This window comes from Brachyistius frenatus, unplaced genomic scaffold, assembly GCF_029030835.1.
Source record: "Brachyistius frenatus isolate BFR_SWC_R1_liver_20210118 unplaced genomic scaffold, ASM2903083v1 Contig_77, whole genome shotgun sequence".
Lineage (NCBI taxonomy): Eukaryota > Metazoa > Chordata > Actinopteri > Embiotocidae > Brachyistius > Brachyistius frenatus.
Window position 1 is genome coordinate 246,276 of NW_027210676.1, and position 101,475 is coordinate 347,750.

A 101,475-nucleotide genomic window follows, 5' to 3' on the forward strand; every position below is an offset into this window, starting at 1 on the left:
TGAACCTAAAATATCCCCTGCTCAATTATTAGAAGAGCAGGTTATACAAATGATTAAACAGCCGCAGCTATCTATAACTGCTTTTCTCTGAGAAGGTCATCAGTTTGGCATCAACACTCAGGGTTGTGGTTTGCAGACACACCAGGGAAGTCCAGCCAGTCTTTGTCTTAGCTTTGGCTCTCTGCAGAAACATGGCATTTTATTTTTTGTTGTTTGTTTTCTGCAAAACAACTAACATATTTGTATAGTTATATATAGGATATTGATATGGATTATTTAGCTGCTGTTTTCTCCTGAAATTGCAGTGGGAATACTCTTGTCTCCAGAGCCTAATGATCACTGATAGAGACAGAAAGGGCCTTTGCAATTCAATAAAGTGTGATTGATTTTGCCATCTCCAACAGGTTATGCTCAGCTCTTTTAGGAGAAGGAACAATGTTCAAAGAGCACCATTCTGCGTGGGTTTTTCCAGCAGCATTGATACTGGATTTCTATTTAGATACCAGCTTTTGGTTATTTGAAATGACAAAAGCCAAATGGTGAACTGCACCTGCACAGGAAGCTGACATGAATAGTGTGTGAAAAAGGCGAACATGATGTAAAGGCTAGATCACACATAAGTAGTTGTCAAGGAGGCTGTTATGTGGCTGATAAATGCTTCACGGTGCGAGCTCATAGCAGAAATGATTAGGTTCATACAGGAGAACATGAAGCATTTAATCTGATCATGAATGATCACTGTTTAACAATATGATGAAACAGATTTTTAAAATATATGATTAAATTCAGCAACTTAAATATTTCGTCATAGAGCTTCATGATTCATTTGTCTTCAGTTTTTTGAGATGTGGACCTTCAGTGCCACAGAGATTCATTATGTGAGCAAGGCATCATCAGGCCGTGACACCACCAGCATCCACATATTGCCAGCTAATTACCTGCACTTACTCTTGTTGCAGAGGAGCACAACTGATTCTCGTGGGCTTTTGGTCTAGTCGGAAGATGCAAACTACCCTTTAAAAGAACAAATGAGACATGTTTTAGTCCAGTGCATCTGGGAATTTGTGACTCTTGGGAACTCCTTTGGGGGTATGTGTATTCTGTGTGGACCTTAATTTCTTCAAAAACATGTCCCGACACATGTCACAGAAGGGAAAGTGGACATTATAGCATTATATGGTGGGAATGGATGTATAATGGATCACAACACCTTTAACAACCACTTCACACAATTGTTTTTTGACAAGAAGCTTGAATTGGCCTGTAAAAAATGGTATTTGGGCTAATCATTTTGGAAATGTATGAAAATGGAACACGCTGTACACCATGTTCACAATATAATAATAATACTACTCCTTTCAAAACATCGTCCCGAGGCAAGAAACTTACATAAGTCAGCTTTTTTAGATTGTCAGTCTTCTAGCTGCAAAACACAGCCTTGATGAAAAGGTCAGTCAGTCAGATGACAGGATTTGCGTTAAAGGGAACAAATCATTCTCTGTATCTTAATGAGTAACACTTGTCACCTCCCTTGGGTCTAATTGTGCAGGTACCGGCGATACAGATCGCTAAGGATGAAGCACAGAGGAGAATGAGATCACCAACACAGACATGCCACTCACCGACATATCAAGAGCACGGAGCCTAAATATGGCCCCCCCCTCTCATTAAGTCTCATTTCCAAGAATAGGGGGCAGACTGTGCTCTTGTAGGTATGAATAATGGAAGCAGCCTCGAGGAGCTCATTTCCAGAGAGTGATCATCACACTAAAGTATGGCCTAATGATCACACAGATAAAGTGAGAGGCTGACATTCATGATTAATACCCTCAGGTCTGTCTCCAGAGCTATGCAGCCTCTGCCGTCAGATCTTCTAAGCGCTCTGTTCACTGAACACACAGCATCAGGAGCACCTCTTACAAAGCCAGCTGTAACATCAAATGTATTATACTGATAACTACACAAAAATAAACAGGGATTTGTAATATATTCATGTGACATATAGTTGTTTGCTATAAATATATGACAAACCCATTTAAAACATTATAGGAGCAATTGGTGGTGTTGTTTTATACCAAAAATTGCAGAATTAATCTGTAGATATTCATACTTTCAACTAATATTTTGCTTTCTATATGGGTAAAAAAAAAAAAAAGACATACAGACACACCTTTATATAGACATAAAATAAGACATACCTATATTTATACCATAAATGCTTTTCTAAGTATACAATTTATCACTTGATATGACTTCCCGTTTGCTTGTTTCTTTGTCTTCACGCTTTGTTGATGAGATATTTACAATAAAAACTAGTTCATTGTCTACCCTTGATCTATGAACATGAAATGATCATATAAATATATATATATATATTTTTTTTTTCTTTTTTTTTCTTTACTTGAGCTAATTTTCAAGTCTGTCTGTCTGCAATTTTTTTTCTTGTGAGGAATCATTTCTTTTCGGTTACTTCTACTATTGATGTTACTTTAGATGTTCTTATTTTTCCCACTAGGTGGCGTCATTGTAAAAGAAAAAAAAACCAATATATCACTAAAATGATACTTGATCTGACTAAACTTAAATTTTTCCACATAAAGCCTGCATGTAATGATCTCAAAAGTCTCAAAGGAGTGGGAATATTATTCTAATTAATTTTCAGCAGAGGTTCAGCTGCCATAAAAGCAGAAATATTTAAGTCTGGAAAAAAATTATCATATGAATTATGAGTGTATCAGACTGCATTTTAGAGTTAAATTATGATTTTATGCATCACCATGGCACCTCACTTCACAGATTCACTTGCAGGTCACTTGAATATGCTTGTCTTGTGCTGACCCCATCACACATCACAATCTGGCCTCCTGACACATCTCTGAGTCAAGCAGCGCCTCAAGAGACATCTCGAGGGATGTGGTTTTGAGTTACATGCAAGGATAATTTTCTGACAGCAGCCCTTATTTGTCTGTGTGAACGGAGCATCCGTGCGATCATCCCAACATAAGTCTGCTGGTATCTCATGATCCCACTGAATTGATCCTACCATACCAGCTGTGACTCCGTTACATGAGATGCTTCAGACTCAACAGTAACGGCTGACTGGAAGGCATGTCATTTCACTCTACCAATGACAAAGCCACAGAAGGACTCACCTCATATTTCAGTGAGACATGGCTGAAATATTTGCAGTCACCAGCCTGGTCCATCAGGCTGGATACAGACGAGTGACCCAAGCATGCACTAAATGTTTTCTCTTATCTCATCTTATGCCAGTAACTCACAGGCTGTCATGAAACAGTGCTGGGAGCTGCTAACACAGAAACATGCTACAACAGTGCAGTCATCGGAGACAAGATTCACTGCAGTGTAATATTTACCCTGACAGTGGCAAGGTTACGTTTTTTTCATTCCTGTAATACAGGCTGAAACCAATTTTTTTTTTTTTTAATTAAAAACCCTTACCAAAGTTGAGAGGATAATATTTATTAGAATTAGACACGGGCACATGCCAAACTTTAACTGATCATGAAGTTGCAAGTTCCTGTCAAGAATAAGTATTTGCTATGCATGACATGTAAGTTGCTGCCTGTGTGCATTTGCTTAAAATTAAACGCTGTACTCTATGTTGATCTGTGTTGTCTGATGCCCTCAGAGGTAAAAAACCTTTCACATTGTTTTTCATACCCACTTTGAGATGTCATACAATACATAAAATTGCGTTTGTTCCCATGCTAAACATTAAGTAATTCTGTAATGGGATACTGAAGCACAAACAAGCTTACAGATTTCAGTGACCCACTTGTTGATTATGACTCCTTTCTCACCATCCGTGTGGAACTGGCCTAGATTGTGCCACTGCCAAAATGTATTTAGTTCAGGTCGAATTATTCCTCCAATCTCTTTCAGCCCTACTGAGTCCAAACAGCCTTACTGTTGTAACAATAAATGAATGAACGGTAGCAGGAAGAAAAAGCAGAAGCCAACGCAGAATATGCATTATTACAATTAGTGCTCGTTGATGCTTAGAGAATTCCTTCTTCGTATACGTGTAACTCTTCTAGTCTTTGAGTTTAACAGGGACTTCTGATTGTAAAAAGCACCAGGATGTGATCAAACCTTGACAGGCAAATCACATGACTGCCCTGAAAGAAAACAGATTGTGATGACTTTTACCCAATAGTCATCATCAATATTAAAAATCATCACACTGTGATGCAATCACTGAATTTTGACTTTATAAAAACCGACAACAAAAAAGAATCATGTTCATTAATTTATTAAACAGATTCTCCATTTACAGTTCATACAAGTATACAGAAAAAACATTTGTGTGTTGAAAACAGTGAATGCTCCATTAAATGAGCTAAGATACATGTAAAAGTGAACTTAAGACGTTTGACTGAATTACGCCTATTTACACCATAAATACATCAAAATACAGCGATACCTAACAAATGCATTACAAGTTAAATTGCAAAATTAGCTTCACATATGTATATTAAGTATTTATATACTGTTTTTATGTACATGCAAGATGAAATGCAGTTATTGTATGAGGGTAGTTTACAGCAAATTATAATATCCTATGTCACATGCAGTAAACAGGTTGCTCTGTATAGTGTACAGGCTTCAGGTAAATATTCTTGAGGCGGCAAATTAACAGGTTAACAGTAAACAGTGCGTTCGCACAGACGCCACTGTGTGGTAAGCAGAACAACATGTAAACATTTGGTTACCACCATGTCACCTTGCAGTGCTAAACCCCTTTATCTGTCAATACTTTGGACAATAACACCTCAGTAAATCCACATATGTAAAATAAAAGGGAAGGAATCTATTTATGTGTCAATACTCAGCTGTAGTTATTTTCAAGACTGCAGTTATACTATAACTATACTATATACTATAAGAGGAAGTTGTCTACATTCCTGTTGCTGTCAAAGACAATCTAGTTATGACTTCTTGTGCCAGAAAACAGTAGCTCGAATTTAGAAATGGCAGAACGCTATCTAACATGCAGCAGATCATGTGCTGGCTTTGTGGATGAAAAAGACAAAGTTGCTTTGACCTTTAAAGATGCTGCTTTTACAGACATCACTCAAATCCTTATGACAAGTAACAGCTGCGAAGCGTGTTTTAAAAAGGTGCAGTCACGGTTTAGCAACTGTAACGTTGGCGTTGTTCTCAGGAAGTATTGCTTCTCTTTCTTGTCCTCGGCCTCCTTTTCATAACCTCCTCTTCTTGGTCACTTTCACAATCCCTCTGAAAAAAAATGACACGTTAGAGATAAGAAACAGCTGTACTGTTCATATTGTGCTGAGAGGATGACAACAGCTGGAGAAGGCTCACAAAATTGAAGGATTATGGTATTTTATGAAAGGCAGTGGCACCAGAGTATGCCACATAATGTGCTGATTCCAATGCAACATGCATAGTAACTAAAGCTGGAACTCCTGAAGAAATAGTTTGTGATCTACAAATGCTGTACATTTATTTACTTTTTTGCCAAGAGGTAGATGAGAAGACAATAAATATATGGCTGCAGCCAGCGGCCACCCTTTGTTGCCCAGCATAAAGACTGGAAACAGAGGGAAACAGAACCTGCACCTCCAACTTGCTGGATGATTTCCTGGAGTAGTAACTTTTTAGATTCATGTTGTTACTGTGAAATTGCTGAGCAACCACCTGAGACTTCAGGAAGTCACTGCTCCCGGCCAATGAAAAAGTCCAGCACCCGCCCCCTTTTAAAACTAGGCGCCTTAACACCTCGTTCATTGTATGGGTAATTAGACAATTATGCAATTATTGGACGGATTAGATGTTAATTAGTGAGCTTTAGAGGTGTTGGTAGACAGATCTGGTTTCCTTCGAACAGAGCCGGGGCTTGTTGTTTCTAGTCTTTATGCTAAGCTAAGCTAAGTGGCTGTTGTACACTTGGCGTATAGACATAAGAGCAGCATCAATCTTTAGCTTAACTTCAGGCAAGAATGCTGAACTGTCACCCTATGTCTGATTTGACTCACTGCTGTTAACTTTACGACAGTGCTTTCCTACCCCGTTCTCCTCAGGCAGCTTCTGGCCCTTCTTCATGATCCGCGTTAAGTGGTTGCACAAGGCCACAATTCTAAATGACAGCTGTTGAAGAAATAAAAGCAAAGAGAATGAATAGAAACCTAATTTGCTGTAAGAAAATAATGTAACTGGAACCACATACTGCACTTTACCTTCCACCTGCGTCGGGCATACTGTCTCCTAAAGTTCTCCAAGTTGACCACTGACAACCTCTTCACCATAGCCTGTCTGGGATTCAGAGGCTGTGGAGACACAACGAGGGATGAAATGGCAGAAGAAACATCTTTCATGTCAATGTCAAATGTTCCAACAGTTTCTAATACAGTATGCCAACAAACACTCTCTAATTTATACATAAGAAACCTACTGAAGTTTCTGATCACAGGAATTTGGAAACTGCATACATAATAAATGATTGACATTTATTTCAGGGTTGACAACAGTCAAAATGTCACATGAAAGGCTAAACAGTGTGTAGTGTGTTGAGATGCAAAAAAAACAACAACGCACTGATAAAGAAGTGAAACATTTTTAAACACAAGATTTGATCAAAGATGTTTTTCCTGTAAGCTAACAGAACATCTCCAAGAAAGAAATAAGATTTTTTTTAAATAAATAAATGTATCTTTCAGTAAAAGTGCACATTTGAATCCATAAAAAAAAAAACTCTTCTCTTCTTTAAATATTCATGACTACACATGTCGCTTCATAAAAATGATAACCATTGTTTAAAAATAAAACATGAATACACAGACTAAAACAGAAAAGGAATGACAAAAATCAATCAATCAATCAGAAAATGTGAACCGATACATTCCATTGAAAAGAACTGCCGTTTGATTGTGTGTCTTCTTCTGGTCGTGATGCAGTAAAAACCTTTAAAGATTAATATTGGCTTGTATTTTCATTGGGGTACTTGTTGAAATAAAAATTCTACAAAACAATACATGGATAAATATTTAGCTTTAGTTTTATCATCTGTCGCTTTGAAGTGAGAATAATTCCCAATATTGTGCCACAATCAACCCACTGAAAGGAATAGTTTGATAGCTTGGGAACTACACTTTTTGGCTCTTTGGCTCTCAACTCTCTTTTACCGAGAGTTGAGAGCAATACAACCCTACAGTTCGCCCATGAAAAGGGAAGCTTAGCTTAGACTACGACTACAAAATGGTGGAAACAGCGAATCAGCTCTGTCCAAAGACAACCAAAGGCATATATTATGTCTGATATTACATTTTTTGAAGAAAAAAAAAGTGCACTACAATTCAAACGATGTGCTAATAGCTAAGATAAGCAAACTGGTTCCTGCCTGTGGCTTCATATGAACCATACAGACGTGAAAATTGAGAAAAAATGGTTTTCCTCTAACTATAACTTGGCAAGAAAACAAATAAGCATATTGTCTAAAGTTCCTCTGTGTACAACGACTATTTCTTCACCTAAAAAGTTTTGTTTTACAGAACGCAAGAATTATTTGTTTTCACAGGGGAAAAAAAAAAAAAAGAAATAAAGAAAATGTAAAGACGACACAGCTACACATTCAAAAATGTGTGCTGTTGGAAAAAAATCTATGTGTTGAATTCAAACGAAAGTTTAATTTTCAAAAACATATTAAGATTTTTTTAAGGTCAATAAAGTTGTGTCCTCCTTTGGTGTGTGTTAGCCGGACTCTGTGAGTGGTTGTTCGGCCTCGGGGCACAGTTCCCCTGCACAGGACGGCTGCAGCAGCTCCTGCAGTGCCCGGTTTAGACTGCCGCTATGGATGCTGCCGTTGGCTCCTTCAGAATGCAGAGAGCTCATCACCTCCTGCAGCCACTGCAGCTCAGAGTTCAGCTCCTGCCTCAGAGCGTCCAGCTGGCTCTGCCTGTGGGTGTACTTCCCGCTGATACTCTCCAGACTGGCATCTAAGGCCTTAACGTCCTCCTGCAGCAGCCTCCTGGTGGCCTCCACTTTACGAAACTCGTAGCAAGCCTGGGAGTGCCTTTTCCTCACGGCCTCACTCTCCTCCTTGTACCAGGCCTCCTTGTCGTTGTAGATGGCGAGCAGAGCTTCTATGTCACCCTGCAAGGTGTGGTGGGCTCCTGCCACCTCTGACAGCCCCGTCTTCATCGCGCTGATGTCTTCCACCACATGGGCAAAGCGCTCAAAGTTGGCATACGTGTTGTTCTGGGCCATGCTGGAGTGCGACTGGATCGTGTACTCCTTTAAACGTTTTGTCTTCAGCTGCTCCATTCTCTTCTCGGCCTCACGGGCAGTGCTGTCCTCTTCGGTGGGGCCACGGGACTTCAGACAGAAGGGTGGAGGAGGACATTAGTGAGAGGCTGTCTCATTGTTGCATCTTGAAAACACACACAGTGGCGAAAATCCCAGCAGACTGGAGGCACTATAGGATTAGTGGGTGACCCTACAGCAAAAGCCATGGCTGGGGCTGGTAAGGGTGCCAAAAAAAAAACAAAAAAAACAGCAAACCTTCTTGATGAGTGTGTAAAGTCTCCTGGCTTCATGTTTGTATCCAAACAAGACGAAGACTCCACAGCAAAACACCATTCACATGCAGTTCAGCAGCCAGTGTGGGAGTAGACGTCTTCAACATTGCAGTGTTAAATTTCCATGCCATTAAAAACACAATTAGTTTCATCACTTGAACTTCCAGACAAAAATGACTCTTTCAGAGATCATGAGGCTTCATGAGATGAGTGCAGCGAAGTATGATGATAGATGAGGGGTGAAATACATTTTCCCAGAGAGAGGTGTGTTGTTCAGAGATGAATACAATATACAGTAACTTTGGTTCAGTATGTTTCCAACAAGCACATCAGTGGGTGTGAACTCTGGGATTTACAGACTGCAGTCACATTTCTTAGCACACAAAAAGATAGATTTGCCTCTCCTGTTTGCTACCTTTGACGTAAACGGTCACATATTTTTCTCTTGAATTAAAATGTGAAGCGCTGGCAACACTAGTAGAAAAGAAAAAACATGCAGCGATACAGCATGAACCAAGAAGAGCATACCTTAATCCAGGGATGATTCAGGGCGTCTTGTATCGTCAACCTTTTTCTGTCACAAAAACAAAATGCAGATGAGTAAACACACCCGAACAAGTCCGTCAGGCCCGGAGCATGTTGATCAGTCATGCATTAGGAAGTGAAGCTCTGAGGAATACAGTCAGACTGAACTTTCACAACAATATTTTGTTTCCTGGATGTGCGTTCAAATGAAAACACATGTTAGGAAATAAGAAGAAGACCTCACAGTACAAAGAAAGTATTACACAATACCTTGTCTGTAAAAATGTATTTACAGAATAAATAATGTTTGTTTAGCTCATTTTGAGTCTAAATCCTTGCTCGAGATTTATGTTTACTGAGTAGTGTTTTATTCTCATTTGGATCAGGACTGTAAGTAAGGATTTCTAACAGTGAAACTTCTAACACTGAGCTCTGTATTGAGTTGTCAGACTTGACCTTTGACCATCAGCTGTTTGTTAGCGGCCCACTCTGTTTACCTCGTGTTTTTTTCCAGGAGCTCTCTGATGAAGTTCTTGGCCAGCTCGCTGGTATTGTTGAAAAGCTCTTCATCAAACTCGTAGTTCATCGCCGAGATGTTTCCCAGCGTTTCCTGCTTGCTGTCGCCGAGGAAAGGAGATGCGCCGCTCAAACTGAAACAACATTCACACATTGACTAGGACCTCCCCCGATAATCTCCCCAGATACATTAAGATTCCCAGTCATAATCACAAATCACCCCCCAACTTACAGTATGTAAGTGATGACTCCGATGCTCCTGTGAAAAACAGCACAATGTTAATCCAAAGTTATGCGCTGCAGTTTGTTGTATGGCAGTCAGCAGAGTCAGAGGTAATTAAAAGCTCTTACCACATGTCTGCCTCCAATCCCAGAGGCTCATAGTTGACTATCTCTGGAGCTGAAAATAGACAGCACACACTCAACATCACCAACAGCATCAGGCAAAATACCAAGCCTCCTCTAAAACAGTGCAACAGTGCCAAAAGATAAACAACAACAAAAAACAACCTCACCAACAAATTCAGGCGTGCCAAAAATGTTTTTGAAATCGGCCCCGGCTTCTATTTTGTGTGCCAGTCCAAAGTCTATGATTTTGATGCTGGGTAGAGGAACATTCCTGTCCAGCAGCATTATATTTTCAGGCTGCAGAGGTGTAAAGTACAAAGAACAAAGCAGAGAGGCACATTACTTTGTCACCAGATTTATACTCATACCAAGACTGGGTAATACATAAACAAAATAAAATATAAAACAAGTTACCTGGATAAAGCCGCCTTTAGTGTAAGCATTAAAGAAAAACAGTTACGGTCATAGTTGTTAGAGAACAATATGAGATGGACAGTTAAGACATCTGAGCATTTTTGCTTATTCACTTCCTTTCTTGCCTGCAGATCATATAAACGTGGTGTTTCTGCTGACAACCGGCTAACTTAGTGTAGTTTAGCACAAAGACAAGAAAACAGCTAGCCAGGCCATAAGTATCAAAATCCAGCTTTAGCTGTCCATCTAATAATTTAAAGTTCACTAAGTAACACTGTGCCTATTTCATTTAAATCCTAAAAAGCCATAGAGTAACAATAGGGGTTATGTACAGGACTATCTGTTGGTCTGGACCAGCTGCCAGATATTCAACAGAGACAACAGGAAGTTATTGGACCCTAACAACAAATTGTTGGGAAAATGTTCAGCACTGATGGTGCTTTCATGAACAACTGGGAAATGGGAAAGTTCTGACCTCCGAGTGGGAAAATACACCTGAACACCTGTGAAAGACGGAATACCCCCCTCGTACACTGCAGACCTTTGAAAGCTTTGCGAAGTAGGTTTGAGTTTACTTGACACGGCCGCATTTTGGGTGAAATTTAAGAAATGTACTTGCTCTAAATATGGCCAGCCTTGGTTAGCCTAGCCTACCTAGTTTGCTTGCTGTGTAGAAATATAGTGCACAACTAGTATTGTCCTCCTGAGCCTCATTTCGTCCTTGTGTTGGTTTACATAAATGATGATGAGGTCGTTTGTCACTTTTTTGTATTCTGGCAGCAGAAATGGAGCACATTTTCTTCTGTACAGGGTAGTTTCCACTCTTTGAGAGTAGAATCAATCAGACCTAACTCTTTGCATAAATGCAATTAAGTAAATTCCTACTCTACTCTAGTCATGCTACTCTGTTCAAGTGGTTAAGCAAAGTTTTTGCAGGCAAGATTTTGACTTTTCAGTGTTGTTCTGGATTCCTATAAAACATTGCAAAGGTCACAAACATAACATCCATACTGAGTGGACAGAGAGAGTCTGATTTCACAGACTATATCAAGCACTAATTAGTGCACAGATCTGTCATTGTGAACGGAAGATCAAGGCTTTGGGTGGGTCTGAATCGAGCCCTTCACTGCGTGTTCTTTAACCCTTAATTGCCAAATGTATCAAGCGCGAAGAGGAGCTGCAGAAAAACATGACTCGGCCTTCAGTGAGCGCTGTGGTCAACGCTGCTCTCTGAAAGCGAAGAGATAACCTTATGGTGTTGGCATCTGAGAGTCTGGATGTCGGCCACAAAAAACAGGAAGGATGTGTGAATCAGAATAGCAAGACTCTACTGACACGCACATTAGACACCTGCTCTATATATATTTCACATGAAGTCCTTTTTGACATTGCATGTACATTACAGTGCAGTTGTTGTGGAGGTGAAGGATCTTCAACACAAGACAAATATAGATATAAAAATATACATGTGAAGCACAGATGGAGCATGCTGTACCTTGAGATCAAAATGTACAATCCTCTTGGAGTGGAGGTACTGGACTCCATCTAGGACCTGCTTGATAAACTGAGTGGCCTCTTCCTCACTGAGAGACTCCTTCTGAGCCAAGAAGTCAAACAGCTCTCCTCCAGAGACCCTGCAAAACACGCACACACACGCACACACACACACTCAGTGACTGTGGGCTCAGATAATCTGAGATTTGGTCTCTCCAGAACTTTATCTGAAGTGTGTTGTCAGGAATTCGATGCGCAAGTCCTGAATGCCTTAGATATGTTTGTTTATGGTGACAACTCAGGTCTGTTTGGAGTCAGTTTGTCCTACTTAGGAATCCCTGAAGTTCTCCAAAATGTAATAAAATAAAGCCTTTTGACCAGCTGGCAGCCAATAATCACGATGTTCTTTTTACAGTCAGACAAAGTAAACATATTACACTGAATGAAGGACAGTGTGTCATCCTGCAGCAAAACAGCCAACCAGTCAATTCAACATGAATTGGATTAGACTGAGTTTTCAATTAGTCTTAATTAGGCCCCTCCAAGTATCCAGGCGCTCACTTGGCCTTCTGAGGCCTCGTTTTCTTTTTTTATTGGCTTTGTGAGAGACATTCGGTTCTGGCACGCATGATGTTGGCAAAAAGTTTCCAGCAAACACAGCTTCAACAAACAATTCAGATTCACAAATATAAACTCACAGATCAGAGCATGAACACCAGCACAGGTGCTCATGGGAGGTGAAATATTTTACAGGGTCTAATCTCAAACATTCAAAAGACTGCGCTGACAAAACATTTTTATATTTAAACAATAAAACATGCTTTATGGTTTTTAGGTTCTGATCATTTTACAAAAAAATATACATCATACACAGACGTTTGGACACTGGTGTGACTTGGCAAGCATGATCAAACTTTATTCTCGTATCTGAGCAGATATTGTGACGTGTTGCTGGGTTGTGCAGTGACTCACAGTTCGAGGACAAGCACCACATCTGTGCGGTTCTCGTACACATCGTGCAGTGCCACAACATTGGAGTGCTGGAGCTGCTGCAGGATGTCCACCTCCCTCTCGATCTCCTCCCTCCTTACACCGCGTCTGCTGGCCCGACTCTGACGCTTCTTGATGAACTTGGCAGCGTATTCAGTGCCCGTGCTCTTCTCTATGCAGCGCTTGACGATTGCAAACTGCCCACTTCAGACACAAGGGGAAAAAAATAACTCTGACATCACTTAATGGTAATATTACAGTGATTTGACAAATGATTCAAATCTTTCATTCACATTTATTTGTGTAAAGTGTACTACAGGTACCATTTTCTTCTTTAAAGATGGACAAGAGTTTACGATGACATTTTTCACACATGAACAGGATATGACTCGATGGATAGACATCTGAGAGGAAGCTGCAAAGTGTCAAAAATGGCTGAAATATTGCAGTATAGTCCATCACTTCCTCTTTCCCGGTGAGACAGAGAACAATCAAGCATGCCGGTTGTGTAGACAGAGCCTCTGTCCTCCCACTCCATCTCACTTCCTGCCAAATTTCTAGCCATCCTCAAGAGTTCAGTCCTCTGAAAACATCCCAAAAACTCAACTAAATATTTCACAACAGAGGTGTGGCTTGGACACTATCTCTTACTGGATGTTTGTGTTCTTGTTCTGCATGTTCGAGCTGATGGATTTGTGCTCATGACAAATAATTATTGAGTGAAACATTTTCCTTTGTTGTCACCCTTCCCTAACATAACTCATTTCACTCATAACTGTCCCACTGACAGGCTGAATGAGAAGTGTAAAAACATTTTCCAACACAGTCGCCCTGTTAAATATATGAGGGGAGTCTCTATGGTTTCATAATCAGAACGGCACTTGAGATATCAAGCACTTCCTGCTGCTGTGGGCTGACCTGCCCTCTCTCTACATTCAGACTGTGAAACAAGCCTCTCGGTCACTCATCCCTCACCATCAGGCCACAGAAGCATCAGTGTGGTAACAGAGCTGGAAAACACTTTCAGAATGGCTGGGTAAAACATTACAACTTGTGAACACAGGAATTTATAGCAACTTCTCCAACATAGCACAGACATGTTGTGGCACTGCTAAAGAACTCACAAAGAGGAGGAAGAGATTAATAACTTGGAGGCATCTCATACATTTTGGACATAACTGTCCACACAGAGACTCCCGGGTGACTGTGTGAGGCTGGCTAAGAATAGCAACGCCCACAGGCTCTTCCTCCACCTGCCACCTCTCTGCTCCTGCTGCTGGGGAGAAGGAGAGGGCATGCTGAGACGGAAGACACATGGCTCATACTTTCAAATGGTGCTTACACAGAGATAGCAGCAGCGCATCACAAAACCAATAAGCAGGTTAAATACAAAGTCTTTGTGATTTTACAGCAACTTCTGACTCCGTCACCTCTCCTCAGTGTGGGAGGGTCGATCCAGTTTGCTCTGCTTTGAGGCACACCCTGTCCTGTGCTGCCTCAGTTCTACAGTCACATCTGGCAGCAGCTCCACTGAAGACACTAAGCCACCTTTTAAATATACCTTCCTCAAAAAACAACATAAAAATGACAATAAGGTGCACTTTTACCATCCAAGCACAGATTTTCAGTGACTACCACAGTGGAGTGAGGACATTTAAAACTTCAAATACGATGCAACACTGCAAACTATAAACTTAAAAAGCTGCACAAAATGAGATTAGTTGTAGGGCAAGGTTGTTTTTACCAGTGTGTCTAATAAAAAAATAAATATTTTTGAATAATACATTTTACGCCTCAGTTTAGCTTCCTGGTTCTGGAAAGGGAAAGGTCTCTATTCAATCATAAAGATCAAGGTAGTTATCATTAAGATCATTTAATTTGTGCGCAAACATGTTCCAACAAAGGAGTGAGGAGAGAAGGAGAGAGACGGTGGGGAAATACTAATTATAGCAGTGCTCCACAAAGAGTCACATTTACATGCTGCAAAGGAAAACGAAAAACTGAGCTTTTGGGGTTATAAAGCACAGCAGCAGTGTAAAATCTCTGACTGTTCTATTCACAGGATGTATCCACCCTTGAGTCCTCCCTGAAAGGCTGACCCTGTTAGAGATGACTATGATAATGTGTGAGCTGAAGAGGAGGGTAAGTCCCTCAGTGAATTACTCTTGCAAAAACAGGCATCAAGGACCCCAAAGGGAGGAACCGTCACATGGCAGGAGCAGCAGGAGTGCCCTTGGTGTACTTGTTAAACAATACTGAGCAGAATACCCCCCCCCCCCTGCGATGATGGTCGTAGCCCAAATGCAAGAAAGTGCACAACACAAATGTCAGTGCCGGGGCTTTGCTTCAGCGTTGTTAGGAAGTGTAGAGTAACAGCAGAAAGAGCGGTGATGCTAGGAGTGGTATTCCACAACGGGCCAGGCGTGCCGTCTGTCTTAGCTCTAAGCCGGCCGGTGGGGCTGAAAGTACCATCTCTCTGCAGAGTTTCCACTTCCAACAGCTGAAGGTCATTATCCACAGCCAAGGTTGGAGGAATGCTCGGACAAGTGGCGCCAACCCAATATTTAAACACATTTCTCAGCTGAACAACCTCTGGGGCAGCATGACAAAGAGAGCCAGATTCATAATTGACCAAGCCCTATCCTAATGTGCAAATCGAATGGGGGGCTTGGGGAGCAGCTAAAACTTCTAAAATATGACTCATCGTTACAGAAAATATCACTTCTGCAGGATTATGTCTTCTGTTGTGCTGAAAACACAAAGACAGAAACATTTGATCTGCTATTTATTTAAAATCTGTGAACATTTTCAACCCAGTGTTCAGGATTCTCTAGATTCCCATTGGTTTTTAAGTGCCCCCCCCTGTCAACGGAGCATCTGTGGAGCAGCAGGGCCATTTACCGACAGTAACAGGAAGACCTCTGAGAAACGGGAACGGAGTTGAATAAACACTTTTTTTTTACTTGTTCAATAGCATGCATGTCTGTCTCTACAAATGTTCTTGTCCTGCTCCTTATGCATACATGCCTACTGCCTTTGCTATAGATACACTGTGTACAGTAAATCCCTTGGAGAAATTCTAGGACTTTACTACTGTGTTGATCAGCAACAGCTGTCTGCCTCGCGACTGTCAACTCTTTTCACTTCAACACATCGAGTGTGTGAATACTGCAGCCGATTGTTGCCCTCCCAGCATCCTCTCAAAAGACAACACACTTCTGCAAACTGAAAAAAATTTACCGAGCTAATTTAATTTGAGAAAATTATCATTGTAGTGCCCAAATACGAATTGGGGATACAGTACACTTATAATACCAGGTACGATGAGATGTGACGTTTTCAGTGTTCCTCGATTGTGCTAGAATGAAAGATTTGAGTTACAACAAGAATCCACAGTCACACTAACAGCGCTGAGAGATTGTATTTAATAACAATTATATTTATAGCTAAATACTAACTTTAGCATGTTAAAATGATCAGAATAACAAATCTAACATGTAGCTGTTTAGCAGGTTTTATGTTACTGTATTGGGTTAGAGTTAAAGTAGAGCTGTGGCTGATGGAAATAGGTTGTAAATCTGGAATTAAAATTCTGACTGGATAAAGGCGCTAGAATAAATCTTAGGGAAAACCAAAGTGATTATAATTCATCCTGAGGTGAGAATAAATGTTCATATATACCCTATGTTATAGGAACAGAAAAACACAGACTTCATGGTGGTGCTACAGGAAAAGTCCTGGAGTCACCAGTAGCAATCTTTCAGAGATCATTAATGCCTCAAATCTTTTGGTAATCCTTCCAATAGCTGTCAAAATATTGAATTCTGGACCAAAGTGGTGGATCTACAACCTGAAGGACTTACTGTCAACCGCATAGCAATACCGCTTACATGCTTAGAAACACCACAGAACCATAACTGTGTGTTGAAACCAAAGTGAGACATGTCAAGAAGTCATTATAGAGCAGCTGTTATTTCCACTGAGTCAGTATTTACTGATTTCAAAACTTTTAGTTTTGTTCAGGCATGCAAAGACAATGGCACTGTAAAGTTTTGGGGCTTCTTCAACTACTTACAAAAGGGGTGTTATTTCATTCTGTTGTTTTACGGCTACAACATATATAATAAATATAAAAGTTCTCAGGTGTTATAACCAAACAAGGACAGGTATGAATTTGTTGTGCAGAGCTCCACCATCTCTCTCAGTCTTGCCATGATGATAACTTGCGTAACAGCTCACTACAGTTTTACCGGTATTTACAGGGACAGTGGCAGCTGTGGGCTCACACTGTGACACTTCCTACTATATGTCATCATCTGTGTCATCATTCAGATGGAAAGACAGGTACAGTTGTCAGTAAATGCCTCACATATCGAACAGAGGGTTGTTTTCCAGATAGGTTTACTCAAAAGTCTACGTCACTTGTGGAAAGAGACCCCGAGTGCAACCATTTGGGGCCCCGTGACATTAAATTCTGTCAACGGGAGGGCAGAGTGATGAATTAACTTTCCTCCAGCAAATGGCTGAACAGTTCCACAGAGCACAGAACATCTTAAATACACCAGACAGATCCATTTTAGCCCCCTTCATCAAATTCCCCCACCCTCTTGAGAGGACAATTGAGTAACAGTTCCTATGTGGCATGTAGTGGAGAGGGCTGAACGGTGTGGGCGGGTGACACGCATCCTCCGAAGCTATCTACAAACCTGTCACGGCAAGACAAAACAACTGCGAGCGAAATAAGTACAGCTGCAGAATTTGTAAAGAAACTATGACATGTCTGACTGAAAAAGTTGTTTTCAGTCTTAGAAATCTGCAGCTTTGAATCAGGATAGATTAAAGTTTCTGATTTTCATGATAGGAAGACTGAACATGCACAAAGCTCAGCTCACAGCTGAGTTGTTTTCAGTTCAAATACATTTCAGTGATATTATCAGTCTTTAATACATTTCCATGTCCGTTATTTGTTTGAGGGGTTTATAAAGAGTTTTTCAACCTTTTATAAACCTTCTAGAAACAAATAAATATTTTAAGGATTTTCAGAACTCTTAAATTTCAACTAATGGATTTATTTATTCTAATAAGTCAATTAATAAAAGATAATAGACCATAAATAAATTTTGAGTTGCCAAGTTGTGAACAGTATGAAACTTGTCTTTTTAGTTCTCAGCTCATCTCTGGGACACTCTCTTGTGTAATTATAAATGTTAGTAAATCATCAGTAATAAAGGCTTCTCAATCAATCTGCTTTATTAACAATCATTTTAGTTTGTAAATTTGATGAAGTTTCATTACTTGTATTTTGGTCCAGATGCTCTGCAGCCATTTACAACCGCAGGGACATACTTGGATTCACAGTGAAAGGTTAGAGGTCAGACACTTTCCTTTTACACCCTCTCTGTCTGTTGGTGCACATGCCCAAGCTGTCCTTCCGTGCGAAATGGATGCGTAGCTTCCTCAATCCATACTGCACTCTGCCAACTTCCTTTTATTTATTTCCCCAGGGGACAGTTCCTTGATGTCTGTTCTGTACATAGGTGATCAACTTCAACACACTAGTCCCCCCCCCCCCACAATCAGCCCTCACAAAAGCAGTAAATCAGATTTTATTTACATTCCTGGACTGGCAAAACTCCTCCCAAACATCGCTTGTTTTCTTAGAGTGTTTACCTCTGAAACGTTATCTCTTGCCGTAAACTTCAGCCTACTTTAACGCAGTGACACTCCCCAGTTCAAGCTTAAAAAGCCAGCTGTTCGCATACCCACATACACAGGAGGACCACTGTGGGTCAAGCTACTTGCAGGGGAGCTGAATCAGCCTCTGACTCACACAAAGCGTAGACACTCATGTTCTAAAACGTGGGACTAAATATCCTCCACTGAACATGCTTCATTAAACAACTTCGAAGAATCCTCACCTTCCCAGTTCTTCTCCAATTTCATAGAAATCTCCCACATTCTGTTGCTTGAATACCGCCATGCCAGGTGTCCTCATTGATGTAGTTATCGCTTCGATATGCACCACTGAAGCCAGTTGATCTCTCTCTCCAGGAGCACTCTTACTTTTCTCCACAACTCCAACCCTGCTGATACAAAGGAGAGTTCCTGTTGGTTTCTGAATGGAGTAATGAAAATGGTTATGACATGTTCTAGCTTGCTGTAAAACATTCAGTCACTGAATTGCACCCACTTTCACCTTGCTGTTGAGAAAGACTGAACACCAAAGGAGAAGAAAAGAAAAAAAGTCCTCTTAGTCAGTCTTTCACTGGTCTAAAATGCTGATTAGTGGCTTTAAAATTTAAAACACACCTTTTATAACTTTGTCAAGCCGGGTAGCATTAGTGCTAAGTTCTCGTGATTAAAACAGGATTACAAATGAAAAGAAAACAGCCTTTCTGGGTAATTAGGGCAGGGCATCTATTGTGAAACATGATGTCTGGCTAAGAGGTGGACATTGGCCACAAACATAGGTTTTGCAAGTATCAAAAAATGACCATTAAAACTACTTTGAAGAAGGATTCAAACATAAGTCACTGTGCAGTATGGGAGAGAACATGTATGCATAGTAAAAGAAAAAAGCTGTTCACACAATGAAATACCACAAACTTCCTATCTGGTAAGTTTCACAGAAGTGGCCCCACAGAGAGCCTTCAGCTGAACATGATGTCTTACCTTCTGTCAGATGCAGAGCTGATAATAAACTTGCATTGGTTCCCACGTCTACTACAGCTGCTCTGGTCTTCTCATGGCAGCAGTCCTTCAGACACTCTGTTGTTTTCTGTCACTCATGGGAGCACCATCAGGCTTTTGTGTCTGCAGAAGTCCCTCCCCCTGATGGCTCTATTATGAAACTGCAGCATGAGAGAGGCAGGCTATCAATAACGATGACTGATGGAGCATTTGAGGACTCAATAAAGGTGCTTTCTTTTTCCTGCTTCTTACAACAACTGCAAACGAGACCTATGAATCAGCCATTGTTTATTGAATTTGTATTTTAAGTGGTATTACAAGAACATACAGTGGCATATACTTAATTGTGTAACATAAAAGCATTTTTCATCATTAAATGATAAAAAAAAAAAAAAAACAAGATACATACATTATATACTAAAGTCACTTGTGCAATACATTGTTGGGGGAAAAAAAGAAGCAGAAAAGATTAGCTTATTCAATATGAACATCAAAGTGACAGAAAATGTGAAAGATGTATGCAAACTAGCCTCGAAGAGAAGTTGTGCAGTGAGTAAACTTTGAAACCTGTTGTATGAGCCTTAACGGTGGCCCTCTGAATTTTTTTTAACCTTAAACTAATTAAGTTTGCAAATTCTTAAACTCCCAGAGAGTCCTGCTCTCATGAGGAAAGAAAAACAAATTCAATTTCTACCTCTACACATCTTTTTCATTTATAACTTCATCTTAAAATCTAAAATTTCTGCCATTTGTTCCTAGGTTTGCATGGTCAAACAAAACTGTAGCAAAGAAATGGTGTTCAATTTTATAATTAACATTAACCTGAAAGTTAATTAAAAATAAGAACATGGGCTCAATCTGTAAACAATACATTAGCACATAAGGCCTGCAGCAAGTGAGACAAGCTTACTCATCTCTCTCTATACCTGAATGTGGAAGAGATAGACTTTGTCACAAATGTCGAGCATTCCTCATGAAAATATTTCCCCTGCAGATTACAAATCAGATTTCCATTTTCACACAACATTCATGTTGGCAAGCTGATTTCAAAGCCATTTCAAATAAACTGTACAGTTACTCTGTGAGGAGGGTACCTGTGAACGAGTGTAAACACCAGACAGATGTTATACTGCCACTCTGAGGATAATCAATGCAAATACATCAGCGTTTTCAGTTGGGCTCTGAAAAACAAATGCAGCATCATACAAGTCAAAGTAGCAGAGGGGGACAACCGGATCCTATAAACAGCTATGAATCAAAGAAAAGACAAGAACATGCTAAAACAAAAGAATTGAAAACAGTGCTCTCAGGACAGGGCATTTAAAGGTCAATTAAAATACACCGATAACAGAGCAGTTACAATACAATAGTTGGATTATCAGGTCATTTAGAGGGATCCACTGATTCAGGTTTTTTTTAAGTCATTACCAATATCAGATATTCTACTAATCAAATATAGGGAGTGTTACGTAGTCCAGGACAAGTCTAAGTGCAAATGTAGAAGCAAAAGTTTAATATTTTTGGATAAGTCTTTGAAAACTAATGAAATGATTCTTAAAATAATTTGACTAAATAAATGATAAGGAAACAATAGAGGCCAAACACAGGCAGATAAAACTGGACTGACTAATATCACTTGTAAAGTCAATACTGGCTCACAGCATGAGGATGTTGGGTTAGTTGGTGTGTCTCTAATTGCATGAGTTGAAAAAAAAAAAAAAATCTTTCTTTTCATGGTAATTCTTTCAACCACATACAATGAATGAATGAATGATATGTTCATTTTAAAGGGTTTAAGACTTGAAGTTTCAGCAAAGTTTCACTTTCAGCATAAGTGATTCAAGTGCATCAATAGACACTGGGATCAAATACAAAAATGTATTGTTAAGTGGCAATTTGGTAAATATTTTTTTTTTTTTTTAAAGTTAAGGTAAACAATATTATGAGATTAATGAAAAGAACCAGCACAAAAACTGAATTCAATTGAAAACAAGTAAAAAAAATAAAACAATTCCTTCAACAGGCACAAAATATCAGCAACTATTCGAGCTGAAGCATACTGATTTGGTCATCACATAAACACAGGAGCTTACGGCAAATAAGGCGTTCACAAAATCTAAAATGGCAGGAATACTGATAAAAAGCCCGCTCCGCCTGTAATATTTTGGTCCTTTGATTTCACTCAAAATGTATGTAAAGTCAGTTGTTCCAGCTCTGATGCAGAGACCAACTGTCCAATGACTGAATGCCAAATAACTCCCTCAACAACTGTAGCACATCACTGGTCTGTGCAGATGATCTCTTTGTCTTCGTACTTCCGCCACACAGCCTGCGACGAGCTGGAGGTCAGTTATCCTCCTCATCGTCGCTGACAAAGCTCCGCCCATCCTGCCTAGTCTCTCTCTCCCTGAGGAAGGTCTGCCTGATCGCCTCCAGCTCTGTCAGCTCCAGGCGGACTTTCTCCAGGTGAAAAGAGCGGCGGTTCTGGATTTGCCTCATGGGGAACGGGTTCATGTCCACAAAAGCGATGTTCATCAGCTTCCTGGAAATTTTTTATAAAAACAACATAGTCCCGTCAGTCTGGAATGTTTGATTTTATTCATGCTTGTTTCTGTGCAGATGTATTGAACTGTATTTGTCATCCAGTTTTAATTTTTTAAACTTTCACTTGTCTGTATCACTTAAATAATGTGTGTTGGTGTGTCGGTTCTCAACCCGAGTCTGGACTGAATTATCTCAAATACCGGTGGGGTGCCATGAAATGTGGCAAAGACTAGTCAGGTGAAGGTCCTCCCTTATCCAGTCAAATATCTCAACATCTGTAGCATTGAGGGTCTTTTCCTCAAGTGAAACCATAAGGTTTCAATAATCTTTAAAAAGATTTTTTATAAATGTTTTAATTCTTGTTGAAGGTGAAAGGAGGACTAGCATAGTAAGAATCTCACTGTACAATGTAACCGCCTGTGTTTTTACTGTAAATATGGCAATTATTAATCTTAACAACTGAATGTACTGCCATGAAATTACACACACACACACACGGTTCTCTCTGGAGGAACTGCAATAAATTTGGAGATCATTTGACTTTTCATCATTCACTACCATTAGGTCAAAATTTTGATCCTGACCTTCTCTTCTCTATACAAGACTGATCATAAAATTGAATTGCAATGTTGATATGTGCAAAACTCCCAACAGTGTCGGTGACGTGTTTCTTCGTATCCCTCAGCTACACAGAAGGGAGATCAGATAAATGCTCAGAGATGTCATGCTTATAAATGACTGAAACTACCATAACAAATTACAATTGCTGTACCTTGAATCCAGGATTGTGCGTGTGAAGTATCTGAGATATTTGAAGATGGCTGTGGAGTCCTGCAATTTCAAAAACTCTTCTTCTTTGTACTTGAAGAGAGCAAGGGCAAAGCGAAATATGATCTGTGGAGAAACATAATCGAAGCCGTGAAATCCACGTTATGACATCCCCTCAGTGAGTGTATACCATAACAGTATTGAACATGTTTATAGGAATGCATGGACACATTTGCTCTGTACACAGAGCACAGTACAGCCCTTACCATGTTAATATGAGGCAAAAACTATCTATTCTATTTATTTCTTACTTGCATGTAAAATCGCTCACAGTGATAAACCCAGATACAAAATATAATCCAACTTTTCATTATCCCTCTCCGGAGTTTTAAAGTGTTTTTTTTTTAGTCACGTTTTGGTTTTCTGGCCCACAGCTTGACTGCTTTGGTTCACTGTCACCACTTCAGGTGATTATACACTAATAAAATAATTATTTCAAATATTAAATACCATTTCTGGTGATAGATCCCTCTCAAATCCTTCACACTGAAGTTTTAAAAGATGAGGATATGTCCGTGTTGTTTTCACAGTGTTTACCGTTTCTACCACCAATTGAACACAAATCTGTTATCACATGTTTAAAAAAGAATTTTGGGCAGCTTGGGGGTAGAGCTCCCTTATAAGCCTGACATATCACTGAAAGGATTTGGCTACAGCTGTTTGGTCCCTGGCAGTAGCAAAGGATTAGCCATTTACACACCCAGCAGACCACAGTAGTATGCATTTAAATCCACCTTGCAAAATATAACTCAAATGCTAACAGTCATTTTGGTAGTATAAAGGTCTAACGAGAAAAAACATCCGAGTCTTTAGCTTGTTAGATGTTCAACTTTCTTCAATGGTTAGCTGCCAACTGTAAAACAGTTGCGTGATACTGCTGGAAATTAGGGTTATGAGATGAGAATCTGTACATCATACAAGCCATTCAACAAGCTAAAACAGGCAAACGATCTGTGCAAAGTTGGATGATAATTTTAAGCAGGTTCATTACCATGAGTAACTATTTTACACACAGGCTTTTAATCCATTGTTAATAAAAGAAAATAAACAGTGCAGCTTTGACTTCGCCATGACTCCATCACTTTGTTTACACCTGAGTCGAAAACTAATTGGACATTCCAGCATGGGCAGCAGGCAAATTCCAACTCAGCCAACTGAGTGGCTACATCAACACTTTCCAAAAATCACCTAATCTCATTTTTTGGGTTTTCATTTCAATTATATCAGAGATAATGATAAACGGATTTAAACTTAATATCCACTCGAAAGAGCTCAAGATTCCTATCTTTTCAGACAGAAATGTGAAAACAGAGGATGACGGCTGTATTTTCCCTTCTGCCTCTTACCTTTGGTCCTTCGAACAGGAAGGCGTCCCAGACCTTAAAGAGGATGTCGCTCACCACACTGTCCACAAACACCACCAGGAACCAGTTGAAGGTGATGAGCGAGAAATCGACCTTGTGCTGCTCAAAGTGGGCATGCAGACGTGGCTGCTTCTCACTCATCAGGTCCTTGAACACTCGCTGGTCAACCTGCACAAACCCAACAAGGGAAATTTATATTTTTATGGCTGATGGAGGCCTTTCTTTTCACAGCGGGTACGGGTTCAAAACCAGCAGAAAGAAAAGAAAGTGCTGATCACTGTTTTGCGTTCCTGCTCTGCGAAGTCATCAGCTGCAGTCTCAGTCACATGAATATGACATCATTGACACCAGAGAAACTTGTGTGAAATCTGGTAGGCAGTAACTTGTCACCGTGTTTTCCATGTTACTTATTTACCTGTGAGCCAAGCAGAGTTTTGGTGTAATAGTCTCTTGGCATGAAGACCTCCACTATGGCAATGAGGCTCCAAAAGGCATCTTCTTGGTCTAAATAGAGCAGGGCGATTGCTACCAGCCTGGGGAGATGACATGCAATACCAATTAATGACTTCATGGCATAAAAGGAGTGAAGGAGAAAAAACTAGATGCCCTCCGGTACCTGTTCAGTCCCTGACAGTAGCCAATGTCTGGATTCCTCCAGGAGAAAGCCATCAGGACGTTCCTGAGTTTCTGGATGCCGCCTGCACTTGGCGAGGAGTAGTGCTTGTTGTTTGGCAAAGTACGCAGCAAGTCCAGCTCGATCTGCTTCGAAGCCGGGTTGGGCATCTCCCGCGCCACATTTAACAAGGTCTCGTAATAGTCTGGTGCCAGGTGGTCTCGAAACTTCTTGACATGGAAGGAGACACACCAGCGCCACACCTGGGAGCGGTGCTCATGGGGCACACCACAGCGAATCAGGGCCTTGAGCTCAGGGGAGCGCACCAGATCTCTGTTCATGGTGCCGGCCAGATAGTTCTCCCACTTGACCCCGACGGACACCTCCTGATCCGTCATGGACAGAGACTTCAGCTCTAAGGCTCTCACCTTTGCGACCAGCTTCTCCTCCTCTTCTTCCTCCTCAGGAACCGTCTTGAAGCCGTACACGTCGTACTCACTGACATTAAATCATGGCAAAGAGAAAATGAGATGAAATTATCAATCAGTGATACTCAACTAATGTTGTTGATAGCTACTGATACCTGCCTTCAGCTTTACATTACTCAGGGGTTTCCTGATTTTCTATTTTGATAACGCACAAAGGGCATGTCTGAGCTTGCACAGCAGTCATAGCAAACAGCGACAGAAATACCAGTTAGCAGAGTTAGTTTTTCCAGTTAAGAAAAACTGTGTGCAGCTGCTGATCAAAGTAGAACAGTGGGGTCTTTTAAGGCTGCTGAGGCAACACCAGTGTCTCCTCTCATGAAGTGACTTTTTCATTGAGTTGTTGGAGAAAGCTTCGTCTGCACAGTAGTACACACATTTGGCTGCTAAATGGAGGGAACACTTTTGCCTTTCATGTTACAAACAGTGAAAAGTTTTACAGTGAGGCAGTGCTTGAAATTTCTCATTGTAATTAAATGTTAGATCATCATTTAGCCATTTATTTTTGCAAAACTGCAATAAACTCTTGATAAGAATATACAGTACATGCACTCTTGCAACTTTACAATATTACAAATAAAATGTATTTAAATTTAAGGGTAAATCTAAGAAGTGAAATGTAATCTTTTGTGCTTGGACGCATTTTCTTGTTTTTTTGTGAACTAAATAATTTGCGAACAAAGTAGCATCTGTTCACGAGGCTTTCTGCACATACCTTACGGTATTCGGTTTGAAGATTGGGTGTTCATGCTGGTCTGGGCTCTCTGCCTGCAATGCATCCTCTAACAATCTGGAAATGACCTCGCGGGCAGGACTCTGCTCCGAAGATGAACACACTGGGGTCTTCACCTCTTGAAGCAGCACCAAATACTTACTCTCCACCTGACACAGCTTGGCCTCCAGGGCCGTACACTGCAGCGAAGATAAGAGTAGAGGACAAAAACAAAGTTTCAGATGATTTTTTTTTTTTTTTTATCTACTTGGTATTTTTTGGTTTGAGGAGCACCAGTTACAGTCAATAGTGGACTTCCCCTAAAGCTACTCAGACTTCCCATTTCTATTAACAGAACAATGTAGCTTTAACCACCAAAACCACAAAACATAAGATAGTACCATTGCTTCTAAAGCCTTTTCTCTGCTCTCTGCATTTCGGCGCAGCACTGTCAGCTCAAGGATCTCTTTGTTCAGGAACTTGTTTTGGGATTTGTAGCCTTGAACACTGTCCTAAAAGAGAGAAAAAAAAACAGTGTTTTAAATTAATCAGTTCTACAATCACGCCCGAGTCACTCTTCAGAATAAGTGTTTCAAGTTATGATAATCTGCAGCTTTGTAATGTCTTTTAACAATAAATATAGTTGAAGTTTTTCTTTCTGTACCTTGAGGATGTCCAGCTCCTGCTGCTCTTTGTGGGGCAGTGGTGAACCGGCTTCATTCAAGTTTCCGCTCTCCTCCGAGCTCTGCTGCGACAGCTTCATGATGACTTCATCTTTAGCCTGGATGGTCTCCATTAACATTCCCAGCTCGTCATTAATCTCCCCCACTTTGATCTTCAGGCCCTTCAGCTCCTGTTGCAGGCTCTCCTTCTCCAAGGCGAGACGCTCCATGTGCCCACACAAGGACTGAATTTGTCCATCTCTTTCCCGAAGCAGGCCCTTCAACTGGGTGATTTCTTCCTGGGTTACTTCTGGAGTTTGGGGCTGGTCTGAGGCTGCAGATGAATCTGGAGCCGGAGCTGGACGGCGCACTGTTGGCCAGTCACACTGGGAGGTTCTTAGAGTCTGCTGCAGAAGTCTCACCAGCTCCTGAATGAGACAGAGCACTTTGTGGTCAACACATTGTCTTGCAGGGTCAGGCTTAAGATGTGGTAGCCTGGATTTGTTAAATGAAATGACTTTTTACAAGCTGGGTGCTTTAAAAATTTGTTTTTACATACATTTACTATGGACTGCAGTTACAAATGACATATTGAAATTCCCCAATATGTGGGAAAAGTAGTGTCATCTTTGCCACAATTTTGTAGCCTGTCTCAGCTTCAACTACAAATTTATTGTCAAAAAATTTTATTAATTTAAAAATGTAAAAAGAATTTGGGTATCTCAGGAAATTTTATTAATCTATGAAAAACAGGAAAAAGAGTAGAGGCACTATTTTACACAATTATATAATAAAGGGTTGTTCAAGTTCTTACTTACTAATTAAATTGCATTCGTCTGATCTGCATTTGTGTACTTTCTCCCTGGAAATTATTCAGCTGAGGTGGTAAACCCTGCTGGTGCACACCAACAGAGGCCACAAACATGCTGACCGAAGCAAAATGTCACACAACCGCCACTATTCCCTTATTTAATTAGAGAGCAAGAAATTCAATAAGAAAAGTGAACCACGAGAAAATGTGGCCAATGTGCAATGCTTCACACATGCATGTGTGACATGTGCACCCACAAAACACACCCATACACATTTAGTCACACAGATGCAGATGAAGTAACTAACATAAAATTAAATGAACAGTTTTCATGGGTAACTGTTTTCTAACACGGGTAGAAAATGCTGGAAATTGCCAAGGGGAGGTGTGAAGATTTAAACTGAATCACTGATACATTAATTCTTTGAAAAAAAAGATTGCTGTTCTGCAAATGAGCAACACAAACTTTGATATAAGGACAGCATGTGAGAAAATATCTGTCTGCACTTTGGATGAAATTACCCTTTAATATTAGTGCAATGTGACTCAAGGCCCAACATGATCTGGAGGTCTGAAACCAATAACAATACAATGTCAGCTTCGGCCCACTTGACCTGAACACTGTAAAGGGTGACCAAATATTTTCATATGTCCATCAATGGTTACATCTGCTGACTTGGTTACGCCGAGTTACTCAGTTATCTCCCGTTATGTTTCACCTTGAAGTAAACCACGGCTCACACACATAGAGTACTTATATATCTGCCCAGCTGTAGCCGCTGTGACCAATTAGCTGGTCTAAAAACATAAAAAAAGAGAACAGAGAGTGATGGGAAGTAGCGCCACAGCTGCAATTGTAGACAGATGGACTGCCGTTTCCTTGTTTCTTGCGAAGCATGACTAATCATTTACTGTCTTCCTGTACAAGTAAGAAAATCTGAATTACAACAAGCGCCTCAGTCAGACACCACAACCTCAGGCTTGGTCTACACTAACTGAAATGATAGTAAAATCACTCCAGTATGTTTTGAATTTCTCCTAACAGGGATAATTCACACATTATGTAATCAATGTTGGTGCATTACAGTTAAAAATGCTCCATGTCCCGGTGGTTCAGTGCATTATAAATAGAATCTTTTCTCCAAACTCGGACAACACTCCATCAGAATATTATATTTCCATGTGACCAATAAACAAGTGTTACATTCTTTTTTTTTTTTTTAAATATTAAAAAGAAGAGAAATAACTGTACCTTCTGAGTGGCAAGCTCTTCTCTGAGTTTGACCTGCTCCTGCTGCAGCCGACTCACTTCTTCCTGCTGGCTTTGAAGGCGAAGCTGCAACTCCGAAGGTTTGCTGCCGTTACACTCCACCGCTGAGTTCTCAGCACTGCGTGTCTCAGCGTTGCGTCCAAACCTCCCAGGGCCCATCATGTCTCGAAGCAAAGGCCTCTTAGGTCGTGAGGAGTTGCGAACAAAATCGAAGGTGAACGGTGATCCCAAGGAATCTGAGAAGATAGGAGAGGTTCATCAGTTGTGATCCTCAGGAGGTATGGAAGTATGAATATTAAACCCTGGTCAGAGGTAGCGAGTGAGGCAGCAGGGAGTGGACGTACGTCTGTGAGTGTCCAGATGAGGTTTCTGCTCAGGGAAGTCCTTGGGTGGAGCATCCACCATCTCCCATTCATCCGTGTTGCTGTTGCTGGTATAAAACACACTGCGCCTGTTGTCACCTGCTCTGCTCGGCCGCAGATAAGACATGGAGTTCCTGACAGAACAAGGTATAAGCTGTTTTAATGCACAGAGATCCAGGAAAAACTACAGGTACCCGCTACTTTGTAAATGTCAATATGAATGCTAACACACAGCCTTTCCTTGACGTCTTTACACTGAACTCAACAGGTCTGGGATGAAATGTAGCTGCAGAGCAAAAAAAAAAAAAAAACAAATACAGCTCCAGAACCTGAGTAATCTATGGTAATCAAATACTTATAAATATATGAAATAAATGTGAAGGATTAAATCCTAATTATGAAGGCACATTCTTGACGATAAACAGCTTAATTGTGAGACACAGTGTGACAAGCTGTGTGCAACAGAACTAAGCTCCTGCCTCACACCGTGTCTATATCAGATGGGTTTCACCCACGGTTTTGAGCCGTCCACCTCGCGTCCATCTGACAGAACACGTATTACATTTTAATCTGCACAGCCCATCACAGCAGCCCCATGACGGATCACAATTCACTTGCGCTTTAGGAGCATATCTGTGACCCGCAGCATCTTTGAACTTCAAAGTTTTTGATGTTCTTGAGGTTCAGCTGTTTCTGTTCTGATCATGAGTTCGTAGCTTCAGAAACTGATGCAACCAGCTTCTGAAAATTTACAGCTTTAGACACAAACCAGGTATCTACAATTAGCTGCTCTACTGAGTTCTGTGTCAGAACGAATTATTTTGCAATTGTGTCGAGACAAAAATACTGTATGACCACACAAATAGTTGCTCTGTGTAAAAGTTAGGACAGTGTGGTTTGGAGACTTGGCCATTAGGAGGAGGCGACATTGCAGCTCTTGTGCACCTTAACAAGTGAACTCTCTTTCCATCGAGGACACAAAGCAAATTCCAATCCACATGTCACATTTTCAGCATTTCAGCATGTTGCATCTTTTGAATAGACATGTTGTACGTCCCAGAAGGGGAACTGTTGATGGGTGTATCAACTGGTGAACTGTGGCTGTAACAATTTCCTCTCCTGCTGTCCACCTCAGGAAGAACTGAAGAGGTATTTTCTTTCCTCAATTGAGCTCTATTGGGGCACATGGCAGACAAACTAGTTGCGCCTGTTTGGCTGGAACTCAAAACAAAGACTTGAATATATGCTCCCTTTTTAAAAGCCACTCTGGGCATAATCTGTGCTCGCAGCCTCACCTGAGTTCTGTTCCAAAGTTTTTAAGGGAGAAGTTGAGGGGGTTCGTGGACCCACCCGAGGGCCCCCTGGCTGACTGGATCCCCACCATTCCCCCACCATCAGTCTCTGTCTCCATGGCAAAGTCACTGCGGACCTTCTCCATGCTTTCACTGGGCTTCTCAAAGATGAAGGTGTCTGAAAAACAACAGAGTCCATTGGAACAACAACAACAATAATAATAATATTGCACCACTCTGACCACAGCTACTGTTTTGCAAGGCCTTGTTTGTGTGTATTGTTCGCAGAGGAAATCAAATCATAATGACACTTAATGAATTACTGATTAAAGTGACGCAACAGCGGGAATTACCCAGAATGGTATTTACAGCACGGGGGATGTCTGTGGATTCCTGGCCAGCTTTCTAACTGTCAGCTACACACTTTGTAGCATAACAGGAATTACCGGCGAAAGTGAAACAATTCATTAAAAGGACCACGTAGCACCATATTCATGCCGTCAGACCCAAGAGGGTAAACCACCAAGTTGTTCCACTGCAACAGAAGTATAACAATGATCCGACTCCTTTTGATCTGATAAAACTTTCAAACTATATAAATTGGCATCTTCTGCCAAGAAAAACGAAATACTTCTTTCATCTCTTATTACGAGCCAGCATTTATTAATGGAGCAAACTTATTGATGGCAGAATAAGGGTTTCACATGTGGCAGCATGGTTTCTATTTTGGGCCTTTACTGTCACGAATCCAGCACCTTGGCTGAAGAACAGCGGAGACCTGTTAATCTTTGACTCAAAAAAGAAACATAAAACACAGCCGGGGGGAGGGGGAAATCAAGTGAAGGAGACATTAGCTACTGACAGCCTGGCTGATTTCACAGGTTTCTCACATTTTATCACAGCTCACTGACAAAAAGTCAAGGTCTTCTGAGACTGAAAAAAATTCAATGATAACAAACAAAAACTGTACAAGTAAACATGTCCATGCATGTATTCATGCACAGGCAGAAAGGTGAACACCCTAAAAGGTTGAATTCAACAGATTACCACTGAAGTTTTTATTGGAAGCAATTATGAAACTAGTACGTCATAACAAATGGTAATGATTAACTAACTACAAATCACTAAGCAATGAAATGTTCCATTGTTAGACAGGCGGCAGTCTTGTGTAAAAGCTGAGGTAAGACGATAAACAGGGAAACTGGAGTCAGAAAAGTTTAGACCAGCTAGTGAACGATATGTTTCATGTCGATAAGAAAAACGTGTTATCAAAATTAACGTCTCACAGAGACCACAATGCAATAATAAATCTAGTAAAACTAATCAATAACATTCTAATAAATCAAGCCTCACAAAACAACTGGGGAAAAAAAAAATCTATCAACAAATAAGGCTCTAAAAAGGGACATTTGGGTAATAGGTAGATGAAAGATGAATGTCAATATTTACTTTTGGTCAGCAACTGTTGCTGCTAACGACAGTTATCAACTAGCTGGTGGTAGAGGAATTTCTTTATTTAGGATTAGGACTTTGTAGGTTTGTCTCGTCATGAAGCTCGTCACTGATGTTGAGATCAGGGACAACATGTTGGACTGAATACCACTGTGTTCATAGGCCGTGACAACAGGGAAATGTATGCCTTTTGAAGATAAAACATGATTAGTCATGTATTCATGACGGGAAAAAAAAAAAAAAAGGAAGCAGATTCACGGTTCATTTCACTCAACTGGAACAGCCAAAACAAGTAGAAGAATTAGTGTCACTTCACTGCAAGCAGCTTTAAAGACCAAGAAAATGAAACTAACTAACAAACAAACAAATATTCATTTGTATAAATCTTAGTTATTAGCTACAAATATGGATGTTTTTCACATTCTTCAAATGAAAAAATGTGGAGAGTCATCTTTTAAATGAGAACGATTTCTGGCTCCTTCAGTCTTCAATGATAATAAAAAAAAAAATACATTTTAGGCTGCAAATTTGGCTTTTGGAAACAGTTGTTGAAATTTTTCAGCATTTTCTGAAAATTTTAAAAACATACAGCAAATCAATTAATCGAGAAAAAATAACCAACAAATGAATTAATAAAGTATATAAGTGTTATTTGCAGCCCGAGATATAAATAATACCCGTGAGGTCTGGGTGGAAACTGTCTCAGAACAGCCTCCATCCAAGCTAAAATCGTGCCACAATAAACAGACTTAAAATAACTTTTACTCTTAGGGGTCAACACGGAGCATTAGACAGCTATTCAGTGAACACTTTACAGACTCTTTACAGCAGGAGAACAGGGCATAACATGAGCTTGATGTGCACTCATTGGTTGAATCGTGATAACACAATAGAGGTTATAACCAGGTATGATAGCAACTCATTTGTTAATTATCTGTGGTAAATGACATTTTACTGTTGAACTATATTAACTTTGGCAAGTGCTTGTGGGAACACTTGGACCTTGAAAGCATCAAGCGATGCGCACACTAAGATTTTTGTTTCTGAGTGCATCAAAACAAAAACACACACCAGATAAAGTCAATGTGAACTCTGCTTTTGCACCGTTTTGATTTTTCGTATTAGCAGTTTGACAAAAAAAAACAACCACTCCCACAAACTCTTTCTGTACGAACTTGGAAATGGGGCAACAAAATAACTCTGCGTTTGCAGCCTTGTGTAAATATTAATCCAACAGCTACAGGTGTTTACTTTCAGCTGGTGCCTGGACATGAGGAGACTCAGTAAATTGTACGTAGCCCCTCTATCTGTGTATCTGTGTGTGTATCTGTGTGTGCGTGCCCACCATTATCTTTGCCTACAAGTCCAGTGGGAGGATAGATCATCGTCGGGGAGCTCCAGCTGTCTCTCTGACCAGTGCCTCGTGTGATACTGTACTCCCAACGTTTCTGCTGCAACTGCTGGAGCCAGTAATTCATCACCTGCCGACTGGGGGCCTAGAAACACACAAATGCACAAGAAACGCATGCATGGTTATTCACCATTCATGCTCAACGGACAACAAGACAGGGTAAAATCCTACCAAATGAGTGGACCTTCTAAAAAATGCTCGTAGGATTTTATTTTGATACGAGGGTTTTCATTTTATTAGACTGGGACAAGTGTAAGCAGTAATGTGGCCACCGTACCGGACTGTAGTTGTAAAAAGGGAGTTGGCGGTAAGGCGAAGCTCTCTATTTACTGGTCGGTCTACATCCTTACCCTCACCTATGATCATGAACCGTGGATATTGACCAAAGGAATAAGATTGTGAGGTGGTGAAAATAATTTTCTTTGCAGTGTGGCGGACCTCACTGTTCATGACAGGGCGAGAAGCTAAGCCATCTGGGAGGAACTCAGAGTGAAGGAGCTACTCCTCCACACTGAAAGGAGTCAGTTGAGGTGGTCCAGACATTTGATTAGGATGCCCCCTGGCAAAACCGAGACACCGAGGCCAGTCCAGGACCCACAGGAGAGATTGTGTCTCCCAGTTGGCCTGGTACGGCTCGGGATCCCTGGGATGACCAGGAGCAAGTTACAGGGAGAAGGGGGCTTTGCTGCTTTTGCTACTGCTACCGCAACCCTAATCGGACTCGGTGGTTCAGAAGATGAGATGAGCTTTTCATTTGAAAATGATACAGGAAGTCACAGCATTGTGCCGACTAATGCAGGGATCAGACTACATGAGTTCAGCCTAATTTTGACATGAGCTAATCACTGCTGACAAATTTCTAGTGTCAGGCCCAAATATGATTGTCTGGAACGACCGGTGGATCTTGTGGTGTGACATAAATTAAGAACAGTGTTGCGGCATTTGGGACAACGCAGGACACCCGACGAAAAGTCAGGCATATCAGAACATTTTTGGTCTTTTACCCGTCTAGTTTGACATCTCTACATCAACCTATATGATAACAGGGGGCTTCACATAGTGCCTGTGTAGCCATGATTTTCAACTTCTTGACTGACAACAGAGGAACTCGCACACGAACGCGAGCGGTGATTGGTCCGGGTCATACCTGTAGTGTTGGCAATCTCCTGACAAAGACCCAGCAAGAAGTAAAGGCACTTAGATTGTCTAATTTGAAATATTTACCATCGTGAAAGGCAAATATATTGTGTAGTCTGATCCCGGCATAATGGTGAAACACTTTGATCACTCAGTCAATGATAGACATGTATGTTTACAGGACCAAAAATAAGACCTTAATATTTCAAAAGTTTCTGTGAGCTACTTCAAACATTGTGAATTCACATTGCTGTTAAGTGACTCATGTTTTAGAGGTCAAAGGTTAAACACAGCTCAATCCCCAATATGAATACAACGCCACCTTGAACAGGACTATAATGAAAGCGGTAAAGTAACATGAAACAGCCCAACAACTCTTACAAATAGCAGGTTATTATTAAGATGTGTGTCATGTGAATGGATGCAGACGCTGGTTTCAGTCTCAGTTCCAGCCTCTGGCCATACAAGCTGTTCGGTATTAACCATTCACGCCATCTGCTGAAGCAGACTTCAGTGGGAGCCAGGCTGAGTGAAACCAGAGGCACCTGTACTAGCACTCAACCCGTCACAGTCATATGACAGCAAGGAGGACCGAGACACCATCACATGGGGTGCCGTGACCCATTTTGGGCGGATGAGCTCACGTGAAGCCTAAAATTATCTCCAAACATAAATAGTGGACTGACAGCGAGTTGGCTGGAACAATCAGCCGGGCGATTTGCTGATTAAGCTCTTATCTTACAAACACGACCTACATGCGAAAGTGATTTATAAACCAGCATTTCCTCGAAAGTGACTGTCAAATCACATCAGGCAAATATTTGCACGGGCTATCCCGAGAGCAAATCTGATACGAATTCTGTTAGGTTAGAAATGGGTGTGTCTGCCTTTAACACAGAGAGAAAGGAAGTGATAGATGACAACAACAGAAAGTCTGCAGGGCTGTCACACACATGTCGAAAAGTTTATACCTTCAGGAGAAACTCTTTGTCGGCTGTGCGGATCTCAAACTGACCCTCTTCCCCCTCCACGTCGTAGATGAAGCACGCATCGCCTATTTCGATGTGTCCGAGGGGCAAGGCATCTTGAGGAGTCTTGAAGTAATACAAGTAACATTTTCTTGGGTCATACACGAACCACCGCGGCTTGTAACCCCTCAGCGGCCCCTTGCCGGAGAGTTTGTTCAAGTAGCCGCACAGCTTGGAGGCCTGCTCCTTCGCTCCCTCGATGTCGGCCACATCCACCGACTTGTAGGCCAGAACCCGCGAAGTTCTGCAGGAGTTCGCTTCGCTGCCATCCTCCTCTTCGTGCATCTTTACTCGGAGTTTCTTCTTCGTGCAGCGCAGCGGATGCCCACTCCTGTTTCAATCCGCATGACTGCCTGCCTTTCGGACCGAGGCGCATGGGAGATGTAGTTTACGCCAACGGTGACGTGTGCGCGGGTTTGCGGCGCTATAGAAAGCCAAGAGGGTCACAATTCGTCTCGATCCCGCCGGGTTTTAAACACCGCAGGCTGTTAATTTAACGCCTTGCAATTCGCCACCAGCAATTTAACATCTTTATGTACAGTCAATGCTTTCGATACATTGCACGTGTGTGAAGCTGGAGTGCCACTCGGTGGTGCTGTTGGACAAAATGAGCGACATGAAACCGTCCAGCATGAGGAAGTAGCAAACAAATAGTGAGAATGAACTTTCAAATCCTTTTTTTGATGAGTGACAAACGAATCATTACAAGTTCAAAGAAACAAGTACCTAAAATGGTTTGGTGAACGAGGCTGGATTTATCCATTATGGGCGAAACACGTCATGTTGAACCCCAATTGTCACCCCCATCTAGCACAGTGACTATTCATCTTTCCATTAAGCGCAGTCCCCCGCAGCAGACCTCACACGGCAAACTTTAGTAGCCTATAAAAATGCAAATCTTAGATTTGTAATTTTTAAAATACACATGTAGGCTATTATCAACAATTATTGAGTAGGCTACCAAAGGTAAAAGTACTTGTTAAGCAGAATGTAACCCGTCAGTGGTCTATCATTTATAGACCACTGACTAACCAATGTTAATTTCAGCTGCTTAATGTGAGGCAAATTTTAACTGCTTTGTATACTTTTGAGTGTAGTTTTATATTGTAACGCATGCTGTGAAACTAAGACGAGAAAGCAAAGATTACAGACCAAGGCCTGTTGGAACTTTTCCTACTGGAGGTGAAGGTGAACACGTTGGCTGATTGATGGTTGCAGACCCGACCATTCTAGGACATAATTTCTGTAAACAATAGGTGACTGGTCTTATGCTGGGAAATACACCTGCCGTTTTTTTCGATTGAAACTCTTCTTAAATACGGAAGTGGAGGCTAAAAAAAAAACCAACTACATCCCACAAACCACCTGGAAAACTGAGTGTTGTAACAAGTTACATTATAGGAAGATTCCCTTTGACCTACTTATGGTTATTTGGTTGTTTGTGAGGATGCTTGATTTACCCTGAGGTCTAAAAGGCGGCGTTAGCTAAATGTGATGTGGTTCTGTTATATTGACATTTTACAGGCGTCAACTGACTTGTGACCTTTTAAAGACTCGCATCCTCCTCATAGGTGTGTCGCCACAAGGTTGAAAATACATCAGCATAAAGAGCCTTTAGTCTGGTCTCTATCTGCTAACTTACATCTGTTATGTTGGCTACATTTACCTAAAAGCTGTTGCTGTTGTAGATGTATATATATATATATTGATAGATAGATAGATAGATAGATAGATAGATAGATAGATAGATAGATAGATAGATAGATAGATAGATAGATAGATAGATAGATAGATAGATAGATAGATAGATAGATAGATAGATAGATAGATAGATAGATAGATAGATAGATAGATAGATAGAAAGTACACCTTGTGAAGTCGATTTTTTTTTCTGCTCTTCCCATATTGTTTACTGTTCATTATATGCACAGTCAGATAATTTGCACACATTAAACCGACTCTTTACAAAAACGGAGCCAGTGATAACATTTGACCCCGAATGTCACCACTCCCCCAGAGGAGCACATTATGACTCACAAAGATATATGAAAAGGACAGAGCACTGTTAAGACTGTTGAAATTCTGGGTCATGGTACTGTAGCAATATTTAGTCATAGATGGAACATAACAGTGGACTTATTGGCTAGATACATATCTATCAACATTAAGAATATCTATTACATGAACACTGGAATAAGGTACAGTCAGTGTTTGGCCAGTTGCATATTAACAAGAATGAACAGTTAACATTAGGTCGTGCTAAAATCCAGTCTCATCCCGTTCAGTATGACACAGACTCTTTCTGGTTATTGATTCTCCCCCATAGGGAGTTCCTACTACTCCCCACATAGCTAAAACTGATTGAGGTGATTCATCACAGATGTGTCAGCCAGGGGGGGGAATGAGTTATCCATTATTTGTGAAAACCTCAATAACAAACCCGGGAAATATCTCATCTTACTTGTTTAGGCCCCCCAAAAACTTTGCGAACATACTGAATCTTCCAAAATATTTCCATTCTTTCACTCATATGCTCCTGTCTTACCCACTATGATCTGAATTCATTGCACACCCAGGTCAGAAAACACAAAAGATCTACTGCTGACGCAACTCCCATTACTATGGTAATCAGATGCTCCATGGGTAAAATCTCTCTTCTGAAAAACCACGACTGTGCTCATAAACCACAGAGTCTGTACTGCTTACTTTCCGTTTCTATTCAGGAAGCTCTTGCTGTCTTTCTTATGCAAATTTGCTGTGTGAACTCTACTGTGCCGTTGCCGTCTGACACTGCTTTCCAGACCAGTGGAAAAATATGCGTAATTGTAAATGTCATGTGTCTATATCTCCCATGTAGGTTCATACTCCCTCAAAACACTTTCAGTTGGAGATTACAGACAGTTCTGAAGCTAAGAGAAGCATTTTAATGTTTGCTGAAATGACACCAGGTTCAAACCACACACAGCTAATCTCAAGGACAGGTACGTACTCTCTACTTAAAAATGCAATATATGGAAAGATAATGAGCTTTACAATAAACTGATAATTTACTGTTTACTCTTTTTTAAGGGATTGAAAGGAACTGCTGCATACTGTACAGGCAACAAAAAGCCAGATCTGAAAAGATCTGCCACTTTTCACAGTCAAGACCAAAAGTTCAAAAACATAAAAAGTCACTCTGCATTAGAAGCTGTCTGAAGTTTTGCTTTAAGGTAAGAACTGCTTCCAAATCTCACTGTAACAGGTTAGCGTTAGGGTAAAAAATAAATAAATGTCATACGCTAAATTACAAGCATGGAAAACAGGTACGGGAGTAAACAGGATTTTCTGCAGCACCTGCTTTACGCTACAATGATGCCCCTGATACACTGAGCCGCTTTCAGGCTGTGGTTGATACCTCCTGGAAAATAAGCAAATTAGACTGTTGAAGTATTGCATCACTGCGTACATTTGGAATCAAATGACTGGATGCCTGCCTGTGTGGTCTTGATCAGGATCGAGCAAGGATGGAGCAATGGGAACCAACAGGGGATTCTTGTGCTGAAGGGACTGAAAGGAGACTCAGGGAACTGGCATCAAAGTGGTTCATCGAGACTCAAGTGCCACTCATCGTCAACAACGGCCTCTTCCCTACTTGGTTCCTGGGTTTCATCACCAGAAAGTAAGTATTTTTTTATAAGGAAACAATTGGAAATAACAAACTTTTACTCTTAATATTAGTGTACTTTAGTTTGTAAAATCACATCCCCTAAAATGCCACGATGCTCTATTTTTATGGAGAATCTCGCTTTGTTTTTTTAAGTAGTTTCGCTTTTTCATTATAATGCTACATAAAGAGCACAAGGGACAGTCATATAAGACCTGAGTACCGGTAATGGCAGGTTTATGGAAAGGGCTCATAATGAAACGGGTTTTCCTAGGGGATTTACGTGACTTGCCTCTCGTCAAAATCTGCCTCGCTGTTCCTGTAAACGTTTGACAAATGGGCTTCAAACACGCAGGTGACAGTTTTGAAATAAAGGATTTTAAACCTGTGTTTGGTCTGTCTACAGGGATGCTGAAGAAATACTCAGAGAGAAGGAGCTGGGCTGCTTCTTGATCCGTCTCAGCGATAAGGCGATTGGATACATACTGTCCTATAAGTGAGTCTTGATTTAGTGTAAAGAAGCTGTTGTTCTATAGTCTGCATTGTATTAAAGATGTATGATATTCATGTGCAGCTGCATATAGTGTAATCCTCAGAAATCAATACTGCTTCTATGAGTTTTGATGTGATCATTACTGTGAAGATCCTATGAAGTGTGTCAAATTTTTTAGGACTCCTTCGAAGCTATTTTTTTTTGTAGCTTTCCTTATCAGAGGACATTCAGGCTCCAAAATTCACAAATGGGATGTTTCCGTGTTACATTTACTCTCACACAGACCGAAGCACTATACTGTCTTCAGTCAGTCACCGCAAATCTTGTTTGCAAAGCAAATTCCTTTCATTTGTATTATTCTTTATGTATTTAAAATTGCAAATTAATTATCAGTTCGCTCTGACTGTAACACGGAGCCAACAATAATGTGTTGTCAGCACTTTAACAAACACTTTTTTTTGTCCGTTGCAGAGGCAGGGATCGGTGCCGACATTTTGTGATAAACCAAAGTGAAACGGGACAGTTTGTAGTCTGCGGAGACACTGAGGGACACGACACAGTGCCTGAGTTAATAGAATACTACAAGTCAAGCCCCGTTGAGCCATTTGGAGAGTATCTGACATCTTCGTGTTTTGCGGTGAGACAAAACTCTTTTTTTTTTGGTGTCCTTTCTTCAAATAACACCGATCCAGGATGGGGTTCTGTAACTGGTGTTTTGTTCCGGCAGGAACTGAATGAAGACCTGTATGATATCATCCAGCTCAGTCCCAAAGAAAAACCTGTTGCTGCTGTCAGAGCTGTGAAGAACACACGAAAACATCAGACTAACCCAACCCAGGAGCAGCAACCTAAACAGCCAACAAAGAGCAACAGGACACTAGAGGTGACTACAGTCCTTAAAATAAGGAGACATCATCCTCACTGACATGTTACACTGAAATTATGACTGTATCGATATCTCCAAGTTGACTTTAAGAAACTGGCTTGTTTTTTAAAACAGGAAGTACCCCCTTTGCCTCGGAGGAGCAGGCACCTTGATTGTGGCCCCCTCAATGACCATGATAGAGTTTTGTATGCTCAACTCATGAAGCAATCACCCAGAGCCCAACAAATGTGTCAGGACAGTTCACCCAGGGCTAACCCAGGGAGAGCTGAGAGGTTGACCACCAAGGATCAGCACATTGGCAGGTGTAGTCCTCTGTCAGAATCAGAATACTCAGAGCTCGACCTGCTGGACGGCAGGAGCAGGTCTCTGCCGCTCTTGGATATCAGCTCTGATGGGGAGCAATCCTACAGACTGAGCGCGCCTCCCGACACCCCACCGAGACTCTCCCCCAAGCCAATCAGAATACCGACAGGGTGTGTCCCGCCGTCAGAGAGAACGGATCAGTGCAGCAAGCCAGGCAGCAGCCACAGTCTGGACTACATGAATAACAATGCGGTTTATCACCTGGCTGGCAGGTCTGGTAGCCCACACACTATATCCTTTGACACTAGAGCCTTAAAACAGAAGCAGCACAGTGATTCTGTGTATGCTGAGGTCCTTGTTGAAGCTCCCACGGGCTGCCTCCCTCATGACAGTACATATGAGCTGATTCCCATCCACAAGGAAACAATCAAACCCAACAGAAACGCGTATGAGACTCTGGAGGACAACAGACGCAAACATAACACCTCATCCTGGGGATTAAAGGTCAGTCAATTTATTCAAAATGCTCTAATTTATATACTTCATTCTCTACATTAAACTTAATATTCATCCCATTTTATTTTTTTTTTCTAATAATCGTCTTTATCTCCAACAGAATGACAAGTGGAAATGGCTCTTCCCGGAGGCCAAGAGGAAATGGTGAAGAGGTTACCTGACCAGCTACTGAAGAAAATGTTTACTAATTTGACACTACTGTGGCCAATATACACTCTGTGACAACTTGTTTTATATATTCAACATAAAAATGACATCATCTGTATTTTGTTTTTTTAATGTATTAATTTAAAAGTGACCATATGGTTGGAATTTTCTTTGAAGATATAAACCAATGTGCTATTAATAAAACAAACTGTTATGTCATTATTAAACACAAGAGCCTCTAAAATGATTGTTTTCTGGGTGATGACTGCAATGAAAGAGTTTACCAGTCCCTAAATGCACGACTGCAGAGGGGAAAAACATGCTGTTCAAGCTACAGTGTGTGATTCACAGTGAATAGTAGTTTATGTTGAGTGAAATTGTTTGAATCCTCTCACCAGCAGAGACAAACCTGAGTGTATTCAATATGCTTCATTTGTACTAAACTTTTAATGCTAGATCACAAAATGTTTACTTCTTGGCAGGTGCAGTTGACGGTTTTTGTGTAAAAAGAGGGAGGTTACAGTTGACAAAATGATAGATAAGACAATAGCAGAAATAAGTTTAATCATGAGTAAATGGAGATAAAAACAGTGGAGTGTCAAGATGTAAATAATATATCACCATACAAGGGAGAGTTACCTTTTGTGTTTGCTTTCAAAACTGTGCACAGCATGCTATCCCCAGGGGATGCACTTTTATTGTGGTTTTCCTTCGTGGACCTGAAGAGCATTCCTGTTAAAAGATAATTTCTCATATTAATTCCGAGAATTACCGTGTACTCAGTGGAAATTCCTCCAAACTCACATGTACACTGTTTAACGATCTGAGCTCTAATGTTTGGACTGCCTGTTGCTGCCATCAGTGGAGCGCTTCCTTCACAGGAAACTTTATTTGCATACAGATTTCAAACGTCTGTACATGACAATGGTGAGGAAGTGGGTCATTCGTGCTGAAATGTCATCTATTTTCTTTCATCACGTTGCTCTTTTGCTTTTATAATTATAGTTTTAGTGAGGCTAGTAAAACTCCAGTAAAGCTAATACCTCCATCTGTTTACTTGAGCACTTTCACCGTTACTTTGTTGAGCAGTTGACAACAAGTACTTCCACTGAATGACAGAAAATTAGACAGATATTAGGAAATATGCTGTTTCTTCTGAATGTCATGTAATAAAAACCAGGATATGCTAAACCACTAAAATATCAACAACTTTGACATTTCTGTCATGTTCTCTTTTCACAACTGAGATCCACATGATAAAGTGTCACTGGAAAACAAAAGGTAATGTTTTTAAATACTTACAACAGATAAATAAGATGTCACAACTGCCTGATTGTATGAGTGGGTTTCTGAACTTCTGAGTTACACAATAACAAAGCAAACCAGGTTTATGTGAAATACACAGAAAAAATACTTTGGCATCATGACAACACAACTAATAAGGTATACATTTCCTTTCCCTTATTTATTATTTATTTTTTTATAAATCATTTGTAAGCAGTTCATCAACATATTCCACATTTATAGCAGTTATGTGGCAGATATATGGAAATGTTTAACATTTGGATGCTACTGTATTGTCAACATCAATAAATGTTGTTAATACAGTTATGTTGTTAATAAATGACCAAGTGTAAATCAAATCTTACTGTGTTAAAACATATTTGAATGAACAAATCATTGACGGTACTCATAAAGACAAGTTGGAGCTTGAAGGTTTTTTGTGATCTGGGAAACAGTAGTTTGACAAAAAAAACGTAAAGAAAATTTAAAACTGAAAAGGCAGCTCAAGGCCTACTTATTTCTTTTGGAGCTTTCACCCACATCTCATGGTCATAATGTATTATTTGTTTATTTTGTTAAACAGGAATGGGTTCAGATGAACTATCATAAAGTTTCATTTTTATGAAAAACTAACCAGCACTAGCTTTCACAATCAACCTGTCGAATTGCCTTAATGCAGTTTGTTGAACCACTACTGTTGTTATGCTGTGAGAGCTAAAGGCAGCATCTTAAATCACATTAAATTAAAGCAGACAAGGTCTCATGGAGTGAAACCAGTAGTTTCACACTGTCTGTCCTCTCTCGACCTCAGAAACGGCTGAAATAACAGCTGCTTTACAGCCGCAGTATCACTTTACACCAGAAGCTTCTCTGCTGGAATCATAATTAACGAATGTTCCCAGTGAGACCATGTAATTAATGAAGCCACGCAATCAGCAATGCACTGCCCTGAAAATGTGATACTGCGCTCATAAAGGGAACTTGAGATAATGGAAGGAAGAATGAATTAGCTGCTCTGATGACTGCGCACTGCTTAACAGACGTAACAGACAAGTAGGTTCCTCAGTATCAACCTCTCTTCATTATTAGGTACTGTATACAGGATATCTTAAAGAAATCAATTGCTCAACATGGCTCATTTTATATTTTGGTATTAATCAATTAGTTTGCTCAGGTGCTCCTGTATGTTTTCTGTCTGCAGTTCCCCACAAGGTGCAGGTTAGATCACAACACTTTCAGTTATAGTTGGAGTTCTTCACGGCTTATTTCTTTTTGCATTGCTTGCCAATAGCTAACAGGAGAGTAACCAAAGCTCTTTCCACATAGCACACATGGCATGACATGGTGTGGGCCCTCGGGGTTGCATGTTGTGTTCTGTTGTTTTAGCCTGCAGCTAGTGTCCCAATTCTTACAATGTACTGTGTACATCAGACTCAGCACTAGCAACCAGGTCACATCCATTTTGTAGACGTTGCACTTAGCAGCAAAAAAAAAAGATGTGACTTTTAGCAGATGCGCTGCCTAAGCATCTTTGTCTTCATCTGCATGTATGGTTACCCAACATCAAATTGAGCAGTATGACTTATCGGCATAACCTGACTAAACACGAACTGTACAAACAAACCAATACACTGTACTCCATATGTACCTGATGCAAATCTGCACCCTACAGCCCAAAGAGCATGACCCATTAATCATCAAATAGCATGGCTATCATCAAATAGCATAGCTATTTCCTCCAGATTTTCGTTAAGATTAACTGTGTGTGTAGGATGTAATCATGCTTGTGAGTGCTGACGCAGCTCACTTCTAATGATCACATCCTCCTTAACAAGCTCATATGATGGGCTATGCGGAGGCACAGTCATTTCCTGATCTTTACTGTGCCCACTCCTTGATCATCATGGGTGGATTGGTGCAGGTGGGCAGGTCATATGAAGAACTTGTTATAGCTACAGGTCAGAAATGACTCCCTTTTGATGACAAACAGCGAGAGCTCTTTCATGCTATTTTTTTCTAACAACGATAAACCTGGAGTCACACAAAGTAATTTGATCAGTACACACAGGAAAAAACAAATTTATTCAGAGAAAGACACATCTGAATTCACATAAAATACTATAAAATATATATCCAAAAGATGGCTGTAACTTACATGTCATGACGATGGCTGAGGCAGAAGATGAAAGCTACCAAAATTAGCTCAGATGACAAAGCCCTTCGTCCAACTGGAGAACATTAAAATATGATTGTCGTCATGTTCCAGCTCCACAAGCAGAAATCGAAACCTAAACACTGCGAGTACAAATATTGCATAGCCCATATAGAATATCTGTATGCCCTTAATGCCAGTGCTGTATCCATTCACTTCAAGCTTTGTCTATATTACAAATACTGAATATTTAGTCTGTCACTGTTGGAAGACTTCACTGGGATTTATCTCCTGTGTAATAGATAAATAGGCTTTTTTTTTTTTTTTTTTTTTTTTAAATGCATTTTTGAATGTGCACAACAGGCACTAATCCAGAGTCTAGCTTATTTCAGACTTGTTTGATTTACCATTTTCAACCATAAATGTGGAAAGCATAGCCTTTTTTTCCAATTTAGGTCAAGCCCTTTCATAGGTAGTGAGAGGAAAATACACTTTGATCAACAGTAATAAAATCCAGGGTCCTTTCAGCTTCTTGGAGTATTTTGTTCTCAAACTTAGCAGACTTCATTGAGGTAAGGACAGCTGGAGAGGAGGCCCACAGAGGACTGATGTATGTAAGAGACAGGCACTGTGTTGTGGCCAGGACATGGTTCAGGTAGAGTCCTGACGTTCAGCATGCTGCCCACTGTAGGAACCATCCATCCAGTCCTCTTAAATTCGTATATGGAACGTACTGGAATAACAAAAGACACATTACAGTAGTAGTCATTGTATATAAAACATGCTGTCTTACTGTAAATGTGAATATAAACACAGGAATCAGTAACAGATGTGTTCATCATTTCAGCGGGAATAGACCAGCTCAGTATCACATTTAAGCATGTAATACGCCGGTCAGTCCACCAGAAGGTACCGTGTCAGTGTCACATTTTGCCTCACCTGTGTGTGAAAAGTACACGGATGTATGACCAATGCGATTGAGGTCATGTGACGGAGAACAAAAATAAAACAAACACCGGACATACACCTGACCGGCAAAAGTTGACCTGGATTTCTTTCAAGTAATGCAAGTAAGAAATGCATTCATCTTACGTAGTGTGTGTTGAATAACTTTGGCATACAAACATTATTTACATAAAATGACTTATTTAAACCATGAACTTTTCCTAAAGCTAGACATGTGGGTTTTGGTGTAGAAACCTAAGGCAGCTTATTTTTCTTACCTAGGCAAGGCAAAACATGTCACTGACTTGGTATTGTCAAGTGAACTGTCTAGGTTGGCTAAAGAGAGTTGAGGTTATTTGCATTTTAAATGGATTGGCATGGTAGAGCAAGATTAAGGTGATGCTGTTAGACTGAGATGTTTGTATCGAATGAAGTTTACACAATGTATTGAAAAAAACATTAGTTAATTACCTTAAAAAATCCGGAGCCCTGGTTATCATATTTTCAAAGTCAGCATAGGAGAGTTTGTTGTCTCCGTCCAAATCGGCCTCCTCGATGGTTTTCTCACACACCAACACGACCTCTTCAGGAGTCAACTCCTCCTTTGTCAGTCTATTTAGAGTCTTTTCAAGGTCCTCTTTGCACAGGTAATTATCCACATTGAAATCTATGGGCAACAAAGGTTATGGTAAATACATATTTTATTTTATTTAATTCAGCTCCGGGACATTTGGAAAAATTGTGAATGATGTTTTAGAAATTCATCAATACCATATATTTTAAAGGCATATATGGCCTTTAGTTCTCGAGGAGCCATTTCACTGAGGACTGAGAACATGTCCACAAATTCATTGAAGCTGAGATTCCCCGCCCCATCCTCTGAAAATGACTCCACAATCCTGCTGCAGAAAGGATTTTCCTTTGAAAGAAACAGGATTATATTTTAAATATATTGAATAATTTCAAATGCTCATACACATTAATATAAATGTAATAATCTCTGTAAACAGAAGCACCTTGTAATTTTAAAAAAAAATGGACGAAGTTTGCATAAGAAAAGAAATCCATAACCATCTTCAGAAAGCTTTGACAGTTTCAGGAACATGTGCTCTCCATGCTGTTCTTTCACACGAGCTGCAGAGGTATGAACCATTCGGTGTAATCTGCTGAGCACAGGGTTCAGATGAAAAAAGCTGACTCTCTCTCTTTGCCGGTAGCCAATATTTTCTCCTCTGTTGGTCAACCATACGTTGCTACTACAGGTTTTATAACCCAGATAATTCACTGGTTTGGGAAAACTTATAATTACTTTAAGAGGATGTCATATATTTCAGTAATTCTACTTTTGTATTAAGACATGTTGTCCTGACCAGAGTTTGAGGTGACAAGATCAGCAAAAGAAGACTAAATGAAGCCAGGCTATGCCATTTTAACTTGATATCCCAAAATACATGCGAGTGGAGTCTGAATCACTCTGCTCTACTCCACACAGCTCATTAGTCATCATTGAGGAATTTGGGTGACTGTGTATTGTGCCATCCCCATATATCCTGTCTCCATTTTTCTCCTGCCATCCTTACAACCCAGAAATCATGTGACAGTTTTACAGGCAAGGGCCAATTATGCCAAGAAGAAGGACACATTATGAGTCTTTGCGCTAAGCCCTTGCTGGATAAGGAGTCCATATTACACAATACGATTGGGCGTGCAGGAGAAAAATGGAGGTAAATGTGGCTGTGACGTTATGCAGCCTGCCAAGATGCTTAAAAATAGGAAGGGAATGAAACTGTCAGGATGGAGCGGCAGAGCATTTCACGGCACATTAACTTTCACAAGCTTACAGAATGTGGTGTCGTACAATCAGATCAGTGACGACGACGGTTAAAAATCAATTCTGCCTCAGGACCAGAGTGTGTATTGATTAGACGACGGTCGACATGAGCAGCCGGTGCCACAATTGTGTCCTTGTAGCACAATCCAAAATAAGACAAACACAACATGGTCGACACTGCTGGTGAAACGCAAAGAACAGATAGAAGAGGCTGATCCACATTGGAGTCACTGTTAAAGTTTGTTCTTTACCTTCAATTCTGGCATGTTGACTATCAAAGCTAACGGCAGTTTACAATCAGGATCATTGGTATAGTCCATTGGTACAAGATGTGGAGCCAGCTCATGGTATCTGCCATGCAACCTAGAACAGAAAATAAAAAACACTTTTTGAACAATTTTATTTGCTGCTATCATTCAGAAAAGAAACATTTATCTATAAACACATGATAATTTGCATCACAACTGATGTAATAATCTAAATTTAAAAAAATTAAAAACTCGAAACCTTGCAAATAGCTCGACTGCTTTTAACAGTGAAACAATGTAAATCCTTATACGTTTCCTATATAAAATACAGTTAAGCATGGGGCTGTAGAAAGACTAGAGTGAATAACTCTGAGTATGCCAACATGCTGAACCAGAGCATCTTTCTCTCTTCCATCATTCTCTTTTATTGCTTTAATTTAATATTATTTATTATCTAGAATAATGTCTATAAACTGTCAGGAGGCTGCATGAATGATAAACACACAAAGTCTTATCTGCAGCCTCCATTTCATCCTGTCCTTAGACTAATCCTGTCATTGCATGCCTTCATTGGCAGAGCAGAGCCATTAATCAGCAGGGATGCTGGTCTTAGAGGATAAACTCACTACAATTAAATTAGATAAATCTGTCAGAGTGATGGGGTTTCATTGGTGATCTTTGCCCAAATCATGAGGACACATTTTATTGCAAAAAAATGTGATGATCTCCAGGAGGCATAGTAACACTAGGTTTTATTTCCAAAACTACAGCACATTTAAAAAAAAAAATCCTGACTTGTTCTGATCTGGTGTTAATGCTGGATATGACGTAATGCTGAAGGGTTTAAAATATGACCATCAATGATAATCTCCTTCTTTGATGTTACATAACTGCTGTAAGAGTTGCAGCTGTGGACAGAGACAAGAGTGTTTTATAATGGTCGTAAAGTGTAGGACCCTATTACACCCTCTGCCGATAGATAATTTTGCCTCCAATCCACAGCTAGCCTTGGAATCAAAGTCAATTCAATATCACTGAGGAGGAACTACATGTGTACGTTTTATTATTAAGGGAAATGGGAGATAAACAGAACACTGGCTTTATTTTGCTGGATAGAAAAAAAGCCGAACAATAAAAATGGATTAAAAAAAACCCTCTTTAACTATGTTGGGTCCAATGCAAGGAGAAATTAAAATCAGAACTCTGATTAAACTCTTGCTGGAAAAACTGAGGTGAGGTTGCAGTTTTAATATAGCACACACAGTTACACTCTAACACAGATTTGATCTCCTCTCAGGTCATTTCAGAAGACAGTAAGAGAACACAAATTCCTGTACGTGTTCTTAGAGAATTCGTTTTTTACTGCACATTTGTGGGAACAAACCAGACACTAAATTGCGGCATGCCTTGGACCACACAACGTTCCTCGTTATCTAATGTTACACTGCAACATTCTTGAGTGTCTGCATTTAATTTCTTTAAGTAGCTATTTATCTTCCAGCATCTAGAACGACTGACAAAAGATACAGAAATGTGAGAGTCACTGGTCGATCCTATTAAAAAGAAAAGCCAGTCATTTACGTCTGTCATCAAGTGGGTGAGTGACAGGAGGAGAGAGACGATGCTACCCAGCGGGTCATGATACCAGTCTAATCACTAGATCGATTTATATCAATTTCTTCTCTCAATGTTGAAATTACACGTCGAAAGATGTAGAAACATGACACTTCATTTGGGTCGGACTGAAAACAACACCTCAGTCAAAAGGTCAACACGACTTTCAACGTTTTAGGTAACATAAGAGCTTCTGCTACAGGAAATAATATACTACGCCTTCACTGACAGCCGCGAGCAATTTTTTATTTGTGACACATAACAGCAAACCCCATAAATAATTACCACATATACTGTGCCAATCATAGTTTGTTCGTGTCTTTGTTGGGTTTGAGCAGCATCCTGTTAATATTTGCCAGGGTGATCTGTTGATTAGGTTGGATAGCAGACTCCTTTCTGTACGAGAGAAATTAGAAGCCACTAAACTGTAAATTGCAGCACTACACAACTTACATTTTTAAAATGCACTCTTTAATTTTGCTTTACATTGTTGATTCATATTCATTATATGACACTAAAAACATTGCATTTAGACTTACTGCCTGACATTTTGATGATATTGACACGTTTACACATGTTACAGTTATAACCTACACCTTTATTAATTGCATGTGCCCTTATGCCTAAAGGCTACTTGTTTTATTTCCACCTGTGACTGAGTTCCTACTACTATTTTCTTAAAACTGTATGTCAGATGATATTATCAGAGTTACAGTATATAACTTATAATAACGAACAGTGGTAAAATGTGTGGTTTACACCTGATCAGCAGCACATCAGTGATCAGTCACAATCAAAAGGGAATAAAATTCTTACCGCAGAATTTCCTTGCGAGTAAAAAACGTGCAGTCCTGCAATGGGAGAAAAACAGCATGTCAACAGACTAAACATATAAATGCATAAGTCTGATAAAAGGACTGTACAATGACACATCAGTGAGTCATTGGAAATAAAATTATACAGTAGTTCCTCTGAAGTCACGTGAACAACCATTACTGTAAAACGCTGGTTGAGGTGTCTGGTTTCTATTAAATGGTGATGTGTGTGAGGACACAAGGGAACATGATCTGCTGCTGTCTGACATGCATGTGTTGGCACACGCATTATCCAACAGCCCTACCAGCGGCACCTCAATTTACGTTTGTCTTTTGTGTCTATTCTGTCTGAGCTGTGCTCCTGGGTGTAAGAAGCAGAGTGCAGTCAGCTGAGCTCTACAGACAGTGGGATTTAAAAAGATAAAACTTTCATGGGCCACCTAAGATGTCTGGGTTACGATAATCGTGTGAGTTTATTTAAAGCAATATATCTAACCAGTCATCACAACCTACTCATTTCCATCATACAAGATACGAGCAATAGAAAAGGTAGTACAATGGTGTTTGTGGAGTTTTTGTTGAAACTACTATGTGGAAAGCTATACTTTGGATTCCACTGCTCAAGCTGAGTCAGCTGGTGTTGGCTCCAGTGTCATATCTTACACCTTTAAATATTTGATCCAAAAAAAAAAATAAGACATGTAATGTATTGAGACTAAATAGGGAAAATAACTATGTGACAAACAGAAAGCAGCAGTATTCTAAGAGCAGCTGGAGTAACCAGAGAGGCTCTTGAGAACTAAACTGTGTCCTGAGAGTAGAGTTTCACAGCATATCACGCTGGCTTGGCATCAATTATTAAGTCCACACCTAATCACATGATAAACCTGCCCACACGAAGATGTTTTTCTTCTTCGTTGTTACAGGCAACAAAAGGTCAGATCTTCTCAGATGATTACTGAGTGTAAGATCCTCCACTCTGCAATGAAATCAAAACCTTCTGCTACTCTCACCTATCAAGACGATGTCAATATTTAAAGAGTAGAGTCATAACTGATCACACATTAGAAAGACAATGAGTACTGTTTATCATTAAATGAGTTGGGATCCAGAACCTCCTGCTTGAGGTTAAACAGTACTAATCATCAAGCTTGAAAATATCCATTCACTTTGCTCTCCATTAAACATCAGAGAAAATATAAAGAAAGGAAAATAAGTAAACTGTTAAGTAATATTAGCTAATTGTGGAATAGTAATAAAAATCACTTAAGAGCACTGAAGCAATAGGGCCTACTCACAGGCATAGATATTTACTTTCACACTGCTTTCATTCTACACTTTGTCTTCCACAAACACGTTTTATCTAAATATTGTATTACCTGAACTTAAAGTCTAACAGATTTAAAATAATTAGTCTGCAGGGGTTACAGTCACGTATCCTCCAAAAAGATGCAGGTAGACACAAACATGCAAGCTCACCTGGTAAGCATCCAGTTGCTCGTCGGTAAATATGGTTTGCTTATTTCCCATCTTAAACAGGTGATCTGTTGTTTGTACACATTCCCAACACTGAACGTCCGACGCCTTTTCTCTGTGAGAGGCATTTAGGGGCTCCGCGGAGTCACAGTCTCCGTACAGGGTGAGTTGATATCGATGTTAAAAAAAGGTCACTTATGTCCTTCCTGGAGATGTCCGCCATGACTGCACAATGATGCATACTACATTAAAAAAAAATTTTTTTTTAAAAACAGTCGGTACAGTCAGTACCAGTCCAGTTATTTCGGAGACAGTGGATGTTGTCTGCAGAGCCCAAGGAGTGCAAACTGATCCGCTTCTTAAGCACCCCGGTGGTGTCCAGACAAACCAATGGCACCTCCGGTAAATAAGTAAATAAATAATGAACTACAACCTGATGGTTATGAAGATGATGTAACTACTTACCGCTTAATATTGATAAAACCTTATAGTTAGGCCTTAAATATAACTTAGAATAATAATATTACTATTATTAGTGGTAGTAGTAGTAGTATTAGTAGCCTATTATTATTCATTAACATGTAATCCGTGTTGTAATGTTACAACTAGTCAAGGTGGAGCTAAGGTGATCAACATTTAGCCTTCTGCATTATATAAACTGAGAGAGACGGCAAAATCCCAAATTATGGCGCTACTGTAAACTGATCATCGGCCTGTTTTGTTTATAAACTCTTCATCTGCAGTCAGCTGTATTGCAGTAGGGACCTATAATATTTCAAGTTCCATTGAAATATTATAGGCCTAGTAGAACATAAGTACAATATTTTACAGTATTTGAGTAAATACACTTCTACGGGTAATTAATTATATGCACAGACACAACCTTAAAAAAAAAAAAAAAAAAAAAAAAAATTACAAAAAAGTATTTACGGTATTTTCCCCGTTTTTTGAACCAAATTTAGTCGAAAAGCATTTTTTTTTTTTTTTTACCGTTTCGCCCCTGATTGGATCAGACTTTACGCGCTCATTAACTTGATATCCCTTTGATTTAAACAACACGCGTGCAATTTGACTTTTATTTAGCGTCGATCATCAACAACATAATTGTCGCCGGCGTTTAGTGTCGGGAAGTAAAACTTTTAATTGACGAAGGAACCTGTTGCGCGGGGCGCAGCCGCCATCTCTTAACGAAACCCCGGAACAACGTTTCCAGGTAACTTGGAGCGCCACGTGACGAAGTCTTTCCCCCCCCCTCCCCCCTCTTCCACGTGCTTGCTGGACTGCGGAAACCCGGAAACACCCCCCAAGTCCGTCTCATCCAACCTGCCTGTTGTCACGAGCAACGAGCCGAGTGTGGTCCTGACTGCACCCGGGACAGGTGGAAATTGCGCACACGCACACGCACGTTGTAACCACCGGCCTCGCCCTTTTCCCCCATCGCGCTTGGTTAAAAGCCGTCGCTCTCTGTGTTGGTTAGTTGTCTTTAAGTTGCCCGACGATGGACTCAAAGCGAGAGAAAGACCAAGGTACGTTGCTTTGTTGCTATGCTGCAGCCACTAGCGGCGGATGCTAAGTTAGCAACCTAATTGCTTGATACACACGGTGTGCCATCACGAGAGAGAGAGAGAGAGGGAGAAAAAGCGGGGATAGTTACCATTTCATGAAATAACCCACCCACTTTCATCCGGCTGAATCACCCTGGTGAATACACACAAAGGGCAGCAACCGACCCGAGCTAACGACGCTCAACGTCGCTGTTTGCGGCTCTGCGGAGCGACATTGTTTAATAATCCGGAGGCGATCACGAATGACGGATCTCGGTTTGGTTGCCCTCCTTGTTCCTCCCGCGACTGTTTTCATGATTCGGTCGCGTCGTCTTCTCTTGTCTGCCGGTTCTTTATGCAGTTAAACGCTGAAGTGAAGTAACCCGTGTCGGATGGTAAATCTGAAAACAGAGCCCGGCATCTTTAGGTAGGTAGGTAGGTTAACCTCATTTTTCTTCAGGTTTTTTTTTTTTATTTAAGCAGGGGGGGGGATTCATGTGCATTACTGACACCGCCTTAGGAAATATAACCAAATATAACTCCCCTCAGTTGTTGTTCATGCATGCAACTGGAGAGGTAAACAATGCCGCACAAAAAGCACATCTTGCCGGTTTGGGATCCTTTCCTCTGGATCTTGGCAGCAGAAGAAAAGCACAGTGTGCTGCTGCTGCCAGATATGGAAATCACGACTGCTTAACTTGGTATTTTTCTGTTTAGATGTGATTTTATTTGTTTGTTCCAGTGTAAACAAAGCCGACACCGCTTCCAGCGCTTTCTCCTGCATCACCGAGTCACGGATTACAGAGTCAGAGGGTTGTGTGTGTGTGTATATAAGACGAGGAAAGTGAATATGCATCTTATGCTGCCTGTCTTACCTCTCCCAATTGTTTCAGATGCAGACTGTGAGAAGGTAACTGCTGTGCTGCTCAAGTCACGTACAGGAGAATTTGATTTGGAGTCGATACTGTTTCTCAAATTGAGAAGTCTTGGTAAGATCAAATAAATACATTCGTATTTAATCCTGGAAAAAGACCTTGTTTTTTTTATTTTATTTTGTACTGTATATCTTACAGGCGTACATGATCTTGGATGTCTCGGGGAATGTGTCAATTTGGAGAAACTGGACCTCTCTGGAAATAATATCACAAATTTAGCTCCTCTGGCTTCCCTCAGGCTTCTTTCTATACTCAATTTGTCCGCCAACAGGATCTCCAGTATAGGTAAGACTTAATTTACACACAAAAAAATCTTTATTCCCATGCTGTACATTTTCATTTATCAAGGAAATTGTTATTGTTTTTGTATCTCCAGAGCCATTGCGCAGTTGTGAAAGTTTACAGAACTTAAATGTGGCCGGTAATATCATATCCAGGTATGACTATAACTACTGACCGAATGCTTGTGCTCGATGAACAATAATATGAATATGACATTAATTACCATGTTAATGGCAGTCAAGTGTGTTCAAATATTTTGTGACTGCTAATTATTTTTACGAAAAATGATTCACATTGGCCCTGTGAGATCGTCTCACGTTTGTTTTGTTTTGAAACAGTATTGAGAACCTACACTGCCTCGGATCTTTGAGAAAGCTAGAAAATATACGTCTCAAAGACAACACGTACAATTACACTAATCCAGGTAATTTTCCGTGACTTTATTTAAACACATCCGCATCCGGTGGATGGAAGATTGCGATTAGTGAACTCACAATGGCTTTCTCTATGTCAGTGTGCAGGAACGTGTCATATAGAGCTGTAGTTCTTGAGATGTTCCCCAACATTAAGGTGCTGGATGGTAAGATTTTTTTCCATTCATTCTTTAACTAGACATTTAATTTTTAACATGAACTCGGAGGCCATATCAAACATGTCGCCTGGATTTGGAAGTCTTTCATGTTTTATTTGTTTCATTTCAGGTGAAAGAGTCGTCGGACGTGGGAGTGACTTGTACCAGTTATGCAAAGACATTGATGATACCATCAAAGGTAAATGGTTGTTGTTTTTTTTAACTAGTATGTACCAGGACTAATAACTTGCTATCACAGTCCATTCATCAGATTAAGTTGTTAATTGTTTTTAACAAGTAGAAACAGCTGTCCTTTCCTTTCTTAATACAAATTTTGTTTCACTTGAATAATATATATTTTGCAACTGTTTGTTTTTCTCTCTATAAATGTTAAGCTGGTTTATATAAGAATGGACAGCTTATTGAACATCCTGATTGCAAGCCATGGGTAGAAGATAGTTACTGGGAGATAAAGAGATCAAACAATGCTATTATTGAAGAAGCCTACAAACAGTTTAACGGTAAGAGGTTCTTTTTTTTTCTTTTCTAAAAAAAAAAAAGGCGTGTAATGTAATCTAAGCAACTGTGGTGAATTTACAGCGTAATATCCTGTATTTGTTCTCTCTGCAGATGTTCTTCATGAATGCAGACTCCTCAACAACAGAGCCACTCATGTAATTTCTCAAACTGAAAGGTCAATGAGCCTGAAGAAGCAACCAAAGCAATACGCCATCTGAGTTGGGCTATTTCGACATAGCTTTGTGATATTTAGCAACTTTTTTGTTGTATGATATACCATGGCTAATGTACTGTAGTTTTTTCAAATTACCACTCTATATCCAAATGCTTGATAATTACCATTGCCAGACACACGTGCTGTGTGTTTGCAGCGTGTGACATTTGTTGAAACTCCTCATCCTATGCATTTGGGTATCGAACAAAACATGTAGGTGGTGTGAAAACCTTTACCCATACTGACACCCTTCAGTCTGGTTCAAAGATGTCTTTACTTGCACAGTGTGCATTTTGTACCATGTTGTAGCCTGCATTTATGCTGAAAGCTCTGCTGCTTAAGAATTTATATAGGTTTTCAGTAATTTGAAGCTTTTTTCCATTTTGCATTGCTGGATAATGTGGGGAGTTAATGTGTCCCAAGCCGTGTGCTTTCTTTGTAAGTTGAATTTTTGCAAAAACAAAGTGATTGAATGATTGTTTCAGCTGTTTCTACTTGTTTTATACCATAAAGTTTTATTAAGTGTTCAACCAACTTGTGGAAAATATAACGCTTAAAAAGGTGTAAAGGCTGCAAATATGTTTTTTTTTTTTTTTTTATTTCTACTCGCATTTCTTTATTTAGTCTAATTTAGGAATAGGTATACATGCATTATATACACAATTTGTATATCCAGAGCAAAAGAAGGTGTCTTAATGATGTGCGTGTTCAACAAGAAGAAGCTGTCACTGGCGCCACCTGCTGGTGACAATCGTATTGCAAATCTGTTCCACTTAATATCCCAGGCCGTCCATACTTAACATGAGCAATATTAGCCCTTTGAAGGGTCACACATAGTCTACTTTTTCTTATGAGAAGGTTGCATTATTTATATTTTATTAATTAAATTTTACATTTCACAGTACACGTAAAGTCACGCTCCTAAATCTCGGTACCACTTCCGGAAGACATCCAAAGTAAGAGCAAAGGGCGCCCTGCCTCTAACATCTTACTCGGTGTAGAAATGGGCAGCAGTATATTGGAGGGAGAGGGAAGTGCATATGTGGACTATGTCTAAAAAAAAATTGGTATTCGTAGGAACATAACGTTATGAACTGTGTGAATGTTTGTAATATGAGTTTATTTTGAAAAATAAATCGTTTAGAACGGACATCCGGTCTTTACTGTTGTCAGCTTGACAAGTTCCGCTGCTGCTGCTGCTGCTGCTGCGTCGACCTTGGCTCGCTCAGGATGGCGGGGAACGCATGGAGGTCAGCGGTATGTACGCGGAAATATGTGTAAATCGCCCACAATTGCGGCACTTTGTTTCAGTCACTCAGCTGACATCGGGCTCTGTGACCGTCGTTCACGCGGTTCGACTCCAGGAAAGACCCGGAGACTCTGCTAACGACTTAGCTCGGCGCTAACGCATATTGCTACTCGCTTGCAGTTACTATAGCAACCTGACCTCCTGACCGCTATCGAAGCTAGCAATAAGCTAACTACACATTTGGTCTCTTGTTATAACGCATCGTAGACACGGTTCATACCTGATTGCTCAAGTTTGATTATTTTCTGGTAAGTCTACGTCATGGCAACAAATATCTATCGTCTACAGATTCTTAATCTGCTCAGAAAATTGGGTTTATCGAGCAATGGCAAGGATAAAATCAAACCACAGGAAGTAAGTTCAACATCCGTAACTATTCAAATGTTGATTATTCTTGCTGCGTTAGAAAAAAAAAAATCTCCCACAGTAGAAGTATTGTTATTGAAATCTGGAATGGGCATTTTGTTTTGCAATCTTTTCCGAGTCGGAGCGTGTTATCGCTTGTGCGTTTCATGTAATTGTTTAGCTTTACGTGCTCTCTGGTTTACTAGACTGACCAAATATTGGCACAGCAGCACAATTGTGGACATTTTGGATTAACATTACAACACAAAGCAGTTACTCTGATCAAAGTATGCTCTGCTGCTGAACATGTATGTGCACAAGTCTGGGGTCAGTCTAGTATGCTCACTACTCCAGAAAACAACGTCCAAGTCACTTTACATCATTGTTGTGTTTTTAATGCTTTCGCCTGTTGTCATAAATTTACAATAGAACAGTATTTATTACTTTGTTTATGTTTATACGTCTTTTTTTTTGTTTTTTCTGATTGTGGTTTGGGTCTTTTCGTTTGGCAGGTGTCACGGGTAGTTGGCGCTTTGAAGAATGGGACTCCACAGTCCAAGACATTCATCCGTGGAGTTTGTATCTTTCCTTCTAAAGCTACAATATATATACACTTTTTTGTTGATGATTGTTGGTATAACTTAGTGCTTGCACTAAATTCAGACTGTCTTTTAAGTGTGTATTTCTGCCTGTGTCCTCAAATGTTCTGGGTTTTTGTTCCGCCTCACAGATGAAAACTGTTACTTTAATCCCCGGTGATGGAATCGGTCCAGAGATCTCGACTGCTGTCATGAAGATATTTGAAGCAGCAAAAGTTAGTACTGGAGGAGCATTAGCCAGCAACTGGAGCATTGACACTCGAGACACAAATCAGATTAAATGATAAATCCAACTAAAAAGTTGTTACAGCAGATATTTATTTTCATGTCAAAAGACTGCATTGTGGAAACTAATTTAGCTCTTGTCTTGTACACATGCTTTTGATCTATAGGCTCCTATTCAATGGGAAGAGAGAAATGTTACAGCTATTAAAGGACCTGGTGGCAAGTGGATGATTCCTCTAGATGCCAAAGAATCAATGGACAAGAACAAAATTGGCCTGAAAGGTATGATGACATACTCATACATTTATTTTTCTAAGAGAATATGAACTAATCTCACTATTCCGTTAGCTTTACCCTCATTTATTACCTCAGTAAAAACTCAGGAGTGAAATTGTTTTTGAAATGTGAAATAAACTTGTCAAACTTGAAAATTGCAGCACCAATAAAATCATTTTATAAAATTGTGTTGAGAGGAGGATTTTAAATGTAATGATGCATTACTGTTCACATTAGTTTGGACCTTATAGCTCCAAAAAGGGATTTTCTTTTTGTGCTGACAGGTAACAGTTTTGAATTTATTTACAATCTACAGGTCCTTTGAAGACACCAATAGCTGCTGGCCACCCCTCCATGAACCTGCTGCTGAGGAAAACCTTTGACCTTTATGCTAATGTCCGCCCCTGTGTGTCCATTGAGGGCTACAAAACTCCCTACACGGATGTTAACCTGGTTACCATTAGGGAGAACACTGAGGGAGAATACAGCGGGATTGAACACGTGGTAAGACCCTTTAACATTACTTGTGTTGGTGTAACATGTTGTTGTATTTTTTTTTATATATATATATCTAAACATTGTATCTATATGTTGTCTCAATATTGTATTTTATGAATTTGTTCATTTTTGCTTCATCCACCCAGACAGCCTTTGATGTTTAGAAATTGTTCGCAAAACATTTTGAGTTTGAAGTCATTCAAATAACACTCGCAGTCACTGTGAACACTATTCATTTCAGATTGTTGACGGAGTTGTACAGAGTATTAAGCTCATCACAGAACAAGCCAGCCATCGCATTGCAGAGTACGCTTTTGAATATGCAAGAAATAATCAGAGGGCAAGTGTTACTGCTGTTCATAAGGCGAATATCATGTAAGTTGTATTCGGTCTGAATTACTTACAGTGATCTGTCATTTTAAAGCTGTTTGCTGAAATCGAACGGTTGTCCACTGTTGACATTATTTTATAGGCGCATGTCGGATGGACTTTTCCTACGAAAATGCAGAGAAGCTGCTGAAAAGCACAAAAATGTGAAATTCACTGAGATGTATCTGGACACTGTGTGCCTCAATGTAAGTCACAATAACTTTTCTTATCAATTGATTTCGTGTGAATAGATGTTTTCGATGGAAGAAGCAATGTTTTGCCGCACTCTGAACATACTTTTAATTAATAGCAGCACTATCGATGCACACTTACAGATGGTACAGGATCCCACACAGTTTGACGTTCTGGTGATGCCCAATTTGTATGGCGACATCTTGAGGTAACTAACGTCATCAGTGAAACTCCTATATTTATACTGTAACAATAGGATAGTTGGTGGGGTTGCCTTTTTTTTCAAAGAACGTGAAGAAATGTGTTAGAACAAAGAGAGTATTCTGGACTCTCTGGATTCAACCAGAAATATTTTGACATGAAATTTAGGTTGTGTAACATTTGGAAGAACCTAAAATTAGGCAGAGTAATTTATGTTTACGTGAGCTGTAGTTTTTTGTTTTGTTTTTTAATTAATTTAACATCAATCAAGGAAAAAGCTACTACAATGAAAATAATGGCATGGATGATGCAAAGTATTTATAAATGTGTAACAAATCAAATCAGCAGGTTTAAGATATGCACTGGAATAAATCCAATGTTAACCTGATGTGTTTACCATTACAGTGACCTTTGTGCTGGATTAATTGGAGGTCTGGGAGTGACTCCTAGTGGCAACATTGGCGCCAACGGTGTGGCCATATTTGAGTCGGTATGTTGTCTTTATTACCATTTGTCACTCCTTTTTTTCCCCCACAGGCTTCAGGTAGTCATACGATCAAAATACAAGTTGCACAGGCTAACTCACTTTGTGGGATAAGTTAGTGAAGGCACTTGGAAGTGTGTTCTATTTACGTTTGTTGTCTTTTTAGAAATGTCGTCCTTATGGAGATGCCGACTCTGATGTTGTGATTCATTTCTAACTGTCAGGTTCATGGAACTGCCCCAGATATAGCAGGAAAAGACCTGGCCAACCCCACTGCCTTGCTGCTCAGTGCAGTGATGATGTTGCGGCACATGGGCCTGCACGGCCATGCCAAGAACATTGAAACTGCCTGTTTTGACACTATTCGAGACAAAAAGGTAATCTACTATTCCCGAAAGGCAGCTTTGGATAGATATTTCCGTTCAGATTTAAAATTGCTTTTGTTGTCTGTCTTCAAGGTTCTGACAAAAGACCTGGGAGGAAACTCCAAGTGTTCCGAATTCACAGGAGCGATATGTCAAAGAGTGCTGGACATGGACTGAAAGGACACTCGTGAGGCCAGGAGTTAACTGTTAGGGTTTGGGTTACTTAACTTCATCATGCCATGTTGTATCTGCACATTTGAACCAAAATATGTATTTAAAAGAAAAAAAAGACTCAGGCGTTTAAGATCCTGAATGTTTTATTTTTCTCACTGCACACTCCAAATTACTGTCTTAAAACAGCTGACCAACAGTTTCTGTTACGTACGTGATATTTCTGAGCTGTTTAATCTGTGGTAGATATTGTCTATTTATTGGCTGCAATTGATCTTAAATGTATTTGACACTGTTATTTTAAGACACGGTACTAGTGATCGCTTAACAATAAATCAAATTCTGCTGTTATGTTCGTGGCTATACGTCACATTTATGTGGTTAAAAAATAGAGATTTAAACATCACGAGACTGCCCTAACATAACTTGCAGACATTTTGCGTGAGTAACTGTTTTGCTTTCTGAAAATATCATGAATGTATAAAGGAAATTTATTTTATTATTATTTATTCACTGTTATGCAAATTACTCTTGTGGGTGTCACAAAGCCTATCAGCTGCTATAATGTGTTTTCTCCAAAATGGTGCAAAATATATACTGAGTATGAATATTTACACCAAAGAAATCTAATAAATTCCTGGCATGCAGGTGGTGTGCAACTTGTATGATTTTAAAAGTAAAAATCTTGTGTTGGCTAGAAACTAGTGTGAATTAGACCTATGAAAAGATGCATTAAAAAGATGTGACTTCCTAAAATGTCTAGTATAATAATAGAACGCATTATTCACTATTTGAAATATTAAATAAAATATTGGTTTGCTATTGTTTTTTTTCATTCTGCAAACAAGATGGAGGTATAATTAAATTCAATGCATGTCCTCATGAGTCATGAGATGTGTGCAAGTGACATGGGATTTCATACTAACAATTACAAAGAACTTTCTCTGGGAACATGACTCTATCCTTGATAAAGGCTCTCTATGTCTTCGTGGTACATCTCCAAGACAACAGGGCGACGAAGCTTCATTGTGGGACCTGGAACGAGAAAACAGAACGATGTGGAGGAGGTCACTGCTGTCCCAAAACTGCATGGCATTCAACGCAAAAAGCACGTAAACAGTGTTTAACATCGTGTGACATATCTGTTCATACTATGATAAAGCATTTAGCTGAACAGTCAACTGAGCGATGCAAATTTACCCAGCTCTCCTCCAGAGACGGAGAAGTCCTTCCTTAAAATAGTCCACTTCTGTATGCGTTGGGCATTAGAGGTGGCTGCAGAGTTGACTCTGTCAATTCCCTCTTGAATTGCCCGGTGCACTTCTTTGGCTCTTCCTCCAATTATGTCAGACACTTTGGTTGCCTGGCTGCCCAACTGTCTGCAAAACTCCACAGCCTCCACACTCAGCTCCTCTGTTGGCTCCATGGTTTCTGTATTGCTGCAACACTGAAACAAAGAATTAAATCCTGAACATCACATATTTTCACATAAATCATGATTATAGGTCAAAATTAACACTTGTTTCACCCGCTTTATACTTAATGCCTTGTTCTAAGAAGAGAATTAAAAGCAAAATAAAGAATTCAGCAGCTGCATTTAAATCAAAAACTTTTCTTTTCTTTTTTTTAATTTATATAAAGAGATTAACTAAACTAATGGCAGATTACCTTTAGGGTTAAAAACATGGACAAGAACTTCCTTTTGTCTCCAATCAGCATTGCATTGCTGATGAAGGGCAGCTCCTTCTTTACTGCTTCTTCTATTGGAACAGGAGGAACATTCTCCCCACCAGCTGTGATGATCAACTCTAAATGGAAAGAGAGGGCACCCTGACATTTCAGCAGTTTATGACTCAACACAAATAAGGAAGTCGTATACTGTCAGAACAGCATGCACAGTGCAGAACACAATGTGAGCCACCGACCTAACATATGCAATTTTCTCAGAATAGCCTTATTTTCTCAGATAACACTACCTTTTATCCTCCCTGTGATGTACAAGAAACCCTCTTCATCGATCCTCCCCAAGTCTCCAGAATGCAGCCATCCATCATCATCCAAAGCTTCTCTTGTTTTGTCTTCCATGTTAAGAAAACCCATAAAAATGTTGCGTCCCCAAAAGCAAATTTCACCAGTTCCCTCGGAGTCCACGTTGGCCATTTTGTATTGACAACCAGGCACCACCTTACCACAGCTACATGTCAGAAAAAGATTTCTGTCACTTACTCAGAAGATTAAAATTTAAGCACCACAAAAATTACACAACATTTTTTTTTTTTTTTTTTTTACCTTGGTAGATTGTAAGCTTTAGGACCTGACATGAAGTGAGGTCCCGTGCTCTCACTCATGCCATAGGCTTCATACAAACGGATGTTCAGGCCCAAGAAAAACTGCACTGTTTCACTACTGATTGGTGCTGCTCCAGAGAAGAACTTCTGACAGCGAGACAGGCCCAGCTCAGCCCGAAGCTTCTGCAGCACAAAGCTCTCAGCCAGGGAAAAGAGGAATGGTTTCTCATCATCCCTAAAAAAAAATTAAAAAAAAAAAACAAGAGTGAAATAGCTATTCAATTAAATCATTCCCTCTTGAAAACCCATCTGTACATATATTTTGAGGAGATATTTGTATCAAAGCAACCATAAGCACCTTGACTGTATGCTGTATTTTTGGTAATATTAACCCAAATGATCATCAGTCCTAAAGTGTAATGCATTTTCAATATTGTCACATTTCAGAAGAATTATTCACAAAACTCAATCTGTACTTACTTTTGCATACACTTTCGATTGGCTTCCAGGCTGACTGACATCGCCCATGTCACCAGTTTCTTTTTCACATATCCACACTGGCTAATTTCCTGTTTTATCTTCTCCATCATTTTCTCCCATACACGTGGGACGCCCATGTGGGATGTGGGACAAACTTCCCTCAGTGTATATACCAGGCTTCCCTGCAAATTTTTTTTTACTGAGTACATTACATTATTCAGTGTGTTTCTTGCTTCTAAATAAGTTTATTAAAAAAAAACACAAAAAAACCCAACATTTGTCAAAGTGCTTATTCTTCCACAGTGTATCTTTGGTCTATTGCCAGACCTTTGACATACCGTGTAATTAAATGGTAATACTAACATTTGTGTGATCAAAGCATTTTCATTATTTACCTTTAAGGCATCTGGTTGTGCAAAGTATACCAGCTCACCCCACTGGATGCCCGTCCAGAGATCATAGATCTGAGCAGCAATGTGGCTGAGAGGCAGGTAACTCACGAGTGACTCCTGTTTAGTGTCGGCTGGCTGCATGTCTCCAACCCTGCTGGCATGATTGGCAGTCCATGTGATCTGTGCATTCATCACGAACCAAGACAGAATATTGTTTGTTGTTGTTTTTTTTTTTAAAAGTGTTTTCATTTTCTTAAATCGGTAAGTTTAATGCATTATAAGCGTAACAACATCTCTCTGAATAAGTCCACATAAACAACAGCCACATGGAAGCTTACATTGTCATGACTGAGCATGACTCCTTTCGGCTTGCCTGTGGTGCCAGATGTGTAAATCAGGATGCAGCATTGGTTGGCTCTCTGGCTGCTGATGATTTCATCCAGTTGTTTCTCAGAAACCTCCTGACCCAGCTGCATGAACTCCTTCCACTATCCAAAAACAGCAACATACCACTCAGCCATAAAAGTAATTCTGGATCTGTATCATTTTAAGTTGCGTCTGAAGGACTTACAGAGTAGAGATTTGAGATCTTCTGCTGGAGCTGTCCACTGTACTGCACTATGGCTTTCAGATGGGGTAGTCTGTCACGTATCTATGGTAGCAAGAGTGAACATTTTACCACAGATTGTTTTGCATGTAAATGAAGAACTGTACCATTTTTACTTATAACAGTACCTGCAATATTTTATCCAATTGCTTTTGGTTTTCTACCACAATAATGTTGGCTTTGGAGTCACTCGCCACATACTGGCAAGCTTCTGGGGAGTTTGTTGCATAAATTCCTGTCATTATTCCTCTGCAAGGAACAGTACGGTTGTTATGGGAGAGAGAGAAGTTAGAGAATGTGTCGCTGCTACAGGAGTGTACGGAATAAATAATGGTCAGAGCACATTCACAGTATATTATGTGCAAAGTTATTGAGTGATTCAGACCAGTGCTTAATGCAAGTCTGGTCGCTGTGGGATGTGTATTTCTCACCCTGCCATGATGGCACCGACTGCAGAGTAGAACCATTCTGCTGAATTGAATCCTAGTATTGCCACCCCGTGGAATCGCTTTAAACCGAGCTGCACACATCAACACATTCTTTTATTTATTTTTTTACAACTATGACCATTTATTGTGTCACTTAAGCATGTAGTAAAAGAAAAATCGAATTATCTTTTTGGATAATATACCTTTATAAAGCTCTTGGCTGCTCTCCGGCAGAATTGATAATACTCTAAGAAAGTTATCTCTTCCCATTTGTTGTTCTTCTTGCTGGAGAGAGCATGCATGTTTCCATATTTTTCAACTGAGGCTATGAACATTTGGTGAACTGTGACAGGTTCCTCTGGACATCCTTCTTCTATTCTCAGTCTGACCGAACTTCTAGCATCAGAGGTCCATAAAGAATGAGCGGGAGCAAGAGATGCGCTGAAGAACTCCTCTTCTATGTTTTTCTTTCCTGTAATGAGAGAAAAATCTAATCTGAAAAACAATGTCAGTCCTTTCCACAGACGAATACAATCCATCGCTGTGTCCATTTACAAGTAGTGGGGTCACTTCTGTACAGCTTACACCATGATCCCAGCTTCACAGTGGATGTCCTCTCATTCGGAAAGCCTTTATGCCCATAACTTACCAACAGAGGCCAGTTCTTCACTGTCCATCTGCACTTGTGCCATAGACTCCTGAACTGATGACACCACACTGAAACACACGGAGAAAACATGGGCTCCGAACAGTTCATACACACTCCACCTCAAATTCTGGCAGTGGTCTAGGTTGCTGTTTTCATTACATCACGTGGGTCCAATTTTCAGCTGCATTGTTGACTTTTATGGAACACAATGTCCGGCTTGTGGCACAGCTAAAGCCCCCGTGCTTTGTGTGACAGGGTATACTCAATGAAAGCAAAAAGACTGGTGACTCCCACTCATTAAAAAATATACTTATATATACAGCTACTTACAAAACCTTCTACATTACAAATATGCTCAGTAAACTGCTACATGAGATCACATTGATTTTTAGAGTGGTGGCAAAGAGCTGTGTTAATACCAATTGAGCTGGAACATTCATTTAATAACTTGGGCACAAGTGCTGATACCCTTACAGATACAGACTAATAAAAGAAGTGATCAGTGACAAAATCAGGTTCTACTGTCAACACATTTTTGTAACTGTGGTCAATTTGCATTTTAGCTGATAAATCAGGTTCTATGAAAAGTAATTAAAATCCATTCCACAGCCAAAGTGAAAATATACCAATGATTTGTTCACTTCTGCCAGTAGTGAGTACTTGTGCATATCAATTAAAATCAAATTAAAAAGTTCATTTTAAGTTGCTTACCTGTCTTTAAGTTGATCAACGGCCTTCTCTTCATCAGGAAATAGCATAGTCTTAGCTGTAGATGTCCTGTGAGTTTGGCTCTGGCTTATGTATGATCAATCCTCAGAATTTGTCCCAAGGAGACACTTTTCATACAACTGACGTATATATATTTTCTTGAGTAGCCCTACACCCTTTAGTTGGACCACGTGTGCTTTCTGGGACTGGCAGACTACAGTTCAACGAGACTGATGAAGTCGTAACTGGTTGAGACAAATAAGAAAGACCATGTGTGCACTGCATTGGACCACTCTCTCAAGGCCACATCCTGAATTTAAATTAGCTCAGTCTTTTCATATGTAAAACAGTCTTTTTATAAATCTTTCCCAAATCAAACAAAAACAAACTGATAGGTAAAATACAACTTTTTTGATTGAAACTTAATCCACATGAATTGTATTTTGAATGGACGAGGCTAATGCTTTAGCATTCAAAAAGTTTAATCGATTTAATTGATAGCTTTTATGTGGCTCTTGGAAAATCTAAAAAAAAAAGTTACATGGAGGTAGCTACAGGAGCATCTGCAGCTGTTAATTCACTATCTTTTGACAATTTGACAAATTCATAAAATTGTAGGCTCTTACAGTCATCTATACAATCATTTGGTGTGGATTATTTCTTGCCTCAATGCAACTGCATAGGTTACCAAGAATCCACTGCGTTATTATATCCCTAAAAATGCACATTTTAACAAACATGTAATCCTAGCACAGGCAGCTCAAAACACCAGTCCTTTCATCCAACAAAGTACTTCCAAATAACAATTTATTTTGTCATTTGTCAATAGAATGTCAAGATACACCTCTTGATGTTACCTTGCTCAATAGTGCCTCTGGATGGGAATAAGAGGAACTAAAGCCAGTGACGTATATTCAAATCTGTACTCAAGTACAGTTGTAAAAGTACATAAGTAGCTCAGCAAAATGTAATTAATATTTGAGTACAAATTCTGGTTTGGATCCTCTAACTGATATATTACAATATATAACATCATCAGATCATTGCTAGTGAAACATCAGTGTGTGAGCAGCATGTTACTGTTGTAGCTGCTGCAGTTGGAGCTTGTTTGGACTGCTTTGTAAACAGTTTCATAAACAGGGACAGCACATGAATCTGAGCAGTCGTCAGATGATTACTGGGAGAGGAAAGAAAAAGTTCTGATGGGCTACACAAATCTATTATTTATCTTTTTGTTTTTGGACCTTTTCTCTCTTATCTTTGATTTTTTTTTTTTTTTTTTTTTTTTTAGTGAGATGTTGAATCATTTGAACATTTACTGAAATGAAACCATGTGAGAAGTTTGGAGGAAAAAACAACAACAACACTATTTGGTGGAGCTGTTAACATCTTATAGACATTTGAAATGTGACTCTAACTACATACTTCTGTTTGTAAGACAGCAGAAGAAAAAAAAAAAAAAAAAAAAGAGGTTGGAAACAACTGGTTTACTCTTTAACAATGTGGTGTATTGTAACAGATTGTTAGAGCCAATTATCCACTGATAATAGGTGATATTCATCATCTACAATCTTTTGTGTAGTTTTAGTGTAGCGGAAATTGAAATGGTAATACTCAAGTAAAACTGCAAGTAACTCAGAATTAGAGCTAGTTAAGTACATTGCTTGAGTAAATGGTAGGGTAGGTAGGTAGGTAGGTAGGTAGGTAGGTAGTTACTTTATTAATCCCCAAGGGGAATTTTTTTTTCTCGCTACAGCAGCATACAGGAAGCAATAAGATAATAACAGAATAATAAAAATCAATAAAATAGCAGTAAAAAATATTAAATATAAAATGCACAGTATATACTGTACAGTACAGTATATATATCTATATATATTATCTATATATATATTATATACAAACAACCAAGAAACACAGACAACAGTGTTATATCTATATATATTATATACAACATATTATATATATTTTACTGCTATTTTATTGCTTTTCTGTTATTCTATTATTATCTTATTGCTTCCTGTATGCTGCTGTAGCGGGAGAAAAAAAGAAAAAAGAAGTCCCCTCGGGGATTAATAAAGTAACTACCTAACCTAACCTAACTTCCCACCCCTGAATGAAGCATGCTCTCGGGGGGGAGAAGGGGAGGAAATGTTTATAAAGCTTGCCGTAAAGAGAGATCACACAGACTTTGCTACGTTTGCTCTTTCTATAAGAACAACACTGCACGCAACATGTTTAGGCTGCTTCACAATGCGCCCAAATCGAGGTAACACAGCCTGCGAGCTTTCGAAGAAGCCGATCAGGCCTCCCCCCCCCCCTTTTCTCCCCCCTTCTCCCTCCCCCCTTCATGTTATTTGTCCCCCCTCCCTCCCTCCCTCCTCCCCTCCTCCTCCTCCCCCTCCTCCCCCCTTTTCGACCGGAGCTCTCTAGAAAGTTCTGCACTGTGGAAGCGAGACTAATAACAACCAGCCATCTTCTCCGCTGCCTCAGTAACACGGGCCGAAGCTAACATAACCAAACACAGTGGCAAGTAAGTACTCTAACCCACAGTACGAAAGACGATGGAGCTATACGGCTAAAAAACAACAACAACAACAACAACAAACAAACAACCGGTAGCGGTCACACTCAGGCTTTAACGCGAGCTAACGTTAGTATCCGTTAACTTTCTATATCTTAACGTGACTTTAACGCGATGGAGCTTAAAACTAGAAGGACATTCAGGCGATGTTAATATAATATAATATGTAATACGCGTTTCTACGTCCGGCAGTCATGTAATATGTTCGTGTTTTTGTTTGTTAAGATCGGTCGCCATGGTACGCGAAACCGGTTTCTACGATCTCCTGGGCGTGAGCCCCAAAACCTCACCGGAGGAGATCAAGAAAGCTTACAGAAAACTCGCACTGAAATATCACCCCGACAAGAATCCCAGCGAAGGAGAGAAGGTGAGCGACCATTTATCGACCTTTTACGGAAAGCCAACTGCGGCCGTTTATGGGCCCTGCTTGGAAAATGTCCTTTCTAATTTTAAACCTTACGGCTGTGTTGAACTGGTCCGGAGGGGAGAGGAGGGGGGGGGGGGGTGTTTCTGGACGGATCTCGGAGCAGCAGCAGCTCCTCTGGGTAGTTACCGGGAGATCAGTCCTCGGAAACGCTGTTAAGACTGTGTCGGGAGGTGGGGAAATACATCCACTGCCTTTTTATATATAAATTATTATGTATAGCCTCTCATTTTTTTTTTTTTTTTTTGTAAGAAAAAAATGGATGTGTAATTTGCTTTAATTGTAGCATATCTATGGTCTTTTTTTTTTCTTTTTTTTTTTAGTGTGAACTACTTCACTTTAGGTAGTTTTAAATGTCCCTTTTGAGTTGAAACTTGCTTTTTTTTTTTTTTTTTCTCTTGAAGTGGGATATCTTGTGTTTCCGTACATGCTGGTGGTTTTACTCACATTTTATATACTGGAAATATCAACAACTATGTTGATGCGTGATGTTTAGGGGACAAGAACTGATAAACCAGCACGAGACTTACCAACGTAAACCACCATGTTCAGAAAAGACAGCTCGCAAACAGGAAATAAAACAACAACAACAACAACAAAAATCCAGCACTAGACACAATACAAAGTGAGGGCAATTGCTACAATATAATATAATATTGAATTTATTTGAATGTGATTTGTTGCTTCAGCGGACGTCTTCACCATAGCAACAGTCAAGACTCAGTACTTGGTGCTATTTTGGCATTTGAATGGTCGAAGTAATGTGATTTCTCAAAAACAAAGATGGACCATTATGAAATGACAGCCCTAACATAACCCCGTGGTAAGACCGGGTTATGAGGACACACAATCAAATATTACAATATTTGTATGTAGGGAGGGATGACTATTGATGCTTTCACAAAATATTTACACAATGATAAATAATCATCAGTATGATTTAGTGGGTAAATGCAAATAATAGAACAGTGAGAAGATTCTTAAATTCAGAAAACCACATCACTTGACTGTGATGCAGCATTTAAAACCAGGAAAAGACCATGCTTGTGCTATACCATAATATTACAATATCTAGCTGCATATCACGTTTTTAATATATTAACAATTTGGTGCACAGCTCCACCCTTTAGTGAAAAACAGCCTGCAGCTCCTCCGACTTTGCAAATATATTGGAGCAGAGTAAATAAAACAAGTTTGCGCTGTGGGCGATCCTAAGATTGCCTATGATTATCTAAATACATTTTGTTTAGGATCAAATTTATTTTGAACAGATGCAGATATACTTGAAAACCAGATATATTCATGCGAAGATACAAACTTACATCTTTGTTCTAGATATCACAATTTAATTATGCTGCATTTGTATCCACTTAAGATTTGTTTTATTCCAGTACGGTGATGGTGGAGTGATTCACTAAATTATTTATGATACCATTTTGTTTTCAAAAGTGACGGAATGGCTTTTGTTTCATTTCCACAGTTCAAGCTCATATCTCAGGCATATGAGGTGCTGTCAGATCCAAAGAAGAGAGACTTGTATGACCAAGGAGGGGAGCAAGCTATCAAAGAGGGGGGCATGAGTGGAGGGGGTTCCCCCATGGACATTTTCAACATGTTCTTTGGCGGCGGAGGACAGATGCAGAGAGAGAGAAAAGGTAAGATATACACGCTGTTAAGAGTTTCTAAGAACTTCCGCAAAATGCCGTTTGTCCAGTTTGAATTCATGAATTAATAACGTGAACATTTATCGTTGTTCTGAAGGGAAGAATGTTGTCCACCAGCTCAGCGTTACACTGGACGAGATGTACAATGGTGCCACGAGGAAGCTCGGACTCCAAAAGAATGTCATTTGTGAGAAATGTGACGGTAAGTACCGGTGACTACAAAGAAATCCCAGTAACATTTGAAGTGTGCGCAGCAGTACCGGAAGTGTTTTTAATCACAGGGTATGGCGGTAAGAAGGGTGCCCTGGAGAAGTGCTCAAATTGCAAAGGAAGAGGAGTACAAATCAAGGTGCAACAGATTGGGCCGGGCATGATTCAGCAGATCCAAAGCATGTGTACGGACTGCCAGGGACAGGGTGAGAAATTCAACTCAAAGGACCGCTGCAAGAACTGCAACGGACGCAAAGTAGAACGCAAGAAGAAAATTCTTGAAGTTCACATTGACAAAGGTACGCGTTTGTTTGTTTTTCCCCATCCGTGACATATTTAAAAGAAAATGTAATTACTTGTAAATGTATTTTCATAAACTAATCCTTGGATAAATGTTTTGTGCAGGTATGAAAGATGGTCAGAAGATTATTTTCAACGGAGAGGGCGACCAGGAGCCTGGACTGGAGGCCGGGGATGTGATCGTTGTGCTGGATCAGAAGGCGCATGCGGTGTTCAAGAGACAAGATGAGAATTTAATCATGAAGATGAACATTAAACTGGTGGAGGCTCTGTGTGGTTTCAGGAAGACCGTTGAAACGTTAGACAACCGAACACTCGTCATCAGCTCACTGCAAGGTAACTGCCTGATGTCCGCTTACCTCCAGAGCTGGTTTGCGAAATGTTTTGGTCGTCAGTATTTGCATTACAGATTTCACTAACATCTGTATTTCTTATTTAGGTGAAGTAGTCAAGCACAATGCCGTCAAATGTGTTCAGAACGAGGGCATGCCGATTTACAGGGATCCCTATGAGAAGGGACAGCTTAATATTCACTTCCAGGTAAAAGACCGGAACACTAAACATTTCACCAAGTGTGACACAACCCTGGAGTTAAATCTGTTTGGCACATTCTTGTGTTGGTAGTGCAAACGTGAATTTCAGCTCATTATAATGTATCCTGCAGGTGGAATTCCCCGAAAAGCACTGGCTCCCAGAGCATCTCATGTTCCAGCTTGAAAGACTGCTTCCTTCCAGAGAGGATGTGATGATTACTGATGACATGGAGGAAGTGGACCTTACGGAGGCAGACGGGAGCAAACAACAGAAAAACTACGGTGGGGAAGCTTACGAGGAAGACGACGAGGGTCCCAGAAGCGGAGTGCAATGTCAGACGCAGTGATTGCAGTCAGCGATACAAATCTGTTGTAAAGCTCGTCGGGGTTTTTGTTGTTCTGGTTGTCGTTTTTTTTTTTTCCAAAGAAGTTTGACCTCTGCCTTATTAGTCTCTATTTCATCAAGTAATACACTTATCAGTGAGAAGTTAAAACAGTTCCCACTGTTGCTGTTATTTTGGGGACACAAATATGCAAGTGGAGTTGTCGGCTCCCAAAACTGTATTTTGTGTTACCATCTTGTTCTATTTAAATCCATGTCTTTTATATGTACGTGCTTCTCAGAAACTTATGGCACAATCTTTTCATTCAGAAACTGAAAGGACAACTTTGTATGCTTTCTGTGAAGGTAATTTCAAATCGCAACAAACATGTGGTATTTTATTAATAAAAGTCCCAGGATCCTTCAACTTTTACAACAGCTGTCTTTATTGACTTACATTTTTACTTTTTAAGTATTTTGCATAATAAAAATGTTGCGAGTAAGATTATAAATTTATCATAAAAGCTGAACATCTGTACAATGACAGAACCTGTCATTCGTGAATGCACAACACTGTGATCAGTGGGAAAATTAAGGATTTCTGAAAAGTATGACTTAATTACAGACATGATTAAGTGCATAATGCCCTTTTAGTGTTGCTTCCTCCTGAAAGAGCAACCTGTGGAACAAAAAAACAAAAATGAATTAGATGGCCTACTTCATTCAGGGATATGTACACTTCAAGGTTGTGATACTTGACCAAATTCTTACTACCATTACACTTATGTAATTACAGCACTGGCAGTAATGCTCTCTTGGATTTCTTACCCTCTGTCAGTCTGGCCTTTCCTCCTTTCGGCTGGCACAATACTGTTGAGCATCCCACACAAAGTACCACGGTCTGTGCATGACTGAACACAGTAGTGATCTTGTAACAGCCTGCAAAGAAATAAGTGAAACTGTTAAAACAATTGGCCCAACATAAAATGCAAGGCTCAGTCCTGAACAGTCTACATCCTTAAGATGTATCGTTTATTATCATTGAGGACCGAAGAAAGCAGAAAATAATTCACATTTAAGGATGCTTACTATCATTACCAAAATAGTTGCAATTGATTTACTGTCAATGAACTAATTGATTAATTGTAACAGCTCTTTCAATGGCCTAAAAACACTGCACCAAACCTCCAACGACATGCTGTCTTTTTCCCCCAATGCATGCATCACACTTTTATGTATATATTCGAGTGAAATCCTCATAATAATAATAATAATATTAATAACAAACCTGGGCACTTCACGTCCATGAAGTAGGAGTTGGGACTCTGGACAAGTCTTTTCTTTTTATGCTGTCTTCTCTCAAAGTCAACAGGAGGGTGGAGGAGGTCTTTAGCCAGCTAAAATTAATGAAAAAGGTCATTAGTCAGTCGCATATTTTGACAATTTCAACCAGCAAAACCGGAAGCAGGTGCTGTCTACTAAGTGAGAGCGTTCATGTTTTACAGGATCCCGTACAATATAGCAGCTGGTTGAAGCACATTACTTTTCTATATACGTTTTCATACGATTAACGAGGTTAAAAAGACTGCTTAGTTTCTTTTATTAATTTTTTTTTTGAAGCTTATATTGTGCCACGTAACGTGCCGACTTTCACGTTTTAGCGGTAGCACGGACGCCGATAACACGCGACACTTTCTTGAAAAGCAAACAGCCCATAATATTCGCTTCAACATACATACGGATCTAAAAAAAAACGATGAGGGCATTGAAATAGCACTCGCGGTTACGGTTTCTCGGCACGACATTGCTCCGCCGCGGTTTAAACCTCACACCCGTTTTTGTCGCTGTTGCGTTTCAGCAAGTAGCCGCCACCCCCCCTCCCCCTCCTCCCTCCGGGTCGGACGGCTACACGAAAGCTAACTTCGACTCCACGTGCCGCTGCGACTTAATCAACAACTACACTTCCGAGGCCTCAAGTCACACCGCGGACGCAACCGCACCGTGCGACGGCAGGGGACTCGTCGACAAAAAAACGAAAGGAAAGCTGAAAATGTTGCATTTGAACTAAAAAAAAAACAAACAACAAAACCAAAAAAACAACTTGGGAACTTACAGGCATTTTGGCCGTGCTGCGCTAGGTTGACTCTGCGCATGCGCGTGTTGACGGGACAGAAACAGCGCGACACTGAGAATCGTGAAGAAATATTATAAACATCTAATGAAGCTGAGCTCAGCGGTTTTAATATTTGTTTCGACCTTCTTTTTTATTATTATTATAATTGCCGCGCATTGCTGTAGATACTACAGGTATGGTTAAAAAAAAAAAGTGTCAACTTTTAATAATTTTAATATTATACAGTCAATGCTTGTAACCGGTTTCAGATCTCTGCAGTGCGTTTGGGAGCTCTGTATTGCCTTACGTTGGGCAAACAATTTCTGATACACGATAAGACGAAATTCGTTTAAAAAAGTGGAAACAAAAAACACCCCGGAGTTTTGTTTTTGTAGGCTTGTCTTTTTTTTTTTTTTTTTTTTTTTTCCAAGAAACCAGTTTGTGTTTGTTTCACTCAACTCAGTTAAATTTTTACCAAGAAGCAGAGTATACACATTTAACTAACCTTTATGCTTTTGTCTGTTTATGCAAGTCAGTATGGTAAAAAAATAATAATAAAAAAAAAAAATCCCTGTCTTCCATTTAAACTACACAACCCATAATGCAAAGTAGAAAGTGACGTCACTTCTCTAGACACCGGTTTGCTGCCAGTCTGCAACAGACAGTTGAGGATCTCCAGACGCGGGATCCATATAATCGCCCTTATAATCGCGAACCGCTGGAGTCTATAGTTTGTTTAGATGGCGAAAACGTACGATTATCTCTTTAAACTGTTGCTCATAGGAGACAGCGGAGTCGGCAAGACATGTCTGCTGTTCAGATTCAGCGAAGACTCCTTCAATACCACCTTCATATCCACAATAGGTGAGTACCCTGCAGACGCCCCTTTGGATAAATCCAACCCAATGAATGCCCGCATCGACATAACGGAGCGTTTTGGATTAAACAGATAACAGTGACTCTATATTGCTGGTAATACCTGTAGCCTAAACTCGGGATTTTTTTTTTTTTTTTTTAATGTATTTCTATAATGCAGACCCAGAGTGTTACAGGGCAGTAACTGCATAAGAGCAAGACAATGGGGCTGAGACGAATAATGATATTCTGCCCTTGAAGGATCATACACCAGAAAGATTAGATATAGAATGAGTGCGAAACTATAGTCAAGACTATTGACCTTTAAAAACCTTATTGCACTGTTATCTTTTTTTTTTTTTTTTTCCCCATCAGTATTGGTATATTCATGTTATAATAATCTCTTAAAGATAGTCTCAAATTATATTTTACAAATCGAATTTGGATTTATTTCACAAATTATTCATTCTTATAATAATAATAATTTAAAAAAAAAATTGATAGAGAATAACCATGCATGCAGAATTGCCATGGCATGCGACAAATTAGGTGATGTCATGTAACTAATCAATGCAGTAAGCATGAGCTTACGCTGCCCTGTTTTTTCTTCTATTGCGCAAATCAGGCATAGACTTCAAAATCAGAACAATAGAGCTGGATGGGAAGAGAGTCAAACTTCAGATTTGGTAAGTTTGAGTAGCCTTTCCCTCCATTTTCAACACGTGAAAGTACAATGAATCTACACTTTGAAAGAACAAAAAAGTCATTTTGGACTACCGCTTTTGATTTGGTGTGCTCAGGGACACTGCCGGGCAGGAGCGGTTTCGCACCATCACTACAGCTTACTACAGAGGGGCAATGGTAAGTCCCTACCGCTCTCACTTTGTGACGATAAGCCTACCTTACCCTTACATATCATCATCATATATTTTTTTCTTCACAGGGTATTATGCTGGTCTATGACATCTGCAATGAGAAGTCCTTTGAGAACATAAAAAACTGGATTAGAAATATTGAAGAGGTGAGCTCTGAATTCAATGTTCTAGTAGTAGTTTAATTCATATTTTACTATAAAATGAATTGGTGTAAATTGCTGTTTGATGTTGTCATTGGATACTTGAAGTACCAGACTTTACAACCTTACATAATGAGTCTTTTCAAAACTCCCAGCATGCTTCATCTGATGTTGAGAAGATGATCCTGGGTAACAAATGTGACATGACTGACAGGAGACAGGTGTCTAAAGACAGAGGTGAAAAAGTGAGTCTCCGCACTTACTAGAAAGTACTCTCAAACAAATTCAAATGTAGTTTTCCAATTTGCGTTGGGTGACACTAACATTTGTATTTTTTTTTTTTTTTTATCTCTCGTAGCTGGCTATTGATTATGGAGTTAAGTTCTTGGAAACCAGTGCAAAGTCTAGCTTAAATGTAGAAGAGGTAAGATGAATGGTTTAACCCTGAAAGTATCATACAACGTGACTTGTATACAATATGTAAATGTAACATTTGCTTTTGTTTTTCTGTCACACAAGGCTTTTTATACTATAGGAAGAGACATATTACATAATCTGAGCTCAAAGACGGTAAGTAGTGAAGAGTTTCTTAAAATAGATGCTACACTTTGTACTTGCATTTAAAAAAAAAAAAAGAAAGAAATACTGTATGTTTTACATTTCTTCACGATCATATTATTCCTTGGTAGGCTGACAACAACGGCGGAGGATCGGGCAAACCAGTCAAGATCACAGAGAAGAAGTCGAAGAGAATTAAATTCTTCAAGTGTTCGCTCCTGTAGGCAGCTCGTCTGTGAGTGTTCATGTGAACCTTGCTGTTTTGGAGGGTTCCTGCTTCTCGGGCTTCCCCTCAGCAGCAGCAGCACTGATCATAATCAGAGGGGCCTTGCTGCCAGCTGAGGTCACAGGTTCATGGGTGGCTGAGATGCTACCCTGAACCGCTGACCTTGAAGAGGATCAATGAGGAATGAGGCCTGATGTTTTAATATCCGCTCATGCAAAAGACTTGTGCGTGACCATCAGCAGTGGTTTGTAGCTTGTCCTGCAGTGCCTGCTCACAGTGGGCAATGAGTCTGCTGGCATTTATAACACGTCTGCTTGATCTACAAATATCTCAGTCACACACAGTTGTCTTTTATAAAAAAAAAAAAATCAGATTCTTTCATATATTGTAGCATCATTTTGTACACACTAACTATTGTCATATTTACTATGATGATGCTGTAAGATAAACATATCAAGTCTCAGCATTGATTGTATTTGTCTGTGTGAATTTACATATATTAATATGCTTATGGTCTCCAGTTGCATTGGCATTATTTCTATTTGTTCATGTGTGCCTAGAAGGAGCCACAGTGTTGTGATAGAAAAGATAAAAATACGTATAAATACAACCGACTGTATTCTACTCTTTTTTTTATTTTCTAATGGAACCTTTATTTATACAGGTTTCAGAGTCAAAAATGAAACTGTGAAAGGGTTTTTCGTTTATTGAGAAGCTACATATTGTTACAATTATCAGTGTTTGCATGAAAGTTGTAGGGATACCTCTGAGGGGTCATTACTAAGCACATAGTATCTGGGGAAAAAAAAAAAAAAAAGAACATGTTTACAGACAACCATACAGAAGAAGTTCATGTTTTTGCTGTTCATATACTATACATGTCAGCACAACTAACTGGTTTTTCTTTGTTTTCTCCCGAAGCTGTAGACATCCAACAGGTTCCCTTTACAATTCCAACATGAAAATACAGTGACTGGGGAAAGCTGTAATGTAAATGATTGTCTCTGTAAGCTACTGTATATTACACCAATGAAAAGTAAAGATGGTCAAGAAAGTGTATCTCTACGAGAGAGTTTGGATTTTCACTACCCTCCTCTGACGACTAACATCAACTGCATGATTGAAAATATTGACAGGTTTGGTGGGGATTTTTCCATCAGTGTCATTCCGTATTTATCATTGTGAAAACAGTTTCAGAAACTTGGTCAGTAATGATCTTTGAAGGCAGACTATCTAATTCAGGACAGTTCACAGTCTCGCCGGAAGAATTATAGTCACTTTCCATTTTCCCTCATTCAGTTTTATTTCCCTTTGTTGCTACTTATATCAGCCTCTCCTCTACGGCTTTCATTTCTACTCCTGTGCACCGTCTCCTATCTTCTTTGCCTCCGTCTCCTTTCCCTCATCTTCCGCAGCTGACACAATTCTGGCTTCAGCAAGGTCCAGCTCACTGCTCGGCTCCTTGCTCATCCTCGAGGACTTCACCTTCCTGTCGCTGGCATTCCAGCTCTGTGACCTGTGAGACGGCATATACTTCGCATCAGCCACCGTCAGGTAGTCGGTGGCGTCCGAGAGGTTTCTCTTGGCCTTCATCTTTTCTTGGTCTTCTACCGGTTTTGTCTCGAGGGGAGTTCCTTTACTTTCTGAAGGAATTGCATCAGTTTCGTTCTGTGTTTTAAGCTCTGCAGGTGCACCTTGAAACTGCTTGGCAAGCGCTCTGACTGTTGACACTTTAGGCAGGTGACCCAGAGTGCTGGGTTGCACTTGATACTCCAGATTTTCTGGCCACTGATTTGGAGCTTTAGTGACCTGGTCTACCAGTGAGCTGTGATCTGCGGCGTGCAGCACATCGCCACCTGCCTCGGCCGGGTTGTAGATGATGCCGCTCGTAGCCCTCTTCTTTGTAATGGGAGAAGTCTGGCTTTGGCTTTCAGTCGGGATATATCGCAGAGATTTAGTCCTCTTTGGAGAGGATGAGGTTCTCGGCAGCAGAGGGACCTTCTCTGTGGGCTCGGCAGCTTCCTCTGGTTCATCAGGGGGGTTGATAATGATGGTGCTCATAGCCCTCCTCTTTGTCAAAGGGGAGGTGGGTTGATCTTCAACTGGGTAGTATCTCAAGGATTTAGTCCTTTTAGGAGGGGACGAAGGGCTTAGTCTATTTTTGTCAGCCAGTCTATCTAGCAGTATTGTGCTGCCTTGTTTTATGTCGGTTATGGTCTCTTGGCTTGATGCTATCGAAGCAGGTTTTTGTTCACACGGAGATATGAGAATGTCCACACCCGAGCTAGGTCGCGACCTGTCCAAACCACCAATCTCTAAGGTCTGACCGCCTTCCTTTGTGTTGAGATTGCAGGTACTGGGTGCTTGCCTCAAACTGCGGCTTTTTTCTAGGCCACTTTTAGTCGTCTCGTCCGTGTCCTTCTGCTTGGATGCAAAATCCTCCATGTCCATGTGGAAGCGGTAAAGACTGTAACCGTCAGCACTACTGATGCTACCCTGGCGAAGGAGAGAGGAAGGGTCGCACACAGAGGAGTTTCGTGAATAGGTTCTGGTCAGCTCCAGTCGGTCAACCCCTGCAAGCTTTTCCAATGCGACCGCCATACGTCCATGGATCTCCTCTAGCTGGGCCAGACGCAGATCCACTGTCTGCAGGGAGGCCTTCATCGTGTTCTCCCTCTCATTTACTTCCTCCAGACGCATCGACATATTCTCAACTCTGCCGAGAACATGAGCAGTAGAGTTTATGAAAACAGGAACTGTAAATTGTTTTGAACTATCTAAATCACGTAGGAGATGGCAATTTACCTCTCTGAAGTAACCTTGATGCGTTCACCACTGGAAGACTGCTGCTCGTCCTCTTTCTCTCTGAAATATTCCTCCACACACTGCTCTTCGAACTCGTACAGATTTTTTAACTCCTCTGGATTCAACCTGAGCTCTGAAGGAAACAGAATATGATGATGTCATTGCGTTTCTTCAACTTGGTCTTGTCCAAGATTGTGCATCTGTGTTTGTATGTTTATCGGCTGCATGTTAAAATTGTAATTTTTGTAGTCGCCTCGAACTAAATTTGGTCTGGTTCTGAAGGGTTATCAGTATAATAAATATTAATGCTACTTCATGCTTCTGATAAAATTGTATGGATTTGTCACAGATTAATAGAGAGACTAACTGAGGCCTCGGTCCTTTTCATCTAGCTCTCCCTCCTGTTTCTTCTTGGCACAACGTCGAAACAGCCTGTTGAAGACGATGTAGAGGTGGCTGAAGATGATGAGAGGTGGAGGCAGAATGGGGCGGTCATGGAAAGTCATGATCAGCTGATATCTCTGGAACTTCCACACCTGGTTGGAAATGGACTTGACTTCAAAGAAGGTGTTGCTTTGCGAGAGGAAATGCAAACCAGTTAGTGCACACTATAGAAGCAGATGTTTCCCACAAAATAATAAAACAGGCAGGCAAACACTGGAACATGTATTTTACTTGAAGACTGCAATGAGCAAGTTGACCAGAAGAATGTTTGCCACGAGAAGGTAACAGGCCATGATAGCAGGTGTTAGCCAGGCACCGGGGATACACGGAGGCAGTTTCTTCCCGTCTTCATCATACAAGTGTTCACCACATGGAGCTGTGAGAAAACGAGGTTATAGCTATAGATTTTTTTCTGAGAACTTAAACTGATTGATTGGATCTACATTCTTGACTGAAAGACTACTCACGGTTGATTTCCATTGCATAGACTTGGAAAAATCAGAAAAAAGCGCCGTCCCACACAAACAAGGAGAAAGCGTTAAAATCGATGAACGTGGGTTTTTTTATTTCATATTTCTGTCAAGGTCAAGCTGGTGTCCATGAAAGAGTGGACTCGTGTCATCAAAATGTTCTTCCGTCTTTCCAGGATTCAAATTTACTTAGTTCCATACGGTTCTCTTTAATACTATAATTTGTGGTAAATCTAATTTTAAGATTAGTTCTCAACTTGCTCGGCAAAATCAAAGACCGCAGCATTTGTTTTCAAGATGAGGAATTCAAATATGCAGATTCCAGTATGTATGAGTGATAATATGTTAATATCTTACTCAGAAAGTAACTATTTGGGGATTTAATAACAGTGATAATTTAGTTTGTTGCCTTCACCCTGACAGAAGAAACGCTCACAGAAAAATAAAACTTGATGGCAGATGATCATGCAGAAGAGGTAATGATACTTGTTCTGCTCAAACTCAATGCCACATGTTGAAGCTATAACAAATGTGCCAGCAGAGGGAGACAAAGCATTGAGGGCTCTCAGTTCAATATATTCTTGCTAAACATCACAGAAGTTAAGGGACAGAACTTAATGTAACACTGATCATCTGCCCAGAATCAGGAAACAGAATCTTACTATGAATTCTAGTCTTACGGTCTATCGAGTCCGCAAAAACCTCTCCATAGATCATCCAGTAGGGCATGTAGAAAATGTTTCTGGCCAGGCGCCATGTAGGCTCCTCATCTGGGTGAAGGATGGCTTGCCGAGCCACTCCGAAGCTCATAAGCACCACCAGCATGATCACTACAAAGTACATCATGTCAATCATCTGGAAGAAAAGAAACAAACATAACATTTGAACTTTTCATCGTTATTCATGTCATGTCTGTCATGTGATTTTCATACGATTTGTTTAATCAATCATTACCATCTTCCCTATCATCATCACATAGGGTCCCAGGTATTTGTTGACTCCAAAGATGTCCAACACACGAATGTACCAAAAGATGATGTCTATACAGTAGATGACTCTGCCGTAGCCCATATACGGTTCGTGCTGCAGCCGCAGCATTAGCCCCAGAAGGAAGGTGAAAATGGCAGCCATGTCTGTGATGTTCCAGTACTCCTCCAACCACACACTTATCTTCTGTTTCAGCTTCCCTGGCTCTGACATCAGAATCTGGACAACAGGATTTAAAGGTCAGAGCCCATCTTAAACATCTTTTCAGATATTCTGAAGGTCTTTGTGTCTTTTACCTGTCTGACTTTTTCAGAGCCAAGTGTGAGGATGTATGCTATGACAATCCACTCTTGTAAACATGGCCACCGTTCCATTTTCACCAGGATAATGTAGTTGTACAACATCAAATAGCCCAAATAGCAAATCTATCAGAAGGAGAAATTTATAAAAAATCATCCCATTTTATCATGATTTTCAAAGATGCATGCCGAAATCCTTTCAATGCACATAAAGGGAACTTACAGTGTTAAACCAGAATTTGGTGAAGGGCGCATCATAAAACTCAAAGAACCTTTTGCCAATAGGGATTTTGTTGACTTTAGTGCTGCCTTCCTCCTCGTCTCCCTTTCGGGAAGTTGTATCAGCGTTTTGTTCCTGCAACATTAAACAGCAAACTCTCAGTGTGTAATCTTTCACTCTTGCATTAACAGTACATAAAATCTTAGAAAGGCAGCACAAACAAGGACCTTGCCGGATTTTGCGTCATCATCTTTGTCTTTTCCCTCTTCTTTGCCTCTAGGTGCATGATACGTAGCATCATCTCCGAGACGGAAATCGAGCAGTAGAATCAGAGGAGGGAAGATGATTCCAAGAATAACCTAGGTGAGATATCGGAGACGTAACAGCGAGTTTGTTGTTTATTTTTTGTTATGGTGAAATATTTATCAGGGGAAAACATTTAGTTATTTCAACCTTGAGCCCGGGGTTTTTTCCAATCCTTAAGCAGCCCATCCACATGTCAGTGAGCAACATCTGGCTGCAGGTGTGAGCGATGAAGTCACGTTGCTTAGCAGCCACAGCCAACTTCAGACAGGTGGAGTTGCTCCAGTTAACCAGCTCATATGTTAAGAGTTTCATGGCCACCTGCTCATCATGCTTGTAGGACTGGTCCAACAGCTCATAGGCCAACTGGCCAAATTCCCTGTGAATGGAACATATGGCATACAGATAAATATTTATTACTATATAGTACTTCTCAAAATCATTCACCAAGAAGAAAATGTCAAAACATAACAGAAAGTCTAAGCCGTAGTGGACAGAAAACATACTGTACACAACGGTGCTAAAATTAGAGTGGTATGCACCCGTATGCTTTTATATGGATAAAATAAGTCATTACAATTGACGTGAAATGTGTTTTATGTTATGCACTCTTGTTTGACTGTGTTCTACTGTTACACTGACTTGGAGTTGTTCTCCAGATCTTGGGAGATGTCATCCACCAGTTCACTCTCGGAGCAGTCATGAGCCATGGCCTTGTACAGTTTACATGCCACTAAGGCTTTTGCCATCGCCTCTTCTCCACGCTGCCACAGGAATAGTGACATCTTCTGGCGCTTCATCAGCACCCCCCACAGCATCAGCTCATGGAAGGGATACTTGAATCGACAGACCTCAGGGTCATCCACATCAATGTCCAACTCTTCTTCTTTCTTCTTTTTTCCCTTTTTCTTGCCTTTTGCCCTGGGTTCATCATCCTGATGAAAAGAAAACAAATTATGATTGATCATCCTGCTGTAGGAGTTTTGATTGTTTCAACAAATTAGAAGTATTTTGCTGTGAAAAGGACACCACACCTCCATTCCTAGAAGCTTCAGCGCTTTCGGCTACAAAAAAAAGAACAGAACATTGTAATTAATATTAAATAGTACTTAATACCACAAACAAGCAATTGTAATTTATTTTCTGGCAGACATGCGTACCCTTTTCAGTCCATATAAAGTATTGTAGAGGTTGCGGAAAACCTTCCTGGTGTAATTGCTCCTGTAAGCTCCACCCATGAGGTACTCCAGAACCAGACCAATATCAATCAAAGTGATCTGATAATCTGGAGGAAGGTTTCCCTGAAAAATAGTTAAGTATCATAAAACCTGAAATAGTTTGAAATGATAGACTGCATATTTAATATAGTAGGAAGTATGGTTTCACCTTTTTGACATCCCTAACCACGGCATACAGTGTATTCGCAGGGCCAAGTTTCTGAGAGAAGAGAAGGGAGGAGAGGACAAACAAGAAGGTAAATAATAAGGGTCTGCCATTTCCATATGTTGTTGCCCCTGAGAACTTTCAGAATTGGTCTTTTTTTCATTTGCTGTAGGTCCTCAGACCCACCGTGTTGTATAACTCCTCCAGCCTGGGAATGGTAAGGAAGTGATGAATATTGACCCCATTCTCCAGGAGCAGTTTGACAAAGTCCACTCGGTCCAGCACAAGAGCATCCATCATCGCCTGCTCCAGAGAGTTCACCTAAAAGAAGGTAATGTATGAGACAGAAAAATTATAATTAATACATTTATTCTACTCTCTTAGATTTCCACCCAAAGTGTTTGTCATGATCCCCGTTATTACCCAGCGCATCAATTCCAACTTCCTCGGATCTGTTTCCTCTGGAGGTTCAGGTTTGGCCTTTCCTTTTCCCTTCCCTTTTTTGCCACGGGTCTTGTTACGAGGAGCGGTGGCAGGGCTCTTCTGTCTCTCCTGGGTTGGAGTGCCAGAGGTTGTAGTGCTGGTCATGGCACCGGCAGGCTGACCAAGCAGGAGCAAAAGAAGAAAGCTCAGCCTCCTCTTTGCTTGAACATAAATACGTCAGTCTTTTTATCTGCTGGATTATACATGATGTCTCCTCCTTCACAGAAAAGTTCATTCTCAGTTTATGTGCACTGAACGCTTTTTCACATCACTTCTGAAAGTTACAGGTGTTTCAGCATATGAATTTGAAAACAGCTTTCTATTGTCAAACTCTGCACGTGCAACATTCTGCACACTTATAGTCAAACATCCAGGGGAAGTTAACACATTTTTCATTGCAGGAGGACTTTCATCAACTCTATTTCAAACTATTACAACCAGGTTCTTTCCTTCAGTCATATTTATACCTTCTGTAGTTTTGCAATTGTAAACTTGCGCAAAACAATTAATTTGTAGCATTTAAATGTGAGGACCACTCACTGGTAAATTGTGTCCATAAACAAAGATGTGATTGCGAGCAATATCCACTCTGTTCCAGGCCAGAGCCAAACTGAGCTGGTCTGCTGCTGCAGCATTTGTGCCTGATGCAAAAGAAACCAAGGTGGATAGAGAAAGAAAGACAAGGACGAGAAGAGCAGGTATGTGTAGCATTCAGACAAAATATCGCTGTGAAATATACACAGTACACATACAAGTGAAAATTTGTTTCCAACTCAGAGTGGGATTACTGTTTGTGATGCAGTCTGATAATACCTTTTAACAAGGCAGTAAGGATGGCCATTTCAATATCTTGTTGTCCCTCAGAACCCATTCGGAAAACTGTGATCTACATGTGAGAAAACATTTAAAGAGAAAGAACGATTGCAGGTGCGAGTTAGAGAGTCGTGAACTGTAATAGTTGATGTGGTTAATAACACACTGCATGAATGAATGGATGGATGAATGAAGGAATGAATTTGTGCCAGGAATGTATTGCAGCGGTAAACATGTGGTATCAACTGATTTTCAGCAGGACTTCTCACAGCAGCACTCTGTGGCTGACTTTTCCAGCACAAACAGCTAATTTACTTCTCGGACAGAGTGACAGCACTCGCCTTGTTATAGACTCAAGTATATCAAATGAAATTATGCTGACAGGTCTGTCACATGTGCAGCCATAGTGAATGGGATTAGACTGGTATGAATATGCGGCAGGGCGCCAGAGATTTCAGAGCTGGCCTTGGGATGTGTTAATAATGAGCAGCCTACATCAATATGAACACTGAAAACTTTTGTTGCTCTTTCAGACGGTTGCCGGGTGCACTGTGTGTTGTTTTTTGGGGGGGTTATTTTGAAATGTTGCATCCTGGTGTTACATCACAGCAAATTTCATCCCTCTAAATAAGTGTTTTTATTCGCCTAACCCAGCTGTTCACATCAGATGCACTTAGGATGAAAGGATTATATGGGGACTAGACACTGCGACACTGATTTACCTATAGGTTAGTCATGGCACTTTAGTTTAAGAGAAAGGCAATAGTTAGTTGTGTATAAAGAGGTCAAACAACTTTTCTGACACATTGTCTGGATTGGGTATCAAACTAAATGGTATAGTGGGGGGGAAAAGCAGTTTAAGTTGCTTATCTGAGTGTGTTGGAGCATTAGGCAGTCTAATACAACAGATATATAATGCAGAGTTGCTGATGAAGTGATAGCACTCTGGTGTCTGAAAGCTTGGGGAGTGGAGAGAGGAACCTGGCCGAGGATTAGGGAGATGCAGCCTCTCCTCCATCTGTGTGCTGCATGCTTACTGTTAAATAGATGAAGTAAGAGCCTCTACTAAGCAGGTGGTAGTGTGCACTGATCTTTCCCACCCGAATGTATGGAGTCCGGAGATTATATGCGCCGGGTATTACAAACTACTAATCACATCGCTTATACTGATGGAAATCTGCCGGAGACGCACAAATGCTGCCACTATTTATGTACCAAAGTCTACAGCAAACACTTTGGAGAAACACTCTCCGCTCTGGGATGAATGTGCTATTTGTGAAGACTCTTACTGAGGCGTGTGCTGAACTGTATTGTCTACATGAAAGTAACACTACAGAATTAGACATCCACCACCCTTTTACAGCTGTGTGTTACGAGAGGTTAATGATAACCTACAGTAAATCTGTGAATGCTCTGGGTTACATACCACACATGACCACAAAAAGTAGGAGAAATGACAAGCAGGTTGTGGGGATTATGTTTATTCAATATGTTAATGGTGTGACACAAATGAGTGGAACGGATGAATGACGATGGAGACCAAATGCTTCACAACTCAAAGACATTTATTGATTGACACAGATGTGTTTTTCTTCAATACAAGATGATGTGAAGATGTTAACACCTTCACCGTTACAAGGAATATTTCTTCCACTCACCAGTTCCCTTTTCTTCATGCACTCCATTACCATGAGCAGAATCTGCTGCGACTGGCTCTTGGTGTAATTGAACGTCTTCTGAATCGTCACTAAAAGTTGATCTCTGACATCATCGTTAACCAGGCTGGAGGAGAGGGTTTAAAAATGACGTTTCCGATTTTTATCAGAGGAATAAAATCAGAGTAGAGTGAGGGACAAATCATCGAGAAATAGCTCACCCTCCATCCTCTGAGAACTTGTGGGCGAAGGAAATGATGTCAGAGGCGCGGCCGCTTCCATCACACACTACCACAGGGATGGGAGGCTCGTCTCTCAGACTCTCCAGGGCAATAGAGATGACATTCGGACCTCCTTCTACTATCAGACACACCAGAGGAACCCCCTGACCCAAACCTGGAACACAGGAAAAAATAGTCAGTCCTTCCATTCATTTCATCGCTAAAGTATAACCGTATAATAACAGGCGTTTGAGAATGAAGGGATGAAGAAGAGTATGTTGGATCTGATGTGTGAACAGACAAACCAGAGGAAGGAGGGAGTGAAGTCAGTGGTGACAGCTGAGCATCCCTTTGCTGTCCCTGCCTTATCGGAGCTCCAGGCATAGGATGACAAAGGGAAGCCCACAGGTCACAGAGGAGCTCTCCACCCACTTGTCCAGCAAGACTCTGGCTCACATGCACACACCATGGAGGATGGAGGATGTTTTATGACATCTGCAGGGTGCTATCTGACTTACGTGTGTTGATCTTCTGCAAGGAGATGTGCTTCTCCAGCAGTCGACGGAGTTTGACCTCAGAGCCGTATTTCCCACAGGTTCCATTGTCAGTGAGGATGAAGTGGGAATGGCTATTGTTAAGCACAGCCAGCTTGCTCAGTGGGTTTGCCATTGTCTGATACGGTCTGGTTACCTGGACAAAGAAGGAGACATAAGAGTGAAGTGTTTAAGGAAGACGGATTAGTATGAAAAGATCTTTTTTAAAAAGAAACTAGATGCAGCTGTGAATGTTCTTACATCTTTTCCAATGAGATCCTCTTTGTTTTCCAAGATCCCCCATGGAGCAATTCCGATCGCGCACACCTTCCCTCGTGACTTGGAGGAATGGTCCTTTAAGGCATCTCCAACATGACGAATCACCCCTAAATTGTAATTAGCAAAATAGAACAATATGAATCCCTCTTTCAGATACCCAGTGGGGATGCATCATGGGACACACTGTGGTAACCGCACGCAAAATCAACACCGATGTGATGAATTTCCCCACCAAAGCTTTAATTATAGAGCTTAAACCTGTGACAATGGGTTGGTCAAATCTCTCCCAGGAAATTGCAGAATAGGAATTATGTAATGACAATTTAGAACAAAGATAATCTTCTAATGTCACAAGCTGATATTTCTTAAGTGGACACTAAAAGCATTATTCTGAACGGTCAGCAGCGTACCCGTGTTGACTCCGCCCGTGAAGATCCAAGCTCCGGTGGTGACAGCGGCTTTGATCAGGCCTTTGCCAAACACTTGCTTGAGTTTGGGCTGGAGGTCAAAGTTCTGGAGACCTCCGTGTACAGAGATTAGCAAGGTGGGCAGCTCCAGCTGCCAGTCCTTCACCATCAAATGCAGGAGATTGTCAGGCTTGGTGTCATATGAAACCCGGATGTACTAGGAAAAAAAAGAAGGGGAATGTTCAGTATTGTAACTTATTTTATATATTTATTTAATGTCTTGTTTTAAATCAGTAATGTCTTGTTTTATCCTACTTGTTTTTATACATCTTTTATCTTGTTCTGCTGCTGAACTGATGAGTTGCCAATTCAATTTCGTTGTATCTTTTTACCATGACAATAAACATCCTCATCCTATTTCTGATCAACACAGTCACGTTGTCAGTAGCAAATTCAACATGTTTTAAACTCTGAATCATGAGGTAGCTCTTTAAGGCTGCATCATGGTGCTGGAACTTCTTACAAGACAAGCAATGATAATTTTCAGTGGCTGAGACTCACCATGGCCTTGTTAATGAATCCTCCTCCCTGGAACTCGATGATGCCAAAGGAGTCTGTTGGGTACGTCCTGGTGTGCTTGATCATACTCCATTTATCCTTCGGGGTGTCAATCTGCACCAGCTGGTGCGTTTCCTCGACTGAGTTGGCACCAGGAGGGATGGCCACGTGCTGCGTTGTCAGCTGACCACAGGCACATCTAGAAAGATCACAGAGGGTATGAACCACGACTTGAAGTGAATGAAACACTGTTGTGTAGTCGTGCTCGTGAAGGTGGCATATCTTAATTCCTCGCGACGCACGTCGCACATGTTCTTTCATGACTGTGCCCATTTCTGGGAAATGTGTGCCTCGATGAATAAAGGGCCGCACTGCCTCGCTGCTCTCAGCAGCCCAGATGAGCTTTGGAGCCCAGGATAGTAATCATCAGTAAAAATCTGCTTTAATCATGATAAATGTCTGACAAACCGCGGTCATAGGTGTCATGATTTAGTAAATGAGGTGACTTAATAGGGAGAAATGTCTCATAATGAATTAGTGAATACAGAGCAAAATAAACCCTTATACTTCATCTTTTTGTGTGAACTGAAAAAATTGTCTCTGTAAAGCACTTTTTAAAAGACAAACATTTTTATAAACGTATGTAGCATTCACACTTTAAAAGATATTTGACTAAAATGAACAGTAAACTGTCTCGAGCAGTAAAAAGCAGCACCACTAATGATGAAACCAGACTGCATTTGACAGAAAAAGTTGTTTTAGTGAGTTTTCTAGTAACTCACTAAAAGTGTTATCTCTCATATGAAACAGAAATAACAAAGTGGCTATTCCAATCTAAGTTCATGTGTTTAAAACAAGTACTATATATCCATTCAAAGCTAAATTTGAAAATCATAATCATACCTGGTTGGGTCCTTGGTGGGAAATATGTGAATACATTCTCTTTTAACAAAGGACCTCTCGATCCAAGCTCTCTGTGCCTGAAAAGACAAAATACGAAACAAAAAGCTCACATTACGGGCTGTCACACCAGTCACATGGAGATCATCTGAATCTTAGTTTCACTATCCAAATCCTCTTAGTATGTAATCCTGCCAAAGAGATGAAGACTGTTTGCATCATACAAAAAAAGCATAAACGACAGAGGTTAAAATCTCATTCATGTGAAAATATTTCTGCAGCGACGAGAAGTAAATACAGTTTGTATTGCATGTTGAGTCACATCCACTGACAAAAACATTTTGAATTCGCATGTTAGTATATAGTATACAAATCAAGCACGTTCTGTTATTCCTGAGGTTATTACACCAAAATTGATGCTGAATAACTACGTGCAATTGTCTACTTTTATTGTCAGTTCAAGTTTGATAAGCAGCCAGCGAAAAGCACCATACAAAAGTACAATCCCCACACACTTTGTCAGATCCTGCCGTCTGGTCGTTTTCCAGGGCTGAGCAAAAATATCCCGAGTTCAAAGCAAAGTTTCTCTGAGGGCTATTGTTGACAGTGGAAGCCCAATTAAAAACTGAATCATTGGAAGCAAAGCTTTCCAAGAAAACACCAGGAAGTTCAACAGAAAACAGAGTTAAAATATTTAGCTGCAGAATTATCTTAAAATTAATTATCTTTACCTATAAGCCTGAAGTCATATGAGAATAAATTAAGGAACATAGATAAACTCTACTGAAGTCGTGTGACTATCACAAGTGCTCCTTACACAGTACAGTAACTGTTCTGTCTCGGTTTATCTGCTCAAATGGCCTCAGCCAGCAGGGAAGCTGCACCACAAAATCACAAACTATCACTGACTACAAAGAAAATGTCCAGAGCAAATCTCTGAATCCCTTTTCTGTGTGTGCCGCTCGTATGTTCTCTAACAACCCCTTAAATAATCAGGTATTTATCACGTGAATGCAAATATTGGCAGACAGTATGTTTTTGGCGTATAACTTATTTTATGTTGCATATTATTTTATTTTTCAAAAATTACTCTTTTGTTGTATTTGATTTTGAATGTCAACGACTTGCACTGCAACACTACAATTGTATAAACTATAAATATACATATAAATATAAACTTTACATGTATTGTCTGCTACCACAAGGATGGATTTTTCCCAAAAGAATCATTAAACAATCAATTAATTTGTCTCATTTCGAAACATCATCTGAATTTAGGAGTAGATGAAATAACTTGTTTTCAGTCGATACAACTAGTTTTATCTAACTTGTACAAATTTTTTGTATTTGCATTTTTGCATTTCCTATTTCACCTGTGGGTTTTTGAAAAAAATATCACCATCTTGTTATATTTTGCTGTCCGTTTTTCTTTTCTTTCTGTCGGTCTTGTTTTGGCAATTTTCCGTCTCAGTGCGATCATGCATCATTAAGCACCCGGAACTCATGCATTGCTGCCTGCTCTCATTTACCACATCTGAATTCACAGTACAGGTTCTACAATTCAAATCACAACTATTGCCATTAGGTAGTATCCAAGTGATTCTGTAATAAAAGTGATTAAATAAAGTTCAAAGTAAAGAAATTAAGTTTTAGAAGAGTTACAGTTTCAGAATACACTTACACACGATCCTGTGACGGAGCTGCAGAGTCCTATCTCTAGGGCTGCTGAAGATTAAGGCTTGAGAGTTGAGGGGAAGTCTAGAGTCTGCTGCTCCCCTACCAGAGCTGTCGTCTGGTGCTGCACTCCCAGTCAAGTGGTCTCATTGAATCCCACAGGACATGAAACTTCTTCACTTTATGAGGGCCAGTTAATATGATGAGCATGTGAGCAGGGTCTTTGTTCGCCCAAGTCTCATGACTCCAGTTCAAGGTAATCCTTTTGGGAGTCCCATGACCCCTTCTCCATGCCCACAGGGTATTTTCATCCTTCGCTTGAACAAGGCACAATAAATCTACTTTGATAACTGGCCCCTAATCTCCCAATTTGTTCAAACTCCTTTCTTTGTGCTCACTTCACAGTGTGGAGGATCTTAGTTGGTGTGAGAAGACGGAGCAGAGTGGCCAACCTAAAAGCACTGCACTGTCGTTCAGAGGCTTCCCAACTTTTCATTAGAACATTTTCAGCCCCTCCAACTACTTTGATTTCAACCCAATTTGCATAATTGAGAGAATTGGACACAGGCATTCTTTTGGAAGGCGCCTTGTTAAGACATGACTGGTCTCCAGTTGGGGGCAAGGTCAGTCAATGCTAATTGCCGTTAATCTCCATTTCCACCCACCAGGTTTTTGTGGAGCAAAAGAAAACTCAGCAGACCAGCTATTCAATATTCTTCTAATCTTGCTTTATAATGTTGCTAATGTTAAGTGGATTTGCATTTAGGAACATCATTGCTTTTGAATAATAAAGTCTCTCAGCAAGTAGTTTAAAAAAAAATATTTCCTGGCTGCAGTCTGAGTCAACTATTCAATGATACACTAAAATAAAAAGAATACATATCGCTGGACTTTTAGAAAAGTCAAATCAAACCAATTTTAATCTGCTTAAAAGAAGTCTTGTTTATTGTTCGTTTGAATTTATGAAGGGCTAGCTTTGGGTGCGTGCTTAGATAATTAGAGGAAGGTATTCAGTGAGCTAGAAGCTGAGATGGCGTTAACAAGCACACAAAGTAGTAGAGAGCTGCTTAAAACCTTCCTCATGTGAATTATTTGATAAGTACTCCTTTTATGGTCGAAGGGAGCCGTTTGAGGCTGCCTGTTACTCTGTGAAAAAGACCAGGGACGTTGGTGGTTGCTGACACAGAAAGACAGCGAGAGAAGCCTAACATCTACCCCCCCTTTCCCACTTTTCGTTCTGCTCCGGTAAAAAACGCACGTGGGCCACTGTTAATTATAGCCGAACAAAACAAAGAGCATTTCCTGAAGGGTTTGTCCAGTATGACGCAGTCATTTCAGCTTACTTAAATTCATTAACCACAGCAATTAAAACCAAAATCCAGTCAGCAACCAGCTGGCTCGTTAAGAGCTGCCTTCGAGCACTTAACAAGAATTAGACACTGCAGAATCAGATTGTGTCACACCAAGCAAATTAACAAAACTTAAGACAAGCCTTGAACAATAAACGGCATTCATTACAAAATGCTGAATTTTCTGAGGAAATAGTGAAAACAAAAGACAATTGTGTGAGATGGAAATCATTCGTTTCTGGGTTGTTGAAAAGGAAACAGAACAAAATTATTTTTCATTAGCCGTTCTCATGCAATAATGTTTTTCCCTAAACATTTGACTATATGGGATGTGCACTTGTTGTACATGCATATCTCCATTCTGATTCTCTCGAAGAATAAGTTCTTCTAGCGGACGTAGAATGCAGTAGATAAAGTAATAATGTTGGTCCAGACACACAGAGGCCTCATACACAATGTGACATACATTCATTCCTTCTTGTACTGGAATCACATGGTGCTGGTCTCCTGACCCACAGCTTGGCAAGAAACTAGATCAGAGCTAATTTGTTCCAGTGAAGCTATAATTACACAGCCTATTCAGCCCCAATAGTCATTCGGATAAGGTATGACTTTATTTCTGTATGTTGACCTTTGACCTGGTCGATTTCAGAGCATTTTGAACATGTAATTTTTTGCCCTCTAAGGCCTTAAACTATGCGTCAAAGCCACATATTTAATCAGAATATTGTGGTGACAACGGATTTCATACGGCCTCATCAGCACGAGTGAAATGGATCAGAAAGGATTTGGGGGTCCTATGAGGAATGTAATGTCACCAGGGTTGAAGATAAAAGCAACTAATTGCTCGGCTTTGGTATTGAATGGCGATGTGGTTAGAGCTTGATGCACTGTGACAGGAAGGTAACCCACGTAGACTCTTTTCACCGTCTAGAAAAGTATTTCAGACTCATGCTCAGTCCGCACGGACCGTATAAAAAGCTGCTTTTGCGTGTTTTCACTTGAGGGGAAGACTTATTTTGACAAAGAGACACACTTGAGTTTTCAGGCTCTGGAGAGGCAAATTTGTGTTAACTGTGAATAACTGTTTTCAGTCAGCCCTGTTTGTAAATGCACTCATTGTCCTCCTGAGTTTGAAAATCCAGTTAGCAATCACGAGTCCAACATGTCACTGATTATCCCCAAGAGTAGATGGAGTCATAAGACATGTTTTAAAGATGCTGTTTTTCTGTTTTCCCCAGAGGGTAGTCGGACTGAAAAAGAGGCCAAATGAAAATTTTACATAAAATCAAGGAATGAGGTTAAAGACGGCTCCTACTTAACAATAAGCAACTGGTCTTTTAAATATTTTTGTAGGGAGAGTGAAGTATTTGTGTGCAGGGATTTTCCTTCCAACCTTATAATGATCGATTTGACAAATTCAAAAAATGTGACAGCAGGTTACCCGTCAGTTTTAAGTTTTTATATATATGTAGAAATACATAGAAAGAAACATCCAATTAAGTGATATGATTTTTAATGCTTGTGTGATTCTGAAACTTAAAGGGAAAGTGAGTGAACTTCAATCGGTAGTAAATAAAGTGTTGTGTGCAGTTGGGTAAATACTATATTTTGTTGATTTTTAAAGTGAAAAATTATAAAACAGCTGCTGTAGCAAAAAAAAAACCGTTAAAAATGAGCGTTTCCTCAGATGGCCACTCCAGAAAGGATTCAGTTTATGTTTCTTGAAGTGGCTCATGTTGGATTCACTGTCATATATTTGCTGATATTTAGTGGAATCCATCGCAGTGTTTCCTGCACACAATCTGTTTTTTTTTTTTTTTTAATCTAATGCTGCTCCTTTTTTATTTTTTTTTTTTTTTTCCCAAACGTACCCTCAGGGATTGTGTCTAAAGACCTCAATTTGGTCTCTTCTGTTCACAGCCACTTCAGACAGTCACTTTTATAATGAGGTTGCCAGTAAGGTTTCCTCGTGATGGCTCTTCCATTTATCAGTCCTGCACCGTGAAACACGACACCACCGCTCCTGAGTCAGCTAAACCCTTCCTGCAGGTCTGTTGCAGTCATATGAGTTTAGATTTGCCTTTCAGCCTAGCAGGCGTGCAGTTTTATCTAAAAGTTTTCTTGGTCTTCCAGATCGGGTCATGGACTCCACAGTTCAACATGACATTTTTAAGTGACATTTTGGACAGTGAAGATTGAAAGCCGGACCCTCACAGTGTGCACAGTGCATTTTTGCAGGGACGGTTGGGGTTGTATTTATTTATTGTATTTAATTTGGCCAAACTGCAAACCACTTTGTTTTGACATATAATCACATGGGGTGAAAGACTTTGCCACCTCCATAACCCAATTAAATATTCCAGGCACTCTCTATTCGGTCTGACCAAATTTTCATAAAGATATCATTTAGGTACAACAGCTGAGTTTTGTACTTAAGTAATGAGAAACACATTTAACTTTACCACAGAATGCCGCAACATCTGCAAATCTTACTTATCGAACTTTCTTCACACAAATATGTCTCCTGTAGCTCATCCTTAACATTTATGCTCTATTACACGGACCTGAGCCATAAAGCATTGAGAGGATTCTTGGCCCTCGCCTGACGAGTGCTTACATCACACAGTCATATGAGACTACAAAGAGCGAAAATTGTAGGACGTGTTAATCACAAACTGGTACTGGTTTTGATGGCTCTACAGTTTTTACTAATGAAGCAAGTTTGCTTTAAATGTCAGACCACATAAACTTTTCTTCACACACATTAGTAAAAGAGAACGAGATGGAGATATACTTTACTCATTTAATTAGTCACGACAGGATAATGCCATATGAACATATTTAATTGAATGGGCTCTCTGTTGGAGTTAAGGCTTCAAACCAGCAGTACTTTTACCCTCAGTTTTTAATTTGAGATGTTAACTTCTAAATTCTGATCAAATTAATTACTCGGGATAAAAAAATAAATCCTTCTTCATACCATGAACCACTTTAAGTGATGCGTATGCCTAACAATTCAATAAAGATGATAAATCCACAGTTAAAGACTAAATAACGGCATGGCAAATGTGTATGGTCAGAGAAAAAAAGGACAGTGTGATTTCCTAAGCTGCCTGGTCCGTGCTGCCAATGAGTTTATATTTAGCAACATATCAGATCTCATTAAAGAGCAACACTATTCACTTGAGTGCCGTGGCATTGCTGATTGCTTTAAAACCTCATAACAATTCTGCGGATTATGCAAAGAATATGAACCTCACTAAACAATGCTGTAATGTATATATAAACCTGTCATACTAGATAACTTTAATGGTGTCTGGTATGTTGTTGAAATATACATCAGGAGAGGCTGATTTAACCACAGAGTGAACAGTTTTACTCATCAAAAATGTACATTTACTAGAATATTTAATGGTGATCATGGGTATGGACGATATGCAGTTGAATGATTAAGCATTACACTGAGTATTCTTGCATGTTTATTTTTTTTTCCATTTTTATCTGTTTTCAAAAACTACAGGCATTTTTTTTCTGATTATTTAAAACATTTAAATAAGAAAAGTTTTTTGTTATTTGTCCTCAACATATCACCACTGCTCTGCGAATATAAGCAGCCACAAAAGCCATACAAACTGAGTTTGTTTGTTGTACGTGTGCTCTAATTCCAGGATACATTCCTCGTTGGATTGGGAGTTGAAGAGTGCATGAACATAAAAATGAGATATTTCTTGCTTTCAAGGACATGCTAGCAGGAGTGTGTTAATCACATGAAAGCAGACTTTAGAAATATATAAAAGTCTGTAATCTGCCGTGCCCGTGGTTGTCCACATTGGGCCATTATGAAGGATTAAAACTGCTGTAGTGGAGTGAGTTGCTGCTCAGCTTTAAACACCACTTAACGGTAACTTTAAAGATCTGGGAGTGCAGACCATGTGCTCACCAGCATACCACCAGCAGCAGTCCTGACTGGTGCGTGTCTTTATGCCGAAGAGAAATGCTCTAAAGTGATTGGTTAATATTAGCTCAGGCCATCTTGTAGTAATGGTTCCATGTGGCATGCCATGCAGCACAAGTGATCTTAGTATTCATACAGTTTCTCAATTCAAAAGTAAATCTCAGACTGACTACATTTATCAGTCATTTACTTAATTACAGGTCCTCTCCAGACATGTTTTAGGATGTACATAAAATTCTCTCGAATAAAATTCAGTATCTGATGTTTTTTTCACTAATAAGTTTCAATTATCTTGTAAAAATTCTTAAAATGACATCTACTCTCTCACTCCTTAAAAATTCCTGAATCTATGAATATGCAAATATATTTCACTTCTAAAGTAAAAAAAAGTAACCTTTTGGACACGAGGCCTCTTACTTCACTGTAAAATCCATGCTCAGTGTGTGTGCACTGGAGGTTTAAAGTTTTATACTTGTGTAAGTTGATTATTGGACCAGGATCATCTTGCAAACTATTTGTGATGTCACAAATCATGCTCGTAGGCACGCCCGTTTAAATTAGATTTTCAGTGAGCCCAAAGAAACAATCCCCCCTGTGAAAACAAACTTTAAACTCTGCACATACAGCATCCTGCACAGTGATACTCAAACATTCAACTCTTGGAACAAGTAGAACGAGGTTTTTGAGTGGAGGGGGACTTTAACTTGAAAACAAAACACCAAACATTAAACTTACTCTGAAAATAAATACCATTATAATTCAAGAAAAAAACTCAAAAAACATCTTTCTTTTTTTGTCCATATAAACGACTACACTCCCGGATGAAGACCATTCTGAAAGGTAATACAAAACCCCCTGTTGAATGCAACATTGTTGCCTGCAGTCTTAATCTTACCTTCTGCGAGCCAGATACGGAGCGTTTGAGGGAGGTCCGTTTAAAGGTGCCAGACTGGCCCTTGGGGTCCATGTTAAAAAACTTAAGTCAAGAGAGAGATCCTTCGAAAGTGGTGACAGCTCAAGGTTCAGCAGCAACATCAACATTAGAGACAGATAGAAACCCTCGAGAACCACTACAGAACCAAGGCATGACAGCAACCTCTGGTTTTACACTTTAAAATTCTTCTTCTTCAGCATCAGTATATGTTTCATCCCTTCTCTCCCTTCTCTGCAGCTTACTCCCGACTGACAAGATAGAAATCCCAGCCAGGGATATAAATCACTTGATGACTCACTTGACACATAGACCCTTTTCCTCTGCCGGGCATCCCATAATCAGGCTTAATGCAGCCAGCTCTTATGAAGCCTCAGAGTCTAATGGATAGAGATTTAATAAATGGTTATTGAAGGTAAATCTACTTTGGCACACCACAACCCCAAAAAAGGCTTAAAGAGACCATGCAAGCTGTGGCTAAAGTTAGCCGGCAGAGATCCAAAAGGTTGTCCCATCAGATGAGGCTCAGAGTGTCTGACAGTGGAGACAGGAGTGTCCCATCAGGGTGCAAAAAGACAGAGAGTGTGATGCAGAGACAGAATTAACTTATAGTGAACAGCACTATGAATCTGCTGGAGGCCACAACAGAAATATTCTCTCCAAGCATTTTAAACTGCACCACACTGTTAGACTCTTCCTGAAACAACGGTGGTCCCCTTAGTGAGGATGAAATGTCTTGTACAGCTGTCATATTTTGGGCACCGAGTATAATGTACACAAAGTATAATGCATGTTGCATTTATTCTCCCACTTCCACTTGCTGGCAACATTTTACATGTCGTTTTTTTCCTCATAAAGTAGTTGTGCAACGCAGATGCAGAGCAGCTTGATACTCAGCATAGTTAAGAGTTTGACCCGTTATATAATCTGTACAAAATTAATGGAAAATAAAACTATTAATTCCTTATTAAGGCTATGAATACCACATCGCATTTGGCCTGGTCCTGACATTTAGAGCAAATGTTTTGCTATTCATTAACAGAGTAGTGAATATGAAAAACAAAAGCTGAAACCATTAGTAGCAATAAACTGTATTTATTTGATACCAAATGTATCACTTTCAGACCTGTTTCACTGTTATGCAATGTCATTATGACCTGCTATGACCTGCTAAATGTTAAGGTGAAATTAAGCTTTGGTGTTTAATGCCTGAACTTTTACATTTAAGAATCTAAACTTATTGCAATCGCAGATCTTTTACAGGAGGTTATATATAGTAATGAAATGTAGATAGTTTTCACATGTATATATATAGTCTGAATTTCAAACAAACAAAAAAATAATCTGAGCTACAGATGGTTTCAGATAAATAAGATATGTATCACCTCCCTCTGCTGGATATTGAATTAAATGGTTTTAAGGGTGCAAAAATAGGTCATGTGAAATTGATTGCCAAGCTCACCCTAATAATATTTTCCTTAGCAACATCCAAACTTGTCAAGAAAACATGTACAAAAGCAGAATATGACAGCACACGTGACTGAACATCTGCCTTACAATGAAATAAACTGAGCAGATTACAAATAAAACCCCTCCCATGTTGAACTGGAAACTCACAGAAACTCAATAAAAGTACACGAGACTAGAAACAAAACACGTGTAAGTGAAGCAAAGAGGAAACTAATCAGCTAATCCAAAGTATGAAATCATCAAGAATCTGTTGTACTATCATGAGCTCCGTGACCTCACCATACCTGCCGTTGTCAGTGAAGAAAGTTTGATATGTTCATCCAGTCATAATCTCAGCCAATAAACATGGACCATGAATGGATGATTTCCTTTTCTTCCCACCTCCACTCCAGCCATGTGTGTAGGTGTTGGCTGCCTCTAAGAATGGATAATGCGTAATTTCTCCTTGTAAGCAAACACAGGTGAGCTTTATCATCTGTTGGTGGCCTTGCATTGGTCAGTGGAGGAGATTATTTATCTCCACGAGAAGGTAGAGCAGTGAGTCGAGCAGAAGAGAAAAGGAGTGAGGACTGAAAACAGTGTGGTGACGTAAAAAAAAAAAACTACAGGGAAATGTATCACTACCTCTGCATAAACACAAGGCAGGTCCTTATTTACAATAAGGTTAGGTCGATTGAACTGGAGATTTGAATTTAGATGGGCGTCTATCCATAAATGTGTTAGAAAGCTCAATTTAAACAGATTTTTCAGGCTCAATTTTAGTTTCCTTTGACACATTTCATCCAGACAAACTTCCATCTTCACTACTCTCATAGTTTTAAAAGTGGCAACAGACTCTACACATACGCTGCTTTGATAGAATGGAAGAGGCAAATACTGGATCACTCTTGTTGTAAGAAATCTTAAAATGTGTGTTAAAAAATTACTAGTAATAGTTTGAGGACCCCTGGATGCATGTGTGGTCGGCCGATAGAATTTTTTTTTATTTTGTTGGATTGCTGATATTATCTGGCATTATCTTCTGCAAAGTTTCTATCTGTTGATAAACTTTGGCAAAAACAAAACAATCAAAAAATGACAACAGCTAATATTTAGGTAATATTGAAAATAAATCCAAGTTGACAGGAAGGCAACATTGAACAGGCCACTGCCTTGGTAATTGCAAAGATAAAGGGGGGGGAGGAAGCATCTCCCACATGTTCAGATGTATAGTCACAAACTGGCTCAATGGTTTTGATAAAGAGGGAGGGGAGATTAGAATGCCAATGCTCAACTTTATTTTAAATAAATATAACAACTTACAACTGTGAAGATGAGTTGGATCAGTGGCAATTGGACTCTATTTATGGGTGAGACATGTAAATACAAGTGTAGATGGTGAAAGAAAAGGTCAAACAAATAAAACCTGGGAGATGTGGTGCCTATAGGAGGGAGAGAACGAATGTAACCAGGCTGGTATTTGTAGCACTGATAGATGCCCACAAAGGTGTCACCACATTACCTTAACGACCATAATTGCAAGCTCATGAAGGAAAGGAGAAAGGGAGGGGGCGTAACAAGTGACAAATGTAATCTTAAATCCAATTCAGTCACATAATCTGACTGTTTTTAATTTATTAGTCATAATATGTGTGACAGCTTTATGTAAATTAAATAAAGACTCGGACAGAATTTAATGAAACAGCAGCAGTACATCACTGTGGAGTAAACCACCTACTGCAAAGCTCGAATTGAAAGAAATCTGTAAGCACAGGCGTCAGTGGAGCAGACTGGTTCTAACTCCAGCCACAAGAGGGCACTCTAATCTTTTATAAGGCGAGCGAGTCAGGCAGCGCTCAGACAAGGGGGTCACAGAGTGGTTGTAGGAAATGCTTTGTGCTTCAACTCTATCACGTCTATTCATGTTATTCCTATGTTAGACTCGTCCACACAGCCAGAACATCGAGAATAAATCTGTATACACAAACAGAGAAGGTTCACTGGTTCCCTATACTTTAGTATGGGGCTCCTGCC

The 101,475-nt window shown here is 40.0% G+C and overlaps 11 protein-coding genes across 17 annotated transcripts; 5 read left to right on the plus strand and 6 right to left on the minus strand.

The window, feature by feature from the left end:
• Positions 1–4,270: 4,270 nt before the first annotated feature.
• Positions 4,271–19,610, minus strand: dapk2b (death-associated protein kinase 2b). 4 transcript variants are annotated; one of them, XM_069708742.1, is made up of 12 exons: positions 19,521–19,610; positions 18,767–18,931; positions 12,831–13,052; positions 11,860–11,998; positions 10,118–10,247; positions 9,954–10,002; positions 9,835–9,861; positions 9,584–9,736; positions 9,090–9,135; positions 6,225–6,314; positions 6,055–6,135; positions 4,271–5,262 (listed from the first exon to the last, which is right to left on the minus strand). In XM_069708742.1, exons 2-12 carry the CDS (start codon positions 18,841–18,843, stop codon positions 5,185–5,187), a joined length of 1,092 nt encoding a protein of 363 aa, XP_069564843.1. In that variant the 5' UTR covers positions 18,844–18,931; positions 19,521–19,610; the 3' UTR covers positions 4,271–5,184. The 4 variants fall into 4 exon arrangements, with proteins under 4 accessions (XP_069564843.1, XP_069564844.1, XP_069564841.1 ...); XM_069708743.1 differs by having other exon boundaries at positions 5,174–5,262; positions 6,024–6,135; XM_069708740.1 differs by lacking the exons at positions 4,271–5,262; positions 6,055–6,135; positions 6,225–6,314 and adding an exon at positions 6,650–8,358.
• Positions 19,611–19,813: 203 nt separating this feature from the next.
• tbc1d2b (TBC1 domain family, member 2B) lies at positions 19,814–35,838 on the minus strand. The gene is made up of 13 exons (XM_069708708.1): positions 35,453–35,838; positions 33,279–33,429; positions 30,485–30,659; positions 29,172–29,323; positions 28,810–29,063; positions 26,749–27,174; positions 26,486–26,596; positions 26,088–26,284; positions 24,891–25,385; positions 24,690–24,807; positions 24,257–24,442; positions 22,855–22,976; positions 19,814–22,080 (listed from the first exon to the last, which is right to left on the minus strand). Exons 1-13 carry the CDS (start codon positions 35,792–35,794, stop codon positions 21,885–21,887), a joined length of 2,925 nt encoding a protein of 974 aa, XP_069564809.1. The 5' UTR covers positions 35,795–35,838; the 3' UTR covers positions 19,814–21,884.
• A 2,531-nt stretch (positions 35,839–38,369) lies between these two features.
• On the plus strand, positions 38,370–41,683 carry LOC138626795 (uncharacterized). Its single transcript, XM_069708707.1, has 8 exons — positions 38,370–38,490; positions 38,579–38,721; positions 39,004–39,170; positions 39,562–39,651; positions 40,120–40,285; positions 40,376–40,531; positions 40,649–41,341; positions 41,454–41,683. Exons 1-8 carry the CDS (start codon positions 38,436–38,438, stop codon positions 41,499–41,501), a joined length of 1,518 nt encoding a protein of 505 aa, XP_069564808.1. The 5' UTR covers positions 38,370–38,435; the 3' UTR covers positions 41,502–41,683.
• A 3,173-nt stretch (positions 41,684–44,856) lies between these two features.
• cib2 (calcium and integrin binding family member 2) lies at positions 44,857–53,829 on the minus strand. Its single transcript, XM_069708640.1, has 7 exons — positions 53,540–53,829; positions 51,869–52,107; positions 50,391–50,425; positions 47,964–48,075; positions 46,653–46,800; positions 46,353–46,548; positions 44,857–45,669 (listed from the first exon to the last, which is right to left on the minus strand). The coding sequence occupies exons 2-7, from the start codon at positions 51,917–51,919 to the stop codon at positions 45,648–45,650; spliced, it is 564 nt and encodes a 187-aa protein (XP_069564741.1). The 5' UTR covers positions 51,920–52,107; positions 53,540–53,829; the 3' UTR covers positions 44,857–45,647.
• On the plus strand, positions 53,180–56,498 carry lrrc61 (leucine rich repeat containing 61). Of its 2 annotated transcripts, XM_069708639.1 has the most exons (9): positions 53,180–53,391; positions 54,303–54,398; positions 54,483–54,629; positions 54,721–54,781; positions 54,965–55,050; positions 55,141–55,206; positions 55,328–55,396; positions 55,593–55,718; positions 55,828–56,498. In XM_069708639.1, exons 1-9 carry the CDS (start codon positions 53,364–53,366, stop codon positions 55,932–55,934), a joined length of 786 nt encoding a protein of 261 aa, XP_069564740.1. In that variant the 5' UTR covers positions 53,180–53,363; the 3' UTR covers positions 55,935–56,498. The 2 variants fall into 2 exon arrangements, with proteins under 2 accessions (XP_069564740.1, XP_069564739.1); XM_069708638.1 differs by lacking the exon at positions 53,180–53,391 and having other exon boundaries at positions 53,829–54,398.
• A 94-nt stretch (positions 56,499–56,592) lies between these two features.
• idh3a (isocitrate dehydrogenase (NAD(+)) 3 catalytic subunit alpha) lies at positions 56,593–61,611 on the plus strand. Of its 3 annotated transcripts, XM_069708635.1 has the most exons (12): positions 57,112–57,187; positions 57,528–57,593; positions 58,097–58,159; positions 58,315–58,398; positions 58,576–58,690; positions 59,001–59,188; positions 59,424–59,557; positions 59,655–59,757; positions 59,887–59,951; positions 60,350–60,434; positions 60,653–60,805; positions 60,887–61,611. In XM_069708635.1, exons 1-12 carry the CDS (start codon positions 57,161–57,163, stop codon positions 60,968–60,970), a joined length of 1,167 nt encoding a protein of 388 aa, XP_069564736.1. In that variant the 5' UTR covers positions 57,112–57,160; the 3' UTR covers positions 60,971–61,611. The 3 variants fall into 3 exon arrangements, with proteins under 3 accessions (XP_069564737.1, XP_069564736.1, XP_069564738.1); XM_069708636.1 differs by lacking the exon at positions 57,528–57,593 and having other exon boundaries at positions 56,593–57,187; XM_069708637.1 differs by lacking the exons at positions 57,112–57,187; positions 57,528–57,593 and adding an exon at positions 57,202–57,487.
• A 175-nt stretch (positions 61,612–61,786) lies between these two features.
• On the minus strand, positions 61,787–66,755 carry acsbg1 (acyl-CoA synthetase bubblegum family member 1). The gene is made up of 14 exons (XM_069708634.1): positions 66,520–66,755; positions 65,809–65,876; positions 65,363–65,631; positions 65,163–65,251; positions 64,860–64,980; positions 64,696–64,776; positions 64,463–64,612; positions 64,128–64,304; positions 63,733–63,914; positions 63,254–63,487; positions 62,941–63,158; positions 62,633–62,772; positions 62,165–62,411; positions 61,787–61,999 (listed from the first exon to the last, which is right to left on the minus strand). Exons 1-14 carry the CDS (start codon positions 66,564–66,566, stop codon positions 61,923–61,925), a joined length of 2,100 nt encoding a protein of 699 aa, XP_069564735.1. The 5' UTR covers positions 66,567–66,755; the 3' UTR covers positions 61,787–61,922.
• Positions 66,756–68,940: 2,185 nt separating this feature from the next.
• dnaja (DnaJ heat shock protein family (Hsp40) member A) lies at positions 68,941–72,989 on the plus strand. The gene is made up of 8 exons (XM_069708641.1): positions 68,941–69,049; positions 69,326–69,467; positions 71,005–71,179; positions 71,286–71,390; positions 71,470–71,697; positions 71,804–72,034; positions 72,138–72,238; positions 72,363–72,989. The coding sequence occupies exons 2-8, from the start codon at positions 69,336–69,338 to the stop codon at positions 72,576–72,578; spliced, it is 1,188 nt and encodes a 395-aa protein (XP_069564742.1). The 5' UTR covers positions 68,941–69,049; positions 69,326–69,335; the 3' UTR covers positions 72,579–72,989.
• On the minus strand, positions 72,976–74,722 carry rps27l (ribosomal protein S27 like). The gene is made up of 4 exons (XM_069708643.1): positions 74,667–74,722; positions 73,842–73,950; positions 73,382–73,492; positions 72,976–73,232 (listed from the first exon to the last, which is right to left on the minus strand). Exons 1-4 carry the CDS (start codon positions 74,670–74,672, stop codon positions 73,204–73,206), a joined length of 255 nt encoding a protein of 84 aa, XP_069564744.1. The 5' UTR covers positions 74,673–74,722; the 3' UTR covers positions 72,976–73,203.
• Positions 74,723–75,112: 390 nt separating this feature from the next.
• LOC138626755 (ras-related protein Rab-8B-like) lies at positions 75,113–77,679 on the plus strand. Its single transcript, XM_069708645.1, has 8 exons — positions 75,113–75,530; positions 76,147–76,207; positions 76,322–76,382; positions 76,465–76,542; positions 76,692–76,781; positions 76,895–76,960; positions 77,056–77,106; positions 77,226–77,679. The coding sequence occupies exons 1-8, from the start codon at positions 75,407–75,409 to the stop codon at positions 77,316–77,318; spliced, it is 624 nt and encodes a 207-aa protein (XP_069564746.1). The 5' UTR covers positions 75,113–75,406; the 3' UTR covers positions 77,319–77,679.
• Positions 77,680–78,011: 332 nt separating this feature from the next.
• LOC138626754 (transient receptor potential cation channel subfamily M member 1-like) lies at positions 78,012–89,356 on the minus strand. The gene is made up of 24 exons (XM_069708644.1): positions 89,184–89,356; positions 88,626–88,839; positions 88,198–88,322; positions 87,922–88,093; positions 87,404–87,578; positions 87,186–87,309; positions 85,528–85,600; positions 85,255–85,355; positions 84,655–84,831; positions 84,418–84,552; positions 84,235–84,285; positions 84,009–84,149; positions 83,883–83,912; positions 83,491–83,783; positions 82,999–83,227; positions 82,773–82,904; positions 82,549–82,680; positions 82,323–82,451; positions 81,994–82,245; positions 81,720–81,894; positions 80,801–80,945; positions 80,493–80,698; positions 80,126–80,258; positions 78,012–80,036 (listed from the first exon to the last, which is right to left on the minus strand). The coding sequence occupies exons 1-24, from the start codon at positions 89,265–89,267 to the stop codon at positions 78,674–78,676; spliced, it is 4,791 nt and encodes a 1,596-aa protein (XP_069564745.1). The 5' UTR covers positions 89,268–89,356; the 3' UTR covers positions 78,012–78,673.
• Positions 89,357–101,475: the final 12,119 nt, after the last annotated feature.

What these genes read in the sequence shown, in the direction of transcription:
- dapk2b (XM_069708740.1), bottom strand. Translation starts at nt 18,843, where the DNA reads ATGAGGACACCTGGCATGGCGGTATTCAAGCAACAGAATGTGGGAGAT. An exon ending in GTGGTGCTTGTCCTCGAACT is followed by an intron (nt 11,999 to 12,830) that starts GTGAGTCACTGC and finishes CGTGTTTTGCAG; the next exon opens with GGTCTCTGGAGGAGAGCTGT. An exon ending in CTCCTGGAAAAAAACACGAG is followed by an intron (nt 9,136 to 9,583) that starts GTAAACAGAGTG and finishes TTTTTGTGACAG; the next exon opens with AAAAAGGTTGACGATACAAG.
- tbc1d2b (XM_069708708.1), bottom strand. Translation starts at nt 35,794, where the DNA reads ATGCACGAAGAGGAGGATGGCAGCGAAGCGAACTCCTGCAGAACTTCG. An exon ending in TACTGTCAGGGACTGAACAG is followed by an intron (nt 24,808 to 24,890) that starts GTACCGGAGGGC and finishes TCATCTCCCCAG; the next exon opens with GCTGGTAGCAATCGCCCTGC. An exon ending in TCCTGTTCGAAGGACCAAAG is followed by an intron (nt 22,977 to 24,256) that starts GTAAGAGGCAGA and finishes GTTTCTCCACAG; the next exon opens with ATCATATTTCGCTTTGCCCT.
- LOC138626795 (XM_069708707.1), top strand. Translation starts at nt 38,436, where the DNA reads ATGTTTGCTGAAATGACACCAGGTTCAAACCACACACAGCTAATCTCA. An exon ending in TGACATCTTCGTGTTTTGCG is followed by an intron (nt 40,286 to 40,375) that starts GTGAGACAAAAC and finishes TTGTTCCGGCAG; the next exon opens with GAACTGAATGAAGACCTGTA. An exon ending in AGAGCAACAGGACACTAGAG is followed by an intron (nt 40,532 to 40,648) that starts GTGACTACAGTC and finishes TTTTTAAAACAG; the next exon opens with GAAGTACCCCCTTTGCCTCG.
- cib2 (XM_069708640.1), bottom strand. Translation starts at nt 51,919, where the DNA reads ATGGGAAATAAGCAAACCATATTTACCGACGAGCAACTGGATGCTTAC. An exon ending in AGCAACTGGATGCTTACCAG is followed by an intron (nt 50,426 to 51,868) that starts GTGAGCTTGCAT and finishes CTCCCATTGCAG; the next exon opens with GACTGCACGTTTTTTACTCG. An exon ending in ATATGCCTTTAAAATATATG is followed by an intron (nt 46,549 to 46,652) that starts GTATTGATGAAT and finishes TGTTGCCCATAG; the next exon opens with ATTTCAATGTGGATAATTAC.
- lrrc61 (XM_069708638.1), top strand. Translation starts at nt 54,260, where the DNA reads ATGCATCTTATGCTGCCTGTCTTACCTCTCCCAATTGTTTCAGATGCA. An exon ending in TCTCAAATTGAGAAGTCTTG is followed by an intron (nt 54,399 to 54,482) that starts GTAAGATCAAAT and finishes TATATCTTACAG; the next exon opens with GCGTACATGATCTTGGATGT. An exon ending in CAACAGGATCTCCAGTATAG is followed by an intron (nt 54,630 to 54,720) that starts GTAAGACTTAAT and finishes TTGTATCTCCAG; the next exon opens with AGCCATTGCGCAGTTGTGAA.
- idh3a (XM_069708635.1), top strand. Translation starts at nt 57,161, where the DNA reads ATGGCGGGGAACGCATGGAGGTCAGCG. An exon ending in GGAACGCATGGAGGTCAGCG is followed by an intron (nt 57,188 to 57,527) that starts GTATGTACGCGG and finishes TATCGTCTACAG; the next exon opens with ATTCTTAATCTGCTCAGAAA. An exon ending in GTGTGGCCATATTTGAGTCG is followed by an intron (nt 60,435 to 60,652) that starts GTATGTTGTCTT and finishes TCTAACTGTCAG; the next exon opens with GTTCATGGAACTGCCCCAGA.
- acsbg1 (XM_069708634.1), bottom strand. Translation starts at nt 66,566, where the DNA reads ATGCTATTTCCTGATGAAGAGAAGGCCGTTGATCAACTTAAAGACAG. An exon ending in GTTGATCAACTTAAAGACAG is followed by an intron (nt 65,877 to 66,519) that starts GTAAGCAACTTA and finishes CGTGTGTTTCAG; the next exon opens with TGTGGTGTCATCAGTTCAGG. An exon ending in AAAGCTTACAATCTACCAAG is followed by an intron (nt 63,159 to 63,253) that starts GTAAAAAAAAAA and finishes TCTGACATGTAG; the next exon opens with CTGTGGTAAGGTGGTGCCTG.
- dnaja (XM_069708641.1), top strand. Translation starts at nt 69,336, where the DNA reads ATGGTACGCGAAACCGGTTTCTACGATCTCCTGGGCGTGAGCCCCAAA. An exon ending in CATTTGTGAGAAATGTGACG is followed by an intron (nt 71,391 to 71,469) that starts GTAAGTACCGGT and finishes TTTTAATCACAG; the next exon opens with GGTATGGCGGTAAGAAGGGT. An exon ending in CGTCATCAGCTCACTGCAAG is followed by an intron (nt 72,035 to 72,137) that starts GTAACTGCCTGA and finishes TTTCTTATTTAG; the next exon opens with GTGAAGTAGTCAAGCACAAT.
- rps27l (XM_069708643.1), bottom strand. An exon ending in CATGGACGTGAAGTGCCCAG is followed by an intron (nt 73,493 to 73,841) that starts GTTTGTTATTAA and finishes ATTTCTTTGCAG; the next exon opens with GCTGTTACAAGATCACTACT. An exon ending in AAAGGCCAGACTGACAGAGG is followed by an intron (nt 73,233 to 73,381) that starts GTAAGAAATCCA and finishes TTTGTTCCACAG; the next exon opens with GTTGCTCTTTCAGGAGGAAG.
- LOC138626755 (XM_069708645.1), top strand. Translation starts at nt 75,407, where the DNA reads ATGGCGAAAACGTACGATTATCTCTTTAAACTGTTGCTCATAGGAGAC. An exon ending in CACCTTCATATCCACAATAG is followed by an intron (nt 75,531 to 76,146) that starts GTGAGTACCCTG and finishes TGCGCAAATCAG; the next exon opens with GCATAGACTTCAAAATCAGA. An exon ending in GGATTAGAAATATTGAAGAG is followed by an intron (nt 76,543 to 76,691) that starts GTGAGCTCTGAA and finishes CAAAACTCCCAG; the next exon opens with CATGCTTCATCTGATGTTGA.
- LOC138626754 (XM_069708644.1), bottom strand. Translation starts at nt 89,267, where the DNA reads ATGATCAAGCACACCAGGACGTACCCAACAGACTCCTTTGGCATCATC. An exon ending in TTTATGGACACAATTTACCA is followed by an intron (nt 84,832 to 85,254) that starts GTGAGTGGTCCT and finishes CTGCTTGGTCAG; the next exon opens with CCTGCCGGTGCCATGACCAG. An exon ending in TGAAGCTTCTAGGAATGGAG is followed by an intron (nt 83,784 to 83,882) that starts GTGTGGTGTCCT and finishes TCTTTTCATCAG; the next exon opens with GATGATGAACCCAGGGCAAA.